General features: G+C 46.5%; 2 protein-coding genes across 15 annotated transcripts; one reads left to right on the top strand and one right to left on the bottom strand.

Moving 5' to 3' along the window:
• Positions 1–20,462: 20,462 nt before the first annotated feature.
• On the bottom strand, positions 20,463–67,061 carry LOC120953676 (PDZ and LIM domain protein Zasp-like). 10 transcript variants are annotated; one of them, XR_007451921.1, is made up of 17 exons: positions 66,947–67,052; positions 65,577–65,946; positions 58,788–58,820; positions 45,973–46,079; positions 37,299–37,450; positions 37,033–37,204; positions 36,832–36,965; positions 36,656–36,747; positions 34,651–35,086; positions 32,622–32,712; positions 31,191–31,706; positions 28,575–28,833; positions 23,676–27,534; positions 22,022–22,205; positions 21,701–21,940; positions 21,459–21,619; positions 20,463–20,624 (listed from the first exon to the last, which is right to left on the bottom strand). XR_007451921.1 is itself a non-coding variant. In XM_049605920.1 (17 exons), exons 4-17 carry the CDS (start codon positions 46,075–46,077, stop codon positions 21,542–21,544), a joined length of 5,457 nt encoding a protein of 1,818 aa, XP_049461877.1. In that variant the 5' UTR covers positions 46,078–46,079; positions 58,788–58,820; positions 65,577–65,946; positions 66,947–67,052; the 3' UTR covers positions 20,463–21,541. The 10 variants fall into 10 exon arrangements, 9 of the variants coding, with proteins under 9 accessions (XP_049461877.1, XP_049461874.1, XP_040229767.2 ...); XM_049605920.1 differs by having other exon boundaries at positions 20,463–21,619; positions 23,676–26,131; positions 26,993–27,534; XM_049605917.1 differs by having other exon boundaries at positions 20,463–21,619; positions 23,676–24,526; positions 24,650–27,534.
• A 3,103-nt stretch (positions 67,062–70,164) lies between these two features.
• On the top strand, positions 70,165–113,938 carry LOC120950538 (probable transcription-associated protein 1). Of its 5 annotated transcripts, none has more exons than XM_040368656.2 (6): positions 70,165–70,663; positions 73,433–74,259; positions 89,019–89,561; positions 106,594–106,817; positions 110,562–110,710; positions 110,830–113,938. In XM_040368656.2, exons 2-6 carry the CDS (start codon positions 74,047–74,049, stop codon positions 111,429–111,431), a joined length of 1,731 nt encoding a protein of 576 aa, XP_040224590.2. In that variant the 5' UTR covers positions 70,165–70,663; positions 73,433–74,046; the 3' UTR covers positions 111,432–113,938. The 5 variants fall into 5 exon arrangements, with proteins under 5 accessions (XP_040224590.2, XP_040224591.2, XP_040224595.2 ...); XM_040368657.2 differs by having other exon boundaries at positions 70,165–70,516; XM_040368661.2 differs by having other exon boundaries at positions 70,165–70,508.
• The last annotated feature ends 7,958 nt before the right edge of the window (positions 113,939–121,896 follow it).

Consider the following 121,896-nt stretch of genomic DNA (forward strand, 5'->3'; position numbering starts at 1 on the left):
AAGCGTCACAGCCGTCAGAACGCTGCTGGACCTTCTCGCGTGTGTGTGTGTGTGTGTGTGTTTTTCTATTGCTTCGTTGCCTACACTTTATCGCTCGCCCGCTGGATTCAGGTCGAGCGGCGATCTAACCGCGAACACAGTGGCGCGCGCGCTCGCCAGCCCCATTATCGCTCGCGCAAAATGAACTGAGTTACCCATCGCACGTAATCCTTTTCACCGAACCACCCGTACCGGCGGTGGTTTGGTAATCCCGCAAAGAAAAACACACAAGCCGGGAGGGCACAGACGAAATAAAAAAAACCACACACACACACACACACACACATACGCTGGTACAGCACGCGTTAGGTAATCACGGCGGGGGCAAGAGAGGCGTACGGAGCACGCCATTCAGTACGGTTTTACTATGTAACGCACGGGGAGCGAGGGTTCGGAGCGACGGGTGGTTGGAAAACGCACTTCTTACGCACAACAAAACTTCACCAAACGACCCGAACCGGTCGATTCTGTTGGCGATTGTTTACGCTATTGGGAGCGGTTTGTTCTGTAACCGTGCGGTTGACAAGACACTTCTAAATCGTTGAGGTGCTAATACAACAGATTCACTAAGCGACAGGCTTTACATCACTGGACGGAACTATCTGGACGTGTATGAGATTGCGACAGGGAACGGAAGGGTAGCGGCCAAACACATCAATAAATGCAACGTCTTCACGTAATGATGACACAAATGGCGCTTTGCCCCACAATATACACACAAACAAACACACACTAATAGGCCACACATCGGCCTCCCAACCCGTTCTCCTTCCATGCCTTCCAGGGAGTCGATTCTCTGCTGCTCGTCTCACTTCTCACACACACACACACACACGCTGCGTTCTCGTTCTGCGTTACGTCGTAACGGTCGACGGAAGTAGGCAACCAGCTGTTATATCATCAACGGTGGAGCCGTTGGTGACGATGTTGATACTGCTGCTGCTGCTGCTGCTGCTGCGACACAGCACCAGTCCCGTTCCTGGAGCCGAATCGTTCACGCCACCACCGTCACACTCACCCGCGCCCCATGGAGCCGAGAATCGAGAATGAATTGATTCGGTAATCACTCCCGCACACTGCTGGTTTTGGGGTGAAGCAAGCAGGCAAGCAAAAAACCGTTGCAGCGCTTTCGAACTGCATGCGACGCAGCAGCAGCAGCAGCAGCAGTAGAGGACACACTTACATCACAAGCACCGAACGTACCGAACGAACCCAGGGCCCCGGCGAAGGCGAAACCCTTCTCGCGAAACCTATTCGCCCGTATTATTTATTTATTTACGTGTGTTTGCCCTCATTGCAAAGCCCCATTTTTGACACCCCATTTTGTCGCAGCACTTACTTTTTGATTCGTTTTTTTTCTCCCCCTTCCTTTCGCTCCCTCACACTGGGCGACTGATTACAAAACACGCCGCCAGACACTCACACGCGACGACGCAATCGGACGCGTCGGTTAATTTGGTGTTTTTGTTTTGTATTTTTACCTTGCAAAACCGTTCTGTACGCTTGCCTGTCCACTCACGATCAACAAATTTGCGAAACAGATTCACTGAGAAAAGCACACACACACAAGCACGCACGGAGTCTGTGCTCCAGAATCTCGACACTACAAACGTTTTTTTTTTTCAACCAACACAGAGTGCACGGTGTTACGGTGATGCACACACGAGCTCGTTACGTATCGGTGTGTTTTTGCGCGCCGACTTCGAGGTCGGAATTGGAGGACGCTCCTCAAGCGCCAAAACAGCCGGGCCACGGGTAGACGTAACGTAGATGAACCGAGCGCTCGTGCGCCTCCACCTCGTACAACGGACACGTTGAAAGTGAGATATTCATCCCGCCGTACCGACCGAGCGCACTCGCGAGCACTCTCGTGGTGAGCTCTCTATCGGGTTGAGCTCTCCCGCACGTTCATTTTAGTTTCGAGCGGGCGAGTGAGAGAAAGATATACAGAGACAGAGAGGGAGAGACGCAGATTCGAGAGTGTTACATGGCGATATATGCTCTTTATGTAACGCACCACCGTTCACGCAACATAGACCGGCGGGCCCAGCTCAACCCACCCACCACTCCATCTCGCTCACGGGACACTCGGAGCGAACTCCCGCTCTTCCCCCTCGGAAACGCAACACCAACACCATTTGCTCCATTCACCTTTCGCAGGCGGGCGAGCCTCTGCATGGGGAGTTGTTCGCCATCATCTCGTCTGCAGCGCGCTCGCTCATTGTTTCAGTTTTCTGCACTCGCGTATCTAGGTCAGTATTACAAGCTGTCTGCGCTGCTTTTCGGCGGGAGTTGCACCACACAACCACCACATCACCACAACGACCACCGAAAGTCACCGGCTGGTTGAAGGTTCGGGTCTTTTTAGGGTCTCTCCCACATTGCTCCGTCAGTGCCTTTTTTTTTTTTGGTTTTGTTTGGTGTGGTTTGGTTGCGAAAGCTTTTGCTACTCCGGGCAGCAACTCTCCGAGGCTGGGGTTTGTTGAAATGGTTTGAGTGGCAAATTTTGGGTCACTGGCAAATGTTGAGCAGTAGCAGCAGCAGCAGTGGGGGCAGATTTCGTTGCGTTACAATGCAGCCGGTCGCGTGCCATGCTCAGAGAGTAGTCTAGCAGCTTTGGATAGCTTTGTTGCTTTGTGGTAATGTGTAAACGGGTAAGCATAAACAGTTCAACAGTGCGCTATGGTTTGGTTCATAGTAAGTGAAAGGATGTCTTGGGTGCTTATTATAACCTTGATGGAACTTTTTAAATAGGATTGTTCAATATACCGTAGATGTTACTGAAAAAGTTCACAAAATATCAATTTGAATATTTAACAAAAAAGAAGCTTCAGTTAGTTGTCATTCCTTTATCATTCCTTAAGATAGTAAGGAAGGTTTATCATTCCTTAAGATAGTAAGTTAAATGTCATCTCCAAAACATTATATGGGTAATATAAACTATAATCTTAATAAAACTACAAACCTCTGCAATGCAATGAGCATGTTATTAGTTGGTCTGCGTAATCCTTTTCTACGGCGTTCCCGTGGTACTGTCGTCCACTCGTACAACTCAATAATATGTCCGTCATGGGTTTAAGCCTAGAACGAACCGTCCCCCCTGACTGACTGCAAGGACGGACTATCCGGCTGCATGGTATAAATGAAGTCTCGAAAGCCAATAAAGACTGGCATGTCCGTCCTATGCGGATGCAAAATATATGACTATTTTGTGTACTGCTCAGATGTATTCTAACTCATGCTCGTATTGATGGATGATGTGTTGATTGTAGAAAAATATTAGTTTGGATTTCCTTTACATCTTTTTAGCTTTCAGATAGAAATAAAATCGGATTAGATAAAAAATCATTAATTCAGTTTATGTAAGTCTTGTTAAGAGATATGAAGTCAAAACGGTTATGTTGCTAGGTCTTACACTTGATAATACTCCACGATATTCGTCAATAGAATAGAATGAGGCTGTGTCGCTTTATAAATAAGATATATTTAATATTATTATTATTTTTCCGTAATGAGAATGTTTGAACGATCCCACTCATCTATCGAATATGAAAGTGGACTACTTAAATTAGACGTAAACGAATGTCACTGTCAATATGAGTCAGTACTATAAATATATCTTCATATTATCACCATAGCAATTGCAGTTCTCTGACGGAGGCGCCTAGTACTTCGAGAAAAAAATTCTGTACTGGTTTTCTTCAAATTATGTAAAATAAGGTGTATCATTTATATAGAAATTGAAAACACAACTATATGCGTTATACTTTTATTGCAGATATTTAGAGACCCTTTACAACATAAAAAACTTACAATATATCTAATATGTAATTTCTTACCAGTGCACGGAAGTACTTTAAAGGTTTCAAAATCTATTTGAGATGAAGATCCCTTACATTATACTTCAATTATAATAATTTATTTAAAATTCATGATATTGAATCCATAAAAGAAAATCTAAATCCCCATGAACAAATTGCATTGCAGTAATGCACGCATGATTCACATCGCTGCTAATCAGCAACCGTTTCGCAGAGTTGGCAGTCCTTTTGACTGTCGTAAATGTCAGGAAAGCATAAAGATAGCAACCAACGCGCTTTCTAGTCTTGTGTCTGGCTGCGAGGGGAAAATAGCCAACACAAGTCCTTTCATTCGTCCGTCAGCGTACATTGCCGGTGTCAGGTTCCCACTCTAATTGGCCAATGAACCAAAAACGGATCACTGATAACGAAGTCTTCAGCGGTGCGAGGCGGAGGTTTCATTACGCTGGTGTTAGCATTATTTCTTTTTTACACTCACTTGGGTGCTAGGACACTGTTACGAGACTCGCCAAGCAAGAATGTTAACGACCGGCGTAACTTTAAGGTGCTTTTGTGTCGAGATGGCAAGCGGCTAGAGCAATGAAAGGAAACACGATTCTAATGAGCGCTAATGATGTGTCCGATTTCTAATGAGCGCCGGGGAAAATGCGCTCTTTGTGATGGTTCCAGTGAAGATGATTACATTTTTGCCTTGTACACTTGTGCACTTGTTTGTTGAAATATTTGCTTCTGTTAGACTTCCCCGCAGCTCTGCGCGAGCAGTAGATTTAAAGCGAGAAAATGTCAATTGCTTTTTTGTGTACTTCTAGCAATAAAGCAGTTGAGCAGCGTACAGTGTACGAAGGGTTCATACTTTAAAGCACACTCGACGTGAAATGACGGCACTAACGATAAGCACACAGTGAAATAATTACACATTCTTTACGATGCTTACGGGAACAAACGGTCGGGCCCGGTGGAACGCACAATGTGTCCCCTTGTCCCTGTTCTGTGTTTTGTCTGCTTCGTGCGTCGTTCGTAAGGCAGGAAGTAAAATTCAACCGAACCGGAACAACAACCGCAGTACCGTAATCGGTCGATGTGCTTGAATTGGTCTGGATCCGGGCTTACGAGCGTATCAGCTACAGAGCGGGTACGTACCACCTCCGGTCGCTTTGCCAGTGTCATCGTCTGCTTAGCGCGATTCCGGTGGAAAATTTTCTTGCTCCATCTGGGATCGGTCCATTTTATGGTTATGAATGCGTCCCACTTCCGGTGTCGCATCTGTCGCTTCACGTACGAAAGGCACACACTGACACTGAGTCTCCCGTGCGACGTTGAGGGCGAGCAACAGTAGGAAGGAAGGCAGGGCCATGCTATCGACTGGAAAAAGCACATATTGGGTCCGGACCGCATCCGAAGTGCTGAACGCCAGTCTCTCGGAAAAATGGCAAATATGAAAGCCTTTTAACGCCCTTTCGCACACCGAACAGGTGTGTTTGCGTGTGTCTTTGTGTGGCTGCGGTTTCAAGTGGCGGTCATGCTTTTAGTACACCACCGTCGACAACGCTTGAAAGAAAAATCTGCAACGACTCAAAATAAAATTACAAAAAAAAAAAAATATCTAGAAAGCAAGAAGCAACATAAACAAAAGGTACGTTAAATTGGCTAAGAAAACAGCCGACGAAAGGTGTCAGTATTTCGGGGAGAGGAACGACAGATGTCACTATCACTACCGTCACCTCCGTTAGCCAGGACGGATACAAGGATGTGAACATGCAGCGTAAAGTGAACTCAAATTCACGCCTGCTTTGTGTGACTGCTCTACCAGCAAGAAGGAGGATCAGGGGGAAGAAGTATAGGGATGTATGAATTTTTAACGCTCCACTCCTCAGCACAAGCGAAGGCAGGTTGCGAGAGTGAAAGAATTGTGTTAACAGCTTGGTGAATCTTTACGTCAAGGTGGATCGGAGGGGAAAGTTTTGTGCGGTGTATGTTTAAAATGTACTCTCTCGTTAATGCAGCATGCTACTAATTGGGTTTGACGGTAAGATAAAAGAAAAAATTAAAAAAAAATCTGGTAGAAAAAAAAGGCAAAGCAAATATTTCATTCATAGTGTGAAACGAATATATGTAAGATGCTCATGTAGCATTGCTCAGATAAACATAAAATGGGTTAAAAATATGTGATAATTTTAAATTAAAATTATCCAAAATTTTTGAATGTGTTCGACGTATGATTGATATTTTTGAAACGCGTTTGGAAACAAAAAATAATCAAATTTGAGAGTAAATGGGGCTAGAATATAAATGTTAAGAAAACATTTAAAAAAGCTTAAAAACGTAAAAATTAAAAAAAAATTAAAACGTCCAAAAGTGCAAATCCCACAGTGAAATAAATAAACTAATTAACAAGTGAAAAATATGATATCAAATGACAATCAGATGATTCGCAATGTAAACCAATACTGCATACAAAATACCTTTTAAGTAGGTTTAAATTAGGATATTTTCTCTAATTTTCCAATCCGTAACATTGGCATTGAGAGGGTGCAGCAAGCTAGCTGCTTTTCCGGACATTGGTATATAGGTTATCAGTTAATCAGATCAAAAGAGAGATTATCGAATGTGCAAGATCTATCATCTTCAGCTCTATTTAACCGCGTCAAACCGTTTCAAATCGTTAAAAGATATGATAAACCGTGAAAAGTTACTGGTCAGATAGTTTTACCAGTAAATTATTTAAATTCGCTGTGCATGACACTTGGTGTGGCCGTATATTAATCGACTTTAGATGGCAAAGAGAAGCCATCTGCATCTAATAGAGTCGTTCACTAGCTAATAATGTTACTGTGAAGTATTCAAAAGATCTTGTGTTCAAAATGTGGCATCTGTTGTCCGCAGAATAATGTTTTTCGTACTTTCGTTCATTGTTTTAGTCTTGAACCTAAAAAATTAAAGAATCTTCACCGTATCATTGAGCTAAAAAACCACAAAGTCTTGCACTCCGCCTGTCTCTGCAGTAGAAATGCAACTATCCAACTATTGCAATGCAAACAAATCACATCTCCCACAAATTGTAACCATCTACCAATGCCAACAACCATCACCATCGCCACAAAACACACTCCAAATGATGTACGACTTCACAAAGCTTCGCCTGATACGCGTCTCGGCTCAGGATTGCTATTCACAGTGGAATGCATGCTGCAGACACACAAGGGATCGCTTACACGGCACGTTAGGGCTTTAATTTATAACCACTCATTAATTTGCAAACACAACCCATGCTCTTAAACGCAGCATCGCAGCATTGCGGTAAGGTGCTGCTGCTGCTGCTCGGTGTAGATCGGAATTCAAAACGTTCCCTCAAAATACCTTAAACACTGCTACTCGGTGCTTGATGCTCGTTTACAAATCGCACACACAATAGCGTAAGGACGGAGACGTGCTATAATCCTTTTGCAGTGGGGCCACCAGGATCTCAGGCAATATTGCAAAACCGCCGCAAAACATCTCCCCGTTTTCCCGTTCCCAAGCGAAATAGGAAGATTGTTTGTGTGATATGGAAAGACCGTTTTGCCGTTTACGTTAAATATAGTGTAACTATCCGAATGAATGTTTGCGCATAGTGACACGGTTGCGATGCATGCCCGTCACGTAGTTCGTATTCTTCACGTTAGCGCATGCCGCACACTGCCAAGCGGGAATACGATACGCTGGTTACCGGGGTTGGCTGTTTCGCTCGGTTCGTTTACTTGCGGGCCTGCGGGAGCTCGAACGTCGAACTTCATCGGGACACCGGGAGGATAACGGATGCGCTGGGAAAGGGTAACCGAGTACACATGCCAAACGTGACACGATACTCACGTACGCAGCAAACATGACAGACGACAAACTTCTTGGCGTCGAACGGGTGCGAATGTGTTGTTGCTGTTGTTGTTGCTGTTCGTCCCGTGCTGCGCCATTTGGAGGCGAGCAGGCAAGCGTCTTAGTGAAGCAAATATTTAGATTGCTTGTATCGTTTCGCTAAATTAAAATTGGGATTAATCCCTTCATTTCCTGTGCTGTTTTCTCGTTTTTCTTTGCGAAAAAACAAAAAAAAAGTTATCATCTTGCAATGTGCGATGGGAATGAAGATTTGTTCGGACAAAGAAAGGGAACAAAATGCGTCGTTAGTATGAGATGCATGCAACTTATTTCATTTCGTATGAAAATGTGTGCTCGTGGAGCAGGAAATCGAACGATAGGCATGCAAATGATGAGCAAACATTCCAATAATTGCTGCTTAGATCCTGCATCGGAAGGTGATGAGATCGATATGAAATTAATGGATAGGATCACAAAGGGATTTATAGAGAAAAGACTTAAATTAATAAGAAATATATTCAAATAAATGAAGAAATAAATGAGAAAATAATGAATGATTGGTAAAAGCCCAATCGTTTTCAAGCAATATTAGTATAATTCCATATAATATTAATACAAAACATATTCAACAGTAGCTTATAAATAATAATAATCATTTAAAGCAGTTGAATAGTTCAATGTGCAATTTGTTAACAGACAAAACATTTTAATAGTAATTTTAATAAAAAATATTGTTCTTACCAAGCATTTCCACAATAAAGCAGCCATACAACAAGATGAACAATCACATTGTGCATCGGATGCAACGCTTCTCCCGGTGTTCAATTCAGTTAACAGAGGACAATACTTCTCGTCAACGAAAGAACTCCTTGGGGGAGGAATGGGTTTGTGTGCATACCACACAAAGGAAGACAAGGCAAGGCAAGGCATGCCATGACACTCTAGCTCTAGATGCATACGCACACTATCTTTCCTCGAAGTGAACGTCTCGAGTTAAATGCGTTCAGCGTTGCGAAATCTACATAATTGAAAATTCTTGAGACAACTTTTCGTCGGGGCATTAGAGGGCACTGGCGCTACGGTACGGTTCACTGGCAGGGTGCAGGTTGCAGGAACAGAAATCGTACCGTCTCGTACGATCGCATAATAACGAGCAACATGTAGCAAATGTGGAAAGAAGCTGTGGAAATAAATCGTTTGCAATCTCGTTTCCCGAGAGTGCGCTGCATTTAGAAACATATCCCCTTTGATTAGGCGAGATTTTGTTTGAAATGCATGCTCGGTGGGAAGTTTTTGCCACTCCTTAAATTGATTCCATATTCATGGAATAGATTAAAATTATCGTCGAGATGGAGGCAGACAGGCAGCTCCACTCGGGAAACATGAAACACACATCCTTGACACGACAATCCGCAGACAAAGGGATGAAAATTGAGGTCGAGCATCTTTGCTTTGCGTCCGCTCACTGTGGACTTGACGGTGAAGCGAGTGAGATTTTATTTGCTTCCCATTGCCCAACGGCTACATCATTACTGGTGTGCATTCCGTGTCCTGCCCGTGCTCGCTTGCCAGCTCCGGGTCAGCAAAACATGGAACATAATTTCTATTTCTATGCAGTTTCCTTTCCTTCCATTTTCATATCTTCACGGTGATCCCAATTTTTTTTTTGTGCGCGCTCTAGCGTTGAAAGTACCCTGTTGAAAGCGTCCCTTTTCTGTGCTGCAAACACCTCCTTTTGGCACCGTTTTTCCTTTTGCAAACGGTGTCCATTGAACCCGGGCGCACGGCGATGAAACGACGGGAGATGCAATTTCGAATCGTTTTGATACCCTCGAGGGGTTTTCTGGAGTAATCAAAGTTGATTCAAAGTGAACCAAAGGGCCGGCTCGAGACGTACTTGCAACTGCCCCGGACGGATGGATTTTCTTCCCATTTCCTGCACGGTGCCAGTGCAGGCTTCGTCGGAGTTCATCGTTAAAGCAAGGAAGCGTTCGTTCGTTTATCGCTCGGAGCGCGTTCATTCTTCTTCTTTTTTTTAAGTGAGTCTCCGCTTCCTGCATGAGTGTAAAACAAAATTCTTAACTTTTCAACGCTTGGAATAACCCATCGAGACGAAGAAACCGGGTATAGAAAAGTGCAGGGGGAAAGCTACAACACCATGCACTTCTAGTTTGTGAAGTTCGTACCGAAATTCAGATAAAAGATAATGCAAAATGTGAAAAACATCTTTCCCCTTGGGGCTATGGGAAGCATGTTTGAAGAACTTCAGATGAGTTTGGTGCAACCGGAAGCGTCTGGAAAAACAAACGCAAAGGGTACGAGCAACAATCGCTGCAATATGACGCTGTGTTATCAGCCTCCCTTTAGAATTGTCTAGTTAAAGTACGTTTTATGGTGGTGCAATACTGCACTGAGTTCTTTTTTGTGTTGTAGCGTTTATGAATAAGAATCTTCACCATCGTTGGAATTGTTATAGTTTTAAATTTCATTTATTTCAAGGGCAACGAAAAGCTTTAAGTTCGTTAACTGAAACACAAACAAATATTATAACTTTAAAATTGATTTAACTTTTCATGACCTTCTTGTACATCTTTATTGCGTTTAAAGCCACGTTTGGGTATGTTTGGTGAATGGTTGTTCCTCTCCACGGTTGTTTACCTTCTTAGAGCTTTGCCATATTTTTCTAAACGATCGCCGAGCAGTCGGCTGACACCCTGCTGCGCTACGCTAAATAAATATTTGAACATTTTACCCTCATATTGCTTTGATAAAATGGGCCCAAACGGTCTGAGCTGTATGATGTTTACGAGTGCAAGATAAAGATGAAACCCAAACACCGTCCCTTCAATGGCACAAGCATAAACAAGCATGGCACAAGCTAAAAACTATAAAGTGAGTTTTGGAGAAAAAACTCAAAGCTTGATTTGATGCTTTGAATGCTACACAGATAAACTTTCCATTATGTTTCAAACTACTTCATGTTATCAGTTTAACAAAAAAACGTATGGGAACCCTCAATCAAGAGAAAGTGTTTTGAAAGTATTGGTTTGGGCGTCTTCGATTTTTGTTTGTTTTTCTATTTCTGACACGCATCGCCCTACGATTCGACTTTGAAATATTTATCTTTCCACACCATTCTTGACATGGTTGCACCTATTTCGATCGCAGCAAATAAACACTCCTGCTTGGTGGAGCCCTTACTTTGCGCTCCCAAAACCAGTCTGTATCGTGTCCAATGTCAGCAACTGTTGGTTTGAAATGTTGTAACCTCTGTCACGATCGCTTATCTTATCAGCCTGATCAGCGTCACACCAACGGATGGCCATGCCTCCCATTAACGTACAGCAGCGCGCGGCACCCTTTTGAGGTGGGTTTGGGGGATGGCTTAAAAATAAAACCATAACTGCGTTGTTGAAGCAACCCAGCGCGGCCCAGTTCATTGATGAGACGCCGTTTCGTTTACTGGCGGGGCGATAAGGAGCGACAAGGGGTATTTTTTGTTTTGGGTGGGAGAGTTTGGGAAAACATGCGTATGATTTACTTCTCTAGTGTATCTCGCATCAGCTGTCAGTGTGTGTGTGGAGAAGTTTGACAAGAACATGTGGCGTAGCATCTGTACGATGGTGAATCCGAGGAGGGAAAAGTACGTGATCGATGTTATGTTTTTTTTTTTTTGTATAGGTTATTGCCATTGAAATGTCATTAAATGAATATAAGATGAAAGCCAAATTTTGTCTTTTAGCAAACAAATTATCTTAACACTAGCAATCGCCTTTCCACGCTTTTTCTTCTATTGGTAAAAAGTGTGTGTAGCCCGTCACTTAGAAAATGTGACAGGACCACCCACCGTGTGGTGTTACATTTACGTTTCATCATCAGCAAATGTGTCAAGGTGGTGTGAATGCTTCCGGTGCGCTGCTTCAAAGCGATGTGTTACTGATTGTTCTGTTGAGAAATGGGTCAGAAAAGCGGCAGAAAAGACGTGGCATGTGGCGAAGGTTAAAGTAAACATCTGTTGTACAAATGTAATTAACCTACTTTCCCGTCTCCGCGGCTGTTAGTTGTAGAAGAAATATCGCATTTTTTCTCAAAACGCAGTGCATTGCTGCTAAATGAAAAACAAAAGCTAATCAATTTTCATTTAAAATCAGAGTAAACATTAAGCTTGCTGTGCAAAACCCCCCTGTTGCCGTTTTCCATCGAACCATAGCGCTCCAAAAACCAGACGTGGAAAAACGCTCCATTAACTTCCCCTGTATACCCCTCAGAAAGTCCTTATCCGTCACCACCGTCACCGACTTAATTATGATCATCAGCAGCGTATCATCTCGCATCAGCTCACTCGAACGAGCAATCAGCGAATCAGCCGGCACGGCACGGTGCAACCAAAAAGCGAATGGCAAACGCGCGAAATCTCGTCACGAAATCGCGCTCGTTCGTTCGCAGGGCTTACGATTCTACGAGTCAATTCGAAGTGACAAAGGACGGCGTTTCAGGCTTCATCAGTCTCCGCCGCCACCGCCGGGAGAAGATGCATGTGTTGTTAGCTGTCGCGAATTTACACACACAGCGTGTCTCGTCGGTGGCGGGTGAGTTGATAGCTCACAAGACGTTTTGGGCAAAACGATGAGCTCATTTGCATTTGCGACCGTACTGATTTAGTGCGCACTACGGAGATATTGGGAGACGGGAAAATGTTACTCCTCGAGTTTGCTAATGTGGCAGCAGCTCGGTTCGTTAGAGTTGGAGTGCAGAAGATTAACTCAAGGGGAAGAACGGTGTTTGGGTGTGCAAATGTTCAATAAATAATCCGATTGGATTTAGTCAATCTTGAACTTTAAGATGTGTTTAAATTAAGGTTTCAAAGAGCTTTAACGACAACTAAAAATTTGTTTTAAAAGTTTTCAATTGAATAAAAAATTGGGTATGTTCATTATGTTCATTTTTCGGTTTCTAATTGCAATGCAAACAGGATGCAAACACACAAAACACGAGCGTAATACATCAAAAAACCACAGCAAAAGCATTAAAACCCATTTGACGCGTGATTTATGTTGCCTCGGTCTCACTCATCGTGCATGATTGTTGTCGTTCGGTCGGTCGGTTGGTTGCGATTAATCAAAACGGCTCTCTCCGTTCCGTCCGTTTGATGTGGTCAAACGCAATGCGTCACATCTGGCGCTAAAGGACACTTTGCGTTTTGGGTTCGGGTGGCAGCCACACTCCGAGGACGATTGTGACAAATGACCACTTCAAACGTGACGCCCGCCCAGCAGGGCAAACGCATTAAATGGCCACAGCGAGCGTTAATAAAAGAAGACGGTGCAGAACCGGGGGCTCCAATTGCAACCGTTGGCTGTGCTGCATTTGAAATGCCAAATGGAGTGTGAGGTACTGCATGAAGGCTTTCCCGGGGAGTTTGGTGGAGTCATGTTTCAAGAGGATTATCGCGGAATGCGCAGCTCAGTGAAGTGGAATGCAATGGTATTATTTTTGTTTGGTTTTATTTTATTTTTTTCGTGATCGTTTGCTATTAGACAAGCTTTTACTATTTTACTTCACGTATTGCTATCAAGATCGTATTTTTTGTTAATGCCACCATTCCCTGCAGAGCAGCAACTTTTCACCATCAAGATCGGATGCATCGCACTGCACCGGTATGCAAATGTGCAGTCTCGGGGCACGTGAGACTGCGCGAGTAAAAACACAAAAAATACATTTAACAAATTGAATTCCGTGCCTTCCGTGTGCTCGCATGCTGCACGTTCTACCTTATTGGCTTGGCACACGGTGCATGTTTGCCTTCCTGTACGTTGGAAAAAATGGTACAAAAAAGAAATGCAAGCAAACATTTAATTCCTCTGTTCTTTGGGAAAAGCTTCTCATAAAAGTTCAGCAAAAAAAAAAAAAAAAAACAAAAAAATGTAAAAAGACAGTAAAGAGAATTTTTAAACGTTTCCCAACCAACACTAAGCTGCAGGAGCTCCCAACGCAAAGTTGTGTTGCAGTTTTAGCTATGAATTATTAAAAAAGAAAGCCCGTAGCTTCCCCCAAAACGGTAGAAGAAACAAGCGAAACGCCAAGAAACACTGCACAATACACCGTGCACTAGCGGGCAGCCAGACGAAACCGTGCGGGAACATTATCGCCACACGGGAACTGCAAAAAAGAACAACACCATACCGAGTGACCAGCGGCATGAAAGTTTTTCCCCGAACTGAAGCAAAAGAAGCTGCAAAATGGGGCTGGCCCGCTGGAATTTCAGGGCTTTTATTTTCCCAACTTTTGGGTCCGTACTTTGTTTTGCTGGCACGAAATTGACGGCACTGTTTTACCCGCCCTTCCTGGGCTGGTTGCCTTGTGTGTGTTGTGTTGTGTTGATGTTGCCTCCCGGAAGGGAGCTGTCCACGTTCGCCGCTTTTCTGTCTGAATTTTGTTTTTGCGCGTTCTAATCTGTTCGAACATTATTCATTGTGTGTTGCTTTCATTAATTTTTTATTGCAACCCCTGGAACGTGGAACGTGTTTTGCGGCGTGATGAGACGGGACAACACACCGGGCCGGGCATGCTGCGCACTGCAGCATGTATTTTGTTATTTTCCAGCGCCTCCTTTTTCTCGGTACTTTCAATTAATTATACGTGGCGTGGCTTGGGGCGGCCGTTGGGGGTTTTTGTCCATTTTTTCTTGTTTGCTACTTTCACTGTACTGTTGGTCTGCCGGCAGGCGGTTTGAAGTTTGAAATCATTTTCTCATTAGCATTATGCAGTTTTTGGCGCTCCTTTTTTGCTTTCGCGTTAATGCCTTGCGGAGAGATGCTTGGTGATAAGCAAATGGACGTAAATTAATTGCAAACGCGAGCAACTAGTTGACGGTTTGAAACGAACATTTATTTTTAAATTTAAAGCATTTTTAACTATACAATCGTTTCATTATTGTATGCACACATCCACAGCCAACATTGCTCCCTTGGCACCTGTTAAACGCGCTCAGCGCTTACGTTTGATCGCAAAAACCGGTTTTGGTCCCCCCCCCCCCCCCCCATAACGCACAGAATCTGTCATTAAAGACAACAGAACGCACCGAAAGCCAACCGCGGTCGGGTTGGCTGTTTTGGGGCGATGATGTGTCTCAAATTGTGCTGCTACGAAAATAACCGAAAACGTCGCGCGAAACAACCAAAAACGCTCGGCGCGGGCATGCAAATCGTCGTCGTCTCATAAATAAATGCCAATTATTCTAGCGTTCGGTGTCTCCTTCTGGGCTGATGTGTTTTGCCTCCACCCCGCTGCTCCTTCCGATAAAAACGTGCTCCGGACTGTTCCTTCAGTTCATTAGCATTCTTTCCCTTCGCTTACTGTGCCTTGGCCACCGTGCTTTCCTTCCCCCTTCGATTGGTTCGGTCGAAGGTTATGCAATCACGTTTAATTTTTGCTCCTTGCCACAAAATGCTGCTGCTGATGCTTCTTTGGCTATCATATAAATAAATCCACGAATAATGTTATTCGATTTGCTCTCGCTTTGCTTATCGCGTCGCGCATCCGGCAAAAATGCACACACACGCAGGCCACACAAGAAAAACGGACACAATCAAACATCGAACGGCGCAGAAACGGTGGAACGGTACGATTCATGAATAAAGCATACTGAACCGCTTCGGTTACCGTTTCTGCCTTCGAGATGAGTCGACGCCCAATGGTCGACGGTCAGCAAAAAAATGTGGCGTGATTTTACAATTATTGCGTAGTAGAGTTTGTTGGTCTGCCATTTTTTTTTGTTATCTTCTTCGCTCTCCCGCCTCCACTCCATACGAGAATGTGTTGGTAAGAATCGTTCGCATCTATTTTAGGGGTCTGGTGCTGCATTGTGCGGGTCGTGGTTTACTACGCGGTCCGCATCCACTGTGCGAGTGAAACAGAACCGGGATCATTGTCTATTTTCATTTGTCAGAAAAATCAAACGAATCCCACAGCTAATATGCTGCCCATCATGCAAGGCCAGGTTGGATGGGTTCGTATGATTCGCAATGATGTTAAATACGCGACGGGTCTGTTGGGTGTGGTTGTTTTGTTTTTCTTTTTTGTTGGAAGCGAGAGAGCAAATTCAAGAATAGACCCAGCCGATTGCGGTGGGCCTGGCCGTTGCTAGAACGCGATGGTATTTGGTTTCACACGACGAACGGTGACGTTGCAGCGATGAGAACAATGAAATTTTGGCAAATGATTGCGTAAGCTACAGAGTGCTCGTATTTCGTTTTTATAATGCCATCAATCTTTCCGCTTTTGCTCTGAGCAAGTCGTAGTAGACATTGCACAGAAAGAAAGAAAATTTGGTGGAGACGCCTGGTATTTCATTTCCACCGAAGCACATGTCCTTTTCGATATTCAGATCGCTTAAAATCATCGTCAGGGATCGATATTCATTAAGCATATAAATATATGATTTTCTTGAAGTAAATCCGCAAAATGCATTGGGCACCAAAAACCAAACAGCATTAAAACACTCTTAATCTCATCTTTAAAAAAAAAACGGATGAAGTCATTCAACCGATCTCAAACGTTTTAGTGTAAAGTACTTTCCCCTTTAGATGTATCTGCTGCCAAAGGAAGACACAAAAAATTAGAGTAAAAGCATTTTTACCAGCACCTTTTTGCTAGATTTGCTGTGGCGAACCATACTAATGATCATGCATGGAACGAGTCTCCTAACGTAATGTTTGTGTCTCCTTTCGCTGCTGCTGCTGCTGCTGCTGCTGCTGCTGCTGTGATTGTCGCACACAATGGATGCCGTTTCTAGAGAGTGTTCGTGATGCGTGGCGACGCCAGCGGACACCATTTGCATAATTGAATATGCTATTCCGCTGCAAACGATCTTTTGATTGTGATGTAATTGTGCAATGACATTGAGCGGGTTGCGTTCTGCATTCGGTGAAAGCTTCCGAATGGGACACGATGGTTTAGTTAATCTTTATTTATGGAGCATTTAAATTTAAAATGAGCCTTAATTTGAAAAAAAAAATGCATTAATAGCCTATTCTTTATCGAATGATTTGGTTGGCGCATTGCTTTTTGATTACAATTTAAATAAGGTGATTTTAGTGGATTTGTAGACATTTATTGAAAATATATTGTTAAACAATATCGTCTTGTTAAAGAGATTACTTAATAAAACTATAGGCAGACTAAAATGAACTTTAATGGCCAACCAACTATTGAATGTGTCCTAATATGTAGAGATCTTTCCTCAATATTCCATTAAAGATGCGATAAACAAGTCTTTTGTACTGTAAATCATCCTTCGAATATCCCACTAAATAACATTAGGTACTTTAAAGTTGTTAATTAAAGTGTTTTATTATTGAATTTCGATTGCCTCTACAAGCTTTTAACATATTTTTCCTTTTTTTTTAATAAAAGTGAATTTGTTGACATTATTTCAGAACCAGAAGATTCTCCAAATGGTATGTAAAATATTTTTCAAAAAATGAGTTTTTCATGAAGAAGGAAAGGAGAAAAATAGAAAAGAAATTGTCAAAAAGTTTTTCCTTTCAATTAAACGCTGCTAATAAAACAACATGTGGCAATGAAAATGCTTCCCCACATGCTACCGGCTAGAAATATTTGCCTCATTTCACAACTCCGAACCGGACAAATATAGATAAACAACAGGCTCGGATGCACCGCTCACTGCTCACGTTCTATTAAATCGCTCGGAAGCATCGCAAAATGCGTTCAAATCAACAATACACAACCTCCCGCGCAATACCTTCCCGTAAGTTCCTCCTCTGTAGTAACCGGGCCGGCGTAACTTGTGGCAGAAAACAATTCAATCTCTCGACTGCACACAACACAACAACACGGCTTACATAACGCGCGTTACAACTGCTCACGCTTTTATTCTCACCGGCGGCGCCTCTCTCTCTCTACCTCTCTCTCACTCTCTCGGTTCTGTGCTCGCGCGCGCCATCATTGATGCACATGCGCACGTGGCCGGTGCGCTACACGTGAGTTTTGTTTACGTTTTACAATGAACCAGCTACAGTCGAACCGCGCCAGAACGGTACACGTTTTCCACCAGAAGGGGAGGAGTGGGCGTGGGGAGCTAGTGGGTGGATAAGATGCATCGCCGCTCCCGAGTTGTGTGCAGTTGCTTGGAAGTGGAGCTGGCATCTCGATACGGAAGGCATCTCCACCGCAACTGGGGAGAGCTAGACAGCGCTGTTCACTCCGAATGAACTAAACGAGCAGGCACGAATGAACCGAAACCGAATGTCAAGGTAATTTATTGCCGGCCCAATCATAAGCATGGGCCAGCTAATTCGTTGTTCTGACGTGCGATTAATTAATCATCGAATTAGAACCGTACGAATGCGTATGCGCGCTGTCGATGCCATATCCATTACCTTCACCCCCGGCGGCCATTCGCGAAACCGGCGGTCTCTGCCCGTGCGAGCAAATGAGTGCTCTTGGCCTTCCCCGTGCTTGGGCCGAGGTTTACGCAATCAGGCACGTTTTCCCATCGGGCCACGTGGTGATGCGGAATCGGTACAGAACAGTCCGTCCGGCTCGCGCGCTGGCTGATGATTACGTGACTGTGCGCCCGGTGGGCTGTACAGTCGCTCGCGTTGTGGCACTGCCCTCCCAACACACTGTCCCCGGTGGCGCTTGGTTTTGTCACCCAAAATTTTAATCTGTCCACTCCACAATCTTCACCCCATCCGGAAGTTTTATATGCGTGTGTTTGTGTGCGTGTGTTGGTGGCGACAAAAACCATTGCGAGGAAAATTTACATCACACATTAAGTGAACAGCGCGCCACTTGGCTTCCGCGAGACGAAATATGGTTGTAGTTATTTAGCAAATTTATTGCAACCGATCGTGAAGCGGGACGGCAGGCGCCGTGTCACGTTTTAAAAATAATACTTACACTCACAACTCGCCCAACATTGAGGAAGGATAAGCGTGAGCGTGATGAAACGTTACCGAAATGTTACCATGCCGTTTTGCTCGTCTAGAACCGAATGAAACTGCTCGTTTTTTGTGGGGTGGTTGGGGTTTTTATTTTCCTTTCCCTTGAGTCATGGGTCTGAATCACTTTCTAATGATGTCGGTTGATTTATGAATCATCTTTAATCGGCTGAACTGTACGCTGTCATTTCAAGCTAATTGTTACGGACTGTCATATTGCAAATTCTATGTTATATTTATTTCCTTACTTTTGTCGTATTCATGAGCGTTTCGTCGTACAGCATAAGATAATTTATGAACCAGGGACGATACGATTCTTATTATTTGACAATAATAATCACGTCGGAGGAACCAGCGAAAAAGATTGACCTTGTGGCTACCAAGTAAGAATGGTGAAGATCGCTATGTCAAAGAATATGTCTTTTTTTTGTATATGTTGTTGAAATCGAATGGCCATGTGTTTAATGAACACACGTGCCAGTCATTTCATGTAAGATTTTCGCGTGCTTTGAAATGTTACACTGGCTCAGGAGACTGTATTCTGATTTGAACTTATAAACAGACAATGTCAAATCCATTCAAACACGTGCTCGAAACTGCCGCGAAAAATAGTTGCGCAGGAGCACAAACAAGTTTGTATTGGATTCTTATAAAATGGTGGGTAGGCAGATTATGAAAATGAGATAAAATATTTGCAAAAACATTGAAAAAAATTAATTGTAAAAATGTAAAAACAAAAATAGTTTTAAGGTCAAATAGCATCATCACACAAAACACGGAACATTTCTGCAAAGAGCTTTAAGTAGGATTTTTCCCATAATTTACTAAGACATGCATTTTTAAAGCATTTTCAAAGCATTTTTTTCTACTTTTTCGTAGGATTTTTTGGCCGATAAACATAAAATTTTGGCAAACTTCATAAAAACAGAAACATAACATTTATTTTGATACAAAAGATTCAATATTCCCGATTGCTCGAAGGCTCCCGAATATCATGACTAAGCTAATGACCAAAAGCCAATCTTTCGCAGTAGTCCGAGTCAATTGATTTAATTTTTAACGTCACAATAATATACAAAAAACCACTACATATAAAACTATCGCTGCTTAACAAACGCTATGTTTCCGCATTGAAACATTCACGATGTTTCCAAAACATTGGTCTCTTTATTCCGCTGGTTATTTTGTAATAATTGTGCAGTTTAAATTGAAAGCCCTTTTTTGTTACATGTTGTTCTGTTGCATCTTCCATCTCTTTTCCTCGTCTATTTTCTTTTCTCCTCTCCTCCTAACGGTAATGTAGGTAGGTTGTTGCATCCTAAGTTGCTGTTATAAGGTTCCAACAATTACCACTTCGGGCGAAAGAAAGTGTGCTGTTGCAAAGTTACATGTTCCATGTAAAGAACGTTGGTCCGTTTATGCTGTACAAAAATATTTAAATATCCTTAAATTACGAAATTAGGTGCGGTACCGTGGTACAGTCGTCAACTCGTACGATTCAATGCTATGTCCGTCATGGGTTCAAGTCTAGCAAGGACCGTCCCCGCGCAGCAAGGAATAGCAATAATGTCTGCGTGGTACTGAATAAGTCTCAAAAGTCTGTATATGCCGGCCTCACCGTGTAGGTCGTAACGCCAAGTAGAAAAAATATTTAAATTGAAAAAATATTGAAAACAAAATAGCAATAAAACATTCTATCTCACAAGTGACCATTTTGTTCCATCCCTCATACTCCTTCTTTTAATGTTCGGATGTACTAACAGCCAAAAACACACAAACACGACACGACCTCTGTACCTGCTTTTGCCAAGCAATTTACACGGTTTTATTCGTCAGCAACATAGGCCATAAATAAATAAAATTATATTTGTATCACACACAAAGAGAAAAATAAAGTAGCGATGCTTGCGATTCTTCTTCTATAGAATATTCCACGAGTGAAAAATAAAACCTAAGAGAGAGAGAGAGAGATATTAGGGCGCCGTCGGCTGGATGTCCTTTCTGCCGCTGAGTAGCGTAACGTGGCCTCTACTGCTCGAACCGAATGGAGATTTTAACCAGACTAATGGTCCAGCAAAGCAATCAAAACGCCGTTGTGAAGCGTTTCGAACCATCCGAAACACGATCCTCTCAGGTTGTACTACTGTTGAATAGTGAACATAGTTATGCCTAGCAACATCAATGTTTGTAACAGTATAGAATAGAAAGCTCTCTACGGTTCTACAATTAATTTGCAATGTTTCTTAGTAGCGCTCTCTGCACTCTTCTTCGTGGGCGCGAGCGTCGATCTTAACTTCCGTGTCATTAAATCTCATTGTCTACTAACATGTTTGTGCTGCCCTGTTTCATTCTTCATTTAATTTCTCTACAAGTTTAACTCTTTTGTTCTCTCTTGCACACACACACACTCTCATCCCACATTCTACCGTACCTAAACGCTGCACACCATAAGCTAGACGACATTTCTTTTCACGCCGAATGGAAAGAAAGCTTAGCTTCGAAATGTTTCACGCGGGTGCAAAGTTTCACCATCAGTGCAATCGTTTCATTGCGCAAAGTTTCTTGCACGCAATCTACGCTGTTCGCGCGCTCACACACACACACACGTTCCATTTCCGCTGCTTTTCATTGTTTGCGTTTTCGTTTTTCGAGGTCTAACAACAAAAGGGGGTTGTTTGTTTTTTTTTTTGGTTTCGTTCGTGTGTTTTGTGTGCGTTTTTTTTAATGATGCTCTTAGAAAGGGAACTCAAAAAAAAGAAGGACGACGAGAGTGAAAATGATATACCTAAACGCGTTTACGCTCTGCCCGATGGTGATGATGGGCGTCACGCCGCCGCAACAGAAAAACCGGCAACCGGCTCGGCGTGCTTAGCGGGCGTGGTTTTTGCAGAACGGACGGCCACCCTTGGCGAAGAAGCTCTGTCCTTCCAGGTTCTTTTTGCAGCTCTGTGTTGGACAGTTTGGAGAATACGCTTATTAGTGGTGGCTCTATCGAGCTATTGAAGCATTTTGCCCCATGCTACTTACGGTGCAGTTGAAGCACTGGCTGTGGTAGTTGTTGTTCAGCGCCTCCACCCACTTGTCGCCGGCCTCGACGGGGAACCCGCACGCGAAGCACTTGGTCGTGAACAGATCGTTCCAGTCCTTCTCGCAGTAGGGATCGCCCTCCTCCAGGAAGAACGGGCTGTTGCCGAACTGCTTGCCACAGTACGTGCACTTGAAGCACTCCGGATGGAACTGCTTGCCGATGGCATTCAGGCAATCGCCCTGTGAGAGTGTAGACAACAACAAAAGGTGCATTAATGTCCAGACAATTCATTGAAACGAAAACCGCTTGAAGACACTCACCTTAACTCTGCCATTGCACTTCGAGCACAGTGGGGCCAAGAACTCCTCGAAGCAGTACTCGCAGTACAGATCGCCCTTCTCCTCGACGAACCCAATGTCAGCGAGCGGACGCTTGCAGTTGGCGTTGTGGCAGATGAAGTGATCCGGGCACCAGATGCGTCCCAGCGCCGTAATGAACGGTCCTCTGTAGGGAAGCAAAGTGTTTTTCATTGTGTTAGCAGTGCCATGCTCTCGCAAGTCCATCGTTAATCACCCACAGTTTATACACACACAACTCAAACCACCACCACAAGAAGAGTGATAAAAAGCGTTCACCGGGACGGCTCGAATCCCGGCAGCGCCGCGTACTTACGTAACGATCTTGTGATCACACACGTTACAGATCGGATTCTTGTCCTTGAGCAGGGCCAGCGCACTACCGTTCGCTACCGGATCCTGTTCCTGCGGTTGTGTCGCTGTACTGTCGCGCTGCATTTGTTTCTTGTCGTGCGGTGCAGCAACATTGTTATTGCGCTCGACGTACGAGCGTCGGTCGCGTGCGTGTGACGTCAGCTCGGAACTTACTTTGCGCCCGTTGATCGGGGCCTGCGACCCATTCATGTCCGTGGCGTGGTTGTTGCTGTTCTTCGGGCGCAGTATAACCTTACCGAGCTCGGACGCTGCCAGTGGCGCCACTGGAACGGTGATTTGGGTCGAGTACACGCTGAGATCATGCTGTCCGTTGGGTGGGAAAGCGGCTTGCTTGGACGGTACCGCAGCCGTGCCATTTGTGTACGGCGGTACGGGCTTGGGTTCGTCGCCTGCTTTGCCGTTGGTGTTAGCAAGCGGAAAGCCACCCGCACGGTGGCCGATGGTGGGCGCCGGCGTGCCATTGCTGTGCTGTAGATTTTCCTTGTTCTTTGTCCGCACGCTGGCGTCCGTTTTGCGGAGTCTGGCTTCGAGCATGTCCTTCAGCACGCTGGACGCTTGCTTGCGGTAGTCGGCGTTGTTGCTCATGCAGGCCAGCTTGCTTACCGAGCTGTCTAGCAGCAGGGTGGCGTGGTCGACCTCCTCGATGCGCGGACCAGCGGCTACGTTTGGTTAGTGGGCACAGCGAGAAAAACGGAGACAAAGAAAAACAAAATGCAAAACAAACACATCAAAACAACACTCAAAGCTGTTAGACATTGTGGTTAGGAAAAACAAAGTAAATAAAATTCATGCTTAAACTTAGAAACTAAAAAGTAAGAGGGGTTAGAGAAGCTATAAAAGAGACAAGTAATGACAGCATTCTTAAGGACAACGTACATTGTCCGTACTCGCTAATGTAATTTCGATTTTCACTAGCGCATCTGGCGGCGGCAGGTGGAAGCTTTTTAGTGAAAATCGGAACTACGCTAGCGAGGACGTACAACGTAGCCCTGCTTTTACACCTATACCTGTAAAAGTAAAACGATCAAGCAACAACTCTTAGCATTACTCTTAACTTCATAACACGCTGTAAAGGTCTTATTCTTTTTCGTCAGAAGGTCGACCACGAATTCCTGTATCTTCCAATGCTTCTGTACATCCTTTTCACACAAAGATCATGCAAAAACCACACATCAACACCAAACAAACTGCAACATCATAAGACACACAAACACTCCAATAGTAGCGTTGGAGAATATCACACCTGATCTGCTGCTGGCAGCATCCGCACAGCGGCACACGGCCGCCCGGTCCGACCGCCTTGTTCATCACGCCCCGTCCGCGGTTGGGGGCCGACGTCGAGCACGCGGCCCGTCCCTTGTTGAACGAGTTCGTACCTGCGCGATCAGTGGAACGGTCAGTATTCGGGTTGAGCGTGGGTCGGTTAAGAAAGTCAAGGAAAGCCGTGCTGTTACTGCGGCTGGACGGCTTGCTGGCGGGCTGCGAGCCGGCGGGCGCCGCACCGTTCGCGGGGGGCGCCGCCACGGCCGCCGGAGCAGCCGCCGGCTGCGGTGGCAGTTGCGGTGGCCACGATTGGATTAGCTTTTGCGTGTCGCTGCGCGTGTCCGGCTCGGCGCCGTCGTCCTCCTCGCGCATCGGCGGCAGCGGGGGCATCGGGCCGGCACCGATGATGAACTCGTTGAACTGCGCCTTGAACGAGCTCGGGCTAACGCAGTCCGGCCGGGTGGCCGGCTTCGGCGGCAGCAGTACGCTTGCCTTGCGCGCGCTAATGTGCGGGAAGTGATCGACAAACTCCTCCGAGAACAGGTCCGTCGACGGGAAGGTGGTCGGTGGCGGGGCCGGTTTCGGTGTGGGCGGCTCCACGTGACGGATCGGGGCCGGCGGGGCGGCCTTCTTCGGCGGTGCAATCTGTCGCTTCTGCTGCTCTTCCTGCAGCTGCTGGATGAGGGCGGCTTGCTCGGCCTGCTGCTCCTTCTGCTGCTGCTCCTTCTGCTCCTGCTCGGTCGGCTGGGGCGGCAGATTGAGGGCCTCGTCCTGGCCCGAGAAGCGGCGCGTCTGCTGCGCCACAAAGCCCTTCTGGGGCGCCTCGTCCTCCTTGATTTTGGAAGAATATCGTGAGCTTTCGCTGGGTGCGTTGCGCGACACCGACTGGTTGCGGCTACTAGACTCATGCTCCTCTACGAAGCGCGTGCGCTTTTGGATCAACGCATTGCCTACCTGCTGGGCGCTCTGAATCGCCCGTTCCGCGGACGCTTCCTCCCTGGTCATGCGTTGCTGCTGCTGCTGCTGCTGTTGCTCCGTAGTCACGCTGCTACTCATCGTTACCTGTTCGTGCGTGACCTCCTGATGTTGCTGCTGGTGCTGCTGCTGCTGCACGACACTGCTGCGCCCGAAGCGCTGCGTCGCCTCGAGATGCAGCTGCTCCTGCATCTTCTTCTGAATGTCCGCCGGCACGTGGTCCTTGTTCGCGTACCACGGCACACCGTGCAGCTTACCCATCGACAGGTACAGGCCCGACTCCACCGGTATGCCTTCCCGGGACGGTGGTACGTGCGGCTTCAGCGGGTTCGGCGGCGGCCCAAACGCCGGCGACTTGGTGCGGCTCGGCTGGGGCGTCGTGTGGCCATCGAACTGCTTCACCTCCGCGAAGTACTCCTCGAACCCGAGCTGGTGCTGGTAGTACGGGATGCTGGTCGCGTGCTTCGTCAGGATGAGCGACGGCGTGAACGACTGCCCGCGGTCGATGACACCTTTGTGGGCGAGACGCGCGTGAGCACTGTGGTACTGGGCCAGCTCGGCGTCCAGCTCCGGAGCTGCCCCAGTAACGACCGGGATGTTGCGGTTCTGGATGGTGGTGTACGGCGTGGCGGGCGGCTTATTTACAGGCCGGCCGGGCGGTTTCGCCACCGGCTTCGACAGGGCGGCAGTGTGCGAGTGTGTATTTACAAAGGCCAGCGGAACGTTCGTGCGCAGCTCCTCGGGCTCGGGCGTGCGCGGTGGGTTCTGCGTCGGCAGGTTGAACCACTTGCGCTGGTAGGGTGGGATCTCGGCCGGATGGTTGAGGGGTGATTTGGTTTCGCGCCGCAGTGCCAGCGAGTAGTGCTCCGGGGGGTGTGCATCGTGACCGGGGTAGAGCGGTTCCTTCGCGGTGACGGTGGTGACGGTTGGCTTCGGTGCCGGAGGGTTCGTCGCTTGCGCAGTGTCGGCAGAGCCGCTGCCGCCCGAGCCGCGCCGGCTGTCCTGGCGGCTCTCGAGCGTCGCGGTCGAGCTGCGGCGACTCTCCACCACCGCCGCTGCCGCAGTGGCCACCGTCGAGGCCCGGCGGACCTCCTCCGCCGTGGCCACCTTGGAGCTGCGACGAACACTCTCCACCGCCACCACCGAGCTGCGGCGTGAGCTCTCCCCCCGTTCCGGCTCTTCCGGCGGCACCTCCCGTATCTCGGGCACCACCGGGACGAACGGTTTCGGCGTACGGTTGCCGCCCACGTTCGCGAACGCCGAACACTGGCGGTCCGGATCGACCGGCACCGACGGCTGCTCCCGCACCATGTCCTGGTACACGTCCGAGCTCCGGTCGAACCGCACCTCGCTGAACGGGGTGTACGGGCGGTCCGAGGCCGTCGCCAGCGCGTCCATCATCGAGAGCCGTCCGCTCGGCACCGGCAGGTCCTCCATCTGCGACGGTATCTCGCGCCCGAACTGCTGAAACGGAGTGTACGGAGCGGTCTTGAGCGCCTCCACGAACGGGGACTCGTTGCGCATCGCCGAGATCTTCTCGCTCCGGATCGGTTCCATCGAGTGGGGAGGCGGAAAGTAGGGTTGCGTTTCGGCCGGCAGCGGCACCACCGGCACGTAGTGCGGCGGGAAGCGCTGCGAGCGGGCGGTCGAGGTCGCGAGCAGCCTCGCCATCACCTCGCCGCGCCGCGGCACATCGAGCGGCGGGCCGACCGGCAGCGGCGCCGGCTCCGGCTCCGGCTGCTGGCCGAGCCGCCGCTCGAGCGCGTCGACCTGCCGCCGCAGCGCCTCCAGCTGGCGCATCTTCGTTTCCTCCTGCTCGCGCCGGTACGCCTCGTTGCGCGAGCGCATAAAGTTCGCCTGCTCGATCTGGTCCGCGGTCAGGTGGATCGGATCGGGCGGCGCAACGCAGAGCGCCTGTACCAGCGCCGACTGCCACTGCTTGGGCGTCGGGTTCGGTATGGCGGACGGGGGCAGCTGCGGTGGCTCGGTCGGCGGCACCGCGGGCAGCGTGTAGTGGGGCGGCTCCTCGGTCCGGCGCCGGGCCGCCTCGGCCATCTCCTCCTCGAGCGCCCGCCGGCGGGCCTCCTTCTCCTGCTCGGCCCGCACGTACCGCTCCAGCTCGCGGCCATAGTCGACGAACTCGACGCGCTTCGGGGGCCGGTCGGGATCGGCGGCCGCCGTTGCCGCCGCCTGCTGCTGCTGCTGCTCCGGTGGTTGCTGCACCACTTGCTCTTCCTCCTCCACCTCCTCCTCCTCCTCGGGTGGCGGATCGCGGAAGACGAAGTGCGTGTAGGACGCGTCGGACATGGCGCCCGTACTTGCCTGTGCGCTGCGCTGGCCGGACGAGAACGGCCGCTCCAGCTCGTACTGGGGCGTGTCGTAGTACGTCACGATCGGCTGCGAGCACTGCGTCTGGTACATCCGGTACTCCTCGGACGAGGCCGAGTTGGCCGTCGTCGTCGTCGCGGTGGTCGTCGTCGTCATGCCGAACGAATCAGACAGCTCTTCATCCTCTTGGTGCTGCTGCTCGGTTTCCTCCTGCCGGTGGCACAGTTCCGGCGCCGACTTGCTCTGTTGCTGCTGCTGCTGCTGCTGGCCGGCTGCGTCGTCCGGTGGCGTTTTCGATTTTTCCTTCACCTTCATCGGCGGCACGACCGTGATCGGTTTGATCACGACGCGCTGCGTCTCGGGCGGCGGTATGTAGATCGGCGTCGCCGTCGGTATCGTGTCCACCACCTCCGGCTTCGGCGGCCAGGCAAAGACGGGCGCGGGCGATTCGCTTCGCTCCCGTGCCCCGTCGTCCGCTTCCCCTTCCGCCTTTTCTTCGGACTCGTGTTCTGCCGGCTCTTGCTCCGTGCCACCATCTTATTCGTTGTTGCCACATTTCCGTTGAATGCCCCGAGATGCGACGCGCGTTTTTTTTGTGTTTGTTTCCAGCGTGGCCATGTTTTTTTTTTTACAATTGTCACCGCAGTGTGTTAGTCGTCAAGCAGTAAGCGAGTGGTGCACAGTGGTGCAAAGTGCATTCGTTACAAAACGGCCCAAAAGCAATGAAGGGTTTTTGCGAGAGAACAAAACCACACAGCGAAGCACAGCGGGACGAGTGAGACGTATCGAGTGAGATAGAAAAGAAAACGGCACAGGAAGAGAAAGAAAAGAAAGAAAGCGGGATAGATGCAAAGCGTTTCAAGACACACGCAAAGACACACATGATAACAGAAAAGGGATGGCATGGATACAAGGGCAAACGGAAAGACGCGCGCGCGGCAGCTCCCGGCTAGTGCTTTAGTGGGCAGGGTTTTGGCAGAGCGCAGACCATGGTTCAGGCCACGGACACAGTACCTCGGAAGTTAAAGGTTGGCTTCCTGCCCAGGAACTGGCTCTTCGCTGCACCGCGTTGTTCGATGGTTGTTCGATGAAGGTTGGGTGTAGGGGTCGGAAGATGTGAGATGGTTTTGGTTGGTTTTTGTATCGATTTTCAACGCGTTTTTTACAATTTGATTTTTTGATGATTGCGTTTCATTACATAGAATTGCGCGCGATGCGATGGGAAATGGTGGAAATGGAAATACGAAAAATGAAGGCCGTGAATAACACACCAAAATAGTGAAAAAAAGACACGAACTCTTTACAAACGATTGTGATTGTCTACTAAGTACTCCTCCTGTCTCCTCCAACAATCTCTCCCACATTATCACTCGCATACAACCAGACCGCTCAGGATGTTCGTGGAAATAATCGGTTAAAACATATGGCGTAGGATTTTGTGTATGTTTTTTTTAGATAACCACAATCAAAAATGACAACAAAGGGTAAGGTGTAAAAACAAAACGGGAGGGGTGGAAAGAAGAATAAAAACAACAAGAGAAAAATAACAGCGAAAGCATAGTAATTTAGTAACAACCTTGTGGAGTGGGCACGGAAGCCGGTGCCATGGCTGGGGCAGCCATCGGGGCCGGTGCTGGGGCGGCCGCCATCGGGGCCGGGGCCGGCGCCGCCATCGGAGCGGGCTGGGCCGGCGGGGCGCCGACAAGGGCGGCCGAGAAGGGCGTCGGGACGCTGCCGGCCACCGGCGGGTACGAGGCCGGCGGCTGGACCTGGGCCAGCGGGCTCACCGGGAGCGGGGCGCCGAACGGCTTCGGCGTAATGTTGTTCTGGTTCACCTGGGAAGAGAGCGAAGAGGTTGGAACGTTTTTTTAATTTACTTTTTAATTTGATGCAACGTTAACTGTTATTATGTTTTTCACTGTTTCTTCTGCGATATTTTGAAGTTAACTTTTCACATTCAATGTGACAACTCGAACGATTTCGTAGAAGAAAAAAATCTTCTGAAGTTTATGAATTTACGTCATTTCTAGGCAAATTGGGTCTAAATTGTGAAGAATTGTAAATACATTTATTTACAAACTATTGTTTTAAAAAACAGTTGCTCAATATATTAATGATACAACTGTATAAAAGATTCAAAATTAAGAGAACTGTACTATCTCTAAAATTGGTTTGACCAGCTTTGTCCTTTTTGCCCGACTACACATTTGTAGTACATCAAAATATGATAGGATTATTACGACTTAACCTACAAGAAAAGGTAATGGTAAATTATCCTATTAATCTTATGGTTACTATTGAATTCCAGTTAGCCAAAACTAAATTGTAGTTTACTGATCAATAAGACTAAAATGTAACCTTAAATTTGGTACTTTGTTTTTTTTTTTTAATTTAACCGTAGAGTGCTTAATAAGTATCCCATTATAAACCCATTGGTGTCCAGCGTTTGAAATTTCATACGCAAAATACTCCGTTTTTGGTAAGCGATTTCCTATGAAATTAAACTGATTAGCATATTGAACATGATAGAAGCTGATATCTTAAGAGTGCTTTTTGTCAAAAGTGTTTTTGTTGTTTTTGTTGCGTTTGAAGACCGCAAAGATCGAGGGAAATAAAACAAAATGTAAAAGTGAGTAACAGTGATGAGATGACGTCGTTTTCTATTTAAAAACAACATTTTTTTTATATTTTGTGACAAACCCAAACAAGGCAAGTATTAGACGAGATATTAAGCACAATATTTGAAGAAAATAGTAAAACCGATTTAAAATTGGTGTTTACTTTTAAGCTACTTTAAGGCCCTCTTAGTGACTCTGAAGCCAATATTTTTTTTAAATTTTTTACTCCCTTTTTCAAACGATTTTTTTTCGATTTAAAAAAAAATACAATGCTCAGAACGATAATCTACCGAAAGAAATCGAAATGTTAGGTCTTGGTGCAAAACTAGCCAAGACATTGGCAAAGAATTGTGAAAAAGCGTAGGTATGTACCATCGATTTATTGAGCAACCGTATGTCCAATGTTATTCGACCAATTCAGATGCTAACACGATCGATAAAGCTGCTTTAAAATGAAAGAAAACGAAGCTTCGTTGCAAAGTGCAGCTCAAGGTAAACATTGGCTCGTTTGGTCACGTGACCCGAAGGCACGCCTGACACCTGAAACACCTGCAACCTGGTGAACACAAATAAGCATGATCGAACTCACTGCCCCCTCAAAGGATCAGGTGACAGGCACGGTAGCGTCACAGGTTGCCACGTGCCCCCCCTGCAACACACCCCCTTTCCCCCCTCCCCCTCCCCTCACAACGATCACAGCTCAATCATCGGTCGATCAGTGGTGCAGCAGCAAACTCGGTCGCACGCTCGAAAACCCCTTTCGCACCACAATCCGTTTGGCGACGACACAAATAAATCGATTATATTTTTAATTACATGCCAGTTTCTTCTCGGCCATTTGGGGTGGAATGTACTCATGCCCTCCCACCGCCACCTGCAACGTCCCACAACGTCCTCCGCGCGGGACGAGGGCAAAACCTCCGCACTAAAAAGAAAAAATGCAATTTCAATGCATTTCCGTCCCACCCAAGACGGATCCGCTTTGGGTCACTGCTCGGTAAACATCGCGTAGGGGGGAGGGGGTGGTGAAGGAAGACAGAAGGTTCACATCCGTGTCACGCACTCAGTCCCGCGCCGCAGCAGACACACATCTTACAATGTAAAAAGTGCGAAGGAGAGAGGGAGAGAAGGCGGAGGGCGCGTGAAAAACGCGTGACGTACGTAAGCCGCAAATTGGATCGGTGCCGCCAATTGCAATCAAGTCGTGATCGCGATTCGCCTTCGAGATCGATCGTCGAGTGCTATTGTTCGCTTATGTAAAAGTAGCACGTACACACACGCACGCACGCACAAGCACACACACACACACACTTTTCTGTCCCTCTGTCACTGCACTCTCGCATCCTTTCTTTGTTGAATCGATTGGTGGTCCATTTTCACGTTAAACTGAATGTCATTTTCTTATTAGAATCTTCCATTTGCTACTCTTCGATGAACTTTCGTTGATATCTCAATGTATTAGTGGTTATTGGAAGCAATTTTCTGTATCCTAAACATCACTTCACAACATCAACTCACTCCGAAAAGAAAAGGCAAACCCGCACACACACACACACATGCACACTATCACTTACCTTGTAGGTGGAGTTCTTGCCCGGCGGAAGTACACTGCGAATGACGCGTCCTCCCATCGTCTGGTAGTAAAAGCCGTAGTCGTTTTGCGTAACCGTACCATCGGTCTGCTCACTATCGGCGGTCGCGGCCGGGGCGGCCAACCCATTTGCCCCGAACACGAGCGGTGCGCTCGCGTCGGTCTGTGGCGGGGCTGGCGGCACTTCCGGTCCGGGCTCCTGGAGTGTGCACTCCTCCATCGTTAGTAGTGGCGGCGGGGGCGGCAGGGGCGGAGACGCTGGGCAGACGGGATACGCGTTACCGGATAGCTCGCTGGCGTTGCTACCGTTGCTGTTGCTGCTGTGGCTACGATCGATCAGCTCGTTCTCGCTGCTGGTGCGCGAATGCAGCGGGGACACCTTGTTCGATTGCACCGGCGATAGCGAGCTCGAGTTGCAGTAGCCGCTCGACGAAGTCGTGCTGCTCGATCGTGAGTGGGACGGCGAATGGCTCAGCGGCCCGAGGCTGGTGTGTGTGCCCTACGGTGTGTGCGCGCGTGTGTTTTCGTTTTCATCGGCGGTGCAGGCAACCGCGAAAACCACGGCAAGTGTCGCGCACGCGTCATTCGTCAGTCCCACACGTCAGCAGCGGCCCGCCAGCAACGTCAGCCGAGCCGGGTTTTTTTTTCGGCGAGCCATCGCGAGTTGTTGCATAAGCGGGAAAAGCACACACACACACACACACACGCAGAAAAACAAGCACAATGCATGCAAAACAACGATCAGCCACAAACGTAAAAAAAGAAAAAGAAAACAAAGCAAACACTCGAGTTAAGATATAAAAGGGAAACATGCGATTCGAGGGGCCGTTTCGGAAGGAAACGAGTAGACGTTTTGCTTGCGACAGGACACACCGTTTGACACACTTGTCCTCGGGTAGGGCTAGTCTGTTTTTACTGGTTGTTTTTTTTTTCTTGCTGGGTAAAAAACAGTACATTTTTGAAGAAAGATAACATAACGAAGTGGCGCCACCGTCAGCATTCGTAACGCACGTCAGCAGTTTAAACGGAAAGCGTTAAAAAAACAGCACACAGACCCGCAAAGGGGAAAAAGAGAGAAAGGGAGTGGGTGCTGTTTGTCTGTTTGTTCTATGCGAAATGTACTCAGCTGCTAATTGGCCTCGGCTTTCCTTCCGCGACCGATCGCACTTGCGTAGTTATATTTAACGCACCGTTGCGAATTCGAGTACGACCCGAAAACAAGGCCCGATCGATCGATCGATCGTGTTGATCGGGAAAAGCTCGAGCAAACTACAAAAACAAATGCAACCCTAATCGTGTGTCGATCGTGTGTGTTTTCTGTCGGAAGCATTCAGCCGTTAGAGAGGAGCCGTTAGGAGTTAGTTGCTCGCAAACGTAAACACAGATCAGAGATAGAATTATTAAATTGACTTACATTACTGCCGTACGGCGACTGCGCGCGGCCATTCAAGTTGGCATGAGCGTTGAGAGCAGCAGAGATGGCCTGGACGCCGGTCTTGTGTCCCCTAGAATGGAAAGCTGGTATTAAAAAAACCGTACAATTCCAGCCTACTGTTGGGGCGAGGCACTGAGCGACTTACGAGCAGACGATCGTATGTACAAACGACAAATAAGATCAGTGAGGAATAGAATGAGAAATGGGAAAAGTAAAGGCCAGCAAAAGAAGGGATGGATTTGGTTTTGGGCGATTTACAATTTAAGGCAACGGGACACAGAAGAGGAGTGCCTGAGTAAATGAAAACGATTCTTTCCACTTTGATGAGACGTTGATGCGTTGTGAGCCTATTGAAAAAAAACTTCTTTTGATCCTTTGGATGACTAAACTGGTGACTGATTGCTGAGAAGTTTAGTTAATCATATTTGCTATGTAACTGTTGAATTTATGAAACTTTGGCTCTTATTGTACGACTGAAGACAGCAGACAACACTTACTTCTCTTTACTAACTGTGGAAATCCCCCCGTTTCTAAGGCAAACTACTTGTCCAACACGCTACACAGCTCACGTCTCTCAGAATCACCGTTTCGCATCGTCTTGCATGCGAATCGTTCTCATTTAAGGGTACTACTAAAAGCTTTTTACAAACTAATCAACAAACCAGCTAGCCTAAACACACAGCACAGCTACCTATTTTGTAAGGATGTGCTCTAGTTGCTTTCTAGAACGGTTTTGCTAGGAATGCTAGTATAGGGAGCTTGAGAGAGATGGGAAAGTTCGGGATGATAAGGATCGGCAATCGAAAGTGGGAAGGAATATAAAGAAAATCCAATTATGGAACAAATAGAATAAAAACACACACACAAATAAAAAGAGAAAAGAAGCAAAGAAATAATGTAAAAAAGAAAGTGAAAAAAGAGAAGAGAAGAGAAGAGCGGTTTTAAGGTGCGATCTGCTGCCGAATACGTACGGTTTCGTGACAGCGACCGGAACCATGCCGTTGGTGCCGGGCGGCGGGCTGTTAAGCGCCGCCAGCCGCGCATGGATGTCGCAGTACAGCTTGTCGTTCAGATTGAAATAGCCCTGGTTCTTCAGGGAGGTGCCGCAGGTGGCACACTTGAAGCAGTCGGCGTGCAGGTTCTTGTCCTTGATGCGCACAAACACGCCGCTGCCCCACGCATAGTGTCGGTCGGGTGCGGTCAGATGACGTGCGTGTTGGTTGTTGGTGGTGATGGTGTGTGCGAGACGTGACGCCGTACAGGGAGTTTTCCAACGGTGGTTTGTTGGTTTTGGGTTTATTATGATTATCGTTTTTCATTGTCGGTGCGTGTAGGAATGTTGTTGCAAAACAAAATGGTGACCGTTTGGTGACGGTTTGTCCGCGGTCCGCGATGTGGATGATAACACGTAACAAGCAAACAAGAACAAAAAAACCAGAAGAAGAAAAAAAAACATTCGGCAAACCACCGCAAACGGAAACGAACACAGCCAACAAAAAAAAATCAAATCGTAAAACGTAGAAAAAGAAAGAAAGAACAAAATATACAATTAATAATGTAACGATGGGCTTACGGCATGGGATAGTGGATGAGATAAACAGTACATCCAACAGATGACTGGTTACGTTCATCGGCGATGAAGATCGAATCCAGAGAGCTTGTTTAGAGGTCGCAGTTCTCACTCTGAGACAATGTAATGCATGCAAAACCAACCCAATAAATAAACACACACACGCACACACACACTCTGCACACTTTTGGGAGACTCCTCTTCTTGGAACACGGGGAACACGACAAGGTACGTCGGAGGGCGCAATTTTGCTGGAGTTCGGTAATGGTGAAGGAGGACAGTTTGGACGACGGGGGAAACGCATCGAAAAGCTCAGCTCAAAGATATATAAAAAAGCCAACAATTTTGGAAAAAAAGGGAAGTAACACAAATAAATGGAAGTTCGAAATTCCATCTAGTTCGCGTACTACCGCAACTGCCTGAGTTCGGAGCTCTTACTCGTTGTGAACCTTCGGTGGAATACCGGCCCTCGGAACGGTATTCGGTGCCGGGCGGAAGGCTGAAGCCGGTGCTGGAGCTGGCGGTGCCTGCTGTTGGGGCTGCGGCTGCTGCTGCTGCTGAGGTTGCGGTTGCGGCGGGAATGCAACCTTCGGTGCGCCCTGCTGGGCCGGCACACCCTGCTGCGGCGCTGGGCGCTGGGGCTGGGGCTGCTGCATCATCGGCGGTTTCGGCATCGGTGGACGCGGAACCTGACCCTGCATCTGCGGCGGCAGTGGCGATGGGCCACGCGGACGGCCACCGGTGAGCGAACCGACCGGCAGACGGCCGGCCGTAGCGTAGCCACCGATGGCGTGGCTCTGCGTGGCGTAGAAATGCGACGACGTGGACTCTAGTTTGTTGACCGAGTAATGGAAATTGTTAGAGTAAACGCTATCTGCTCCGAGCGGCATTAGGCCAGGACAACGGTCAGCCAACGGTGGGATACCGGCAAGGTACCATTGGAGTTGGGAGCGTCCATAGAAGCGGGCCAGGCACGTCGGGACGGATTATGGGATGTCGGTCGGGCGGTGGGGTTGGTTTAGTTCGGGTGCAGTTGCAGCAGTATTTACAGCATTCGTGGGGATACAGGGACAACACGCGGTCACACGGGGTGGATAATGTTGATCGGTTTTTGGCGCACACACACACAACAGGTTGATAAAAAAGGGGAAGAGAGTAAAAATGGGTAAGGTTGATGGGGAGAGAGGCGGTGGAACAGAAAAAAGAAGAAAATTCGGTGCAGATTAGAGACGGGAACGTGGCGGCAATTATTTACAAACACCCGGGCAGTACGGCTGGACGACGCTTTTCTTCCATTGGTTGTGCGTATGCGTGTGTGTTAACGTGTGTGAGTGTGCGTGCAATTTTAACCTCAACTGCTTCGTGTTGCGCTACCATTCTTCTCCCTGCCTTCGGAAATCGATCGAAAAGATCGCCCGAAAGCCCACCCCACAGCTCATTTGGTTTCGATCTCATCCGGGGCTCAAGTTGCAGAAGAAGACCCGCTGCAAAGGGGGGTAAACCGGACTTACACAATCAGGCGCTCGCACGACGCACAAATGTTCTGGCCCGGCGGCAGTCCGTTGGCGGCCGGAGCTACCGGACGATCGACGGGAGCGCTAACGTGGCGTGTAACAGTGTTAGTGCCGCTGCCACTGTTGCTGAGGTGTTGTGGCGAGAGTGGTTGTTGTTGTTGTTGCTGCTGCAGCGGCTGCTGTTGTTGTTGTTGGGCTGAAGTTGTTGAAAATAGGGTTGGATTGTTTCGTTTCATGAAAGTGTGTGTGTTGGGAATGTGTTTGTTAGACAGGATGAACAAATCAGGAAGCGTTAGGTGGTAACGTTTAGGTGTAGCGTAACGCGAACGCGCTACCATTGCATACTTTTAGGCGGTTAATTTCAGCAGGGCAGAGAAACCAATTGTGATGATTACCCTAACGGTAGGAATACCTTACTGTTTAAAGTTATCTAATTATGACTTTTGAGATTGATATTTAGCAGAAGTAAATGATCTATAGTATGTTTTTTTTTGTTATTGGCAATTATAAAATATTAAGTGAATCCTTATTGGAATGTAAATAACCACATTCTAGTAAAGCAATAATCTGGTTAAGTTCAAATACAAGTTATCACACGTCAAGGAAACGTCGAGACCCTTACTGTCCTGTGTTATACTCGAATCAAATTGCAGTCAATGTTAGTCAACCCATGCCAGTACAGCTCCATAACAACTGATTGTACTGAAGCCGTCCGAACAAGAACGAGAGATTAATGAAGCTGTCTGTTGGAATGGGGTTTGGTGTGGTGTGAGTTTGGAGGTTGGAAGTTTGTACAGGGTACTGGGTCTACACCATAACGACTCCCTAAGCTTGTGTCCAGCATCGTGTCCGTCACCGTACGGTATCGAGTACAACCGGAGCGGAAGAGCGCGCATCTTGCCGCGCCTTCGCTGTTCGAGAAATGTTACCTGGCTCGGGGTCATCTCCCTGCTCGTGCAGCAGCTTGTACACCTCGGAGTTGGCCGGCGAGTACACGCGCTCGTTCTTCTTGAAGTTGACGCTGAAATGCATTGTGCAGGAAGGTAAAACAAGTCAGTTGTTAGTTCGTACGATGTCAACCAGCTAGATCATAATTCAAACCTACCCAAGGACACCTCCAGCGAGCACTTCCGCCTGAGAGGACAGTGTTTCGGCGATGGTCTCATCGCTGTACATGCCGACCGGGGTGTTGTATTGGTTGTTGACGATGCTCTTGATCTGTCCATCGTTTCCGTTTACCTGGGGTTTTTTTAAAGAAATACTTCGTTATTTCCCCTCTTCAAACAATGTCATCTCCGAAACTTACAGCAGCGAACGGTTTGGCGGCGGTGTTGTGGCCACTGCCGATCGGTTTCATCTCCTGGGGCGTCGCTGCCAGCGAGGTGCGCGTAACCGGTGTGACGTTGCCGGGCAGCGATGGAGACGGCGACGGTAGCGAACCGGTCGGCGTAACAGACGGACGCCAGGTAGCACCACCTCTGTCGGAAGGGCCAAGAAAAATGCAGCAAAAAACTCCAGTCATCAGCAACTTCTCCTTTATACGCGCGGTTCACAACGGGCGACATTCCTTACCTCGACACCGTCAGCTCGAACGAGTTTCCAGCGGCCACGATGACGTCCTGCGCATCCTTGTGACGCATGTTGAACACCTCCGTACCGTTGACCTTGATCAGCGCATCGCCAGCCATCAGACCTGCCTGGTCGGCCACGCTGCCACCGTTAACCTGAAACGGACGCGATCGGGATCGGGCAAAAATAAACCAATGTCAGGGTGCTTGCGGTTCTTGTTTAGCTGCTGCAGTACTGCCAGCTGTTTTGGCGACGGTTGCGCTGTCGCGTTCGTTGTCCTTAAAATAGTTCATCCGCGTAATGTGTCCACGGGCACAGAAAGAGTGAGAGAGAGAGAGTCACAGGGGAAGGGTTTTCAATGTCACGACGGTGGCATGGTGATGTTTCTGTTGTTCTACCTACTCCCTCCCACCCCGAGCCATGTGCCAGCCAAGGCGTGTTAGCAAAACATTCGCGTTCCCCTTGTGGGCTCTTCTTTGTTGTCAGTTGTCGCAAGGTGATCACGAGCCGGCCAAAAGCGGGCGCCATAATTAAACGGTGGCCCTTGTGACAGTGCGTGGTCGACTGCTAGTCGGCTGTGCTGCACATTCTCGGCTAATGAAGCAATTAGTGACGGTCGTGCAATATGATTTCCCCGTCCGTGCGATAGCTTTATGGGAGTTGTAGCTCCGTCTCAGCCAACTGATCGCAACGATCGCTTTTTTCAGCTTAAACATGTTTGCGTTTTTATTTACTGTACATCAAAGCTCGACAACAATTCCACACACATGTTAGAGAGTGTCTGGAGCTGCAGCTTACAACCACAAGGACGAAGGTAAATTGAGAACCCCATTTGCCTGGAATGCATGACGCTCACCCGTCATGGGCTTGTCTCCGTCCCCAAAGCTGAGCGGTGACATGTGCGGAATGTTCGCGTCTTCTACTGCGGGCGACACCTCTTAACGCCCTTTCCCTTTTTTAGTTGTGCAAGCACAATCACAGCCCTACAGCTCCCTCCTTTGCGCCACCATTTCACTGGCATCGTTGCCAAACACACCCTTTTTTCAAAAGTCCCTTTTTGCCAGCGCTCCGCGAGTGGCGCAACAATTATAAATCAATCAAAGTGCAATTGACAACGGCTCGAAGCAAAACCCGGTGGTCCATGCACACACACACACACACTCCGTCACGCACAAAAGGCAACACCGAAGCGACCGCCTTTGTGACGGTTAGTGCAACAACAGCAAACAAAAAAAGCACTCTCCGTTTCGTTTCGGAAGAGACTTTGGCAAACAGCGCGGAGGGTTGAGTGACGTACAAATTGGCAACAAATAAAGTGACCCAAGGGTTGGGTGGGGAACCAAAGCCGCCACTATCAGCATTGCATATGCCGATGTGGTGATCCATTAGTCAAACGAAACTCCCTTTGAGGCTGAGTAGCGATGTGTGAACGCAGCATGCCATGACTCACTGTACGCGGGCTGTGGCTGGAGCTCCAGCGCAGATGCAGTTGTACCTTTTGCGCGCGCGTCTTTGTCGCGTCTGGGTCGGCACGCTGGCACGCAGCGTTAGCGTGTCATGGTGGCAGCAAGCCCCCGAAAATTAGGACACCAATATGTAGATATGTGTTCAAAGGTGAGTACTATATGTTGTAGACCTTCTGGGCGTAAGCGTGAGCAGGCAATTCTGTGTGAGGTGCGTAAACCGGTATCAGAAGGAACGGAATGGCAACATGAAGCAACCTGCCCGAAGCTTCCTTTGCAGCGCTCCGAGCGTGTTGTCAAGCGAGGCAAAAGAAGAAATAAACTTATTTAGGAGAGGTTTGATTTATGATTCATTTGCTTCTGCTGAACCTGCCGGACCTATTGATTCTTTGGTTGCATCGATCCAGTTCTACCCGATCGCTCTGTCCACTCTTCTCGGTGGAATGGGACGCGAGTGCCGAGGGAAACTCACGCGATCAATTGAATGGAGAGCAACAGCACATCATAGACGCAGATGTACTGTGGTGTGGTGACCAGCTCTTCCTTCACCTTCTTCTACCCCTTGGGGCTAGTTTATGAGAACTTTGAACCAGCTTCATATCCTCAGCGCACAACAAAAAACAAAACAAACCGGGTCCGCTTATGTGCGTTTTGCCTGTGCGGTTTTTAGTTGTTTGCCATTCTAGTTCATTTTACCCATCGTCCTCTCCTCCTCCCCGGCGGCCCCTGCATTTAAACGGCACTGTTTTATTCTAGGTCATAAATTACTGCCCTTTCCCCGGCTGATTGTACGAGGGAGCAACTTACTCCGTTTTTTTTGCTGCCTTTTTTGTTCCTACCGGGTGTTCCTGGGTGCTCCCCCTTATCTTCTACCGGGCGTCCACGGCTTGAAAGCTCCACTTCAGCCCACCTCATAACAAACATATCGAAATAGAGTGGGAACGAGGGGCACAACAACACAGCAAGCCAGCCACTAAGGCAAACATAATGAAACTGCATCGTGGCTTTTCGTGCCCGGGCACGATAATTGACAACCTCAAGGGTTTTGAGAGGAGCGGGAGGGTGGATATGCTAACCCGACACCACTTTTCGTTTTGCCCGTGCTGATTAGGGTGGCTTTTGTTTGTTTGTTGTCGTCCCAAAAATGGGTAAAAGCGAGTGTGATAGCTTTTTAGGGAGTTGGTGGCAAGGGAAGGGGGCGTTCATGACCCAGCTAGACAAAGTTGGCATAAAGGTTTGAAGGATGCAATGCATGACTAACCCAGAGAAATAGGTCTAAAGGTTATAGGTCTCGGAGGCGCCAATTATTGTTTCGTGAAGTCATTCTCGATTGAACGTACGTAGAGGTTGGTGACATATTACAGCCGGAAACCCTGCTAACACTTCGTCAATAACTTTGCCCATAGATGTTACTTGGATGTTACCTGTTCGTCCTCTATTAATTCAACACAGTATTTCCGGAGAGCTGGATAGAATTTGACGCAATAACATATTTGCACAAGGTTGTAGCTTGCTGAAAGATGCCCAATGAAATACATACTTCGATTTATTGAAATCAATCCCTCCCCATATCAATACACCACGGCTATCATGTTGAACCAGTTCCTATTGGATTCCCATGTTAGTGCCCGAGCACCCTGAGCGCGAGCTCATCAACTTCACACCGTTTTTGGTCCAACGAGAAGTCAACAAAAAACCAACCACCAAGAGCACCACATATCTCCATTACGTGCCATTTCCGGTCGTGGCTGCAACCGATTTCCCACGAGCTTTATCGGTGAGCGACGGCGAAAGAAAGGGAACCGCAACCAAAAACACCCCATTGCATCAGGGGCCCGCCTTGGGTGGGAATCGTAGATGGGCATAACAGTTTTAATTTATGTGCAAATAAAGCTGCTCGCCTTGGCTGAGGATGGTGGCTTCCTACCGAGGTGTGTGTGTGTGTAGAGGAATTCGAGCCGTTCGGACATGTGTGCTCATGGAAAGCCTCACACACACACCCCACAAGAGGCTCGGAAAGTGACTCTTGCCAAACGGCTGACGGTGATGATGATTCGCGCTTATATGATTGCGCTAAGTGTCGTCCGGGCGAGTGTCCGACCGGGTGGTCGCTAATTTATGTAATTGTGTGTTTTCAATTACGCCTCACGTAACCGAAATTGTGTTTGCGCATACGTTTCTCTGGTGGTCCGTCGGGAGAGGAACGCTTTCGCCCAACGCAAATCGCGATCGCGATCTTGCGGGATTGCCTCGCTGTTGTTTGGTGCGAAAGAATGGCTCAAGCCAAATAGTTTGCAATCCCTGCGAACGGTGTATTGCGCCCGCACGCCTTAAATGCTTGCCTAATTTCAGTTATTTTCAACCTAACGCGCTGATCCGCCGGCTTACCCAGCACCATCGTCGGCGGACGATACGGAACGTTTCATTGAGGATGTTCTCCCGTTTTCACCGCAGCGTTTATTTCGTTGCTGGAATTTATTGTCACTCCCTTCGGACTGCAGACAACGCAAACAGGGAGAAGCACGGCCCAGAAGGAAACAGCCGATAGCCGAACAATCGTCTTCACCCGTGGGCACCCGTGTAAAGGAATTCGATCAATGAATCATGCTGCATTCCATCGCGGTGCCAGTGGAAGGTTTTATGTTGCGTCGGTTCCGTGTGCCGTTTTTTTTCTTCTTTCCTTTCCTTTTCTTTACTGTCCCATTCCACCTCGATCACTTTATCACTTTGAAGGGCTCGGAGGGGTTTCGGTTTTTTTTTCGTTTTGTTTGTTGTTCACACTTCACTTCACTTCACCGTTGGAGCCAGGCGGGGCACTGTGCGTTGTGAACGGTGCCGCCGGTTTTTTGAACAGGAATTCGGCAGACGATAAAAAGCAGACACAACCGAGAAGCATAAACGGTGCTCGACAAGGGGATTATGAGCTACAGATAATAATGACGTATGCGCGCACAGAGCGGCATGCATAGTGGGAAGCGTGAAGACTTCCAGATGGTGGAAGGAAAACGAGCGCACGATGAGTCATCCGTTCGCGTTCACAGGAGCGGGAAAGCCCATGGAAACGATTCCTAGGAAATTGAGTGACGCTTACCGTCGCGGGCATTAATTTTCTTTGCTTCGTAGAGGAAAAAACGTTGTGCTTTTAGTCACAAACAAAAGCAACATTTCTTGAAAGTGAAAACATTCGTTCGGTTTTTACGGGTTCCATCCATAACGATCTCATCTCATCAGCAAAACAAGATACTTGCACCACAGGCTATAAACCTCAGACCCATTTCCTCGATTGCAACCCTGATTGCAGCTGCACCGTACCTGCCGCATGCTTCCCAAAACAAAAACAAACCCTAAAAGACATTCCAGCGGCCACACAAAGCGAGAGGCCGTCGGCGTCTGGGTGGCGTTTTTCGGGCATTTAACCATTTTACAACCCGTGCATTTAGGTACGATCATTGAACGGGAACATTTTATGATCGGTACGGGTAAACGATCGTTGTTTCCGGTCGGCCCCAGGTAGAGGGACCACCGCGGCGGCGTGTGCTGGCAAAACAACAAGTGTCCACCGTTTTTACGATGCAGCATTTCAAGACGTCCGTCTGATCCGTTCGGCATCGAGTGGGGGAGATGTAGCGGCCGAGCACGGTTAGTTTTGCGATTATTATTGACAGCCGTGATGGTAGATAACGAAGGATTGAGGGTGGGTATGGGTGCGTTTTCTGCCAGTCCAGACCCTACCCTATTAGAGCCCTGCCGCACAAACATTGGCCCTGCACAACGGTTCGTGGTTGTCTTATCTGATAACGTTGACAGGCGGGACCGTTTGTGACGGAGCCGTCCCCGAAACGGTAGCAGGGACTGGTGCGGAAGATGATCTTTGCACAAGGGAAACTAAACTACTGGGACAGGAAATGCTCTGTTTGTGCATTCCAGCAAGATGATGAGACAACCTTGGTGTGTGTGTGTTGATTACCTTGACCTTGGCATTTTGATCTCGTTTTCTGCATCCAGATTGTGTGAGATCAAGAACTCGCCAAGAACTCGTACTCCTTCAAGTAATGCATACAGAATTATTCTTGAGCAGGACAGGACAGAAAGACATTTGCAACATAAATCCCATTCGCCGTGACAGGTTGCGCTCTACCTGCCACACCGTCGCCCAGCGTGACAGCATTGTTTCAACGTCGTCGTCGCTGATGACAAATATAAATCGATCTGCTGCTGCGTTTCCCCTGCGTTGCCTTACATCGCCCATCCATTTCCGCTTCCGTCCCGGCTGCCCAGACAGACAGACGGGCAGACGGACCGAACCGAACCGGGGGACGAAAAACCGGACAACGAAAAATGACATCACTTAAGACCTGTCCCGGGACGGATATTATTTATGACTGTCCCCGGTGGATGGGTCTTCGTTGCTATGCGTTTTTTTTATGTTGCACTCCCATCCTCCTTCTCTATTCTATAGAACTGCAGAGGACAGAGGGTGCATTAATCGTTGCAAAAACCCTTTGAAGGGCAACTGAAAGGAAGAAGCAAAAGCTTGCCTGATGATTAACACAAAATTAATAGAACTAGTGCAACTCTGTCCCTCACCAAGTAACAAAAAACCGCTTTCCCGTTTCCCAAGAACACACTCTGCCGTTCCCAAGAAGGAGAGAGAGAGAGGACTCCCTGCGTACTTCCCCTTTTCCCAAACACACACACCCGCTCGAAGATCTCGATCGCTGGGCAGGAGAAATGAAGAATGCGTTTCGCTTGGCGCGCGCGCTCGTTCCGAACAATCTAAACCGCCGTGCGCCGGCGACCTTTCAAGATGCCGCCAGTCGCAGAGATTATGATTGAAATTGAATCCTCCTTTCCACCGTTTGCCCCACCCGATCCGACCCGAGAGCTTTGATGCCGATTTCCCAGGGGAACTTGGGTCCCGGGGCCACTCCAACCACGGCTAGGAATGGAAGGCAAAAACGGCCCTGCAGAAAGAATGTACCGTGTTTGACTTTTTGTTTTTCCTCTCTCTCTCGAGTGTTCTGCGCAGTGCATCTTGCTGCACTGTGTGTGTGTGTTTGTGTGTGCATCGGAGCGGTGTCGATCGTGGGCCTGGCAAGGTTGGCAACACAGAGTTCAAGGGCACAGACCCCGGGTGCTTTTGACATCGCAGTCGATGTGCTGGTGCTGGTAATCTTTCTGCGTGTGCCTTACCTGCCGAGGGCCAGGTTCGTTGATTGTTTTATTGATAAACTGCGCTTTATGGGCACTTTTATGGGTTTATTGTTACAAATGCGTAGCAATAGTGTTTGCAACATCGGTCAGTGCAATCGGATGGGCGATCGGAGAATTGTCGGTGCAGACTGGCGGCGAGCAGGGGCTGCCGATCAAGATTGTGCAGCATGTACAATCATAATGCAGTAATGAACTGTGCGGACAGCACGCATAAATAATTGGCCATCGCTACATTTTCAATCGATTGCATGTTTGCGCTGCAGATGTACAACGTTTCTTGGTGCTGTTGCTATTTGTTAGCTTTCGCTTGGGTCGAATGCAAAGTATCGTAATGAAATCTTCAAGCCTGCTAGTCCTGTTAAGCTCACTCAACAACAAGCCACAGCCACTAATCACTTAAGCGCATTGATACGCGCTCCCCTTACAGCTGCCGGAAATGGCAGCCGACTCACGCTTTCGTCTCAAGCTCAAGAGATCATACCATCTTAACATGTCGCCCGGATCCAACCGATCGGGGCCATTATTCATCAGCTTTTACCCAACCGATCGGAGCTTACTCACCGATCCTTCGAGTCGGTTCGATTGCTTCGCCAAAGCGTTCGAACACGTGCATCTCCATGGATCAGCTGGTTGACGAACGTATTTGTCATCACGGGATCAGCGAGCAGCTCAGAAGATGAAAGGGAACCAAACAGAGAAAAAGAGAGAGATAGATAGAGGGTTACAAAACAACCCCAAAAAGACAACCGCTTCGCGGCGAACATCTGCGCCCGCGGTGACGCATAAGCCGCCCAGCGTTCGTGCGGCCAAGATTTGCATACATTATTGACGCCATTAGGATGTGTGCAGCAACTGCACAAACCCGATGAAAGATCAAGGGTGCAGCCCAAAAGGATGGTTCTGCCTGCGAACGATCGATCGGTGAGATGGTGTGTCGAGCCGGGGGCCGGTCGAATCAATCATAATTAAGCGTTTAAATAAATCGACCGATGACAGAATCGTGCCGGCTGTAACTCTCCCCGTGAACGATACTGTTCAATATATCCCTGCCCAGGCAATGTAGAGTGTGTGTGTGCCTGTGCGGGGTAGAACATAATTTTGCGCATTAGAAGTGCGATCTAATTTCCCGTCCCGGGGCGCTGGCATCGGGAGACACCGCTGCAAGCAAAAAACCCCTAAATTTATGTCCCATTTCGAGCCACCATTGCAATGATCTCGTAAATAGTGTAATGATCATAACTTCTCTCACTGTGGCAGCACGATTCGTGGTCGTGGCTAATGCCAATCAGGTACGCGACAACGCCTCGCGGTTGCAGCGTCGCGCTCGCGCTGGCATTTATCACTGTCGATAATTAATTTCCCCGTCCGGATCAATCCGCAGAAACGTGTGTTCGTGTGTCGTGGTGCCTTGCCACCACCATCACGCCCCGAATAGTGGTACCTCAGTTTTCCAGGCTGCTGCCAAACCTTGCTTGCCCAGCCCATGCGAGGGTGATGAAATTCGATCGGGAAAACGGGCGGCTAACTAGGTTAACACTTAACCAGGTGCCGGTGGTGTCTGTGGCGCCATTTTTTTTTGCACCACCAAACAACCGAACCGAGGAGTGCCGAGAGCGAGAGTGTATCAAATGGGGTGGTAAGGAAGGGGGTAATTTATTGAAATATTGCCACATTGTTGGGCCCGTGATAAAATAGTATAATTGGCGAACGGTTAAACTATAATTGGCGCTTGATCGGCGCCCGAACGAAGGGACGGCAACTATTTGCACTTAGCGTAATCGGACGATCGAGTGGGCGATGTCAGATTAGATGATCAACAATTAGAAGGCGAAGGAAGGGGAGATCGCAATGCAAATAGGTTCGCGTTTGACGCTGCTTGAAACGAGTTTGGGGCGCGCGATGGTAGCTAAATGGAATTATATTGGTAAAATTTTTTAACCCTTTAAAATATATGTAATATTGTCGCAATTGTTACACCATACGGTTACACAAATACTCACTCTCTGTAGCACCAGCGGGGCGGAGAAGTCCTTGCCGCCCTGCAGACGGAAGCCCCAGGCCTGACCGTCGCCACGCTGCAGACGCACTGTGATTAGATTGGCCATATCTAGAACGAGAAAAGGGGAAGGAATATTGCATTATTCATTGATCATTCAGAGCGAAAGAAGTTTGATTGAGTTGTGTGTGTGTGTGTGTGTGTGTGTGTGTGTGTGTGTGTGTGTGAGTGCTGGATTGACAAAAGCGAACGAAAGCGATCGATCCGCACCAGACGCATCAATTCGTACCATTCGGCACGGTAAGCGGAGAAGCGAGGTTTCGGTTTGCCTTGAGGCTCGGTGTACTCTTTCCGGAACCGACTGGCCCGGAAGCGCGATCGTGCGCACTGGCAGACCCTTGACACTTTGCGCCCGAGTGTGAGCGACTTTCCTTGGCACGGGGCTCAAGCCTTGTCGTGATTGTGTTTGGAGTTTATGCCCGATTGCCCCGCTCCAGCCCGTCTGGCTCGGGGTTATTATTTGTATTTATTTGCTCTTCAATTTGAGCTCAATCATGCTGCGGTTTTACAACGATCACCGTACCACCTCGGTCAATCCCCTTTTCCTCTCTTCTGCGGACAAAGTGTTTTCAACCGACAGTACACACTTCATTCTTTCTTACAACTCACACACTCTTGCTGGCTCTTCTCCCTTTTTTCCCCTCGCACACACATTGGCACTAAACCACAATTGGCTTGAGTTTGTTGTGTTGGTTTGTGCTTCTCCCCAAGCTCCAATCCATCCCAAGTGCATCGGCACTTCCTGTCCCGCCAGCTCTCTTACCACGCAGCTGGGCAAAGGCTTCGCGATGGGCCACTTTTTGATCAGTGCCGACGGGGCCGACGCCGCATGTGGCGCTGCCTGTTGCGGATGCGTTCGTGACAAAACTGCACTCTCACACCACCCACACGGGGAAGGTTGTGCCGGGTCAGGCCGCAAGGCTCCGTCTGATGAGGCGGCATTGTCGTGAGCGGTGCCGGGCGGCGACTGGAGTCAGAGGTGCAGAATGAAAGTAAACGTGTTTTGCGGTGCAGGCTTCGGCCAGTGCCAGTGCCTGGGAGCGATATAATTAACCGCTTTCCTATCGCATGTGGTTGCGCATGGGGCGACGGTTTGCAAAAGGGTGCCCGGTTGGATCGGGGTTTGCTTTGTTGCTTTGAGGTTGTTTGTAAAAAAAAAAACTTTAACAAAAATCGTTAAAATGATCGTGCAAGCAGTGCTTTTTTACAAATAAAAACATAGAAAAATGTTAAACAAAACAATTACGACCGATCATTTAATACGAGCAATCAACAACGAGCTTTGCAGAAACTTTTACAACAATTTACTTCTCATCCAAGCTGCCCGACCCTTCAGCGGTCGGGTCAACCGTGAAGATCATCATCAGCTGCGCAACTTCCCGCGTGGAAAGTGGCGGGAAGTGCGGCCCGTTTCTTTTATCCTTCTCCGCGATGTGACATGCTTTTCACACTGGGGACAGCGCACGAAGCGGGCAGGGACGTGGGGCTAGTTCTACGCTCGCGCAAGGCGTTACCTGACAGAGAGTAATGGGCAAATTGTTGGCCGCCCGTCCGCAGTCAATCGATGTCGAGCTATGCAAATTTTATCTTCACTCAGCGCACACACACACTCTCTGCACTTGATTGGAGCGGGAGGCCGGCCGCTTTATCATCCCGATCCCGACAGCATCCTGGATAGGCGGCACGGGTGTAACAGCGCTCTTACACGCCACTTGGAGCGCTTCAACGGCCTGTCCGCGTCATCGAGCGATGGCGTGATTAATGGTGATTTTCAATAGTGTCTCTCCGCGCAGCGGGTGGTTCTAGGAAGAAAGTTTGTCCGGACAGTGTGTGGTGTGTGGTGTTAGATCGCGACAAGCGAGTCCATGGTGGGAGGGATGAAGCTGGAACTTCATCATAAAGGATGCGCCCCTTTTTTGTCTACTCATAATGGTTTTGCAAATGAGTTGCAGTGTGCAAAGTGCAACAAAGGAGCAGACATGATTCATTAGGAAGTGAAGGGAATAATGCGTTTCGTTTGCAGTTTCTAATCAATTTTTGTTTAACAGAAGAAGATTGTAGTTACATATTGTTTTTATTCATTAATTTAATTGAAAAAATGATTAAAATGTGCATCTAAGAAAGGTAACATCAGAAGAAGGCTTCGTGGCTTCGGCGTGTTACTTAAAACGCATAATAAACAGTGCAACTTATTTAGTCATTTTGCATCGTCCGGCGATCAACTTTACACATCATATGGTGCAGCACTTTCTCTTTCCCGCTTTTCATTAGCAGTAAAAATTAATCAACTTGCTTTGCTTTCCATTGTGCAGAGCCGCCTTGGACACGGACACATGCAATCCGCCCATTATCAGCCGCTTCAAAGAGCGCTGCTTGCCTGCATATTGTTCGTTGTGATTGATTTATCATCCAGTTTAAGTAATATTGCCACCACAGCGCATGCGTATTTATCACCCTCTTTTGTGCATAGTATTTAAAAAGACAACACCCCTATCTCGCCCTAGTCAAACACTTTCCTTTTCGCTGATAAATTAACCACAAAGCGCCTCCTTTCCATCCAGCCGCTGCAATCACACCGCTCTAGGCTCCCGAGTGCATGATCATAATCATATTTCATTTGCAATAAGGCTCTTGCTCTTTGTCCCACGCTTGCCACTTGCGCGGTGCCATTTTTGCCGTCTGCGTCAGATGATGTCAGACGGCACACACAAACCAAAAAAAAAATGGCAAAAAACCGGTGCCGGGAGTGTCATTTAGCGCGCACCAACTTACCGGACCGGGGGGGGCACCGTGCACTGGGTGGTTTTGTTTTTCAGTTTCTTTTCGTTTTTTTGTATTGAAAATATTTTGCTTGCTCGACATTCCATCGGCTGTCTATTAAGCTTGAACGGGTTCGGGTGGCGAGAGAGAGAGAGCAGTGAGAGCAGGCATTTAAAAATGTCTATGTGTATTTACCCTCAAACACTCCTCTCCGGCTCCGACGCACACGTACGTTGACGCGGATCACGGAAAGCATCAGCAGCCGTTAGGGTATGGGCATGGGCAACAGGGGGAACAGGGGTGTGAGCTAATGTTGCAGTTAAAAACTCACCCCAAACGATGACTAACCCACGGTGGTAAACGGTTTCGCGGGGTCACCCGTTTTGCTAATACAATTCCTTTTTTTTGCAAAGTAGTGCAAATGAGCTGACGAATGAGCGACCGGTTTTTGTGTCTGTCGTTGCTTTTCCGGGGCTGGACGTGTTGTTGTGATGATAAGCAGACGTGTCGTTGTGTGGGGGCTTTGGTGAGCAATGAAGGAAGGCTGTGGTGCAAATTTGCTTAATTTGTTAAGTTTTGTCCTCTACACCAGCCTGGTGTTGTAACTGGCCGGTCCGGTATTTACCGAATCGAAAACCTCCCGTGACGTGACGGCGGTCGGTGCCCGGTTGCGGAATGAAAATGAAAATACCGATCGCACCGTGTGGGAACGACTGATCGCGTGACGCCGCGAAGTGTCACAGTAAAAGCATAAAGGCAGGGCCCCGGTGAAGCTGGAGAAGCTTTACGTGGGGGGGGGGGGGGAGTTTTCTTTTCAACAAGTCAACCAAAGGGAGGCTTTCAGCAAATCGTTGCTCCCCCTTTTGACGTGCCGTGGCAAACCCTTAGCATTCGGAGAAACCTTTCGGGCTTGCGTGCCACAAATCGCAAACGGGTAAATCGACAGCATTAGTTGACTGGCGCGGATGCTTGCGCTTGGGCTTGGAATGCATTTATTCTGTCAGCAAAGCACCGGTGGAAAAGCGAATGCTGCACGCGAGTTTTTCCCCGCCCATGGGGCGGATAGACGAGGATTGACGAGGATGAGTAGGTGAAGAAATAATTAGGGAAAACAAGATAATTTTATTTTACAACAGCGAGAGTACAACCCGGAAATGGAAAACGCTTTCTTTGGATAGCATTCAAGTGAATAAATTGTAAGCGTTTGTTAAATTAAATTTGGTATTTTCCAAAGCGTGAGGAAAGTAAACAACAAGTCTGGTGTAACAAATCCATCAAGCAATGATGAAATAAAGTAAATTTTTCTTCAGTTAATTTACCAAACATGTCACATATTTTCTGCCCTCCCCCAGCAAAGATCATCAAGAACTGTACCATCCCCTTTGGTCTGGAGTGTTTTATTTACTCTTCGTTTCATTCGCCCAAAGGAAAGTGATCGTATTACTTCGGCCGCACCACACGCGAGCTAACGCGAACCGGCCCCGGGGATGATCGAACCGTGCGATTAAACCGGTTGAACGACGACGAACAAATGCAGGATGTGAAACAATTATTTCCCAGTATTTAAGAATTGTTCTTGCGCAGCGCGCCACGCTGCCAAACGAAACGGTGCCAGCCAACACACTGTCAGCCACTAACGGGGCGAACAAGATGGCCAAATGCTCGTTCTTGGGCGTCCAACCGACTGTTTGTACAGTAGTGCCTGCTGGACGCGTAGAACTACCGAGCATGTTCTGCGGGCAGAAATTAACATCATTTATCCCGCTCCCCGGGCTCGAGGCGCCCGCGCGCACTCGTTAAGCGCACAAAACGTCAAGACGCTCGCCCGGAAGATGCGCGCGGATCACCGGAAGGAGGAACGGTGCAACAGATCAGTGCTGGGGTGTTTTTTTCTTTTTTTGCACTGTTGTGTGTTGTCTTTTCTTCACTGTTTAAGCTGAACTGAATGCTGTCGGGATCGTGAGATTTCTCATAGATTACCACCCCTACCACCCGCCGCACGGGATTGGAAGTTACTGCGAACGTGGGTGCACTGAACCTTGCGAACGCTTCCAGTACACACTGCGAGCACTGGGGAGGGGTGGCGACACCGACGCCGGTGGTTCAAGGTGTCTCCGGTGACGATTCCGTTGACACTTTGGATTGCATGGCCCTGCTCGTCTTTTGATCGTCTGGGGGGTCTGGTGGTCGAGAGGTAGTGGTGGAGGTGGTTTGACCGTTAACAAGCGTCCATTTAGCTGCCACTCTGCCCAGTAAAGGTGATGATTTAGTGAGCCGTTTGCTGTGGCACCACGGGGGATACGATCGGGTGGTAAAAATAATGGCGCTTTTCGAGTGCTCTTCTTGGGGCATTCAATTTCGAAGCAATATCTTGCGGTTGTTCTAACAAAAGATGTTGATTTTAGAACAAAAGAAAATCTTAATTGCTGTAGAAATCATATGTTTTAAAACGATTTTATGAAATGAATTATTAACATCTTTACTAGGAATAAGGAGCCCAATCAGACAATTAATTTCACAGTCCATAACACTCATTCCCGAACCATAATCATCATATCACACACACAAACATACATATCTTATTGTTCTCTAAAGCGCAATCAAAATGTCTTCATTCCTCTCCCCAAATACGACCGACCCAGTTGTGGCGCGCCACAACCAATCATCAACCACGCCATCCATGCACCAGTTGTTACCCGGGTCGTAAACAATCGTGCCACGCCGGTTCACGGTAATGTGATCAGGGTCCACACAGTCCCGGGGGAGAATATAATGCAGCCTCATTAGTGCATCGAATTTATTAATCTATATTCTGTGCGGACTTTGCCTTACTTTCGCTCAGCGGCTCTCTGTCCTCATCCCCCCTCACCACCAAAAACCCAAAGCCTCGCTCGATTTAACGCACCCATTTGTGATGGTGGTGTAAGTGGCCTCCTACCTACCACGATGAAACGGTTGATGATTCATTAAGAAATCTCGATCGAAGAACCGGAACAACGGGGAGAAGGAGATCACACACACACACACAGTCACACACATGGGCACGAGCATGAGGTGGAGCCGTTCTAGTAGACTGATTTATTTGCAACTGGTGCATCTTTCACCATGGGCCAGACGGCAGCAGCTGCATTAATGCTTCCCTCTACGTTGGTTGGAGTGTTTGTGTGTGTGTTTCTATAGACGAAATTACTTGCCGACGTGAAACGAGCAGACGTCGTTTGTTTTTGAATGGGATTTTGAATGTCTTTTTTGTATTTATTTTTCTGTCGAGGATTTGTGACGGGAGAAGAAAAGCAAAACTACCTTACGACGCGTCATTTTGAGCTGAGCGACAGGTTGCAATCAAAGTTAACAGCAGTCAAAGGCAACTTAACTGAACAGATGTGGATATTTGTCTTTACAATGACCCACAATAACCAAAACGATTGTATATTGTTATATTGTTTTTTTGATTTATTGAAGAACGATGAATTCATACTTTTTTATCAAATAAAATGTACTTTTTCACTTTATGTTTGGTTGACGCTCTTTTTTAATAAAAATGCATAAAACTAGGAATCAGATCCTGATTTAATTTTTTTAAAAATAGATGGCTGTATTTTATTTTAGTTCTTTTACGAATTTCAAACAAACTGAAAGATAATCCTGCTGATTGAAATGTTTCATCATGACAGCTCAAAACTCTCAGTGGACTTAGCATTAATATTGTATAATACAACTTGGTCTAATTAAAATCTTTTGAAATCTTATAATTCAACATTCAAACCTTAGTTTTACTTAATTTCAAGTCATAGGGCTAAAATAGTGGACGTCTTTCACCACAACCGTACTGGCAATGTCAAAAGCACAAAAAACCCCGGGTACGACTCCAATCCCAAAAGGCTCATCATCTTAAACGGCCCCGTCAAACATAATTATTTAATGGCCCATGTTCAACCCATCGCCCCCATCGGTGGCACAAGAGTGCACTCCCCAAACCTATGCGTGTGTTCCCCTGCACACGCGTGTGTGTGTTGAGTGCATTCATCGTTTGAGCCTTTCTTTTCCGCCCCTTTCTAACATTGACATTGAATCTCACATTCGCCTGTCACTCGAACCCCCGGGCCTTTTGCGGCCAATACTTTCGCTCTTCGGGCGGGTTCGGGTCTGATGAAGGGCCACCACCTGTACAGTTTGGTGCGAATGGCGGTAAGTGGCCATCGCAGTCCCGCTACTATGTAATTCGTTCGTTCCCGGGCACACTTTCCCATACGCGCCGCGAGTGAGCAGTGTGGCGATGTTCTGCGACCTATTTTTAAACGCCAGCTACTCCGTGCTCGTGCAACCGCACGGACCGACCACTTAGTGACACACACACACACACACATGGGTGCACATACACAAGTAGTTTGCTATTTTTCCGACACTTTCCCAGACGCGAGAAATTGGAAGCCAGCCACATCTACCGGTGTGCCAGTGTTCCGATGTGCTGACAGAGTGTCCTCTGTTCGTGTGCACATTTATTGCACACTTGGCGCTGATCGGGGCGTGCTTCTCTGCTGACTGACGCAAAGGTCGACGGTAGGGCATCTTTGGAATGGTTTGGTTGCAGTATGTTTGTTTTTTTTGGCGCAATGAGTAATTCCATGGAGCAGTCCATCATTTCGTGGAGTTGCACATGAATCAGCTGGGTTCGGATGTAGCAAATTGCATCCTTCATAACCTTCACGTCACGTCCAGGCGGATGCAGCAATAGGACGGTGATGTGCAGGGCGTAATTGAGTGCTGCTTCTAGTATTGGAAGCGATTGCTCAAAGGAATGTTAAGATAAACGCGTAAACGATCAATTGATGAACGAAGCAAAAACTCAGAGATCAAGTAAATTAGCTAATTTGATAGTTTGTAAGGTTAAAGTGACGTAATGATTTACTTCTGATTTCCAACAATCATACATCCTGAGTTTTATCTTTTCTACATCATAACTTAACAAGATCTTGCCAACCAACCAAACGATCGTGCGCAAAACTCGATCAATTAGCACTCGCTGCTCTTGGACCATCATTCGTCACACTCTTTCGGCATTGGCTGACGTTCAAGCGTGTGCAATCTTTTAATGGAATCTATTCTTACCGACACGATGCCTCCATCAATTCCCACAACTTTCGTGCCATTTTGTACAAGCTTAATAACAGCCCAGCGCGATCATGATTAAAGCCAGCGTTCTACGCTGACAATGAAAGCAAATAAATCTTTATCCCGTCCACCTCCCATGCTTCCCATGCCCGAGTTGTCTAAAGGTCGTCCCTTTTTTATCCTCCTCCCAAATGAAAAGAGAAATTTCTGCCTCCCCACAGCGAAACGACAGCGCTTGCGTGCGTGGTTTGGCATATTTATTTTTTCTTTTTCCTTTCTGCCCAATAGCCCAAGAAGCCAAGATGGGTCTTCGATTTCATCCGGGTTGTAAATCATCCATCCTACGGTTTAATTGCATCCCTTTGGTATGTTGGTTTTTGTTGTTGTTGTTGTTGGTGTTGCTTCCTCTCCATCTCCATTTCACGCGTTCTTCAACACGCAAATCCTCACGCCTCCTTTACGGTTAAGCTTTCGTCGCCTGCATTTGCATAAAAACGGCACAGGAAGGCCAGGTTGGCCCTTCCGTTTTCCACACAGCTTCTGCTCGCCCGGTGTGGATCGGGACGGTGTGTGTGTGTGTGTATTGATCCAGTCACGTCCTCCGGTCCAGGGATCCTGACGGACATGGCCGGTGAAATGGGCTCGTCCCCGTTCGCACAGGACCCGTTCCCGAGCACGTATTAACGCACGCTTTGTTTAACATAATTACAGGGCCCCGTCGATGACAGTGATCCTCCCGGCTGTGCCCTCCGCCACCTATGGTTCCCATGGTTTGCGGTGTGTCAATTGCTTAAGGTTGGATTTAATTTAAAGCTGCATCCACGACCACGATCGAACACCGAAACCAATCGATCCAGTGGGGGGGTTGTGGAATGGTTCGTTGTTTTGTGCAGGACACACACAGACGTACCAGGGACAGAAATAGGAAAGATCGCCGGATGTGCGATTTTCGTCCCACAGGCACATTCACTTGTGCACGAACTGCGCGATCTGCGCCCAGTGCCGCACGGAGGTCAGCAACCGAGAGCAAGATGTCTTCTTGGGTTGTTTTGCTTGCTTGCTTTATTTGTTGTGCGCACGCTGGATATCTCCCGGAGCCGGATATCGACGCCCGAGAAGAAGCGTTCAGAACCATCCGTCTGTCCGTCCGTCCGTTCGTTCGCTCGTTCCGTCCAGTTCGTGATCTTCGCCAGTGCTTGCGTGTCAAACCAACGCGCTCGCTGATCGAGCATCGAGTCGAGGACCGTGGGCGCTGGAATATCTGCAGGCTGCAGTTGTTATTATTTCGGCTTCGAAAGGGAAACGAATTTCAGCGTGCATTTTCGAACCCGGCGAACGATTGGCTGTGCGCAGCCAGCGGTGGGTTGTGACAATGTACAGGAATTTGACCTTTTTTTTGTTGTTTTGTTTTGTTCGATTGGTTGTATTTACTTTTGCTGCAAACGCCCTTCGTCTGGGGGAATACCAGAAAGCTGATGTTGGTTTTTTATGTCCGTACATGTTTTGAATGTTTTCGTATGCAGTTTTGGGTTCGAAACTCGAAACTGGAGCGAGTGGAAATTGGATCACTGTACCTAAAAAAAACCAATAACCAACAGGGTATTTTGAACATTTCGAACCAATGGCTGTCAGGTTTAGCCCACACAATAGGGCATGGCACATCAGCCATGTCGTGTATAATTTATTCAGGAAATCGGGAAAACAAGCGAATTAATGTCAGCTCAAGGAAATCCATATCCTGTATCAAAAGACTAGCAAGCAGAATATATGATATGCCCAAGATCTTCTCTTTTGGCACAACAACCGTTGACGGTCAAGGCCTACCTGTACCACCAATGGGCTCTGCTCTCAGTGACTTATTGATTACCATTGCAATATAGTCAATCCTACGAATATATGCCTAAGATACTTATACAAATATGATATAAAGATATGATATGATACGAAGATACTTTATTAATTACAGGTACATTTACAAAAAAAACATCAAAAAGTGTTGGAATTGAAAGCTTCTTAAATTAAGCATTTTTCAGCAATATTTCGAAGTCATTTTTAACTCTATTTTCTTCAACTTATTTATTCGGTTCAACATAGCGTTAAACTTTTTGAATGTTTTGTTGTGAAAGTCGTAAAACTTTCTGATAAATAAGATAAATAAGATAAGATAAAAAGATACTCAGTTAATACCTCAAGTAAGCAATAGGTGGTAGAATAGAATAAATAATAAACTTGCTGCCTTTTCTCCATTCCTTAACCAAATTATTTACAACTTCCTTTACTGCTTTATGATTCACTGAGCTGCAGCAAAAATCATCCTCCGAAAATCAACGCTCAACTGCGGTCCCATCTGGCCAAATTATACCGTACCCATCAGCTCAAAATACAAATTTTCCACACGCCCGCACCTAAATGTTGCTCTCATTGAAAAATTCCTTTGCTTACTGCTAGCAAAAGAAAAAAAAAACAAAACCAAACCCAACAAAAATCGCGACCCACAACCGGACGCAAACATCACTCACAGCGGGCCAGCAGCCACAAAACCCGTGTTCTAATTATACCCTTCAAGACTATCCGCGAACTGAGCGTGTGTTTGAGTGTGTGTGTTTTGGCTTCGCTAATCCTCCAATTCCGCCGCCACTTTCCTTGCGTTTTCCTTCCACTTGGTGTGTACCTTTTATTCGCTCTCTATTTTTTTTTCTCGAGTCGCGAGAAACATGTTTTCCATGTAAACACACACACACACACATCCACAGAGGCACACTAAACTGCGATTGCATCAGATCTGATGAGAGCGGGCAGAACCATAGAACGGATCATTTTTCCGTTCGACTTGAATAAACACACTCGAGCGCAAACCAGGACGATCCGGTCGACGTTTGGCGCAAAATGTCCCCCCGCTATCGCTGTTGCGCGTGTCGCTTGCGCATAGAGTCGCGTTCCGCGCAACACACAATGGCAAGAAAACCGCAGCAGCATCAGCAGCAGCAGCAGCTAAAAAACAACAAGACGCTGCAACCGATTGAACCAACTGCCGTTGTGGATGCCACGGTCAATTGACGGAGATCGGTTTTCCCGCTTCGGTTGCAGCAACGGACGGGAGGGCATTTGTTTTTCCAACCCGTTCCCCCATTTGCGGGGTGGCGTTATGTAAGCAAAGCTGTAAACCTCAACCACCTCATCTTATTGTTCCCGTTCCACAAATAAAGCACGATCAGCACACGGGGGCGGTTGGCGGGTGGCTCTATTTTCGATCGGCGGTTCATGCGGTGACATCTTTGTAGCGCCAAGAGGTGGAGGACTCGTGCAATCGCAGTCGTCTCACCACTAGGGGAAACAAAGCACAAACAACTTCTCGGGTGACGATGACATCCGGCCCGTTGTGCGGTCGATTGGACGAGGTTCAAGGACAGAACCCAAGTGTCTTCTGTCCGACACGCTATTAAACATCTCGCAAATTGACTCGCCGTGATGCATTCAGCATCACTCTTCCCTCAGGTTGTGATTTGAAAAAGTGAAAACGCATCTCAATGAAAGCAAAAGTGACACCGGCCACAGTCTCGAGAACCTTCCCGCAGGGAAGGGGAAAAGGGTTGGGTTGGGGCTCTGAAACGAGTTCCATCGGGCAGACAGACAAACACACGCACCCAACGCATCAGCCATGCTCGGGGTGTCTCGCACGTCTTTCACTCGTCAAAACTCGTAATCCATCTTAAAGGCCATCGCAACACAAACACGAATGGAACGGTTCTTGTGGCAAAGGCGCGGACAGAGAGAGAGAGAGAGAGACAGAGAGGGAAAGCAGACACTTTCTTGGACACAACGCGTCGCTTTTGTCAGCAGCAATGCCCCAACCATGAACCGGCATGCGGGATGAATTTGCTTATTATTTTAACCCGTTTTTTTCCTTACTACCCTTTTTTGCCAAACTTGCGTCACGCGTGACGCAAAATGGAGGCCAGGAGTTGAAAGATGATTTTCATTGCTTGCGTAAGATTTGCCCACTTCCTAGAGGAGATGGTAAAAGGGGTAAAACGATTGCGTTTAATGTCTCAATTGGAGTTTTTCGAAACATTTCTTAGCGCTCCTTTCGAGACACTTTTGCTGCGGCGGGAAACGAAACGGCATTTCCAAATAAAATTCCACCGATCGATCGCACGATTGCTTAACAGGTTGAGCCGAATCCAACCTGCTGAATCACTGGTGTTGACCTAGTTACGGAGTAGCGCCCCAGTACGATCGTAACCGTTGCTGGGAGGCTGTAAATGTCCGTTCTGTTTAGACTGCGGAACGGTCTAAAAACAGATCATTTACTTCTATCCGTTCTGCCTTCTGCGGGGAGAATGTAAGGGAAGAGGGAAAGACAAGACCATCGTGGCCACTGAGGGCAGTTCAAGAAGAAGCTCACTCACTGTACCATTACCACAGCGATCTGTTATTGGAACAGTTTTCAACCGATCACTGTCATCGGTACCGATCGACCGATCCATCCAATTTGGCCAGCGCGCGCGTGCTTCATTCCGTAATGGCATAAATCCGCACAAAGATGCTCCACGCGGACTGATGCTTTGCTTCCGCTCTCATTCCCGACCGGCCAGCTTGGCATTGGTCCATTCATAAATCCAATGGGTGGAATCAGGCGACAACCTCGCCGGTAGACGATTAATAGACGCGGTTAGTGGGCACTCCAACCGCAATCCTTCGCCCAACATGTCAAATCAAATTAGCGTGCTGATTGAGCCCGCGTAAATGATCATTGGCGACGTTTGCGAGCGTCACGTGGATTGTAAATTGCACATTGCGCGCGCACACACACACACACACACACACACACACACACACACACACACACACACACACACACACACACATACTGGCAGGGCAACTTACCTTATGAGTTGGATGCTAGATGCTGAAGAAATGCTGCAAATAAAAAGAAACATAAAACGCCATTAGCTTCGCTGTTAAACCATCATTTTGCATAATTTGCTTAAAAATAGGGGGTTTGTAATGCATCTTTATAACACTTCATTACAAATAAATAACGGTTTGCCTGCGACGTAACGTTTGTTTTTGTTGATTGTGAAGGTACCTTATGGTGAAGGCCCCTGTTGGTGAATCACAGTATCGATTGTACGGGCTAGCCATATCAGCACATTAAGCTGCGCCCCGTTTCCTTTTTATTGATTATCACAATGTATGCCTAGATTGCGAGGGTATATAAACAATCCAGCGATAAGCCATACCTTCCGTGGAGTTTATCGATCAAAACATTTCTTGGTAGTGGGAATCCAGCTTGTTTAGCGGTAAACATTACCAAAATACACCTCAAATGATATGGGAAACCCTTTTTGAGCTGCGAACGTTCGACTGTTCGAGAATTTCAGTCAATCAGTTTGACTTACATATTTACCAGACAGTAGGTCGTGGTTGTGACGGAGTAGAAAACGGGCACATTACATCTACCGCTTAAGCAGTGCCTTAATAGAGGTAAACATAATTAAAGAGAAATGGCACTTGTCACCATAGCCCTTAAGTACCGTACCCTACCCGTCCATCGAAAGGGCAAACACAGGCCAGTGCAGCCCAGAATGCTGCTTCTCGGTAACTTATCTTATCTTACGCCCGAACCCAGACCCAAGACTGGACACACAGACACACATATTGGACCGTCACGTCCAGTGCGACGCTTCGCAGGCAAACATGACAGCGTGTACGTGAAACTAGGTGACTTGAAGCTCCGATACATTATTCAGAGGGGGCAGTCAAGTGTGGAACGGGATGTTTTAGTTTGCAATTGTCCGTGGGTGCGTAACAGCCACGGGTTTCTGTGATGTCATTTGGTTGTTTGCCCTACAGAGCAAGAAATATGTTAACATTTAGCAGATTGAAAACATCGAAGCATTTAATAAGCTGACATTGTTTGCCAGTAACAAACTGCAAATGGCTGTTCAAGAACATCAACAGAACAAGATACCGAAACGAATCAGCCCCCAAAACACGCAACAATGAAGACCGTGTGTCACCCTTTTCCTCCACAAGCCAACAACCGAAGGCAATCGCAAAAGCGCAAGCCAAGCATACTGCTCTGTGAAGGAGGAGAGAGAAAAAATGAACCAAAACCCCTGCCGCTGTTGCCACTGGTACCGGTTCTGGTTCTGCTGGTGTGTGCTGTGTGGTGGTGGTGGTTGCGGCTCATTTTGTTACCGCATGCCCGTGCGCTAAAATTAGCCAAACGGACCGTTCTGACGCACCCGTGAAAAACTCGATCGCAATGGCGGGCAACGCATTTCGATGGCAAGAAATAGCAAGAAAAGCGCAAACGGCGCGAGTCGTGAGCAACCGCCCTGCAGAACAACACGGTTTCGGTTGACAAATACATCAAACTAGATTGTGGATTTGGGGGTTTGGTGGAAAGGCTAGCAGCACGCAGAGGCAGAGGTGGACTGCGACAAGGAGCGTGTCCTTTTCCATCGCTCGCTGGTGCTGGTGATGCGACTGACCTCAAAGGGCGCCGAGGCGGGGGATGGCTTGGCGCAAGCGCCCCATTCGGTTTCGGTGGTGAAAAATGTCTTTGACTGTAAGGTTTTTTTCTTCTTCTATTTTCTTTGCCATGAATACCCGCGAAAGGCGAGCCATGGCGTGCACGGTGTACGAAAATATGCTGCCGAGAATATTTTTAAACATTTCTGTCCCATAATGCGTGGGGGTTTGTTCCGTCCGTCCCCGCCCCAAAAGCGTCCCCCGGCGGGGAAGGGCATAAAATTATAAATAATGCTCACCTTCGGCGGTCGAAAGATTACAAAATTCGACACACAAACACACACACATACGCTCATTTTAAATAGGTTAGGGTTATGTTTTGCGATGGCCCTACATTCCCCGTTTGCCATTGAGGAAACAAGTGTATGGCGCAATCGGCCCCGTCTGCGATTGGGAAAGGGCGGGAAAGACATCGCGCTTCGTCCGTTTGGCATGAAGGTTGGAACTGCTCGCATGATGGACTGTGTGGCGATGAGAAATGACTTTTTTTTTCGAAGGAAAGATTTTGCCTTCTGCTCCCGTGCTACGCTTTTTGTAGGTCAGACATGGCACGCCAAGACGCGTCCGCGGCGTGCTTGCGGCGCTTAAGAATGTTTGCGTTGCGAATGGTTCTGAGTGGCGCGATGACACACGTCCGACTCGTGTGTGGGTCATTGACAAGCTTGACTTTGCAGCAGACGTGGGGAAGAGTGGGCAAAAATAAAACGCGACAAGTTTGCACATCTCTTCTGTTGGATTTAATTAGCTTATGTTTGATATTGTTTTAAAATTAAACGATCGTGACGCATCGAATGTATTTTTAAGTGTGTGATTTATTGCTTACACACAATATTTGACGTGCTCTGAAAAGGGACCCCTGCCTGGGAAATGGGATCAGGATAACAAAGCTATATTTAAACGGCCATTTATCACACTCAACCAAACGCGTCAAGGAACCTTCAAGAAAAGCTTTGTTTAACCCTCTGCCCTAGGAGTAATAATTGTGTTTATGATCTCAACGATTTATCCGAATTCCATCGCGGCGATTATCGCTTCCCATGTTCGCTCGAAATAATGAACATACCATCGTGTGAAAGGAAACTTGGCAAGCAATCATATGCCGATGATGCTGTGCTATCGAAAAATGAGCTAATTTGTACGCAATAATTCCGTTCATTTCCCGTTCCTCTGCCGATTTTGCACACACCAAAACAACGGATACGATACGGATACATTGCCGGTTCTTTGGCACACACACACACGCGCATAAACGCAAGTCACACATCGCCACAAGCACATTAGCAGTCCCCATTAGTGGATGTGCTCGGGGGGACGCAACCACGACGGGCAGAAGGTGTGAACGAATCGGTTTAAACTTGAAATTCCTTTCGATCCCGGGCACTGCAATCCACCAAGGCAGGCCGCACTGGGGGAGGGAGATCATTCGCTCGCGACCTTCAGCGGATGAAAACCGGCTCCTGCAGCTCCGGCCGCGGAAGGAACACGGATGGCGCTTGGGAAGCAATAGCAGCACCACCAACAAAACAGAACCTCCGCGAAGGTGTACGAGAGCGTTTGAAAAATATGTATTTTGCCCGCCTGTCTGCGATCGTTTGATTGATCTTTTTTGCGGGCTTACGAAACGCTTTTTGTGTGTGTGTGTGTGTGTGTGTGTGTGGAGCATATGTGTGTCCGACGGGGGAAGAATTTGTTTTGGTGGCGCATGAGTCACTCTCGTTCGAGTGTGGAGTTTGTTGTTAGCTGGCAGTTAGACAGCATTGCGAAAAAATCAGATATTTATCTTTTCAGACTCGATTCGGTATTTTTTCGGTTAAGAAAACCTATAATTTGCCACTGTATGGATCAAGGCTTTCCTCAGCAAGCAATGTTTGTAAAAAAAGGCTGCGGTTGTTTGGTGTTTGCTTTCGTTCCTTTGTCTGGGACGAGCAACAACCGTTCAAAGAGTTTTCAGTGAAGGGAGTTTACGTTCGAAAGAAGGGAGTACTGTCGTATAAGCTCTTTACATCGTTTTCAGAAGTGGAAAGCAATAATCGAAGCCTGATAAAAGTATTTGAATATAATTTTTGCCTCAATTTTGTCTATTTAAATGAAATTCAATGTACTAGCTTTAGTGTATACAATTCCAAAACTCATGTTGAAAATTAATTTTAAAAAAATCTTTCAAAGAAAATTATGCAAAAACTGAGGAAAATAGAATAAAAAATAAAATAAATATTGATACTGTATATTGAACTCTACATCTTTTATATCCATTAATGACTCAATGTCCTTTTGCCGTATTTATAAAATTTTGCATTTCAAGTCGTTTTATAATACATATTACCCAAACTTCAAATTTTGACTTTGACACTAACTCTAACCACTGCTTTCGAATGAAGTAAAACCATTGTTTTCGCAAAAATAAACTGTGTAATACTACTAAATACCAACATAACTGCTTAATTGTTTACTTCTGATTGCTAAGGTATAATCCCACCCTCGTTAGAAATTCCTACCTCATCACTTTACTTAGCACAAAGTATACCGATCAAGCGATCGCCAAATGACTGCCTTAGTGGCTGATTAGTATGTTTGTAAACACGCGCGCCACCTGCAAACATTCCTACTTTGCCATAGAGTACACAAGCCAGACATTTATCTAGCGTCGTCGCGTACAAAACCCACCAAACCAAACCTCTCCCAAAGAACGCTCTACAAACTCAAATCGTACCAAAGCATCGATTGTGTTGGTTTGCTCGATTTCTTTCCTCTGCATCATTTTCAGATCATTCTTTCTTTCCACCGTCTACAGCTTCTCTCTCCAGCATCATCAATAACCCGACCTCCCGCACACACACACACATTAGGTAGTGGATAACGAAACGATTGAGCTGGTTTGCGTGGGTGTTTGAACAGCTGCGTCCTACCGTTTCCACCGCAACCAGCCAGCCCAGAAAATACATGCGCACTGCAAATGCGAGTGGCTAGAGCTAAGGGAAAGAAAAACTTGTAACTAACAAAATAACAGAGAAAAAAAACACCATACCGAAACGGAACAGAACCGGCCACAAACGAACCCCCAAACCGTTGTGTGAGTGCGCTGTACGGCGTGCGAATTTGTGTGCGCAACCACCGAACTGCCGAATCCGCTAAATATACTCCGAAAACGCTTCACTTTCGAGGCGCGCTCGCGCGCGCTCTCGTGGACGTACGGTGAACCTACGTCTATTTTCTTCGTACGCGCGCGGAAAGCAACCTTAAGCTTCGCCGTGTCGTCAGCCGCCGCCAGCGAGCCTCGTTGTTTTCGCTTTTCAATTTAGCAGCAAAAAAACAACAAACGGCACTCCACTCCTTCAGCAGCTGGGTTGGATCGAGCATTGAGGCTCTAGGAAGGCAACACCAGGCTAGACAAGCGACACCTTCGATAGCAGGCCTCTCCGATTGCCTTACCCCCCCCCCCCCCCCCCCTGCCCATGTCGTCCGTTCGTGCTACACGCAGTTTGTGAACATTTAATTTTAACGCACGCTTCCACCCGGCGCACGTTCTGGACCCTTCTCCCCTTTTGCCCTCACGAAACTCGGGACGAGAAGCGCTACAACTCATTAAAACTGGTTCTCGAGCTGGTGCTCTGCCCCTTGTTGGTGCGGTGTGCAGTGCTTCGTCCTCCTTCCCACCGTCCTCTGCCAAGGCTCCTTCTCCCCCCCCCCCCCTCAAACCAAACCGCGTGTAATCCGCGTAACGGCAGCCACGGCCAGCCAAGTCCTTTGGCCGCCAAAGCAACAAAAAAAAACGGAAAACAGCAAGAAAAATGCCCCCGCGTGCGTACGGCGCGCAGCGCGTGCGCAAATGCGTTTGGAGGGATTAAAGGTTTCGGTTTTGCTGATTCTCCTCTCCGTCGTGGTTGCTGTTTTTAATTTTATTTTGCACATGTTCGCTTCTTGGCATTCTTCCCCCCCTGCATGGACCGTGCCCGATGGCGCAAGAACGAAGGGGTCAACGAAATGCAGACACCCGCAGCTTGGTTTCGTTTTGGAGGCAATTTAAATCAAGTCCTTCCACCCGTCCCGCCCTCGGCGGGTTTTGGGCTCATCTCACCTTCCACACTACCACTTTGCATATGTCACACACATACAACCCGGAGCCTGCACTGCCCCTGCCGGCTGGCCCGCATAATACTATCGCACCATAAATTTTCGGGCTGTTTTTTGTTTATGCTGCTTGGAAGAACTCTTTTAAGGGGAATTCTGCCTCGACCTCTAACGGCTGGCGGCTGTATCGGTCGCGAACTCTCTAAGCGGATCAGCAAAAGATCTTCGCTCCTTTCCTTACCCTTCCCTTGGACAGCTGGAGTGGGAGCTGCAGTTTATTCAACTCGGGGCAAGGGAAGAAAAAGGTAAAGTCCGAAACTTATACCTCATTGCAAAAGATGGCTTGAGAGGTGTGCAAAGACGCAAAAAACACGCAATCCTCGATTTTTTAAGCTCTAAAGAAGCAATATTTTCGTACGTTTTCGTGCATGTGCATGTACGTGTGTGTATGTGTTTTTATAACACACCTTAAAGATGAGCAGAAAAAAGGAGGCTCCCGTGGGGGGGAGTACCACTGGGGCTTGTGATCCTCCGATCTTCATCAGTGTTGCAGCATCCTTCCATGAACCGTTTGCTCCATCTTGTTGCCCTGTTTCCTCTACTCTTGTGCCCGTGCTCTCGGCACAGGACAGATAAAGTAGGATTTTGCATGCGGAGCGATAAAGAAGAAAGGGAAGAAGAAACAGCACAGCAGAACACTACCCACCGGCTACGGACGCGAGTGTCTGTGTGTGTGTGTGAGCGTGCTGGCAGATAGTCGTATTTTTAGTACTTCAATCGTAGGACGTGTTGTTTGGTGTCGCCCTCGAACGGTCTTGTACTCTCGTTTTTTTTTCCTCTCTCTGTTGCCTGCTTCTTGGTATTTTGCTCGATATTTCCACCCCAAGCTTGCTATCATCCTACTCTTCCTCGGAGAAGGACAAAAAAACAACCAGACCTACCAAAGAAGCGCTGACTCGATTGTTGTCTCCTGGTCGGTGTACCCTTCCCCGTTCGACCCGTTTTCTATGGCCGAGTAAGAGCGAGAGAGGTGTGAACTCGTTTTTTTTCTTCTTCTGTAAGACTCACCTTGCAAATTGAAGAAGTACAAAAAAGACCCGATATACGCGGGTGTCTCTGACTCGGGTGTACCCCTTTTTCGTGCACAAACAACCCCGGGGAGAGCGTCCTGCTGTGTGGGAGCTGCGAGGGATCGGTTTTTCTTCCTCAAAAGCAAGCTAGCCGCGCTTTGCTTCTTTGCTTGCGACGCACACACTGGTACACTGACTACTGATTCACGTTGAGTGCAGAACTTCCGCTCAAACTCACTTCGATTACGCAAACACAAACTAACACATACACATATACACACTTGACACTGATTGGCGGATTATGCTCTTATTCCTTTTAAAAAAAAATGGCGTTTGGAGAAATGCTTTAACACCTTTTCTTTCTAATCCTGTTGAAGTAAAGCAATTGATTAATGGCCGTCGATCTTTCACGAACACTTAACAGCAAAGGGAATTACAACACAAATAATCGTTTCATCCTCTTTTACTTGTAATCACTTTTCGTTAAACACTGTATTCTGCTGTTCAATTGTAACTGTCACCAGAGACCGTTCAAAACATTCGAGAACACTCTGAACGAACGAAAGCATGAGTGTGTGAGCTTTATCGTCCAAATAAGACACCGTTTGAGAGTGCGGTCAGTAAGTAAAAATCCACCATTTCACTGCACACCATTTCACGATCTACGAACACATGCGCACGCCGCTAATGCTAGTTGGTCGGAACCGGAAGGGGGAACGCGAAAGGATGTGCACAGTAGGGAGGTGATAGTGCGAGGTCAGGGAAAATACGGGCGGTTTTTTCCACTCCACACCGCGCACCGCGGAAGCTAGGGAAGTTTGCTTTAACGATCACACATACACACACACACACAGACAAACGCACACGGGGTGGACACACAAACAAACTGATACTACACAAGCACATGAGGTCTATAATACCCCACCCCAAATTCAACCCCAAGCACGCGCGTGTTAAGCGCGACGGCATGAACAAAAATGTTTGCTGATTTTTATTTTTAGATTTTACCGAAAATTCTACGGAAAAGTGTTGGGACCGGGTGCGGGTGCTGCGAGCACGTGACGTAATGTGGAAAGCACGGAGGGTAGGTTGGTAAAGGAGAGGAAACACAAAAAAAATATATGGTCAACCCCATTTGCTGCGGTGGGCTCATAATGTGCGAGCGAGGAAAAGGAAGGTTTCCTACAGTTTTTAGCGGATTTAGGCTAACATCCCTGTTTGAAGAATCAAGAAGATGTCACAGCAAATTTCACTAATTCACAATGCTTTTTTTTGCACAACGGTTGGTGCATGATTCACACGCACCCAGTCACAGTGTCGGGAATCCCGAACAAAACTGCAAAGTATTCTATTCACCGAAACGCTGACCTGACCTAACACTATCAGTCACTGCAATGAAACACCGAAACGGCACGAATATGGTTGTTGGTGCACGCCGAGCTTAAACCTAAGCGACCATAAAGACACAAACACCACTTGCCTATTGCCCCGAGAGAACACCGACTTGCTCGAAGGAACTTAACCAACAGAAGACACGGCTGAACCAGCTAGTGAAAACGAAACCTACCCCTAGCGGATGAGTGAATGCTGAGCGGCGCTGAGTGCCTACGAAGGGCGATCGAGCGACGAACGTTGAAACCGTGTGTGTGTGTGTGAGTGGCAATTTTTGACCGAAAGGAAGGTGGATTCGATCCCATGGTGGTAGAAGGTGGATGGCGCTGGTGTCTTCTCTTTCGTACGGACCGGTTAGCAGGTTTATGGTTCGATGCCGCCTTGCTGTGGTAACTCATTTCGCTATTGGGTGCGTGGTGCGTAGATTGTTGCACATTGCGTGCAGCTTTCCTTCCTCAGCACTATGAAAGAAAGTGAAAAAATGTTTTTGACGATTCAAACATGATTTTTTGAGACAGAATAATATATCCAATTCGTATAACTTTCTTCGTTAATCGATGTTTGCATTACTTTATTTTTTAAAAGCAAGAAATAGTGAAAAGTACAATATTGCACCAGTGAATAAATATTAAAAGCTCAGAAACGAAATCTATGGCTCACTTACAAATAATAATTAATACTATCACGTATATAATTTTTCATTTGTTCCGTCGGATTGCAAACCGTGGATGGTAATCTTAAGCGTGCAACAGAGACAACTAATGAAGCTGCTGCTGAGTGTCTGAGCAAGCTGCGCAAAACATTGAGTTCCTCTGATCGGTACTCACAAGCATGATAAAAAAAAACAATATTTTCAAGTTGATATGAAGACGTTTTCGTTGAAATTAGAAAATAATACGGTGGTCACGATGTAACACAACAAACAACAAAGTTCATCATCGGGTATCTGTGTATGAAGCTTTATGTTCTGATCGTATCTTAACATTTCAAGGACGCAGAAGTTTGATTTCAGGCGTTTCTTTTAAATCGCTTATCTAATTCTAGCGAAATAAATAAATATGCACAAAGTATACTTTATATCAATTTAATAGCTAAAATATCAAAAATGTATTTAATTAAATTTCGATATATTTCATCAACTCAAATCTCTTGATAGTGCTTTAGTCACTGTGATTTAAATTTTCTTAGGTAAAAGAAGCGATCACTCTTGCTAAAAGTTAACATAGAAAAAATCGACAATGATAAAGTGTAATCGATGTTTCAAGTTTTGGATGTTTAATAAATTAAGGAAACAGAAAGAAGAGTATGAAGCAAGCAAGTTTGAATGGAGACATTTAACGAGCCTCATCTCCCTATTATTGGTCTCTAACAAATCAAATTGATCTACCAACAGACCTCTCTATGTTTGCAAGATCGCTTTAATAGAATAACACACTTTAATTTCGGCTTGAGGAGGTCCCGTGGTACAGTCGTCGGTAAAAAGAACTTATAATCCAGGTTTCACGCAAGTCTTAAAATTGCATGCATAATTAGTAAAAAACAATCGTCAGGTATGGTGCACAGATAATGTAAAACGTATTAAACAATCTTAAATCAGTACAATTTAAAACCATTTTAAATGTAATGGCGCTCTATTTCCCTATCGTGGTAAGAGTTTCAGTGCTTTTGCATGCAATTTTCAGACTTGCATCCAGCCTGGGTTATACCGATTTTTGCCTTAGCTTGCACACAACTAGCATGCTCCTTGCATACAAACTTTTGCTACACCTTTTGTAAGCTTTTGAGCGGGAAAGCTCATTTACGCTCACACATGAGCTTTGTTCTCATCTAGAAAAACTATTTTGATTGCCTCTATTCATTCGCGGCACCCAATATTCACGCTCAAAATTCTCCAAACATCTGTGCATTGCCATCTCGATCGGTACCGGAACCGATCCGAGCGGCAGTGGCAAACACGCCGTCACTCGGCACAGCACACTGGTGAGCACCGTTCGTACGTATTGTAACCGTCCGCTGCTTACAAATGTGCAAAAACCGTTTCCAAAAGCTGAGAAAACACATCACCAAGACATATATTTGCACCGCCAGCAATTACAGCTCGATCAGCAGGTGGGCTGGTAGAGTACATGCTCGCCTGCCAAGTGTGCTATCGAAGTGAAGTAATCAAACAGTGCAGAATCACATTCGAATAAAAAGACAAGAGAAAGGAGCAGAAAGAGGTAGCGGAGCAGCGGCCCAGTAACCTAAACATTCTCGGCGCGATTTTTATACTCTGTGTACAACATCAACTGTTCGTTATTGCCGCCCGTGCCGGCGGATAGAAAGTGAGCACTATAAAACGATCCAATTCGTTGGCGAAATTGTTGCAAATGGTGCGATTTGTGTTCATTGCAATGGGGCGCGAAGTGGATGCCTGGTGGTGGTGTGAACGCGAAGGTGCAATGAACAGTTTTATGAGGAAACTATAATCGTTTACTTCGGCACGACACAGGCATTGCAGGAAGTGATGATCGTGAAGATCGACCATGACTGTGACCATGGTGAATTTTGAAGTGTTCCAGGAAAAGTGATCGTGTCATGAAGCCGAACAGAAATTATTTAATTAAACCAGAGCTCAAAGCTACTTTTTATTACGGTACAACTTGAAAAATGTCTTGATCATCAGTAGTCCATTTAGTATTGAGGACAAATATAATTTATCCTTTGTTATAATTTAGCCGTATTTAAAGTTTAAGCCAATCAATAGGCTTTTTGCTGAACACATATACATTTTTGCTAGTGTAGGTATGTTTAAATATGGTAAAGTCTTGTCTCAACTGTCATTTTAGGTTGAATGAGTATTTTAAACATAAATGTACTGCTAGTGGCCGATAGGTAGAGCTAGTTTACATTCAACTGATGGCTCGGGAAAGGAGTTATACTTTGGGTTTCTTTTTTCAAGATTGCTTTAACACTAAACCTAATAATTATTTTATGGATTTTTTATAACCTTGATTGTGAAACAATACTCATTGTGGTCACACCGAGCATATATTCCGAGCCTATTAGAAACATGCTGTGCTGCTGACTAAATATGACAATTATCTGACGGAACCGTCCAATAATGCGTCTATGTGTGTGAGTGTGTGTGTGAGAGAGCGTACCAGTTTCCATTGCTGAAATTGGGAGAGCGAGATAGGGTCCTGCGGCAGGAGCAACATTTCCTGCTGCCAGCACTGTAGGCACTTCTGCACTTGACTGATGTGAAAATTGAAAATTCCAACTCCAGCTCGCGGAGCCAGAGAGTGAAGAGCGCGCGTGAGAGCCCACTTGCCAGCACTCACACATGCGCGCTCATGCAAGGAGCTAACCGTGAGCGGTGAGCGAGCAGTGGAGAGCGCGAGCAAACGGCTGAAGGAAACCGCTCGGCAGCAGTTGGCAGAGCGACCGAGCAATAGCAGCAGCAGCAACCAAGCAGTCAGCAGCCAGCAGAGTGAAATTGGAAAAGTCACCCGTGCAGCCAGTTTGGCCAGTTTGGCCAGTTTGAGTGAGCGTCGAGGTCAGCAGGTAGCAGCAGCCAAGCAGTGCGCGTTTGCCCTCGCGTTTTGTGTCCTCCGTGTGTGAATCCTTTTTTCAGTTTCGGTTTTTCCGTTTTTTAATCTTGCGAGCTGCCCGTTACTTGCGCCCGTCCGCTGTCCGCGAAAGTGTGAGTGGGTGGGTGTGTGGGTGGGTGTGCGGGAGTGTGTGTGTGTGTGTCCATGGCTGAGCTGTACGTGTGACGAGTCGCTGGTCTGCTCGGGGAACATTTCCCGTTACAAGAGACAGGGACTTTTTTTTCTTTGCTCGTGCGATGGCGGTGATGTAGAAAATGCTGCGAAGGAATCGATCGATCCGAAACAAGTTGCTGCTTAGAAGGTGGATTCTGTGAAGTGAAATTGCTGGAACGCGTACTGTGTGAGCCTGCCAGCGCCGTGAAGAAAAGGTAGACGAGCTCGTCCCACTGAAGCAGTTGCAAAATCGTAGCCCATTCATCCTGGGACCAATTAACAGAGGACGGAAGTGGACCGTGGACATATATGTGTGTGTCTGTGTGTGTATGTTCATATATATGTGGGTGCAAGTGCGTGTGTGTGTATGCGATGTTGTGTGGGAAAGAAAAAATCGTCATCGTTCTCAAGCAAAAATGGAGACCTTTCGCCGCGGAATGTAACGCGGTCGGAGGGAACTCTTTAGGACCTGCGAAAGATTCTAGTCGTGCCGACCTGGAAAGCTCGGCGTTGTCACTGTCATCATCATTATCGTCATTATCATAGTTATCTCTGCGCTTTTTATCACCTAATGCCATCATCATCATCATCATCATCATAATCATCATCAGCAGCATTACCGAAGTGGCAGCAGCGTTTAGTACGACCACTAGCGCAGCTAGGACACATCCAGGACAAAACCAATACCCAGTAGCACCACCAACACTCGCGAATGCTCACCCCTGCCTTACACCTACTGTTAACGTTCAGAAACCCACCCACTGACACACATGTGCACACACAGACATATATACGTATAAGAACACACACACTAACACAAACACACGCTATAAGTCGACGCTGTCCAAGTGACATTTGGGTGTACCGTGATCTTGGATGACGGGAGAAGAGGACGAAATTCTTGTAATTGGAGCAGTGGATATCAATGTCCAGCATCTTTTTATTTTTCGTCCCAGAACATTCACTGAATTCGATGGACTGTTAGCGAAAGTGGTCTGAAGCTGAAGGGAGGTAGTAGCAGAAGGACTGGGCATAAATTACCTTGCAGCTGGAATGACATTTCGCTCGAAACGAGGGACACACGCAAATCGAGAACAATTATTGGGTGCACTCGTGCATGGCAAGCAGTACACCCACAGGCCAGAGATCGGACTTGCCACTCTCCAACACACATACACCGAGTCCCGAGTGTTAGTGGCGGTGTACGGTGTATGTGTGTGGGTGCGTTTGTGGGGATGCGTGTCCTAATGCCCTTAATTTGAAACATTTCCCCTGAAGGGGATGATGATTCGTTTGCTGGATCACTTCGTACCGAGGAGAAACCGCTCAAAAGACATCCATATGACCATATGTGCTCTGTATGGGCTGATTGGAAGGCATTTTTGAGACTTTTGGAAGTCGAAAATCCAATGCTAGTGGTCCCCTATTCACGTTCCATAGGACGAAGACGATGCATTGAGAGGTTCGCCCTTATCGCACTCTCTCTCACACACACACGGAGGACACCAGCGGGAAGACCTCTGTAGAATCGTGAAAGAAAGCACACAATAACAAAAAAAAAGCACACGAACAAATCAAATACAGTGAGAGGGAGAGCGAGCGAGGGAGAGAGCGAGAGAGTTTTCCGTAGGTGAAAACCGTTTAGGAAAGCGTGGCTCAGCGTGGCTCCAAAGATCCATCGCTCTCTCCCGTTACAAACAGGACCTGATAAAACAGGCTCCGAGCTGGAGAGCAACATTGAAGCGTGTGATACAATGTGAGACAGTGTGCGTGTTCGAAACACACACTCTCTCTCTTTCTCTCTCTCTCTCACACACACACACGCTCTCAAAATGGAGCAACATTCAGTGGAGCGTATTGTGTGAATAATACCTCAACGTGTGTGCAAGTGTGTGTGTGTGTGTGTGTGTGTGTGTGCTGTGGCTTGCCTTTGCTCCGTGTGTCGTGACCTCGCAGTACGCATGAGTGATGTTATCGATTGATTGCGCACGCAAACCCTTTGCTCGTCGCGCCATCTCTCGCATGCGGCCAAGAGACCGTTCGGCAGTAGCAGCAGCACCAGCAGCAACATCAGCAGTAGCAGCACCATCAGCAGGCTGCGCACACTTTCTGGTTGATGCGGTTTACGGGGGAAGGGGTGCAGCAGTGTGGGCGGGTGTGGAAAAAGTATGCCAAAGACACACACACACATCCAGGCACACACTATATACAGACACACACACACAAAAACACGAGCACACTTTCCAACGCGCGCGCGTGTCTGATGTCGTGGATTGCGTGCGTGCGTGCGTGCTGATCGTGACAGTGTCGTTTGTGTGAGTGTGTGAGTGTGTACTCGTGTTGGGGGTTTCGTTTGGATCAGGTGGTGTAAACGCGCTACGATTCCAGGCTGCTACGATTAAGCCTTAGAGGACGCGTGTGTGCGAGTTCGCAGCGTGGACCGGGTGAGCACGAGTGTTGGGACGTGTACGTGCGTGCCTGTGTTTGTGGGGACCGCGATCGACCAGAGCCAACCTTAGCTAAACCGGCGAAATGGCCGATCGGTCGGTAACTGTGCCAGGGGCGGGAGCAAAATGGCCGCAGGGAGGCCCAGTGTTGCCGCTCGAGTGGCGCTCTCTCTGCGGAGCATGTTGATCAGCACAGTGCGTGTGTGTGTATGCGTGTGTATGTGTGTGTACAAAGGTCACTAAATTGTTTTCGTGTCGTGTTTATCCAGTGCCAATGGTGGAAGTGTTGTTACAGCACCAGCAGCAGCAGCAGCAGCAGCAGCGGCGGCAGCTCGAGTCGTCGGTGTCAGTGTCGGTGCGGTCGTGGAGCAGTGTCGCTAGTGTGGCGTTTGTCGCCCGCGGTGTCCGTCTGTGTGGGCCCGTGAGCCCGGTTTCGGTGGTGGTGCAGGGTGCGTGCGCGCGTGACCGTTGCGGGCACTAAGAGCGTGAAAAGAGCGTGTAAGAAAGGGAAGCGAGCAGGGCAAACGGCACCGCGCAAAGCGAAAGAAGCAAGAGAAGAGGAAAAGGAAGCAAGCGAGTAAGGTTGTAGAAGCGAGCGAGCGAAGAAGAAAAAGAAAAGCGGGTGCAAGCGAACGGGGCTGCCGGAACGCACTGTGGCGAAGTTGTCGTGGCATTGCCGGAAGTGACGTGCTGGGGGGGAAGACGAAGAACAGGCGCGCGGCAACCGAGGGGCGGGAGGAGGAGGAGAAGGAGGCGGGACGTTACGGCGCATCGGCGGACGATGATGGTGGGGCCATGAGCCCGAGCCCCGAGGTCGTTGCGAGCCGCAAGCGCGTCTCAAGCGGGCCTGCACCATGCTAGCGCCGCCGAACCCGAGGTCAATATGCGGCCAGGACCCGGGCTGGTCGTGATGGCGCTTGCGTTTATTTCGGGGGCTCGGCGAGGCACCGGTCAACAGAGCAGCAGTGCCAGTCAGAGTGGCAGGTTGGGCATAGTTGGAGAAGACAATACGGGAGCAGGCGGCGCACTAACGCGGATCAATCCGTGGCTTTCGGCGTGCGATCTGGAGCAGCCCAACTCGGCACCGGATCTCCAGGTTAGTAGCAGTAGCAGTCGAACATTTGCTTTCAGGTCCGATTTTAGGTACCAATCGGGTCGCGATCGCTCCGTTACTTCCTCCAGCAACCCATATTCAAGCGGAAAGATGTGTCCCTTTCCATTCATAGCGAGCCATTCATTATCGCTTGGGCTGCTCATTCCCTTCTTGTCTCGTGTTATGGATCTTACTCCAGTAAAGAACAAAACAACAACAACAACAACCAAAAACCCATGCAGACCACGAACCCGAAACCCATTCCTGGGAGCAAACGCACCGGGGCCTGCCGACGGGTCCCATTCATCAATTATATAATAATAAAATTCAACCGTTCCGAAAAGAGCGCTCTCGCCGCTCTTTGCCCATTGCCACGAAGGAGTCACATCCGGAGATATTCGGCCAAATTCTGAGCAGTGGCTCCGGAGAGTACGCTCAGCCCGCTCGGCAAGAATTGCGCCAGCAGCAACAGCAGCGCGGAGCAAAAGAGAGCGAAGCGACTTTTTCTTCTGTTCTTTGCCCCTTTTTATCCATCCCCTCTGCTCCCTTTCCCGCATCTTTACACCCTCAAAATCGGCAGTTTGTCTGTGCTTCTGGGGGAGGGCTGTCAGCAGTCCTTAGCGAAGCGAAGTCCTTCGCCTGCTCGTGAGATTTCCGTTTTTTGAGGGAGATCCACCGATGCTCTCCAGCGACTCTCGCGGTTGCAAAACACACATACACGCACACACAGGCGTATACACAGTCCCACATTTACCAGCAAATGATCCGGCTGGGACTTTTCATGGTAGGCAGATGGTGATATCCTAGCCCCCTTTTTTTAGCAGGGGGTTCACGTTGTTTTTGGCAGTGCGGGAAACCTAAAATTGGAACTCGTGAAGATACCGGGGGACCGGAGAAGAAACGGAATAATAAAAAAAAACACCATTGACTGCTCGGTCGAGCGTGCTGCTATGCTGAGATGCTGAGATTGTCGTAGTTGTGGTAGTATTGGTTGATAGCGCTATTAGTACTAGTAGTGGTAGTAGTGGTAGTAGTAGTACTTAGGATTAGTTGGTGGTCGTACCTGCCTTGATGGTTGTTCGCCTGCCTTTGATGGTGATGGTGGTGGTAATGAAAATGAACTTCAAATTTCAACCAATTCCACCAAATGCCTGCATGACTGTGTTTGTGTATGTGGGGTCCCACATACTTTTATCACCAAATATGCTTACATTTTTAACGTTGAGTCTGGTGATTTGGGAGGCTCTTAATTGCAAGACATCGCGTGAGCGCCAGTTTCTTCGTTGCAAGCGTCTTTGAACTGTTTCAATGATCAGAGGAGGTTTTTTTTAACAGTTTTCCTGACCTCAAGGCGTGTTTATTAGAGTGTGTGATGGAAAAGATCCCAAAGAATCTTGCTATATTTTATCGAATTATTTTGGTAACGATATAAAAGACTCCTCATTTACTACTACTGATTGCGTGTGTTCTACAACGGATATAAGATTGATTTAATTACAGAATGAGTATTTCTCATATTTCTTTTGCGGACTTGGCTTTTGATTCTTTTCACCAAAATAAACAGACAAAACCCACCTTCACCTTCAATCGATACGTGTCCATCTACTCGAACTTGCACGCCTCAAAACTAGGCGCCCCCATCCGTCCCGCACGACCCTCGCACGGGCGGATAAAGCTTTTCTATAAATTTATCAACGTCAACGGACAAAACGGGCTTTTGCTATCTATGCAGCAGCCCACACACACACACACACACACACACACACACACACACACACATACACAAGTACGTCAATATGTGCACCATGTGTATGGCGATGGCAAAGCCGAGATAAAGCCCAAGCATTTAGCGAAGCCGAAGTCCACTGAACGACGGTGCCGGCACGGGGGAAAAGGGCACAAATCTATATCACCAGGCCGTAGCAAAGGCCCGAACGGCGAAGGCAAAGGCATAAGTAGCAATACTTCATGCTGAGACTCCGGCGAAGCGCCCAGCACCCTTGGGCTGTGTGTACGGGTTTGTTGCCCCGAAAAACATCGACGCAAGACGCTGTCATTTGCTAAGCGGCCTAAGAAAGGAACGCCTTTCTAGCGGGAAGGGTGGCAGTTCGAAAGCGGACGAACAAACGTGATAAAAACGCTGTAAGTAAACGCCGTAACAGATTGCACGCGTGCTATACCAGCCCCGGCCTCGGATGCTGGTTGCAAGGATGCCTTTTGTGTGTGTAGCGTGTAAGGTGTGTAAGGCCTCAGAAGGGTTCGAGGTGTGTGGAAGGGGTGAGGGAGGCATCTTGTACCCCGCAATGTAGGAGATGGATTGATGCCATCTTCATCAAGCGCCGTCTGCACACCAGTACCCAGGCAGCACCTCCGTCCCTACTGCGCGCGTTACGTGAGATAAGCGGGTGCAGGATATTGGTGGGCTACTCATCCCATCCCGTCCCTTTGCGTGGGATATGTGGGCTGAGCGGGAGGGCGGGTGGATACCTCCTTTTCTTCTACATTCCTTTAAGGCATTAAGCAGTGGCAGGCGGCTGAGGTGAAAGGCGCAAACCGATCGAACCGGGTAGGAACAACAACGAAAAAAATGGATTCCATCACAAGAGCTTCCATCACCACAGCTAGTAAGCGGGCGCTGGCACACAGCAAATATCGACACACACACACTCACACGCACAGAGGAGAAAAGAACCAAGAAAAAAGAACACACACTTTCCTACCTACCTTCAACAACAGAGCCCGGTCGGTGAGGGTGGTTTTTTTTCTGTGCTGATGCTGCTGCTGCTGCTTCCTTCTCTACAACCGGGGAAAGCGAAAGCCCATCATTCATCGAGCGAAGAGGGCATTAGCATAGGAGGCATTTTATTGCTCAATTCATTCCCGACCCTTTCCCGGCCACGGTGTAGCGATCACGGTGGCGTACGAAAAGGTAGGGCAAGGAAAGTGGTAGGCAGCAAAACGAACGAAAAAAAGAAACCGTTGTCCACCGCCCCTGTGATACCACACCACTGAAGGGTGTGAAGGACTTTCTTGTGGTATTTTTTTACATTTCTGACGCGAAAGAAACTGAAGCAGAGGTGCTGAAAGGAGAGAGAGAAAAAAAGGGACCGTTGGGGGTTGATTGTTGGTTGCAAAATTCGCAACATCCGTCCGCCATCGGCCGGAATCGGGCCAGCGGAATTGTGGATCTGTTTGATTTGAACTCGGTCGAACGAACGTTTTGTCATTCTTTTCATTATTTTTTTCCCTATTTTCCTCGCTCTCTCTATCACGCACACACACATACACACAAAGAGGCTCCTTAGCCGTACGGTGCTATTACTTGGTGTTATTCAATATTATTCTCCACTCGTAGCCCCTCTTTGTCTGTGTTTCCCCCGTTTTTTGCCAATGGTAGGAAAATGGGGCCTACCGCTTTCATATCATTAACATATAGCTAGGAGCATCATGCTCCCACCGCAAGAAGGAAACCCGCTCCTCCACACTCTTTCCTGCTGCGGGAAAGCTGCGGGAATTTTTCAAGCTTTTCCTTCGCCTCTCACGAGCACGGTGCACGAACAAATCGGGAGAGAAAGAGGGAGAGAGTCTGTGTACCGTCGCTCTCGTAGTAGTCGGAGATAGTTTTCCCATTATCTGAGACGGTTTTCCCACAACCAGGATCACTCTCTTGCTATGTCTCTCTCTCTCTCTGTGTCTCTCTGTCTACACTGCTGCTCACACACACTCACCAATACCAGCTGGGGATTGGGCTAGGGAAGCTCAGCTGGGAGGGCTTTGCGTTCCTGCGGACGTTCGGTCGGTCCAACACCAACACTAGCGCCCCGGTCACGACGCATGCTGGTGTAGCCACTGCCTTGACACACTTATACCAGCGCGTGCCAGCGCAGCGCATTCCCGTCCTGATCCGTTTTGCCCATTCACAAACTAGTCAACTTCCTTATCGTGGGCCGAGCATCGAGAGCACACGGGTTCGATTCGCTCGAAATCAAACCGAACCGGGCCACCCCGTGTCCAACAATGTGTGCGCGTGTGTGTGTGTTCCTTTTTTCCTAGAGACTTTTTGTTGCTTTTCCCGTTGCGTTTTTTTTTCCTGCGTGCTCTATTCCATCGCACTCCTCTTCATAGCGCTCGAACGTATTATTCTTGTAATGTTTCGCCTGTTTGGATCGGTTTGTGTGTTTTTTTCCTTTCTTTTGTCATTCTCTATCTCTCTCGCTCACACTCCACCGACCCTCCTCCCGTCACTGGATAAACAATATGTCACACCAGCATTAGGCCAAAGGCTCACCGCAGGGCCCCTTGTCCGCGCCTTGGACGATGCTTTCCTCCCCCCGATCCCGGAAGGCTTTATTAATCGCCATCGGCAGCCATCGGGTATTGATTTTAATTTGCTGCCATTTTTCCCATCACCTTGCCTCCTTGCAATGGCGGAACCGGGTTTTGGGCTGAAAAGAAGAAACTCGTGAAGAATAAGAAGAAGAGGAAGCTTAGTTTTTGTTGCTGTTATTTCGATGGCGATGATCTAATCGTTCGGGCTAGCAGCAGCACCGAAGTTGGTTACTAAGAACGTTGTTAGGGGGCTTGGGCTTGGGTGTGGGTTGTTTGTTGTTGTTGCTGTTGCTTTTGCTCGGGTTTCACCTTTTTGTTTTTTGTTGTTGTTGTTGTTTTGTTCTGCCGTACGATGATGATGAATGGTTTGCTATAGTCGGTAGTTTGCATGATGAAAGCAGAAGTTTTTTCACTTGGTACGGGGGTTAGCTTTGTACAACTTGGAAGAAGCGAGAAGGCTCCCGGATTAATAGTGAGCAGCGTTAAAACGTGTCATCGTTTTAATCAGTGAACAAATCGCCTATTGACAGATCGGATATTAGTGGCGCAGAACAAGATTATGCCTAAGGCCTTTTCTTGTGGTGAAAATTGCCTTAAATGAGCTCATGAGTAGACTCACCAGCTCCGACCTTCAAAGATCTCGTGCAAGAAGTTCAAGACTTTGAGAACAAGCTTTCTCTATTGCGCGGAATGCTTACGAAACGAAGGTTCTACAAAGAAACGAACAACATGAGACAGCATTTCTTTTAACCACTGTTCACAAAACCGAATATAAATCCCAACAGCTCTCCACAAACTAACTTACAAACAATTATTTAAACCCTCACCGCGTACAACAGGCTCTTCAGGTCGGCCCACTTTGCGCAGTCCTTGCTAAACGCCGTTCGGCGGAAACGATTATGAACCGATGTGAAGGGTGGTGGTGGTGGAACCCTTTGGGATGGGGATGAACGTCTCTCACGCGCGCACACACACACACACACCCACAAGAGGTTCCGTATCGTTCGGTGGGCTTTAGAGTACCTTCCCGTGTCTAGTGCTCCAGCAGGCGTAAGGGAGACGGCCCACTCGATGTGGAGTCCCGGGCCGGGAAACCGAGCTAACCGGGTGTTACGAAACGTTTGCGCCGGGGCACCAAGGCATAACAGGGACGCGGGCTCGCTTGTGGAATGCAACACACCAAAGCGCTGCTGCTGAATCGCCCAAACACCCACGGCATTGCCGGGGACCGCTTGCTAGACTTTTGTCTTTCCACGGTGCAAAAAGAAGAAAACAAAGTAAAAAAGACACGATGAATCTCGAACCAAACTCGGAGAGCGGAGCCGTTGCGTGTTGCGTGTGGTCGCGTGCATCAGACAGCATCTTGCGCTGGAAGCGGGGAGCATCCCTTTGGGAGCGTTTTGTTCGACCTTTTCTTTTCGCGCTTCAGCTCGCGCCTCGTCCCACCGCGAGAGACGTCCCGCGAGCATATTACCTAACCGTGCTGACTGGCAGCAATAATGGCACGGAGGGTTCTCCGTTCCCTTTTCCACTCCGCCACATTGCTCCGGAAGGACGTGATTGTCCCTCTGTTTCTGACTTTTATTAATTGATTTCGATTCCATCTGCAAGACAACGGCGACAACGGGCGGCTGTTGTCGTCTTTTTTTTATTTTCCCTTTATTTCTCTCTCTCTCTCTCTCTCTCTCTCGCTCTCCCTTTTTTCTCACTCTTTTCCTGTTGTCTCGCTTCAACCCGCATCACAGCCCTGGCCCATGTTTCCGCTCGGTGTTCGGTCATCCGGAAGGAATGGGAAAATTTCGGTTGTCTCTTAGCCAAACCGCAGGGATTGTGCTGCTCCAATCCCCCGCCTAGACGAGGGTTTAGGTTTGAGTATGGTTTTGGGGTGGTAAATGGTTGCTGTGCCATTCTTCCCAACATTCCAGCACCGTCTGTTCGTTCCGGCCCGAGGGCGCTTAATGTTCGTCCGGACGTTTTGTGGGACCTGTTTTTTTTTTGGTTTGTTTGGTTGGTTTCTTGTTCCATTTGCGGTGGGTTGAGCTGGCGCGGGGACTTTTCCCCAATCGCAGTCGCTGGCAGTTTTTCGCTATCATTCGCTCGTTAATGTAGCAACCTTTCAAACCGATCCGATGATTGATTTTCGGCCGTTTGGTCCTGTCGATATCTCGATGCGTACCAATTTCCACCCCGGCTAATGCGAACCATTAGAGTGTGTGTGTGTGTGTGTGTGTGCGTTTGGTTGTGTTTATTTTTTCTCAACCTGCTTTAGGTGTGTTCTCGTTCGCTTCTTCTCTCTCTCTCTCTCTCTCTCTTTCACTGCATCGATCATAATGCCTTGGTGTCGATTTTCTTGGCTTCGGGGTGAACTTGCCACTGTGGGAGGTGATTGTTTCAACGATTAAGGTTCGTTTCGGTGAAATCACCTCAATCTCTAGAGAGTGAAAAGACTACCCTGGCGTGTGCTGATGAGTTTCCTCTTCCTCTCCAAGGAACCTCTTTTCTTTCCTTTTTATACACTTGCTGATGTGGTGAAGCAGACGTAAAAAACTACCACGTCAAAATGTGATGACCGCTAGCCATCCGGGCTGGCCGGATTACATGATCGTAGTGAGAGACGGGGAGGGTGAGGGTCGAACTCGATGTTGGTCAAACGTGATGGCCAGCGAGATTGGGATCTCGGGGCTAGCGCAATTGACATGCCGTACCGTGTTGTAGCCCCAGCGCTCGTCCCGTTAATCATTTCCACGAGGACCGTAAACGCTCCCGCCAGGCCGGCAAAACGTGCCAAAACAGCGAAAAAAGTAACACACCAACTGCGGGTTGTACATTCACACAGGCACAGCCACACACAGCCACACACAGTTCGATCGCGTCTGGGTATGGATGGAGAAGGAAGAAAAAAAACATGGAAATTTCACTCTCCGTCTGACAGCTAATTAGATGAATATCACTTTAAAGTGTATGTGCGCGCAACAAGCAAAAGCCAAAAGCGCGTTTGTGGGTGTGTGGTGGCCTGCAGCAGTGTGCAGAATTATTTTTTGGAGTATAAATATCGACCGGCGGGGGGCTAAATTTAGAGCGCTCATTGATCGACCGCTACCGCTGACACGGGACTTCCTGCGCGTGGTTGGAAAAGAGAGAGAGAGAGAGAGAGAGGGAGAGAGATGTCCGGCGGGAGATGTCGCTGGAAGGCTTCTCGGCCGACCGGCGGTCCAGCGTTTGGGTTTGGAGAGGATTTTTCCATTTTTTATAAGCAACAATAATGTCACCTTTTTTGTTGCGTTGCTCCTGTTGTTATTAGCGCGTGAGTGCCTTCGAGGGCTACGGGGCGCGTGGGCTAAATAATTCATATTTTAATCAGAAACTAAATAAGGATACGCTTCCCGGTGTGTTGACAAGCTGAAGGAAAAAGTGGCAGGATTTAATGTGGTCCTTTTTTTGCGAAGGGAGGTTTTAGTTGGGAAATTGGTAACATTTTTAAGCCTGCCCTACGGTGGCCATGGAAAGTACTGTTGATGAAAGATTGATCACATCGTATTTGGAATGCCTTTTGAGTTGTTTGTAAAAAAGTGATGCTTTTAAAAATTACATGAATTCCTGGTTGAAGGGACGTTCAGTGCTTTTGGTAAAAATATCTCAATAGTTTGTAGAACCTACACCACCACAAACACTCTGTTTGGGTCGATTCGGTCACAACATGTTCGCCTGTGGTTTGAACGTTTTATACAACAGAACTTGGTCCAACCGTATGCTTCCTTTTAATTCAATAAACGTCACAAATGCTGACGAGAGCTACGCACCATGCATATGTTGTGGCACAATCAAACCGGACGGGCATGCAACTTATCATACGGACAGCATTAAAAGGCAGAAAAAAAGTGTTGCAAATTGGGATCCAAAAAATTGAAACAATATTTACAGACACTGACGTACATTAATTGAAGCTGGACATCATAGACAGTTTCCATCAAACTATGCTAGCCTTGCAATTGGATTATGTTGGAATATTTTCAGCCCACTCAATGGACAGTCATGTACTGGCATAAACGATGGAGAAAGCGTCATTTTATAATAACATTTGCTCAAACAATTGAGTGGTTCACTTTTGCATTGTTCGAAGGGCTTTAAAGCGGCTTTTGCATACACATCAAGGGTGAAAATAGTACAATATATATTAAAGTAATGCTGGCATATTTTATTTATTGGTTCTTTCCGGTAAATATCGGCCTCCATTTATTGTTATTGTTTTTGGGTTATGACTATCGTCGCTGCTTATTTCTGATGTAGAATGAAAAGAACATTATTACATAGGTGATAGTTCATCCCAAATTCTGGGATCTATCTAGTGTCAATTCTTGTGTCTATCATGAACGCTGGTTGTCGACACATGAGCCTAAATTAAATGTTTAAATGTTTAGACAAACCTTTTACTCAAGCGTTTGAAGCAAACAATTACCATAGCAATGCTGTGTGAAATTCAGTTATTTCAAATATGTATCATATTTCCATTCCCCACAAAACTACTGTCATAAAAAGAAACAATCCAAACCGTAGTAGATGCCACAAAAGACTCGTACTTGCCACCAGTCTTACATGAAACTAAACTGGATTTGCCTTTTGTCAATCATGCTGGTTAAGCTTGACATCAAGTGCCTCCGGGCCCGGGTAGCTATGGCCTAGAGTGCCTTCTTCCAGCCCTTCCCCCCACCCTTTCGACACGCATGCCAGGGGCGTATCAGATTTACCGGCGAGGCCCGGTAATGCCGATTTCCGACGCCGCGCGCAATCCGGCCCAGCTCCATCGCGCACGGTTTCTTTCGCAACGGGTGGATGCGGAGTTTGAAACATGCAGCGAAAACAAAAAAAAAACACACATTCGGCATGAATATTTATAGGCCCTGGCCACTGCCAAAAACCGCACGCATGTTGTTGATAGTATCAAATTTCGAAAATAAACCTATATGATGCTGCAAACCTTAATTTTCCTTTGCGTTTGTTTTTTTTTTCGTTTCTTTGGGTTTTTTTCCTCCCCTGCTTGAGGTTACAAGCATAGCTGCTCGTTCGTTTCGGTTCGGCATTCCGGGCGTGCTTTTCGGGTGGCAAGGAGCTGGGGCAACGAGTCACAGAAGCATGTGACACACATACACACACACACGCGCGCGCTCGAAATGGATATCCATATCGACCGCTGGTAATACGCTCGCCTTCCCAGGGAGATTGGGCGCAGAGGCTTTCCCGAGGACGTTTGCGGGCGAAAGGGGGGAGTAATTCTGTTGCTTTGCGAGAGTGTTACGGTTCGGTGGAGTTCCTTTCTTGCTACGGCAGAAGGCAGCATAAAATAACTATGCTCATATCGAGCTGGCTTGCTAAAGGACCTTCACAAACCCATTTGATTATTCATATTTTGGCTCGGTTTGTTGCAGGCAAAAATAGGAACAGAAGAAGCATTGCAACATTCTATAGCAGTATTAGATAATGATGAGTTGTTAAGATAACTTAACAGACTAAGAATCAAAAGCTATTTCAAAGAAAACTTTTCATCAAAGTGTACAAAAATGTCTCACAGCTTTGTTTAACAGAACCGAGAAGAGCTTCTTGATATTTCCTAAACTGTTTAGCTCTTCTCATCAAATACGACGCTTGATAGATTGCATTCGTTCCACATACTTCATGCTCAAACTCCATCCAACCTGTCTCCCTTCTACCTACTGATATCTTATATGCGATTGTGCAGCTTTGTGTGTGTGTGTCTTTGTGTGCTTCCTCCAGTCGTTTCTGGGCTGTCACGTTTTCCCGGAAGGTTGTAGCTCTGCGCCTTGCCCGATAGGAAAACTAGGACACTGCCACCCTACCCGGTCTTGGCGTCGCGGTGTTGGTGAGTGGCCGTACTGCCGCACACTGCAGTAATTGACCTTCGATTTTATTGTGCGAGTAAATTTATTGCGCTTTGCGATTGCATCCATGCTCCAGGAGCTTTGGTTTTTGGATCGATTGTGGACGGTGCCCGGGTACTGGTGGGCATGTTCGGTTTTGCCCCACGCCTTGCCAACGATAAGAAGACGCTCGAGGAATGGATTTCTTTCTCGGTGCAATGGTGCAAATACACACACACACACCAACGTACATACATAAACACACACACACACATAACGGTAAAATATATTACTTTTTAATTGCATCAGTCAAGCGACGCCATCACGATTGGGATTTCATTGGCCTGCCACTATGGGGTGGTTGGGCTAATGGGAGAAGTTTGCTTTTATTACGCTTGTTGTTTCTGTTTCTGAGGTTGATATTGATAAAATGACTAGAAGGAACAAGAGCAAATTCTTAGAAAATATTGTTTAACACAATAAAACACTGATAAAACCATTGGAAATGAATAATCAAATAAATACCTTGTTGAAATCATTCTGTACCAATTGCAATGTTAAGAAAAACGTATACTCTTTACTTAAAGTTAATGGCTGGTATTATTGAATCCGTTCGTAGCGGCGGCGTACGTCCCGACACTCATTTTCCTAACGTACTAGATGGTTGCTACAGTTGTTCACCGTGGCGTTGTAGGAGCGGGCTCAAGAAATGCGTTGCCATCCCTAGAATTTCATGTGAGCGCCGTACGTTCCCGCTACGAACGGATTCAATAATACCAGCCAATATTTCATACGATAAATTCATACATTGATCCTAAAGATTGAATTCGCTTACAGCGTTTCCCACGAATAATTGGTTGGATCCCATCAATTTTTGGTGGGTTCCCATATTGTTTTCCCACGATGTTTTGGTCATTTCTCAGAATTTTTTGGCCCAATTGTATTGATATCTAATCGAAAAATACCAATACATTATGTGAACGAACCAAAAATCTGTGGGATACGATCAAAAAATCGTGGGAACGCTCCAAAAAATTAAGAGATTTGACCCATAAATGGAGTGAAACCCTGTATCTTTTAAAACCAATATCCCTTTCGGCCTTTTAAAACAGTTTTCCCTGTTTGAAACTTGTACTTGTTGTAAAATAATTTGTTTGGATATTACTTCTGGATTACCTGGATATGACTTCTACTTACATGACTACTACTTATATAAATATGCGACAGTTACAGCGTTTCCCTACCCAGCTCAAAATCGCAAGCTTACCTTCCGATTGCAATTATTTTATTTCAACACAGACAATTATGTGTTTAATTTGTTAGATTATAGGTTTGAAATATTTAGTTGAATTGTTGAATTTCCAATTAGATTGAATTGAAATCTCCTGTTTCCAAGAAAGTATCGCTGATTTTGTGTCCATTACTAAACCTATAGATGAGGTGATTATTTAAGAACCTTTTTACACACCCTCACAACTTTTCCATAGTTTCCTTCCACTTCATAATTACGGTTGAGCTACAACTAGAGCCCATTTACTTGAGATTCTGTTTTATTTTTTGTACTTCTGCGAAAGATAGAAAGTCAAATTTATTTCCATTTTTCTTTTCATTCAAACTCAACATCTATTCTATGAAGCATTATCCTTATCAACCTAACTCACCCTCACGATCAAGCAAGACCACAGTGCGAGCTTTCCTTATAATTCCGGTTGACTGGGAATCTTCCCTCTCAGCCCTTCCTTCATTCACCCTCTCACCTTGCACCGTACGATGCGGCGCAGGCATTTCGGTGCACGGCAGGGCCCGGGGTAATAAATTCGCACCCCACCGCGGGCAGGGCAGGGTGTGGGACCTTCTTAGTGGTGGGCTAAAAATAAGCGGATCGCAATCGCAACCCCACACCCTTCTCCAATCGGTCGGCTAACGATCGGGAAAACACCGACAGGCGCAAAGAGGGTGGAAGAAGGGAAAGAAATTCAGTTTCCGTTCGAGTTTTTCAAGAATCAATTTCACCTTCCGCTACGTCGCAGTCTAATGGATACTCCCGCCTTACCCGACTACCACCCCTGCTGCTGCTGCTACCGGTTTCAGTTTCCACGCTCTCACCTTACCTGAGGGCCTCCCCCGTCTGCCGTTGTGCAGCGCTTGGTAGCGCTTGGGAGTCATGTGTTTTCTTTTGCCTTTTTGGTATGCTTTTGCTTTTTATTGGTCCGCATCCGCATAAATCCGGTTCCGCGGTACACAGACACACACACACACACAGTCCGTCCGCCGATCGTTCGCCCGAAACGGAACACGAACAGAATAGGCGCAGCACGGGCGCAGCATAGTAATAATCAAAAATCTCGCTTAAAATTCTTTCTCCTGCCGGGAGGGGGGTTTAACCCACCTCTCCTGCTAGACCCGCAAAAAATAAGCCAGTGGCGATGAGAGATATGGAATTAAAGGAGGGGAAATGAGGTCGTTCTAAGGGAACAAGGGCTTGCAAGAAAGCGAGAAGGTGAACGGTGAAGCTGGTTGATAATCTCTTTCCCGTCTGTTTTTGCCCTGGTTTTTTTCCGAACCACGCGGGTTTGACCGGTGGTTTTCGATCGACGGAGCCGCCAGACGCAGCTCGATATTATTTATTTGAATTATGTTTTTTTTTCACTAGGGCTAAACTCTCATGCCGGATAAATCGATCGAAACGTATCGATCTCTCGGGAAAGTGGTTCGATCGGTCAGGGGGCATCGGGCACGCGCTTTTGGATGAGATGAATATTTTACATCATTTTGAAATTAGAGAGACAAAGATAGACAGAGAGAGAGAGAGAGAGAGAGGGGGAGAGAGAGAGAGAGAGAGAGATGCAGCTATAAAGAAGGAAAAAGCAACCACCATCAAAACAAATCTGGGCTGCTCCCTATCGAGGTCAGTTTTCCACTGATTGTTTGGCAGGTTTTGCGTGGAGGGAGCCATTAAAAATCACTTTCTTCGAGCGCTCGCTCGTGTTTTCCCCCCTGCGCTGCTTCCTTGCAGCCCTACTGGGTAAAATAACATTTGCATACGTAGGGCGCAAACAGCACATGGATATTCTTTGCTGTCCGAAAAAAAAAACAAATCAAGAAACTAAAAAATGTGGTGAAAACCCAACCAGAACGGAAACAAATCCTTCGCAGAAACAGTGGGACAGTGATACACACGCCGATGGGAGAGGCGGTTGGACAGAAGCCAGAAGGGAACAGTGGCGAAGGCTGGAGCGGTCCGAATCACAGCAGCCCTGTGGCAAACCATTTCGCCAGTTTCGCCCGATTGAACCTTTGCCGAACGCACTCGGGAAACTCGAATCTTGGGTGAGGAAGGAGGAAACGGGCAGCGCTGCGTGCGCTTGCTCACTCGCTTGCGCGTTGTTTATTTATCCAAGTCTTCGCTCCGACGGCACCGACGGTCGACTGGACTTTATGGGTGTGGATGAAAGGGAAAATGTTCTTGAAGTTCTGCTGCCCCCACCCGCCTCATACACACACACACACACACACACACACACATCTCATTGGCCCGCTCCAGAGACCCGAGTGTGCGATACGATACTTGTTTGATTGGAGCTGACTTTGGGGAACGGTTTTTGTTTGTGTATGCTAATGTTTGTCCGTTCGCATTCGCACTAGAGTGTGTGTGTGTGTGTGCGTTTGTGAGTGAGAGACAGGAAGGGAACGGTGGAGGGGTGGGCGGGCTGCTCGCCGTAATGAAAACAGCAGCACCGCAACAGCAAAAGCAACGGTCGATAGATGAATTATGGTAACGGAACTGCTGCTGCCACTCAAAACCCGGTTTGTTGCAACCGTTACGCAGGCCAACTTAGTAGGTAAGCGCCTTGCCTCGGCGTCGGAGTTGTTACGCTTTTTTGTTGTTGCTTTTTGGTCTTATTTTACGATCGTAATCGATCAGGAAGTGTTCCTATGCTGGCGAGTCCGTATGCTTGTGTGTTTACGAGGCAAAGGCGGATATTGTCGAGAGAAAAAAGGGTTACGAGCGGCCATGAAACATAAACGGGCAAACCTTCTCTGTGCCGCTCTAGACTCTGTACCGATAAGAGCAAATAAATTAAAACTCATTGAAGTAATTTTGGCTCATCTGGGGAATGTGCTGCAATGCAAGTTAAACAGCGACAAAGAAGATGGAAAAAGAAAAAAAAATATGATCAAATGTTACAAACTCTTCAAAGTCTACGATGCTGCAAATGGTGTGCAACTTTCGCTCATTGATCAAAGCATGTTTGATGTGGGCAATTGTTTACAGCTTAAAACTTGACCGGATCAAGGTTAGTGCCTAGAAGAATTATTCATCACTATCACCCACACGTATATAGAAAGGAGCTTCAAATGGTTAAACAGGATCGAGCAACGAGCAAACATTATCAAACAACTACAAACTGTCTTTTGTGAACTACATATCATTCGCAGATGAGATGATTTGTGTGAAATTATATGTCTTTTTTTGACTTATTAAATCCCTTTTTAATTAACATTCCACTAATTTCATTCCATACTTTTTTCTCTCTCTTTCTTTCCTTCACCGCACAGGGTCAATGTTCAGCCGGTACACTGCCTGTGGCCTGGATAGACGAAGGTCCTGGACCACCGCGGTGTCCACCGCCATGTGCAACGCTGCGTGCGCATGCCGCGTCTAATAATAATAATAATAACATTAATAATAATAAAAATAATAATAAAAATAATAAAAATAGTAATAAGCCATACAATATTGATAATACTAAATATAACATGGAGAACCGGTTAAATGATAAACAACAGTGCCTTGACTATTTGGGCGATAATGAAGAGTTAAGTCCAGCACAAATTTGTAAAAAATCGTCACAAAGTATTGAGACCAAGCTGCAAACATTACGTTTAAGACATTGTTGTGAGCGTACCGTTGGCAGTGCTTTACACAACGCAGCCTACGCCGACGTGCTGCACGGCGGACCGGGCTGCACCGGGCGGCTGACCGAGCTGCTCGAGACGGACGCGCTGGCGGCACGGATCACATGCGAATTTACCGAGGTGCTGATACGGTACGACTGCGGACAGCCGTACTCTATCATCCACCACTGTGAGGATTGTAAGGTAAGTCGAGCGCATAATTTTGGGGGGGTGGAGATTTTGAACCATTCTTTTAAGGGGTCTTTTTAAGAATGTTGGCTAATCTTAATGCTTGGTTAAATATGTTTTTTACTTTAAAGAAACAAATTAATATAGCAATTCGTTACTTCAAACCAATTGTTTGCCATTTTCTATTCATCGCACACACACAAACACACACACAGTCCCACGAGCAGTGAGCATTGTGGCGAATTAGACAAACTTTTGCTTCACTGCCAACCATAATCTTTATCGCTCTCATCATCCATCCGTTCCGTTCCGTGATCCGTTGCCATGGCCCTTGCATAAGTGTGCACGATTGTATCTACAACCCCTGTGTGTGTGTGTGTGTGCGACCGTGTAGCTCGCACATTTTCCACATGAGAGCATCGCTCGCTCTGGAAGCGATTGGCTTTTCCGTTCTAGTGCGGCCCCCGAGAGCAAGGGCACCCGAGGGTTACAGTGCATGAGGATGGCAGGAATGGCCACCGATGGCAAAAGGATAATCGGTCCCGGCAACGACCATCGTACATTGTTGTCTTCCCCGCTCTCCTGCTCGCGCTCTTCTCACCGCAATGCAATGCCGTTTCCGCCGTCCCATTTAGTGGTGTTTGCGGGGAAGCGTAAGGAGCGGCAGCGTGGTAATGAGGACAGTTCGCTTTCGAGCGCACACGAAAATGTGCGTATGTGTGCGAGCAAACGGGATGCTGCGGTGATACCGTCGATGATGATGCTGCTGCTGCTGATGATGATGATGGTTGAAAACGCACATCTTTCCTGTCCCCGTTTCGTGCTGAACAGCGAGCAGCTTCTATTTCCTGCAGCAGTTTTTTGTTTCTTGCTGTTTGCTGTGCTTCTCTTCCTACAGACAGAGTTCGGTTTGCACGCTCCCCCGTAATGAAACCGCTTCCAGTGCTCGGTTTGGCGTGTTTTCTCTTTCGTGCCTTTTGCCTTTAGATGCCCCCGGAAAACAGAGAGCAGAGGTATGATTTTCCCTTCTGCTCGAAAAACTAAACTCACCGGAAATGAGCAAAAAACCGTAGGGTCAAAGGGACACAACAACTCGACGGACCAACTCCCAAAAAATCCGCAACCACGAACACTCCCCGACCGGCCAAAAGGAATGTTGTGCAATTTTTCGTTTTGTATTTTTGCACAAGGTCTTTATGGGTCCTTCTGAGGTTCGAAACTGGGACACAACCCGTGTGCGCGCACGGTGTACGTACGTACGGTTGTGCCATTTCCAAAAATTAGCGCAATGCAGATGAAATGAAAAATTATGCTTAATCGTAGACCTACCGAATGTTTGCCGCAACAACGCTGCGCAAAGCACGGGTCAAAAGGGCACAGAAAACGGGGGCCAAGGAGGGGGGATGGGAACACTATCTCTTGGGAAAATTATCATATCTTCAGCGGGCCAGCTGCCAGCGTTCCCAGCCGCAGAGTGTGTTCCTTCTCACAGCTCCGGGGCCCGCTACGCGATGGAGCTCCGAGGGAGCCCAATGCCGAGTGTAATTACTGTTAAAGTTTCAACGGAGCACCTTGGACCGCCATTACTGCCCCCCCCCCCCCCCCCCCCTCTGCATTTCCTCCGCACTAGTTTGTGCTGCCGTTAACTGGCACCACCAGTCAACCTTTTGATTCTGCGACGAGTAGTTGGGTGTGTATGTGTTTGTGTGAGAGCGTGGCCCATTTCATCGGTGAAGCCCTCTTTCCCGGAGCGTTCGGCAGAGTGTTTGAAGTAGAAACAATTAAAACTATTAGTCAAACCACGCCTCGCCTAAACTGTCCTCGACCGTGTCCGGGTGGCGTTTCCTCCCAGGCCCGAAAACTCTCCACAGCCGTTGGAATGATTATGGCTTGAGCAATGATGATGAGAAGGATGATGATGACGATGGTGGTGGCGAATCTTGTTGGTGGCGGTGATGGCGGTAATGGCGGTTACAACGAATGGTTATAGTTGCACCGAAGGCAACCCACAAATGGTTGCGTCATGCTTTCTGCCCGCGGACGACCAATGTTATCAAGTAATACAGTGCGTTTTGTTTAAAGTGAAATTCTTCTGCACGTCCTTAAAGTTGGTTGTGGCAATTTAAGTTGAAACGCTTCTACCACTACTATGCTTCACTTCATCAAACAGTGTGCAGAAAATACTGCTGCAGCAATGGCAAAGCTGGCGAGAAAGTGTCAACCCCTCTGGGAAACACTAAGGACAGGCAACGCCACCCGGTACAATGTTGCAGATTCGTTTCCACCTCGCTCATGGTGGTGCCCCGTAACCGCGTTTGTAACAAGCGGGCAAATTGATTTTAATAATAGATCTGACAATGATGCCACTTCATCGGGGGAGCCTTTTTTGGGGCGACAACAAGCAGCTGAGTTTTCTCTTTCTCTCTCTCTCTCACACACACACACACACACACTGTCACGATAGATCCGTGCACCAAACGGGGAACCGCGATTCGCAACCGTTAACCACACCAACCAACCAAGCAACGAGCAACGAGGTCAGCTGATTCAATTAGCCCCTCACACACACACACACACACACACACACACACACGCACACGGAACAGTTGTCCCCCCGGGTGGGTTTCGGGGTTCTTACGGGTTGGGTGTTGGGCTCGTGGGTTGGCAAAGGCTTTCAATTAGCTCTCGATGTGTATATATGTATTAGTGAAACGCACATTAATGCTTAATAAGGCACACCCGCACCCGCTGCATGCTGGGACACGCGTGTGTGATGGTCGTGTGCCACTAAAACGCTCACTTTAGCGGAGCCAGTGACAGGCTCGAATGCCGCCGAGGGTTTACCTAGTTTTGCATGTATTCTCTCGGGTGCGGTATGCATGTTTTGATTAAAGCCAAGCGTGATGGTTGATTTGATCAAATGGCACCAATATGGAGAATGGACGGCACTCGTTTATTTGGTGGAGACGCCTGGTGCTGAGATGGAGACGCCTGGTACACAGAAAAGGAGGCGCATGGTACTTTAATTGATAGCAAGAAGGAGACTACACTAGTTAGACGAAATCTCATGCATTACGTAAAACAAACACCGTATTTAAGATATAAATTTCATGATAAATTTATATCAATACAACGGCAAAAATTTAAACGTTTCACATGTCCTAAGTTTGTAATAAACTTTGATTTATCACAGTTATTTGACAAGAACGACGAAAACTGCAAGGAAGATAAAAAAATTCTAATTGCATTGATAATCGTTTCAATAGAATCCAAGAAATCGTTAGAAAAAGATAAAAATAGACAAGAAAAGGCTTTCATCATGAATCATAACTGCAATTCATTAGTAAATAATAAAATAAATGAATTTCGATCTGTAATAACTCCATAAAACGATCAAAATCTTAAAGAATTGGTTTGCCAGTGTCAAAAATTATACTTTATTCTCATATTTTCGGTTCAAGCCGGTCTTGTGGTGCAGTCGTCAACTCCTACAACTTAACAATATGCCCGTCATGGGTTCAAGCCCCAAATAGACCGTGCCGCCATGCGTAGGACTGACTATGGGAGGTTATCCAAAAGTCACTGAAACCCAACCCGACAAGTGGTTGGCTTAACAGAAGAAGAAGAAGAAGAAGCTCATACTTCCATGTGTAAGCAAATTGTGAACAAGATGTTATGGACAAACGTTTAGTGAATTTATAAATCGATCGATATGATCAATGATAGCAAGTTCTCTTAAAGCACTGATAGCAAGTAGACAAATTCTGTTTGTTTTTTTTTCACAAAGCCGACGCAACTGAACCATAAGCTCATTGCCACTAAAGATTATTTTGTTTCAGATAATTCCAGAATCATTTACGCCAATGCAAGCATTTAACATAATCATTAAATTGATTCAAATTAAAAAAAGTCAACTTCATCACTCACAACGAGTGGCAAACCATCCGATCTGCTCCTTTTAGGAACTGTTTTTTTAATCGGCCCATAAAAAAACCATTGCAGTAAACTGTATAAAAACACATATGAAAAAAAAATCAATACCATACCACCAAAACGCACTGCCACTAACAGGATTTCGTTCGCTGCGTTAGTGACAAGCGCTCGGGCTGCAGCTAAATTGGATCAATTGACAACGTTGCAAAACAAATGACGATATCCTGTCACGGCCAAACAGGATTGCTCTCTTGGCACTGGCACTGGTCACAAATGCTCTCGAACTAGTTCCTTCTCTCTCCTTCGTTCGCTCTCCGAGTATCGAAGGAAACAAGGAAGCGCGTTTCGTATCGAATTGGGACAGAAAAAACATTCCACCCACTTTAGAGGGCATTGATTTCACATAAATCTTGTTATGGCCCCCACATAAAATAAGCTGTGATGGAGGCAAGGGGTAACGGTACATCAACGGGCCACACACACACACACACCAGGAAAACACCTTAGGCTGAGCAGATAAAGCAACAAAAAAGAGACAGTGAAGAAGCACGAAAAAAACTCCTTCACACACAAAGTTCCTGCTACACGGTTGGGTGTGTATCTCGCCTGCCCAGAAGTGTTTCGTGCCGCTTGATCGGATTGATTTGAGCTCTCTGGCCGAGCCTTCCTTTCCGCCCGGCTCACTCCATACAGTGGTATTAAGCACAGAAAGAGGGCAACACAACACACAGGGGAGAAAAAAAAACTCATGTGAGCTATAGAAACGGCAACACGGACCAAGCACTGTGTAATGAAAAACGGCAACCGACACGAACAACGAATAAAACAAGGTGGGCGAAGGCGAATACCGTTTTTGCTGCAGGTTGCGCAAAGGCGTCACAGCAGCGGCAGTGGTCGGTGGTAGGAGAGCACCAATGTGTCATCGCGTCACGCCATATGTCACTAATTAAAGGCAAAGTGTTAACAATGCCGGGCTGGATCGATGTTTACAATCATCTTTACGACTGTTGGCTGGAGGTTGAATGATTTTTGTTTTCCTGTTGCGGTAGGGTGTGTGTGTGTGTGTGTGTATGTGTGCTTTTCGATACGCGATACTGTAAGGTGTGTAGGTTGTGTGGAAGGTTGTAAAATGGTACCCGTGATACGCGTTTAACGATTTGAGCCGTGTCGACCGAAGGTGCAACGATTACAAGTTATTGGCAGGTGGAAATGAGATGCTTTTTTGTTGTTGTTGCCTGTGCTGAATAATGACACATTGTTGTTTTTATTATAACAGCCTTTAAGTAATTAAAACACGCTCGACTTCCAGGAGGAGACAACAAACAATTAAACTCTTTAAAAAACTGAATAATTCATTCTCACTGCATAACGGCGTCCAACAGTCCTTGAGCTCTAACGGAGCCAATTAGCAAACCGGTCATTCTTTTTAAACTTGTCCATGAAACGAGGTTAAGATTTCCTCTCTTGTTTTGCATCAAAATGAGCAAACAGAAGAAGAAGCGAAAAACTGTGATCCATTCCCTAAAACTCACAAACCTGCTCTTCCTGAAATATGAAACAATAAAAGATACAGCTGAAAATTCAAGCAAACCAGATCAAAGCCCTAGAAACGTAGAGTGATTCGACCGTTTCCTTTCTTCTTTTTTCCCACCCGACACTCCAACACATGCCGGCAAATGCGGCCAGGCCAAACGGTCACCCGTTTGGAGTACAATTTTGAAAACCGCAGGCATCGCTATTCGCCATCGCGCTCATTAGCCCACGCCGTTGACGTTGACCTTCGTTAAAGAGAGTGGCGCGAGAAAGGAGGTGCAGCAATGGCGATGGTTGTAGTGGAAGTGAAAAATGAAGAAGAAGAAAAACAAAACTACACGCCACACAGGAACCACATCAATCAACATTGAAACATTCCACCGTCCATGATTCACCGCAAGCGAGTCGAATGTGTGGTCGAATAAGTTTGTTTTACGGCTTGGGGAGAGAAGGGTAGGGAGCCGCGTGAGCGCGGAAGGACAAGAATCGTTACCGAGTCGCATCGTTGCAAAGTGGACGGTAAACGGCTATTTCGAGTTGGCGGTAGTGGTGATGTTGTTGAATTGCCGCACCAGCGGATTGGATGGTGCAGATCGCGCGCATACGAAACTCCCGGCGACAGGGTGACAGATTCCGTACCGAGGCACGTACTTGCTTGGCACTTACGGGACGGGTGCTTATTAAGATTTCCCTGGACAGTGGGTACCGCGTGAGCGCAAAACAATTTTGTGCTGGGCGATTTAATTAAACGGTTTTGGGGAACGAGGATGCTGAACGGTCGGTAATGGCGATTCATAATTGGAACCGTTTGTGATTCGTTTATTTAATGGATCTCAATTTTTATTTAAAATCTGTTATTTTAATCCACATGCTGTCAATTTTTGAACAAATCAATAACACTATGATTCCAAATTAAACGTAAATTTCAAAATGTTGAAACGAATTGGTCCCTCCATCGATCGAAAGCAGACTCTCCGGTTGCTGGCTCTACCCTAAACTGCATCATTCATCATCACGATGTCGGCATTCTCACACAGATGCCATTTTGTTCCACTAAAAATTTCCCCAATACTGACGATCGTTTCACACGACCACTCAGCACTCCTCAGTTGGAAGCGGTTTGGGAAAAGCGTACTGATTGACACATTTTGCGACACGCCGTCGAGAGAGGTTGGTGGTGGTGAGGAAGCAAACAAGGTTGTGCATGCTTTTGGGAAAGCACCACCGTAACCGGCGTACCGTACCAGCGCATACAGGGACCGATGCAGATTTAATGCAGTCTTGACAAGAGTCTTGCTAGACTCAAATCCATTACGCCGTGGTGCTAAAGTGGTGCATGTTTCGGCGCTGGGTAGCCAGCTTTTCTTTCCCCGAAACGTTCACGATGGTGCTCCACTTTTCGTGTCCAAATTGTATTTATTCCATGACTTTTTGCCAGAGTCTTTCCATTTATTGTTACAATGGGGTGTATGTGTGTGTGTGTGTGCGGCGATGCATTTGCGCTGCATCACCTACATCATCACCCACACACACACACGCTTTCCTTGTGAAGCGTAGAGCGTTCACTCTTTTAAAGCGTGCATTCCGACTTGGCACACTCGGAGCCCCTCTTCCTTCTTCCTCTTCGGTCCAGTTCCGGGTGCATTGAATAAATATTTTCAATAATAATTTCTTCCACTCGAACGACCGACACGAAACGAAACTTAAAACCCGGTTAAAACCCGAACCCTGTGCCTGTGTTTCGGTTGCCGATTCTTTCGTGTTTTCACAGGACCGCGCGGTTTCTGCGACTCCCCTCCGGTGCTATCGGCAACTCCTAGTTCGCTACCAACGGGAAGATCACATCCACACACACACACAGCATGACTTGTTCCTATTGGACAGACGTACCGACGGAACCATGCCCGCGCGGCAGGGGTATGATAGCCGGGAAACGTGAACTCGGACTGCGATGAGTTGTTCCGACCGAATCTAGGTCACACCACTCAGCTTGGTGCTTGTGTTTGGGAGCGACTTGGGAGCGGTTAGTAGGGAAGCTGTGAGGCCGGGGAAAAACGGGAACAGAATGAAGAATGAACACTTTGCGGTTCTTTTTGTTCCCCTTGCCCCGCTGTCTGTTCTGCGCCGCGTCCTCCCATTGGACCATTTTTGATAGCGCATTGTTAGAGCATTGGGAGCCACTGCAATTTCTGTTTTCCTTGGTTGCTTTCTCTTTTCTTCCTATGGCGCTATGTGGGTGGATTTCATTGTTAGTGTACTGTGTGACTGTGTGTGCGTATGTGTGTGTGTGTGTGTTTTGAGTTCTAGCGCTGTGAGTTTTGCATCCTTTGCCTGCAAACGCGACACGCTCGTGGGGAGGATCTTCAGGAGCCTAGCTAGCCTTTTTTTTTCTCTCTCCATTTGTGTATCCATTTGTTTGTATCTGCTCATCAACGGGAAAGGGTACAAATTTGCCTCCCCACCTTTTCTTCACACACACACATTAACAAACACAGACAGACAGACGAACGCACACACTCATGGCACGTTGTGTGTATGTGCGAAACTTTGTTGCACTGTGTGTCCGACCGAACACAAAGCGCGGGGAAACAACGGGTTGCGATCACGTAAAGGCCATACATTGGAGCCCAGGGTTTTTTTGTTCTTATTCTTCTTCTTGCTGTTGTAACCACGGTAGCACGGGCACGGTACTAAAAGGGCATCCCGAAAGTGGCCTGCAACGTGTGCGCCTTCACGGGCCTTCTATCTGGGTCAGAGCTGTGCATGGTGGTGTGTTCCCGCGTAAGGAGCGCCCAGGAGCGAAAGGGAAAGCAACAAGGAAAAAAGAAGGAAGGATTCTCACCCTCACACACAAAGCGTGGAAGCTTCCCAGTTGCTCAAGGAATAGTTTGCTTTTTTGTGCTCAACCACAAAAAAGGGGCAAAGAATGCGAACAGCGCGCGGCGACACCTTCAGCAAAGTCTTGGAAGGAGTTGCACCGGAGGAGCTAAAAACATGGGCCACACTTGCTTCGTGCAGTTCCTCACACATGGCATTGTTTGTGACATGTAGATAAATCAAACCACTACGCCATTTGAGGCACGGTTGGGATGGAACCCATCCCGAGGTGGAGATGAAATAAGAAATTGAATAATATGGGCCAAGGAGCTGTGAGCAGTGAGCGAGCACTTTCGAGCGCGAGGATAGAAAAACCAAATTGAAGAGGACGGGTGGAAGAGAAAAAACCCGAAAAAATAAGATACCCATAAGGTATGGCACATTGGAACAGGATACGAATGCGGAGTGTTGCTCAGTATGGCAGGACCAGTTGCACTGTGGCCTGAAATATGATTGAACGTTTGGAGGAGTAAGGCAATGGTTTTTTGCAAGTTTTGTGCGAGACTACAAGTGCTCTTAATGAACTTCAAAGCATAGGTTTATTTTATCCAGCACAAAATTAGAGCAAAAACTGTTTACAGCTCCATTGCATCATTCTAAAAGTTAAAACAATAATTTAGTACCTGTTTTTGCCGTTTTTATACGTCTCATTCGGCAATTGGACCTATTTCCGTTAACTGTTACATGGGAAGAAACACACAACTGAAATGGAATAAAAATTGCTACTCCTTAGCGTGCCATTGTCCCGGATCCACTTTAATTAGGTTTAAGCCCCGAAAACAACCATTTCCGTCGAAACCGGTTTCGAAAAGTTTTCCACTGAAGTACACCACTTACACGAGTCATTGCAGTTTGTTATGAGTCTGTGTTTTCTGTTGTTGTAGTTGTGTAGCATTCCCTACTTCAACTGCACGCCCCAGGATTTGCCATGAACGCCAAAAGTGGACGGATTGATTATTTGCCTCCCGTCCGCTGCTGCTCACTGTGGTGGATGTAATTTGTCCCGGGGCACAAGTATGAGAACACGCTCGATTGCTTAAATAAAATTGGCAATTCTTTTTTTGCACTACCAATTTTTCCGAGCACACATACACATACATACACAAGCGCAACAAAGTACGGGGTGCAATCATAACGAAGGGCCACCACGATCGATGACGATCTGCCACGCAAACCATTGCCAGGTCGGACATAAATCATCGGCTAGCCGTAACAAGACGCACTCTCTCCCTCTCTCTCTCTCTCTCTCTCTCTCTCTCTGTTTCTGTTTCTCCCTTTTCTTCTTGCCCTCAGTATGGCATTTTAGCTTGACCTTCTTTCATCTCATTTCTCGGATGCTCTTGGGTTGTTTGTGTGTCCACATGGACGTGTGTGATGGACACTTTAGCTCACCGCAACGCTACCCTACCGTCACCATCGGGCAAAAGGCAAAATAAAACATTTCCCTCCACCAAAGCGTGACGTGTCGTAAAGTTTGGAACGATTTTACCGCAATACAACAAATTAGCACAGTTCCAGGCTTTTGTTTACCGGTTTTAAATGGTTCCGTTTTGTTCGTTTGCTGAATGCTGCAAACTTTCCCAAAACCCGGTGGCCTTAAACGCTGCACTGGTTCCGAGTGTGTTTGTGTGTGTTGTTGTTAAGCAGAAAATGTGTGTTTTTTTTTTGCATTTCAATACGTGCCTTTCTTTTATGGTTCACCGTTACGGGATGGTATGTTTGAGCGATGTTTAGCAATATTTTGAGGCTGGTAGTGTAAACTGATTTCGTTTTGGCACGATCTGTTGTTTTTACATGACTCGATCGTTGTACAACATCCTGCAGCAATAAATAACAATGCACAAAAGTATCCAGAATAGTCTAAACACACTGGACTGAGGCTTTGGTTAATGATTACAATAAAACAAGAAGAAAATATGTTTCTTCTAAATGTGTTTAATTAATTTAATGTGTTTTGATCGTAGTTTTGATGAAATTATCATTAATTGCAGGGAATTGCATACGTAGTGAACTTTCTAATCATATTCCAAAATTTTTTTATTGCAAAAATTGTAATGAACATTTAAACATTGTTAAGCACAACCTAAAACGGATTTTTTTTGATACAACGTAATTATATACCTATTTTTGAGCTTTTATGCACAGAACTTTAAGCTGACTTCAAAATTCCTACTTTGGTTGTTAAGGGTGGACCAAGGAACAAGAATCCATGGCGTTCGTTTATCCTACTTTCTTTCTCTATATCTCTACTTGTGTTCAGCATTTCCCGATCCGTTTCACTTGAAGAACCAATAAAAGAACGACGAAGTTCTGATTTTCTTTGGACGATTTTTGCAAAAGTTGTTGTAAAACTAAAAGTGTTTCTAAAAGTAAATGTAATATATAGCACTTTTCAAGACACTATTAATGTAAAAAAAATTCAAAAATTTTAAGATACTTTTTAACGTACAAATCAATGTAATTCACTCTTACACAGAAAAAACAAGTTCTTGAGAAATAATGTCGACATGAGCTGTATTATGATAGATGATAGTTGCATTAGTACCTATACAATATATCAGACGCTTAAGTTTGGGAACACTCATTAAATAAATTCCAACAGAACACCCAACAAATCTACAATAACTTCTCAAAATGTCCACCCAATAAATGGGACAGCATTCAATAAACACACCGCCAAGCTTCGGAACCCTTTTTTCACTTCATCCAAAATCAATTAATTAATCGAATCGCTCTGAAAAATTAAAACCTCAGTGGCTCTCCTTGAACCTGCTTCGAGTAGTGAAATATTGCTTCGTAATTGCAATGTATACAGTGTGCTGGAGTAGTTGCACTGTCGAACTAGTTCCTCTCAATTGTTGAAGAAGCTGCGGAAGAGAAGAACGCCCATGAAACCTCAGCTTTTTGGTGCTTACCGCTTCGCCAACCATAAGCTGAGTGGCTTTACGTGCACTTAACTACACGTAACACAGTGCAGCACAAGTGCTTTCGGAACAAATGCGACTAGTCGGGCTGTGCAGGCTGTGCAGGTTCAACTGAGAATCAGGTCCGGGATTGGCTGCTTCCACTGCTGCTTTTTACGCAAGTATCTGGTGAAGAGTGGCAGCTTAGTTTTCCGATTTTTTTTCTCATACTCTATCCACTCCGAGTCAGAAGGAATTGGAATTTTGTGAATTGGATGCCTGTTTTTTCCTTCCTTCAGCTCAGGGACTTACCCTTAACCCCCATCACTGTAGACGGGGTAGAATTTGAAAGGCCCGTGTAGCCCGTGTGAGTGCCCGCGTGAGTGACCTGCGATGAGTCACCGGCTAATGATAAGGACGATGTAATTTAAGGTGAAGGAAAAAGTTCAGATGAGCAATAACAATGATCCTTGGGGGGAGGAACAAATTTACCTGATGAAACCACTCACTAGAAATGATCATAGACACACTTGAGGATGGGAGTTCATTGTTTAAGGTCTTGCAAACACCCTTTGCAGTTTTACACTGCCCGGTACCCAAGCTCACCTTAAAATCCGAGTGCAGAATCGATTTTACACGCCGAAATTTTCAATGGAGAACACCCAAAACGGCTACGGTACGTTTTGTGAGTATCATATCTCTCTCTTTCTCTTCCTCTCTTTATTTTTCTCTCAGGAATCTTCCTCTCGTGCGCTCTCGCAGCTCCGCTTGCCCATTTCAACCGGGTAATACCGGGGCCAATATCCTGATAATGTGTGTAAATGTGTGCTTGTGTGTGCGTGAGTGCCTGAGTGCTATATCACATGTGCATAAACGTATGTATGTGTGTTTGCGTTTGAATGTATTTGGTAGGGTGAGTAAGGGAGTATTAGAAGTGGAGGAGAGTTTTGCTCCAATCATCATTACAGTGTGTCATTCTTACAATGGTTGTTTTCTTGCTGGTTTCTTTGATGCATTGGCTGTGAACGGTAGGGAGCTGAAGCCTTCATTGATGATTTTGCCCCGTTTGCCCGTCAGATGTTGGTGGTAAATTGTTTTTCGCAGAGAGTTCGACTAGAATGTCCCAACTGCTGTCAGTTCTTTAGAGACAATGTTTCGTGGTAATGAGATCCTTCATATTTGACTTCCATTTTAAACTACTGTGTTATATCTTAAAAAATATGATTATTTCCCCAGGCAGAGTTTTCAATTTTTAGTTCTTTGCAATCATTGGGAGGGTAGGTTAAACAAACGTATATGTTTTAAAGATAAATGCGTTGATTTGAATATTATCTGGCAGTATCCAACCTCTTATTTTCAACGTTTCTTATTGATTTAGCGTTAAGAAAAGAAAAGCTTTGTTGCAATCCAATGTTCCACTCAAATCCTTTCCATTTGCCCAAAACGAAACATTTAGAAAATAAAAAACAAACTAAAGACACGCTTTGAAACGTCTAAATGTTCATCAGCCAGAAGACATAAATGGATGAAGATTTCCCGTCGACGAGACTTCAGTAGAAGATGAGTCAGGGCCGTCAAAACGTTACTAGTGTATGGGTGTTTTTTCTGGTTGTTTTTTTTCCCCTCAAACATTATTGTTCACCCAATTTAAGCTCATAGAAAAGCACACACACACACATCATAGCACACAGGTGTATAAGTATGTAACGAAATCAAGACTCCTTTAGTGTCTCTACACTACAAAAAAGCTCTCTCGACGTTGTACCATGCCCTTGCATGTGTGTGTGTCCTGTGGGGAGTCGGGATTGCTCTCTTCCAGCTGCCTCGATTTCTGTAGCAGGTACTACCAAAATGATCCACTACCACAGCAACACTTCACACAGACACATACACACACACACCGAGTAACGTCCTTGATTGGTACAACCGCCTCTACACACTACAGTCGCCAAATACCATTCAGGAGGGGTGAAGTAATTTTTCATCCAAATTCGCTCCAATAACAATTTTCGGATTTAGTTACAAAATGAAGACAGAAGGGAGAGCTGAGCACCAATTCGACTCTGCGTGTGTTTGTGTGAGTGTGGGTGCGATGGAATGCGCCAGCTTTTGACACTAGGTCGGTGAAGCCCTCCGGCCTCTAGGGTGGGTGTTCGATTTGTAACGACACCGCCTGTGGGAGGACTCACAGCAATGCAGAGTATTTGTGAGGTTAATTTTGCGAAACTGTGGGCACCCCCTAGCGCCCGTTTCCGAATGGTAATATCGCGCTAGAGCTAGAGAGTGCGGAACATCGAGAGCGAATGAAAGAGAGCGCAAAGCGTGCGAGAGAGTGAGTAGATGGGAGAGCTGCTGCTGCTCCTGCTGCTTCTGGGGCTCATATTATTATGAGAGTGTGTTTCTAGGGACGGAAAACGGGTATGGAGCGCACGGGTGAAGGGTGCGGAGTGTACCGAAATGACAGGACGCGTGTTGAGCGCAGTACGAAAACAGCAGAAGCAGGTGGTCCTGTCGCTGCTGGGTATATATATTGGTTGATTCAAATTTGTTCACAACAGGCAACAGCAGCCGTGCCACTGACACAACAATCCTCGGCCTGCTTGACTTTCTTGGACTTGCTTGCGTGTTGTCGTTGTTGTTGCCATTTTGTTGCCCAACCCCTGATCCGGAGGCTGCCCTTGAGCGTGCTGCCATCTCGTCCGGGCCGCTTCTCTTATCGCCACACCGAAATGCAGACTCGTGATTGCGTTTTGAGGTGACAATTCCAGCTGCATTTGCGGTGAGCTAATTCAACCACCTCCATCCCCGCCCCACCCCATATGTCGCAGCGATGCAAACTCTAATCTTGTATAGGAAGCGACTACACTCCGTTTGTGAAAACTGAGCCCCAAAAACCGGACCAGAATCACAAGGGATCAGTTCCCGGGGAAAGGACGACGATGCCGACGATGGTGGCGACGACGACGACGACGACGACGACGTTACATAACAGCTCTCGAAAGCACACTCGGGGCAGCTCGGAGCGCGAGGGTTGTGCGCTTTGCCGCAGTTGTGCTGTTGGCGTACGGTGCGGGCTAGCATTGCCCGGAGCCGCATATTAGCGAAGCGTGCTGCTGCTGCTGCTACTTGGAAGCTCGGACTCGTGGCAAATAACGCTCACGCTACACCCTTTTCTTGTCCAGCACTTCCCCTCCTCCCCGAGCAGTGCGGCAGATTGATCCGTGTTGGTGGAGAAGATAAGATTTAGCATGTGCTATTTATGTGTGTTTGCTGGTGCGTTTTCGGATGGGAGTTATTCCTTTCGCTTTCCTCTTCTCGCATACACACACACAGCTACACAAGGATATATCCTTTTTATTCGTATAACTGCGGTGGTGGTGTGTGCGTTCGCTGTTCATTTTGCAACACACAACTCGCAACTGCTTTTGACTGCATGGTCTTTCAACTGGAACAGGCTTGCATCGAGCCACCGGGAAAGACACACAACAACGTGAGGCAATAGTTTCACAATTCCTTATTGTTTGCCCAAGGCTCAATTTATTACCAAGCACAAAGCAGTGTGCAGATTTATTTCGCTACACAGCGATGCGCTTTTGCATTGCGGCTGTGTCGTCTGCTTGTGACGGCTTGCAATTTCTATCTGTATGTATTGATTTTGAGTTCTCGACGGAGTCTTACATTTTCTCTTAAGCAAGACTGTTCGTTTCTGTACACATTACATAACGTTTTCTTATCTATTACACATGTTTGCACAAGCCTTGGGAAACTTCATTATTGATAGTGGTCCAATATTGCTTCAATACTACAAACGCCAAATATTAGTACCATTTATATAGCTGGAGAGTCTAAGAAAAAAGGGGAACTATGAATGTTAGTTTTTGTATAAAATTCTAGTATTTTTTTAAATAAACTAACCTTATCATTTAGAGCACTGAAAATGATAAAAATGAAAGACTTAAACCTTAGACTTCACTTCAAATGGTTGTTTTGAAGATAAAGCTTAGTATGATGAAAATTCGAAAGAATTGAATAGACATTTATTCCAATTTTGGATTCAAAGTTAGGCTTAAAGTTGACAAAAGTTAACATATCATCAATATCAACAATAGGACAATTATACTCCAAGAGCAGATCATAAAAATGATGCGTGCTCTTCACGTTGGTGTTTCATTGAAATAACAAAATGTACAACAGATCTATTTGATGACAATGCATCACTTAAACAAATGAACTTTGGAACTACTTTGAACTAAAATCTGTAACAATCTATTAATTATCCTACGCTTATGTTTTCGCGACAATTAATTAAAAAACATTAAGATCATGAAATACTGTTATAACTGCACTGTAGATGAAACTAATGGATTGATTTCTACCGTTTGAATCTAATGTTTTGATTCAGAACAGCCAATATTTTATTCATACAACAGTTTTGTATCACCAACAATTGCTCAAAAACAATTGTTTTTAAAAGAAAGTAATAAAACTGCTTACAAAAATATGGTAAACAAAATTAAGTCATAAAATAACCCAATATTACATTCATGCCAAACAGCTCAATCTAACTACAGTCATCACAGAAAAAGCTCTCTTACGTAAAAATGCACCAACCAAAAAAGAAAAAAAAAACGGAACAACACACGTTTCCAAGAACGGGGAATTCCGTTTGCTTCCTTTCCCTCCCATCGCTTCTTTTCCGAAGCTATAATGTTCAGCCTCGCAAGACCCACAGTTAAATCGACACAGCCCACAATTAAAGCAAGTAAAGTCGTTCGCTCACCGAATCAGCACTAACGCACACATACTTGTACGTGCGCATTCACATGTACAAAACGGTCCCAACTTCATTATGCGTATTACAAGTCGAGTTGATTGCGTGCTAGCCCCATCAGCAGCGAACTTTAGCGTCTCCCTCCGAAGGCTGGCTGACTGGCTGGCTTGCCCCTGCGGAGAGGCTGCCGACGAGCAGAAAGGAAATCCTGGAACGAGGCCAGAACGAGAGGAAAACTTTCCTTTACTTTCTTGCTTTCCGTTGACTTTTCGGCTTGTGCACTGCTTCTAAACACCATTCCTTCCTCGGTTGAAGGGAAGAGAGACGAAGGAGCAGGATCTGCACGGGCGTGTATGTGTGTGTGTAAGGGTTGTTTTGAGTTTAAGCGTTTCCATCGTTTCAGCCGGACAGCTTTATGAGCTTTTGGTTTTATTTTTCTTTTTTTAGTTTTCTTACTAGTGTGTTTTTTGCTTCTTTCCCTCTCTCGCTCTCTTTTTGCTCGAGCGGCGGCTATTATTCTGTGAAGTAGCGCTTCCGACAACTTTAATGACCGAAACTTATGTCCAGCGGCCCGGTGTTCGGCCCGGTGCTTTCTTTAAGTACTTTGGTCCGGATGTTTCCTGCTCAATGGTTATGGTTTCGCTCAATCTTTCGGGCCCGGCCGGTCGATCGAAAGAAAATGGGCTACCGTTGCCGTTGAGACGGCCAGCTGCCACGTCGTGTGTCTTGTGTAAAGGCAAATGCGAGCCAAGGATCTCTGTTAGAGGATACAACAAACTATCTATTTAAAAGACTTTTTTTTAAATATACACCAGAAAACTAGTCTTACATTTTCAAAGTGTGGGTGATACAACACACGCCAATAAAACTACGAACTTCATAAAACATGCTCCTTCCACTAACATCTATTAAATAACTGAACACAAACTCCACAAATCCATCTCCAAGCTCCCAATTCGTGCTATGCTAATATGCCATTCTTCCCTCTCTCACTCTGTTTTTCTCTCCTTCTTCCCTCCACACGCAACAGGAGGCATATCGAAGGTGGGGCTGCAGTGTTTTTATACCGTACTTCACGTCGAGGGACGACATCAAAAGTGTTAACAATAAAACCGGTGATCGAGACAGTGACCGTGCTACCCAGGGGAAATCGAACGCCATCTTTGGGGACGCCGCGAACAAGCAGACTGAACCGAACATGAACGATGCAAACAAACAGCAACTAGTAAAAAATATATCAATCACTGTAAAAAGGTAAGTGAAGTAGCTTAGTTTATTTGCGTGTGTGTGTGTGTGTGTGTGTGTGTGTATGTGTTGTAAGGGTCAAATATTTACGGGGTCGACATAGAAGGGTGGCGAAAAATCCCAAATTTTTCGCTCCAAATACCCAGACAACCGGTTATATAACCTCCGCAACACAAACGCCACGAAGCAAATTCCTTCCGCCGTAGCCACGGTTGGGAACAGAATCTGCCAAAGTCACAGGCAGTCGCATACGTCACTACCCGCTCTGCCGCCCACCAACCCTTTCCTCCGGGGAAACGGTGCTCCATGGTCCATTAAATAATCGACAAATGGCACGGATGATGGTTACCTCAAATTATCATCAACATTCTCACCCAGGAGGCCACTTTTCGCACCCTCCATGCGGGCGTCGCAGATCCTTTCCGTGCCACGGCCCGTGTCGTTCGCTTCCCTAATTGCCTTTGCCTTCGGTTTGGGCATGGCTGGATTGCCCTGGCTAGGAGCACATTCGCTCCCATCGAAGGTGCTGGCCGGAACAAGCCACTGCTCGGACTCGGTAATCGTTAGAAGTTCATTCGTTAGGCATGACTTGCCAGAACCCCTCCACGCCACGGGGATACGGGAAAACATGCACGAACGAGAAGAAATCCGCAGCCCCATTTTTGTGCCACTTCGGGCCACCCGTTCGGTAGGCGGAACGTCGTGAATAAATAATTCTGCACCATTTCATTTGGGAATTTTCACCCCCTTCTTCTTCGCCCTGCCTTGGGCCTGTCCTTCTCTATTAGTCTGGGCGTGCAACGCCCCGGCACGCAAATAAAACTGAGGACGATGCGGAAAAAGGTAACCATCAAAGTTTTTGAAGTGCTTCTTCGCTCCCCTTTTTTATTCTCCTTGCTTCTCTGAGACACACACACACACACTCACACAAACCAAGCAATGGGAAGGAACGTAAATCTAGCCAAAATATTGCAAGGTAAAGCCCGCTCCCTTGTCCCTTGTGGGGATGGTCCCTGTGTTCCAGTGCGGTGCTTTCGTGAGGATGTGGAAAAAGCTTCATCGCACTTCATCCGAAACCAGTCAATCAAAGTGAACTGCCTGTCGGGCTGGTGTTGCGAGAGCGAAAGTGTGGCAAAATGAGAGGGATCGGAGCGGCCCGTACAGGGCATGCTTGCATAAGCATTGGTTTCCGCACACCAATGCCACGGGGCAAGTAACAAGCTGTCTCACTCCGTGCGCCGAAGCAGACGAACGGAAATCTTGACGGATCGCCGGGCACGGGGACACGAGCTAATTGATTAGCTAAATGGATGCACATCGGAGGGGCGTGATTTGGGAGTCGTTTGTTCCCTCCCTCCTCGACACGTCTGGAATCTCGATGAATAATAAATGGTGCAGCAGCAGCAGCAGCAGCAGAGTGTGGAGGAGACAAGTTTATAATCGCTCAATGTTGCCCCCACGTGTCTTCAAAATGAGCCGTCCTTCGATAGGGCACAGCATAGAGTTATCTTGTGTGTGTGTGTGTGTGTGTGTGTGAGGGGTTTTTTCATAATTCCCTCAAGCAGATGCACATTCTTCACACAGGAAAGGGCTCGATTGTCCATCGATTTCGGTACGAGTATCAGTCTCAAGGATGCGAAACAACGCGTACAGCTGTAAGAGAGCGAATGCTAGCAACACATACAGGGACCTTTTTTTGTAACATTTAAGAGCTTTTTTAGTTAAGCTTAATGTCCCAAGCAATTCACCAGCTCGATGACAGGCAGGAAGGCGACTTTACGCACACTCCGCTATAAATTATTCACCATCAGCTGTAGCTCAAACGGGGAAGGGAACGTATTCGATCACCTCACAAGCATCGCCATACACAACACTCACACGCGCACACAAAACGGACAAGTTTTGCAATAAAAAAGCACATAAAAGGCAAAGCCAGCACAGCATCCGACCGATGTCGAGACTGTGCGAAGAAACCCCTGCTCTCTTGCCCGCTCTCACCCTCCGTGTCACAGGGGTTTGCATGAAGCGATGGGAGATGCTTTGTTTAACGACAAAAAATTAAGCTTCCGCTCGAGTGGGACATTAGCCGATGCGAAGCGCCGCACCGCTGGCGTTGAGTGCCGAGACCGAGGAGTGTTCGATCACGAACGGTGGTCACACGTGCACGTGTTTTTCGATGAATTTTCCTCGTGTGCTTCGCAGGCCGTGTGCTGTGGAGGGACCATCATGTGAGCCAGGCAGTACGAACGCGGAGAAGCGTAGGCACTTGCACATAGAACGTTGGGCACGATAAAACTTTGTCCAAGTTGTTATTGCTACCAAGCGTACAAAGGATGAGGTTTTAGCGTGTGGAGAGGTACGTTGACCCAAATGGAGGGTGGGGAGTTGCTGTGGACAAGCGTGCCGTTCGTATTCAATTAACGTCGTACGGCAAAAGAGAAATTCATTTAGGGAAAACAAAACACAAAAAGTATGGCACGAGCGAGTAGTGTTAGCGCATTGTTTTGGAATGTATGGGATAGAATGGTTTATGCTGCCAAACGTAATGGTAAGGTTTTGAAATACTATTTTGAATCCCTTTTTTTTTGCTCTAAAGCAGATAGGCTCATATTAGGTCGTTATTGACCACTTTTAAATTTCAAGTATGTTCATCATCCAGGTGGTGTTTTCCATGCCCGTTTTACAGTTGCACTCCGTCATATTGGATTTCATCAATTGTTTAGAAAGAAAAATAGATAAAAAATCTTGTCATTTTTTTATTTTTCTGTTTGAAATAACTTATAATAATTACAAAATATTTTCAAAATAACGCTTCAAACATGATTTCTACCCTTTTTTATAAAATACGTATGCTTCAGCAGAAAAAACCAATCATATATGAGCCAACCTGAACGAGCCTGAGTTGAAGCCAGTGTTGGTTTACATTTTTATAGTCTGAAATAATCTAGGCTGGAAACGTCAGGCTAATTCCCGTGTGGTTTTGTATGAAATGTGGACATGATTTCATTCGCCAACGGAAAATTCCATAAAAAAGGTGGCTAGTATTACACAACACCTCACTGATTTATTAATGTTATCATATTTTGACGATAATCGGCCATAACCTTGAGATGTTTACTGGGGCAGGATATGTTCACAGGATATTATACTATTTTGTAATAGATTACATTTCATGTTAAATTAAACTATTAAAAGTGTTTTTGAACTATGGCGAACTGATTGCCTTATGGTTCTCAAAACATTGTCGCTTGTTTCGGACTAAGACAGAAGGCCTGTGAGCTTTTGTGAGCTTCCGGCAATACTAGGCCCAATCAGCGATAAATGTTGTCCACACTAAACTCTTGCCGTGTTGCCTACTATATTATGTGAGTAAATCGATCGTTATGAATCATTAACATTCGTCCTAAACTAAATAAACAGGTCATTTTAACTAATAAAAATAACTTTTATGTCTTTGGCTCAACAACCGTTGTCGGTCAAGGCCTGTCTGTATCATTTGTGGGCTTGGCTTTCAGTGACTTATTGATTTCTCCCCATAGCAGGATATTCAGTCCTACCGTATGGTGGTACGGTCCATTCGGGGCTTGAACCCATGACGGGCATGTGTTGTTAAGTCGCACGAGTTGACGACTGTACCACGAGACCGGCTAAAATAACAATCACATTGAAGTTAATGTTCGCTTCGTTTAATAAGTACACTGTTTGCAGTTTACCCAACACATTAAACAATTTCCTCGTCAACATTCGTTTCAGTTCACGCCGAAAAACGCAACGAGTACGAATACGACCATGTCTAAACGTATGCCAAACCGTAGAGCAAAAGTGCCCGTATATGCTGCCGGGCGATCGGGCTCCAGCCTATCCGACGCAGTACGCCGGCGAACCGACGTTTCTTTGTCGAGGTAGGAATCGTTATTTGTCTTGCATACTTACGTTATACACTTTGAAAAATTTAATTCTGAGCTGATTGATATACTTGGTTTCATTTCACTAACCTTTACTACCCCCTACTCGACTCCAGATCTTAACATCGAAGAAACGGGCGAACAACTGCGAAAGTCAAACAACGGCCCGACCGGTTGCTGCTACGACTACTGCGGCCTGAGCCCGATCGACGGCCTGTGCGCACGCTGTGATCCGCTGCATAACGAGACGCGCCACCCGGACAGTGCGGCGCTAGCGTTGAGCAGCGAACCACCGGCGATATCGGCCAGCTGCCCGAGCATCACCACCCCGACGAGCAGCTCCTCCCAGTCCGAGCAGTGCCGGTTGTCGCAGGGCAGCATCGCGTCCACCGCTACGACCAGCTCTCCCAGCACCACCATCACCGCCACCACTGCTGGCCGCAGCAGCAGTACCACCGCCAGTACCACCGTCAGTAGCCGAAGAGTAGTAGTGGGAGACAGTACCACCACTACCACGGCGATGTCAATGCCGTCGGGCGTTTCGTCGCCCGTGCGGGCCGTTTCGTCTCTGCTGCGTGCGGTCTGCGCACTCGGCTCGGTCTACCGGACGCACACGAGCGGTGTGCAGTCGTGGATCGCGATGGTGGCCGTACTGACCGTCGGTACCGAACTGGTCGCCTGGACGAAGCAGCTGGTCCATCTGCTGGTGGTGTTATAGCTCGCGGTCCGAGGGCTCCGGCAGCTGAACCGGACCGCAACATTCTGCCCCCGGTTTGACCGGCTGCACCACCAGCAATGTACCACCATCAGCAACAAAGTACCCCGTCTCAGGACACTTCCGTTTGGGGGAACGACGAACCGACGAACCGTAACGCACGGGTAAGGTCAAATGTGTCAAGCAGTGTGTAAATCATACCGGAGGAGAATTGCAGTGCGCTACATCAACGTTAAGCGCATGACTGTAGCGTGTTGCAAAATGCGAGAAAAAAAAAACAGAAGAAAAAAACAAACAAACCAAACCGAAAATGAAAAACTACACCATAGCAAGTGTCACATTGAAAGAAGCAACACAAAAACAAAACAACAAACAAAACAAAGAAAAAAGAAAACCCCAAATAATAATAATAAATAATAATAATAATAACGATAATAGCGGCAAATTGAGAGTCCAATAGGGGTGCGAAATAGCGATCAGATTTTAGGAGCAAATCGAAGCACCGTATAGCGAAAGTGAAAAATGCGTTCGCCGAAACGAAACAAAATGACACACACTCAACAATAAGCTAAATAAGAAAAAAAACACAACCACAAACACACACATGTCACACAACACACTCAAACAAAAACTAGTGCAATAAACGAAAGAAAAACACCCAATCCAATTTGAAGAGAAAAGAAAAATTATCGAATATTGAAAGAGAAACATTGAGTAGTAAATGAAGAAAACAAACAAACAAACAACACTACAGAAAAGGAAAAACACAGAAAAATAAAGCAACAACCACCACATCGGAATGTGCAGTAGTACACGATGGTAAGGATCCAGCGATGGGTCGCGGGGAGAAATAATTACTCCACACGAAACCGATATTTGTAACAAAAAGCTTAACAAATAAGCAATTCACCAAGTTAAGAGAATAAAACCAGAACAGTGTAGCGTTTAACATGACTTTTGGAAGGTGAGGGGATTGAAGTGAAGAAGGGATACGTCTGCCAAACTTCTGTAGTACGAATAAGGCAACAAACAAAACTAACGAATAACGCAGAGGAAGCAAAAGGTAGCCAAAGCGTCCTCGAATGTCCCGAAACACACGTTTGCCGGCTGCCACGATTGGAGGAGCTTTTGTGGTGTGAAAGCACAAGGGGTAAGAAGTAACAGAAACATACGCGTATACAATAATGTTACAACGCTGAAAAGGAGGGGGGAAGTAAACAACAGTATAACAGTGGGTAGGGAGCAGAGTATAACAGAGCTGTTTGGGTGAAACATACCCTCAGCAGCGGAAAGCCATGAAGGTGTTACATCACAAATAACATTAACAACACTGATGGACAATTTAGGCGAAATATTAAATTTATCTTATTGCTAAGATTTAGAGAGCAGAGAACCAGAAAAATACAATGGTGGATATAAGAATGTTAAACCGGTTTAGGGCAAAGTAACACATGCATAATGAAATCCACAATTTATTGACCGAGGTACCGGGGCAAGCATGCAGCTAGTGAAAATTCGGGTTTGATTGAATGAGTGGTGAAGATACCACAAGATACCGCTCACATACACACTTCGTTGCACTAACACGTAAGCAATAAAACGTGTAAGTGTGTGTATGTGTGTGTGTGTGTATGAGTCTATGTATGTGTGTATTCACACTCGTATTCAATAACACACTAGACCGTCGTGGTTTTGCAAACCTTCACTCGTTTTAAATGTACGGCAAACAAACCAAACATCAACAGCAAACAACCTAATAGTTGTCGGGCTAAGTAGTTGTAATTATCTCGGTAATCTCTCTAACGCAGGGCTAGCGTTACAGACATTAAAACAAACAAAAAATCACGAAACAGACAAAGTATGTGCGTGTTTCTGATTTTTCGTTGTACAATTTGGCCAACCGCTGAACCGGAAAACGAGATTCGCCACCAGATGAAAGTAGGGGCATTAACATACCTTTGCGAAATGCGGTACATAGTAAGTTGTATAAAGAAAGGGTAGGACCGAGAGGAATTAATGTTGAACCGGTGATGGTACGCGCTGGAGGTGTGTTAGTTTTGTTCGTTGTGATGTGACAAGTTGTTGTTTTTTCGCGTGAATCGTTTTATGTTACGTTTGTGTTGGAGCTGAATTTCGTACATGCGGGTGCCACGTTTAGTGTGGGGTTATTGGGAGATAGGGGAAGAAAAGTGAGTAAGGACACCATAGAGCCTGCGGAACCGGAAGGAAGGTGTTAGTAGTGTAACAGGAACATGGAAGTACCGAAAGAGAGAGAGAGAGATAGAGAGGAAAAATACACACAAAAGAAATACAATGCTATTACTACTAAGAGATGACTAATCCGCAGGAATATGAGATGTACACTAGTTTTTATTAATGAAAACAAAACAACCTTCCAACTAGCGCAATACCATGCAAGCGTGCTAGCGTATAGACACAGCAGAAGTAGAAGGAACAGCATAGGAAAACCGTTGCACCGATCACCGATTAACACATCGTATACACACACACACACACACTCACACACACAAGCTTACTTTCCGCTCATCTTCCAACGCTCTTTTACACGCTCACTGCAACAGAGAGAAACACTTACACACGTATATTCATGGGAAAGAAAAGTACTACACCAATACAATACAATATATAATCTCTTTAACCTCTAGTAGCAATGGAAACGTTTGGGAAAATGGTGTATACAATTCAGACCAGAAATGTTCAACGAATGTGAGGCAACATACATGATTTTCATACAACACCACGCAGAAAGATCAAAATAGGAAGGAAGAAATAGATAAATTAAAAGAAAGTAAGAGATAAAGAGAGTAAATGATACAAGACATTAACACGAACCACAAAACAAAAGATCAGTGAAAAACTCAATAGCAAACCTTACACACCAATCTTAGGACGAGACAAAGCAAACCAACCTGACAGAAATGTGACAGATAATACATCAAAGTTTTCGCGAAAGAAATTTACGTGGAACGCATTCCTTTAGCTGAAGCGCTGGTTAGCAGCTGTGGGAAAACAAACCGCTGTTTATTGAAGTGTGTGTGTGAGAGAGAGAGAGAGAGAGAGAGAGAGAGAGAGAGGACGAACGGAACGAAACAAAAAGAGAAAGAAAAATTAACAAAGAAAAACACTGCAAGCAAATTGCCAAAACCGTGCGAAGCGCGGTAACTCTTTATAGACAAATTAAGTCACCACTATTATAATTAGTCCGTCAATTTTTACAACAATTGTTGTTAGATAATGTGTAATGGAGAGTGCGGAAGCTGTTTGCTGTATACCCACACGCTGAAGGATGCGCTGCACACGTACTTTTTGGACAAACGAAACAACCGGGCAATGGAACTAAGAGCAAAGAAAGAGAAGAAGCAAGTGGATGCGAAAGAGAAAGAGAGAAAGAGAGCGGATGGCTCAAGACAGCAGCAAACCTGCACATTTGACCACATAACAGTGAAATAAAGTATCTAAAAGCAATTGAACGACAGCCAATGTATAGCTACCATGCTCATCCATCACCTCGGAATAGTACTACACACTTGTAGTACATCTGGCCTTTCCCGGATTTCCACTTCTCAGCTTTTGGTGCTTTGGTGGCATTTGCAAAACACTAGGTTGTTTCGAAGTTTTTGCAATCTAGTTGAAGAGCATATGAAGATGTTTGTCTCTGTCTCGCTTTTACTCTCTCTTTCTCTTTCTCTCTACATGTATTTCCTTCTCATTCTCACACTCTTTTTCTACCGTTTCTTAATCCAATTGCTCTCTGACTCGTTCTTTCTCTTTTATATGTCCTTCCACTTAGCTTCTCTTTTTCACTCTCTAACTCTCTCGCTCTCTCTCTCTCTCTATGACACTCTATCTCTCTCTTTATGTCTCTTTCGTAACTACCACAATCTACTCTGTCGACTACACCGAAACACTCCATCAGAATCCAAATTGTTTTAGCAAAACGAAGCCAAGAACACATTTACATACAAACACAAAAACATTTAAAACACAAAACCAAAAATAAAACACAAACACACTGAGCGTAAAACATACCAAGTACACCAAAACGCACACAAACAAAACCTGTTAATGATCGAAGAGACAGTTTTAGCGTTTATCTAACGGAAACAGCAAAGCAAACAAACCGAACAGTAGAGAAAACGAGAACACAAGGAAGAAAGAGAAAGCAGGCTAACAGATTCTCAGACAAACAAAAATATAATCAATAGTTGGTAACATAAATGTGAGATGTAGCGATAAAAGTAAACCAACAAAACGTAACAGAAAAACAAAGCAACAAAAAAACAAAAAACGCGAGACAAACAAACGAACAAAACATCCCAGCGGCGAAGTTCAGGCGGAGAGTTTGAGGCAGTTGTTCCCCTCGACTCAGTGGTTGCTCGTGCGCGAGACTATTTGCTAGTTACTAGTTGTAAAGTTGTTTCCAGCATCCACTGAATTTGGATCAGAAAAGGGAAGGAGGGTGATATAAGGGGGGGGGGGGGGGGGGAGGTGAGGAGAGACTTAGTTGGAAGCGAATGAGCAGATATCACGAAACGGGGGGTGAAGGAAACCAACAAAACATAAAACTGACGAAAAACGTAACAAACGATTAACATGCCAGAAAACAATAAAAACTAAATGAATGAAACATTAAGGGAACCGAAGCTTTTGCGGTCGAATCGAAACCGGAAAGCGCGAACCAGCTTCCAAAACGCGCGCGTGTGTGTAAGTGTGTGTGCGTAAAGTCGCGTAGGAAGAAGTCACAGCGCGCGTTAGTAGGCAAAACAAAAGTGAATTAAACTACGAATTAATTACAAGCGTCTTCAGGAATGAATAAAAATCGTTGAATTTAAACCCAAAATGTCTGCACGCGGACGTGTTTGTGGTAGGGAGAGCGAGCAGAAAAATAGATGAAAATAACAGAAAAAAGGAGAAGAAAAGGGATAAGAAAACATAGAAACCACCAACATTAAATTAAAGGTGTTAAACACAAAAAAAGAAAAACAAACAAAAATACACATACACACACACACACACACAAACGATAGTCCTTAACAAAGACACATTGTGAAAACAAACTAATTAATAATAATTGAACGAGGGAAGAGAAGTGTGGACAAAGCAAACGCCACTAATGTTGACAATTCGCAGCCAATACATACACTCCGAGGAAGTCAGTAATGGGGTGTAGAAACAAAACAAAACAAAATTATTATTATAACGAAATAACGAAATGATCGGACACGCGGTGTCGATGGTAAGCGTTTTAGGTTAGCGTTTAGTAGCGTCATGTGTGCGCCAGGTTGAGTGGAGCGGAGAACCGAGACCTTAGCAGAAGTAATCCCACCCGAATCGTTAGTATGCACACCACCAACAAAAACAACCACACACCATCACAGTAATAGGTAACTCACACCGATCACTCACACATACACACACACACACACGATCAGTAGCATCAGGAGTGTGCCGTTTCGTTCCAAGTCGATAGCACGGACGGGTTTAGGTTTTAGCTTGTATCCTCAACAGGTGGATGGGGAAGATTTAGGACATGTCCACAATTGATATTATACTTTCCACCGTCTCTAGTTCACATCGAGAGAGAGAGAGAGAGAGAAAGAAAGAGAAAGAAAGAGAGAGAGAGAGAATAAGAGAGCAGAATAAATGACATTAGGTTTGGCAAACGCTCCTTCCGATTCGATCACCCTCTTTCCCGCCGCTTCGTTAAGGCGCAAGTTCTTTGGTACTTTGTTGTAGACTGCCTAGTGTGTTATAGCGGGGTTGGAATCGGAACGCGATGCTAGAGAGAATAAAAAACCAGTATTAATAAAAGGGACTGCCCGGTCGCGTACGATTTTCATCCCAGCCCCATACCAGGTGTAACTCGAACTCGAACTCGATGTCCCCGCCATGAGTGGGTTAGGCTTGCGATGGAAGAAATTTAACAAAACAAACAAACAAACAAAACCACTAGTGTGTACAGATTTGAAATTTGAGCACGGTCACGGTGAAAGTAAGGATTGGATGGAAACCGCTACCGAACGGAAGACACGGGTTGGACGACAAGCGGGAAGCTGAAAATGGGACGGTAAAACAGAATACTAACAACAACAAAAGCGCAAACCTAGAACCTACTCACACTCACGAAACAGATACACACTCACACACACTAACACCTTAACAATGTAAGAAAACAAAACTGGATGAAATCTGCCACAAAGAAGCAGGCGAGAGAAATGTTTGTACAGTAGATGATGTAGAAATTGTTTCCGCAAATGTATAACCACAACCACAACTGGAATACCAACCAATGCTCTGTTATTGATAAATAAATTTGAACAAACCAACAGAAAACAGACACTCCCGTCTGGGGTCCGTCTCCATATTGTTACCACCCTGTTCTACCGCCCTGTTCCACACACACACACACACCAATGTGTGTTGCGTGAAGGAACCGAAGGACGTGTTTTGTGGAACGAGGGTGAGCGAGAAACATAACTGTGGCAGTACACCATTTACTAACTCTAAACCACGAATGCCAATCATTTTCGGGTTGAAATTATGAGGTTTGGACTTTATTGGTCTAGTTTTTGTTTGTTACTCTCCGCATTTTTTTTATTATATTAAACTGTTAAAAAACACTTTGATTGTTTTATCTTCTCGTTCCTCGTTTTTGTCTCCCAATTTGCTTGCGATCGATGCTAAAAGCTTGTATAAAGAAGGCTCGTACTATGCTTATATGCTTATCTGCTTGCAAACGAATTGAGACGTGCTTCACCATTACACCGCTTCTTCGTTGGGTCTCTTCTAGTAAACCGTCTCGGAAATCTTTACTAAGCAAAAACACACACGCGCACATACACACTGTCAGTACAATTTGGTGCACGTTTTACACTCTCTTTAAAGGAATAAAAAAACACACACACACACACGCACACACTACAACAAAAAGATAAAAAATAAACAAAACAACAGGTAACGAAACATCAAATAGTGTAATAGCAAGCGATACCGAAACACACCGAAATAGGCGGAGTGGTGTGTTGGATCTTATCTAGATAATAACAAAACTAGCCGAACGCGAAGTGCCGTATCGAACCGAAAGCATCTAGCGTCTGTTTTTTTTTGTTTTCTTTTTGTGAATGGAGGGCCAGATAGTAAGGAAACAAACAAATTCAATGGACACAACGTAGGTAACAACGGTTGAGCATAGGAAGATTGCTGCTAGAGTGTGTGTGTGTGTGTGTGTGTGTGTGTGTGCGTGAGTGTGTATGTGTAGATAAACACACCGAGAAGACAAACCGTAACTCACACAATTGCAACAAAACAAAACAAAACAATACAGTTACTGGATGTTAATTGAAAGCGTAGGGAGGGGAGGGAAAACCAAAATCGAAAACGGGGTAAACGAACACGCGCGAAGCAAGTCACCAAGTTGTTAAGGAAAGTTATCTAATTCTACTGCAAAAACGAAAGAACAAACAAAACAAAAACCAGTCAAAAAACAAGTCAAAAGCATTGAGTAAATTATAAGGGAGGCATTAGAGAAGAAAAACGAATAAGAAAATTGAACAGTGCAGAGGTGACAAACAGTAAGCGTAAAGAAAAGGAAAACAACAAAACCATACTGTAAAAGCAAAAACCGTGTCGTTAATGCCGTGTACACTAGCGTCGGTGGCAGGGAGGGAACGCGAAAGGTGGTAAGAAATACAAAAGCAAACATAAACAAAACAAAACAACAACAACAACAAAAAAGGTTAAACAAAACAGTTGTAGGTAATCAGACAGAATTATAGCGTGTAAGCAAACCAGAATAACGCAAAGAAAAAAAGGGGAGAGTAGTATTAAGCATTCGATTATGCCAAGAGGGTAGTAACCAAGGGGGAGGGAAAGATTAACACATTAAAGACATTTCCACTAGAGAACAAACAAACAAGCGAAACAACATACCCATACACTTGGCCGAACTCAGCGAAACCGAGTCTCGGTAGAGGAGGAAGCATTCAACTGAAGCAAACAAACCACTCACATAAACAGAAAAAGTGAAACAAAACAACTCCCCCCCCCCCCTTCCCCTCAGCCCAGAAAATACCAATCGTTATATTAGTCAGTTGAGTTGTAAGTGTTAGTCGTGTGTGCGGAAAGCAACGAGAAGAACCTGGATCCGACGGAGAGGGTATCTCGTGGGACGATGATAGTGTGTTCACCAAGGGCGTTTGTTGTGTTGTGTGCATACATCCTGCCACCGAACTGGCTCGAACTGGCAACCAATGTAACGTGGAGCACAGGGGAGGATTTGTTGGAGGTACTTGTGTCACCACAGTGTTGCGTGAAGGAGCTTTTCGGTACACGCGTGTAGGTCCAACCTGTGCTCCAGTAGTAGTATCTCATGTCCACCTCCCTCTCCACGAAAACCCGCCGATTGTGAATCGCACGAAGAAGATGATAATGATCACCACTATTTAGTGAACACTTGACCGCGAAAGTGCTTGAGAAGCCCTGACTGCTAGGGTTTCCTTTCTCGAGCAGTTGCGATTGTTGTTAGAAATATCAAGAAAAGAAAACAAAAAAAAACACATTACTCAACAGGAAGCGATAGGGGCACCACAACGATTCGTAACGATTCCTCTATGCACCAGATCCAGACATCTACATGCACGCAGACATGCACACAAAACCACTCTCATACACACACAAACGCATACATACAAATGCATACGTTCGCACACGTACATTGCAAACATTGTTATACACCGGCTCAGGTGTACACGGGGGTAGATGCAGCACGATGCGTTGAGTGCACGCGCTGCAGAAGGAAACAACATCAAATGTTATGGCCTTACGAAGGCACGCGCAGCGGTACCAGAGCAGGTATGCGTACAGTTATGAACAGCAAGAGAACAAACGCTTGAACTTTTTCTGTTTTCAGACCAAAACTCTGTTCAATTCTGTCTTCCGAGAGCCTTTCCGCTGCTGCATCCTTTTCCAAGACTCACACACACACACACACTGATGCACACAAACATGGACACAAACTCACGCTGTGCCGAATGGTGCAGTACTTGTTGTACTCATTTCGCCCCGCCCCAAAGAAGCATTGTTGATCTTTGTTGAGCTGACTAGTGAATAGGAAAGTTATATTACGTTTGTGTTCTGTGTGGCGAAAGTTTGGAAGAGTTTTATGTGCAACGATCAAAGGGTAGGGTAGAAAATCTCTGACGATATTGGGACACAACCCTTTGCTATCCAGTTTGCCGCCAGTGGCAAAACGGACTTTGCCAAACCAAACAAAAGAAGAGAAAAGAAAAAAAAACAGACAACAAAACACACAATCACATAGTTGAGATTTGAATATGAACACACCAAGCGTTTAGCAAGTATAGTCAAAGTTTCTGGTTGCAGGAAACAAATTTAACAACAACTACAACAACAAAAGCATTTTAATTTAGTTACTACTCGTGTAACACAGATTGATCGTATGTATAAATTTTAGAAAGGAAAACAACCAGAAGCTATGTTCTGTTCAACATGCTGTTCATAATTCCAACGCAACCGTTAATGAATGAGCATGATTATATAGCCAAAAAGAAGGAAAAAAAAAGGAAAGGCAGAAAGCCACGAATTAAGGGAATAATAAAAGTTAAAGAGTAAATATATACAGCCACACAGTCACACCAAAACATAAAACAAAACAAAAACAAAACAAAAAACAAGTCAGAAAAAATAGAAAAAAAGATAACATTGAATCCAAAACAAACACACTCTTACACACAAACAATTGCCAACCCAAAAGTGGTGGGTTGAATGCAAGTAAAAACAGAGATGTAAGTGAGTTTAACCTAATGACTAACTACTTGGAAGAATGACAAATGGCAAACACAACAAACAAAACGTACACAACACAACACGCAACACCGTTCTCGAGCGCCAAAGTCGTCGAAGAAATCGAAGCGAAGAGAAGAAAGGAAAAAGAAGATAAGAAGAGAGAGAGAGAGAGAAAAAAACAGAAGAAAATACTTCAAACCGAACGGAATAGGTTAAACAAAAAACGGCAGCAGAGCAGCAGCAGCAGTGAAGGGGACAAACACGAAAGTATTAAAGTATTTTATTTCAATTTATGATTTCTAGCGAAAAACAAAAAAAGGGACAAAAAACAAAACTAATAAAAAGAAAAAGAAAGGAATAAAGTATTAATATCCGAAAATGAACAGCGTTTGTTTGATTTCTTTTGCCTTCTGTTCGTTTTACAAAACAGTACACCGAAACCCACCTCCTAGAAAACCCCTGCCATGTTATATGTACCTGTTTGTGCAAGCTGTTTGTGAGAGCTCCTCTGTGCACTTATCTGTCTGCTATCTGTATGTGTGTGTGTGTGTATGTGTGTGTGAGTGCATTTCCATGTGTCTGTCTGTGCATGGAAATAGATGTCAAGAACTGTGTGCATCTCTTTCTTTGTTTCCTTCTTTGT

Source organism: Anopheles coluzzii, chromosome 2 (genome assembly GCF_943734685.1).
Source record: "Anopheles coluzzii chromosome 2, AcolN3, whole genome shotgun sequence".
In the NCBI taxonomy this organism is placed as follows: domain Eukaryota; kingdom Metazoa; phylum Arthropoda; class Insecta; order Diptera; family Culicidae; genus Anopheles; species Anopheles coluzzii.

What these genes read in the sequence shown, in the direction of transcription:
- LOC120953676 (XM_049605915.1), bottom strand. Translation starts at nt 46,077, where the DNA reads ATGGCCAATCTAATCACAGTGCGTCTGCAGCGTGGCGACGGTCAGGCC. An exon ending in CCGCCAAACCGTTCGCTGCT is followed by an intron (nt 36,966 to 37,032) that starts GTAAGTTTCGGA and finishes AAAAAACCCCAG; the next exon opens with GTAAACGGAAACGATGGACA. An exon ending in GCAAGAACTCCACCTACAAG is followed by an intron (nt 28,834 to 31,190) that starts GTAAGTGATAGT and finishes CTCTCTTCCCAG; the next exon opens with GTGAACCAGAACAACATTAC.
- LOC120950538 (XM_040368656.2), top strand. Translation starts at nt 74,047, where the DNA reads ATGCGGCCAGGACCCGGGCTGGTCGTGATGGCGCTTGCGTTTATTTCG. An exon ending in ACTCGGCACCGGATCTCCAG is followed by an intron (nt 74,260 to 89,018) that starts GTTAGTAGCAGT and finishes TTCACCGCACAG; the next exon opens with GGTCAATGTTCAGCCGGTAC. An exon ending in ACCACTGTGAGGATTGTAAG is followed by an intron (nt 89,562 to 106,593) that starts GTAAGTCGAGCG and finishes CACACGCAACAG; the next exon opens with GAGGCATATCGAAGGTGGGG.